This window comes from Trachypithecus francoisi, unplaced genomic scaffold (assembly GCF_009764315.1).
Source record: "Trachypithecus francoisi isolate TF-2019V2 unplaced genomic scaffold, Tfra_2.0 Lachesis_group1, whole genome shotgun sequence".
NCBI classification, from domain to species: Eukaryota; Metazoa; Chordata; class Mammalia; order Primates; family Cercopithecidae; genus Trachypithecus; species Trachypithecus francoisi.
In genome coordinates this window covers 54,635,412-54,752,923 of record NW_022681454.1, presented here as the reverse complement: position 1 = coordinate 54,752,923, position 117,512 = coordinate 54,635,412, and the positions used below count along the sequence as shown (strand labels likewise).

At 41.0% G+C, this 117,512-nt stretch overlaps 1 protein-coding gene, 1 long non-coding RNA gene, 1 other non-coding gene and 1 pseudogene across 6 annotated transcripts; 2 read left to right on the top strand and 2 right to left on the bottom strand.

Moving 5' to 3' along the window:
* The first annotated feature begins 4,614 nt into the window (after window positions 1-4,614).
* ANXA3 (annexin A3) lies at window positions 4,615-69,840 on the top strand. Of its 2 annotated transcripts, XM_033214330.1 has the most exons (14): window positions 4,802-4,946; window positions 7,007-7,203; window positions 7,594-7,646; window positions 29,014-29,101; window positions 35,277-35,371; window positions 39,342-39,455; window positions 44,034-44,124; window positions 50,296-50,375; window positions 54,636-54,692; window positions 55,049-55,142; window positions 56,567-56,662; window positions 60,944-61,002; window positions 63,710-63,832; window positions 69,446-69,840. In XM_033214330.1, exons 3-14 carry the CDS (start codon window positions 7,632-7,634, stop codon window positions 69,503-69,505), a joined length of 972 nt encoding a protein of 323 aa, XP_033070221.1. In that variant the 5' UTR covers window positions 4,802-4,946; window positions 7,007-7,203; window positions 7,594-7,631; the 3' UTR covers window positions 69,506-69,840. The 2 variants fall into 2 exon arrangements, with proteins under 2 accessions (XP_033070220.1, XP_033070221.1); XM_033214329.1 differs by lacking the exon at window positions 7,007-7,203 and having other exon boundaries at window positions 4,615-4,946.
* Window positions 69,841-81,335: 11,495 nt separating this feature from the next.
* LOC117085429 lies at window positions 81,336-108,289 on the top strand. Of its 3 annotated transcripts, none has more exons than XR_004437954.1 (4): window positions 81,336-82,820; window positions 83,127-83,858; window positions 102,312-102,378; window positions 107,025-108,289. It is a non-coding gene; the product is annotated as an uncharacterized LOC117085429 (long non-coding RNA). The 3 variants fall into 3 exon arrangements; XR_004437953.1 differs by lacking the exons at window positions 102,312-102,378; window positions 107,025-108,289 and adding exons at window positions 90,827-90,923; window positions 92,333-92,389; XR_004437952.1 differs by lacking the exons at window positions 102,312-102,378; window positions 107,025-108,289 and adding an exon at window positions 90,827-91,210.
* Window positions 91,606-91,708, bottom strand: LOC117086544. The gene has a single exon (XR_004438439.1). It is a non-coding gene; the product is annotated as a small nucleolar RNA U13 (small nucleolar RNA).
* Window positions 108,290-110,203: 1,914 nt separating the features above from the next.
* LOC117084897 lies at window positions 110,204-110,489 on the bottom strand (annotated as a pseudogene).
* Window positions 110,490-117,512: the final 7,023 nt, after the last annotated feature.

Below are 117,512 nucleotides of genomic sequence, written 5' to 3'. Positions count from 1 at the left end.
TTTTTGTGTTGTATATACTCCCACCACGGCTGAATACAACCCACTAGAATAATTTCACTGAATGTGGAGTTGGGAAGAGATGCACAGAAGTACAACTTTATGCACTATTGTCACCACATGGATGCAATAAACACAACCTGGAAAGCATCAACAATAATAAAATATAGTGAAATAATTAGGAAGTGGTTAATTTTGAGTACCTATTACCTTTGTTTTTAACATAATTATTCAATTATATTTATTTAACTTGTAATAATGTCTACATTTAATACTGGCTGTGAAATAACTGAAAATTCAGGAATTGGCTTTCACACGCTGGTATAACCCAGCTCCAACACATCACTGTAATAGCAACTATGTATTTAACAGCCACAATCACGTAATCAGTTAGTTTTTCCTTCACATTTTACCATATGTTCCAAATATATCTCAATAACTTTGCTTTAAAATTTTTTATTTGGCTGTTAAATTGTTCTTTTGATCAGGGTGCTATAAGAAAATTTGCTTTTTACTAACCTGTAAAGTTCTGTGTATTCAGAATAATGAAAGTTTTATTAAATGACCTTTCTGAATTCTTTTTCTGGATAACCATAAACCTGGATTCTAACAGCATCATCTAATATTTCCTTCCAAGAAAACTCATCCTTTGGGGGAAAAAATAGTTTTATAATATGCCATGACCTGTTTCTAGTATAAATGGTGGTAATAGGGCTGTTGATACAACTAGAAAAAGTCAAAAAATGATAAAAGTGCATTTGTTAAAGTTACCATCCTGAAATCAAAGAAGTTAAATTCTGAATGATTTAAACAATTAAAATAAAGCCTACATGTAAAACATCATCTGTTACTCATTTTCTTCTGGCTACAAATCTAGCCCTATTAATTCCTAGTTGCCTGGAATACAACTCGTAGAACTTACTGAGTCCCTCTGAGCCTGTCTCTCTGTATCTGCAAAATAGAGGCAATCATAAATAATTTACAGCTGGTTGGTAAGCATGACATAGGTCACGTATGTAAAGTGCATTACCCAATGTCTGGCACAAATAACAATAAATATTTTCCACTCATTTCATGCTAATCTCAGAATTTTTCAAGGTAACATGGGATTTGTTTATTGTGGTGAAGTCTGAATGGGAGTCAGGAATTACTATGCAGAACAGAATGCACAACACCGTCCTATCTTCTCTCCTGCAGAAAGCTCATTACTTTGGATTTGTAAATCTGAGAGGGCTCCCAGGGCACTGGCCTTTTAAGCATGACCATCTCTGCCTTTTCCATTGTAGCTCCTCTTAAACCAGTGGTTCTCAAACTTTAGGGTGCATCAGAATCACTTGATGGAGTAGGGTTTCAGGGAATTTGCATTTCTAATGAGTTTCCAGGTCCCAGGACTCAGCTTTAAGGACCAAGACTGTAATCTCTTCAACTCACACTCAAGCAGCTCCAGCCATGCTTATCCTGAGTCAAGCAACTGCTGCGTCAGTTAAAGGGCCAGCATATAGGCCGGACTCAGTGGCTCACGCCTGTAATCCCAGCACTTTGGGAGGCCGAGGCGGGCGGATCACAAGATCAGGAGATCAAGACCACGGTGAAACCCCGTCTCTACTAAAAATACAAAAAATTAGCCGGGCGCCTGTAGTCCCAGCTACTCGGGAGGGTGAGGCAGGAGAATGGCGTAAACCCGGGAGGCGGAACTTGCAGTGAGCTGAGATCCGACCACTGCACTCCAGCCTGGGCGGCAGAGCGAGACTCCGTCTCAAAAAAAAAAAAAAGGCCAGCATATATAATACTGCTGAAAGACTAGGAAAAAAAAAAAAGTATTCAGCCTGGCATGGTAGCTCACGCCTGTACTCCCAGCACGTTGGGAGGCCAAGGTGGGAGGATCACCTGAGGTCAGGAGTTCAAGACCAGCCTGGCCAACATGGTGAAACCCCGTGTCTTCCAAAAATGCAAAAAAATTAGCAGGGCTTGGTAGAGAGTGCCTGTAATCCTAGCTACTCAGGAGGCTGAGGCGGGAGAATTGCTTGAACCTGGGAGGTGGAGGTTGCAGTGAGCCGAGATGGCATCACTGCCCTCCAGCCTGGGTGACAGAGCAAGACTCTGTCTCAAAAAAAAAAAAAAAAAAAAACTATTCACGCAGCTTAAGTTTCTATTATATACAAACACCTAAGTGGCAATTTGTTAGTCCCAATCCTATCTCCAAATTAATACTTTCACTAAAAGTTTTTTCCAGAATACATAGAAATAGGGGCCGAGAGCAGTGGTTCACACCCATAATCCCAGCACTTTGGGAGGCCAAGGCAGGCAGATCACTTGAGGTCAGGAGTTTGAGACCAGCCTGGCCAACAAGGTGAAACCCTGTCTCTATTAAAAATTTTAAAATTAGCTGGACGTGGTGGTGGTGGGGTGCTGTAGTGTCACCTGCTTGGGAGGGTGAGGTGGGAGAATTGCTTGAACCCAGGAGGCAGAGGTTGCAGTGAGATTGTGCCACTGCACTCCAGCCTGGGTGACAGAGTGAGACACTGTCAAAAAAAAAAAAAAGAGAGAGAGAAAGAAAAACAGAGAGAGAGAAGAAAGAAAGAAAAAGAAAGAAAGAAGGAAAGAAAAGAAAGAAAAAGAAAAAGAGAGAAAAAGAAAGAAAGAAAGAAAGAAAGAAAGAAGAAAGAAAAGAAGAAAGAAAGAAAAAGAAAGAAAGAAAAAGAAAGAAGAAAGAAAAAGAAAGAAAGAAAAAAAGAAAGAAAGAAAGAAAGAAGAAAGAAAAAGAAAGAAAGAAAGAAAGAAGGAAAGAAAAGAAAGAAAGAAAAAGAAAGAAAGAAAGAAAAAGAAAGAAAGAAAGAAAGAAAGAAAGAAAGAAAGAAAGAAAGAGAAAGAGAAAGAAAGAGAGAGGGCAATTTATATTATGATTGAGAACTATAGAACACAGCAACTTAAATATGGAGAACTTCAATTTACCCTTGAAGATAAAAGGGGTAGTGCAAGGTAAGAATTCTTTCAAACGATAATGTGTGCAATCAAGTCAAATTGTGTTGCCTCCTTCCCTGACTGTCTCAGTCTTCTTACCATCCTTCTCCCCCAAAAGCCTGCTATGTTTTAAGTTCTTTCCCCATAGCTTAACACAATATATAAAATAACAAGGTATCATGTATTTTAAATAGGCTTTCCTTTTTAGAACAGTTTTTAGGTTCCTTCTTTTGATCTGATATTAGCAATTTGTGTCCTTTAGGTTCCAAGCAAAACTGAGTAGAAGGCACAGAGATTTCCCAAATGTCCCCTGCCCCCACATACGCATAGTCTCCTCTGTTATCAACACCATCCACCAGAGTAGTGTATTTACAACTGGTGAACCTACATTGACATATCATTAGCACTGAAGTTCATAGCTTACATTATGGTTCACTCTTGGTGTACATTCTATGGATTTTGACAAATGTATAATGATATGTATCCACCATTATATCATACAGAGTATTTTCACTCTAAAAATCCTCTGTGCTCCACCTGTTCACCCTACCTCCCCTCAACCCCTAGAAACCATTGACGTTTTTACTGTCTCCATAGTGTTACCTTTTCTGGAATGTCATATAGTGGGAATCATAGTATGTAGCATTTTCAAATGGGCTTCTTTCTGTTAGTAATATGCATTTAAGTTTCTTCCACGTGTTTTTATGGCTTGATAGCTAATTTCTTTCCAGCGCTGAATAAAATTCTATTGTATAGATGTATCACAGTTTATTTATCCATTCACCTACGAATTACATCTTGGTTGCTTCCGAGTTTTGATACTTATGAGTAAAGCTACTGTAAACATCCATGTGCAGGTGTTTGTAGCGGTAAGTTTTCAATTCCTTTGGGTAAATACATAAGGAGCCCAATGATGACTGAGTGTAAGCAATACTTTTTACTTATGTGGTCTTGGATAAATCACTTCACTTTTCTAAGCTTCAGTTTCCTCTTCTGCAAATTGCGACAAAAATAGCGCCTCCTAGAGTTCCCTTGAAGATAAAAGACGTAAGGTATTCAAGCACTTACTTCAATACCTGATAACCCAATACATGGTAACTTTTTATTATCTTCTACATCCTTCCGCACACAACTGCTCGTAATTCCCTCATACGAGCAGGGCTTTCTTCTTTTAGCCTCGATGATTTGTTGTGCTCTTCCAAATGCCTAGAATGCCCTTCCAGGTTACCGTCTCCCTGAGCCTTTAGTTGGAATCCTCATATTAGAGGGTCAACACGTTTAGAAGAGGAATTACTGAAATAGTTGAGTTCCAAACAGTAGCTCTGGCATTTACTGTCTGTGTAAATTTGCCGAAGTTACCCAACGTCTCTGTATCTCAATTTCCTCACCTATAAAATGGGGATAATAGTGTCTACCTCATAGAGTTGTTGTCGGAGCCACTTCAATGGCAAAAACCGCGATTACTTTTGCACCAACCTAATAAATCCGCTCATATTCCTAAAGACGTTAGAACAGTGCCTGGTACAAAGTAAATGCCCGATCAATGTTATTGAGTATTATTAATGTTAGGTGACCGCCACCTATGCCACGCAGTGAGTTCCTTAGGTGTGGGGACAGTCTAATCTCCGAATCCACACTGCCTAGAACAAAATAAGCATTGCAGTACATTTGAGAAAGTAAAGGTGTAGTGGAAACCGAGGGCGAAATGAGGGCGTAGGGAGAAAAGGGTGGAGAAGCTTAGCGACCAGTGAGGGAGCAGAGCTGGGGCGCGTGTGTACAGGGATGGAGCTAGGCGGCAGCAGGGCGCGGCTTCCCTTTCCCGGGGCCTGGGGCCGCAATCAGGTGGAGTCGAGAGGCCGGAGGAGGGGCAGGAGGAAGGGGTGCGGTCATGATCCAGGCCCGGAGCCAGCGAGGAGCATCAGCGCCCAGGGCGAACACCTTCGCTCGCAGTTCACCCGCACACCAGTTTCCAGCCGCCGCCTTTCGGGGTAAGTTTCGCCCCCCGGCGCGTTCCAGCGAGCCTTGCCCACCGCCGCCGGCTGCCGGGTGGCTTGGGGAGGTCGCGGCCCCTCGCCCGGTTCCCCCGAGAGTGCTGCTCGACCCCGGGCAGGGCTGGCAGCTGGCGCCGGCGCCCGGCCCCAACCCAGCTCCGCGGTACGGAGCTGGAGGGATCTCAGTGCCGCATTTCAGAGTCGAGGAGACTGGGGCCCAGGTGAGGAAAAGTGCCGTGCCATGGGAGGTTCACCCAGGTCTTGGTGGGGCCCAAGCTGATACTTAGCTGTCCTCGCTCCCTGAAAGCTTCACTTTTTGCAGCTAGCAGCGTAGGGGATCCACTTAGCCATCTCGGCCTCCCCAGTCCTAAAGGTCTAGGGGACAGAAAAACGCTGGGAGTCGGAAGGTTCCTCGGGTCCCCGGCATCGCAGACGGGGCTGGCTCAGAGGTCTGCTCTGTGGACTTGGAATCGCACCCACCCTGTGAGCATCTGCACCCCTTCACATAAGCAATTTATTTTATTTTACTTATTGTTTTAGGAGGTAGAAAAAAGTGGATTTGCATATTGAGGGTTGGAAGTTCAAGAATTTTGCTTTTTCCTGAAAAGACTCACCGTTTTCTTTGAAACAGAATCCTGTTCACTAGACATGAATCACTCCCTTGGCATTTCAGTCCCCAGGTGGGAGGTTTGGATACTTGATTGCAGATGACCATATACAGGAAACTATGCAGGTGCTGGGAGGTTCTGGGTCGCTGGAGGCCCATCCGGCTACTGATAAGAAATTGCATAGCCAGGGCCGAATTCTTTCCAAGCATTTGTGTTCAGCACTGACAGCAAGACTCTGCCCTCTGGGAAAGATACATTTGCTATGTTCATCAACATCATTTTTAAAAATGTAACTAATGTTTTATGTAAATTGTAATATTTACATAATTTTTGTTTTATTGTAAATAATGTTTTAAAATTAAAACATTATTGCATAAGGATATCACCTTTGGTTTTCACAAAGACAGAAAACTTCAGACTGACCAGAAAGGGAATTTTTCAATGTAAAGAAAACCAGAATCTTGTTCCCAGAACTATGTGGTTGTGTAGAGAAACCTGTTTAGAAATAACCGTAGAGGAGGAAGTAAAAGGAAATGATGTAATCCCTTTCAGGAAAGGATATGTTGAAATTCTGTTTAAGTCATTTGGCTTTCGCTGTGGAGTAATTCTTTACATCTTAAAAATTAAATGATAGATTAGTAAAAATTCTTAATAATTTTCCAATTCTACTGGATCAACGCATATTGAGGGTCAGGTTTGGTCAGGTGTAGGCCAGGCAGTGGGATAAGGCAGAAGCATCGGGGTTAGGTTCATACATTTAGAGTCTAGCTGCCTCCATGCAGTAGGGGTCCACTCACTAGCTGTGTGACTGTGGGACGTTACCATACCTCTCTGGCCCCAGCTTCTTCATATGCAGAATGAAGATGTAATACCCAACTCGCTGGATGATTGTGTGGCTTGTATTAAATCATTCATTTAATCAATACATTTTTTTTCTTTCTTTCTTTTAATATCTACTGTGCCCCAGTGCACACAGATAATAAGAATCCCCAGCCTTGTGAAACTGACCTCGTTCAATGCTGGCAACACCCCCTTCTTCACTTTTTAAAGATAAGGAAATTGAGGCCCAAAGAAATTGTGTTTAGCTTTAAGAGGCAAAACGAGAACTAATAATACCTTGTTTTCACTGTATAGGATGATTTCACTTCTGAGTTTTAGACTTCATAATAGTTTATCTGACTGTAACCCCTCATAAGTCAAAGAGCATCTATTTAGAGAGATACCATGTTTGACTCTAACTAGAGAGTCAACTGCCCTAGGCTACAGGGAGCCTGAAAAAACCAGGGCAACGTATTTTCAGAGACTAATAGTGTAATTTCCCACTGAACTTTGCTCTAGGGGTGTCAGGGAATTTTTAGAATATTTTGTTCCCAGGAAGGGTGGGAGCAACTTGCATTTCTAAATCAACCCTGGAGATATGCCAGCTTGTTTGAATAATATCTATTTCAGAAAAATGTGTCTGGTTTCCCGATCAAAGAACTGTCCCTTTCACCTCTGCACCCCACCAAGGACTGGACCACCTCCTCAAAGAGCAGACGTGTCTTTATAACAGACTGTAGGCTTGGAGCCTTGTAAAATGTACATGGAGGTTTCACAATCAAGCACACGGAATCCAATTGAAGGCAGCTAAACTTTGTGTTGATTTGGTGAGGAGAAGCAAAATCCTATGTTTTTGTTGTTACTGATCCCCGTAGTGGTAGCCTGTCAGTAATCAGCATAGTTCTGCTGGACTTTAAATAAGTCAAACACTGGCTTTTCAGGAAGTATATTTGTAAGCATCTTAAGTACAAAGATTTTTTTCTGTCTCTTGTCTTGAAGTCCTCACAGGTCTAGCACAGTCCCTTGCATATGGTAGATGCTCAGTAAATGTTTGTTTAGCAAATGGGATATCCAATGTCAGATATATCCTCTTCCTGGGAAGGTTTTCTGTGAATGTTGACATCTGCTTTCCGGATTCAAGATCGAGGGTTGGACTGAGATTATTGTGTTCTAAATCACATATTGATACCATTTACTAATTTTTTTTCTTTTAATAGATTAGTGTGATCTCAGCTCAAGGCAAAGGTGGGATATCATGGCATCTATCTGGGTAAGTAAAAATTAAGCCTTCACAACACAGTAACATATATGAGTCAAACCAAAACACAGAAAGTCAAGATAGCAAGAAAAATTTTATGAAAGTTGTTAAGTTTATCAGGCAAAATTAACATTCCAGAAAAGCCAGAGGATGTCAAAAATAATAAAATATTTTAAAAAATGCATTGTAAAGTTACATAGTTAAAATAATTTATGATGACACCAAGCAGAAAGGTCAAAATCAGATAATAAATTTAGTATATAATTTGGGAATTTATTATATGAAAAAGATGACATATTGGAGAAGAAGAGATGGGTTATTCAATAAATGTTAGGAAAACTTCTAGCTGTTTGGGTAAAAAGTAAATCTGTATTCCTTTTTCTGCCTTACAATAAAATAAATTCCATGTGGATAAAATACAGAAATGAAGAAAACGAAATATGAATGGGCTGGGTGTGGTGGCTTACACCTGTAATGCTAGCACTTTGGGAGGCCTAAGTGGGTGGATCACCTAAAGCCAGGAGTTCGAGACCAGCCTGGCCAACATGGTGAAACCCTGTCTCTACTAGAAATACCAACATAGCCCGGTGTGATGGCACATGCCTGTAATCCCAGCTACTCAGGAGGCTGAGGCAGGAGAATCCCCTGAACCTGGAAGGTGGAGGTTGCAGTGAGCTGAGATCACGCCACTGCACTCCAGCCTGGGAAACAGAGTGAGAATCCATCTCAAAAAAAAAAGAAAAAAAGAAAAAGAAATATGAATGGATTGAAGAATAATCTTGGAGTGGGGAAGGCGCTTACAACTGTGACACAAAACCAAAGGCCTAAAAGAAAAATATTGATCTATTTTAACTACATACAAGTTTATAATTATGACAGCCAACAATCCCATTGGTAGAGGCAGAAGACAGCTCACAGGGCAAAAATATTTGCAGCACATTAGGCAAAAGACTTATTTCCTTAACATGCAAATAACTTGAATAAATCAGTTTAAAAAATGAACTTGACAGAAAAAATTGTAAGGGACATAAACAGGACATAAAAAGAATTATAAGTGTCCAATAACATCAGAAGGTGCAACAAGATCAGACACGGTGGCTCACACCTATAATCCCAGCATTTTGGGAGGCCAAGGTGGGAGGATCATTTGAGCCCAGAAATTCAAGACCAGCATGGGTAATATGGCAAGACCCAGTCTCTTAAAAAAAAAAACAAAAAAAAAAAACAAAAAAAACCCTAAAAATCAGCTGAACGTGGTAGGGCATACCCATGGTCCTAGCTACTCAGGAGGCTCAGGTGGGAGGATCGTTTAAGCCCAAGAGGTGGAGGCTGCAGTGAGCCATGTTCATGCCACTGTACTCCAGATTGGATGACAGAGTGAGACCGTATCTTTTTTTTTTTAATCCTGCATCTCACTCAGAATTGAAGAAACAAAAATATCGTGATGAGAAACCCTTTTCTACCTAAAAGATTGGTGAAGGTTAAAAAAAAAAAAAGTAATGTAGAGGATGTGGGCAAGGTGATATTTTTATTATCTGTTCACAGGAGAGTAAATTTGGTACACTTTTGGATGGTATTTGACATATCTATCAGTCCTTAAATGCACACGTCCTTTAAACCCAGTAATTCCACTTGTGGGTATGTATCTTATAGATAAACCTGCATAAGGTTGAAAAAATAGGGGCTCAGCTACATTTGTTTGTATTAATGAAAACATGTAGACAGCATAAATGTATATCGATAGGGTAGGAATAAGCAAATTACTCATTTATAACTTATAGGCATTTTTATGTGATCATTAAAACGAATGTGCAAAAAGTGGATCAGTTGTATGTGAACTGACATTTTAAAAAGTCCCAAGATATAACAATTTTAAAAATTGCCAGGTGCGGTGGCTCACACCTGTAAGCCCAGCACTTTGGAAGGCCAAGGCGGGTGGATCATGACGTCAGGAGATTGAGACCATCCTGGCTTTAGTAGAGACGGGTGAAACCCCGTCTCTACTAAAAATATATATTAAAAAAAAAAAACATTAGCCGGGCACAGTGGCGGGCGCCTGTAGTCCCAGGTACTCGGGAGGCTGAGGCAGGAGAATGGCGTGAACCCGGGAGGCGGAGCTTGCAGTGAGCGGAGATAGCGCCACTGCAGTCTGGCCTGGGCGAAAGAGTGAGACTTCCGTCTAAAAAAATAAAAAGTAAAAAATCAACTTAGCGAATAATATGTACAGAGGGGTTCTGTTTAAAAGAAAGAACACAGAAAATAAAAAATATACAGAAAGACTATTACATGAAAACTTTGTGGAAAGGTAGAATTGTGAGAAAGAGCACTTTTACTTTTCAATATATCACCTTCTGTACTGTTTGAATTTTTTTTAATCATGAGCATACATTATATTTTATAAGTAAGGGACAGTGCAAGTTTAAAGAAAAGCCTGTGTAGAGATGTGACCATCCCTTGGCCTGGGCAGTATGGATGGAAGGTGTGCTGTTGGAAGGCTTTGTTTGACCCAAATTACTCCCTTCCCACTGGCTAGGCTAATCTCTCATCTTTCATCTGAAATCCCTGCTGCTTTTATGAACATCTCATAGAGTGAGGTGAAAAAAGCATCTCTCCAAAATGCTGGTGTTAAAAAAAAAAGTCTCCCTCTGGCCCTTGCCCATGAGTAAATTGACATGAAATTAGTTGAGCAGGCTCTCCCGCTGACACCTTCAAAGGCGTGGCACGTTTCTGAAGGGCTAGGAGAGACCCAGGTGAGTGTGATCAAGGGTGTATTCATTTCCTATTGCAGCTGTGACAAATTGCCATAAATTTAGCAGTGTAAACACCTATTTATTATCTCACAGTTCTGTATGTTAGAAGCCTGAAATGGGTCTCACAGCACTAAAATGAAGGCGTTGCTGGGACTGTGTGCCTTTCTGGAGGACTTTGGGAAGAATCCCCTTCCAAGCCCGTTTAGGTTGTTGGTAGAATTTAGTTCCTTGTAGTTGTAGAATTGAGTCCTTAGTCCTTGCTGGCTGCCAGCAGAAGCTGTCTTTGGCTCCTGCAGGCCTCTGCCTGTCGTTGTACATGGCCCCTACATCTCAGAACCAGCAATAATGCATCAAATCTTTCTTATGCTTGGAATCTCTTTTCAGCCTTTCTCTTCTCCCTCCAGCTGAATATATTTCTCTGCTTTTAAGGGCGCGTGTGATTAAATTGGGCCCACCTGGATAACGCGGGCTAATCCCTGTGTTTTAAGGTCTGGAACCTTAATTACATTTGCAAAGTCCCTTTCATCATGAAACACAATACATTGACAATTTCCATGGATTATGGTGTATACATTTTAGGAGGCTGTTGTTCTGCCTACCACAGGGGCTAGGAGTATGGCTACATCAGGGATGGTAGCGTTTGGCATCAGATAGCAGGAAAGAGGTGGGGAGGGGTCACAAAGGGGAGGCTAACCTGAGCCTGGAGAGCAAACCCTCACATAGAGAAAGAGTCCCTAGCCAGAGAAGGGCTCCTGCTGTCCCTGGGTTTTTGTTTTGTTTTGTTTTCCTATTTACCTCCTCTCCCTCTATTAAAGAACTAATATCTGTGAGTGAGATCTCAGAGAGCAAAGATTAAGAACAACTCAGAACCGCTATGGAAAACAAGATAGCGATTCTCAAAAAAATTAAAACTAGAACTACCACATGCTCCAGCAATCCCATTTCTGGATATATATCCAAAGGAAATGAAAGCAGGATCTTAAAGAAAGATACCTGTACACCCATGTTCACTGCAGTACTTTTTACAATAGCCAAGAGGTGGAAACAGTCCAGTTTCCATGGACAAGAATGAATAAACAAAATGCGGTACGTACACACAATGGAATATTATTCAGTCTTTTAAAAACACACGTTGTGTGACAGGAAGAAACCCCTGTCACATGCTACTATATGGACGAGCCTTGAGCCCATTATGTTAAGTGAAATAAGTCAGTCCCAAAGAGACAAAATGCTGTATGATTCCATTGATACGAGGTATCCAAAGCAGTCAAATTCATAGGAACAGAAGGCAGACTGGTCGTTAGGAATGAATAAGGAAAGATAAAAAGAGGAGTTGTTTAATATGTAGAATTTCAGTTCTGAAAGGTGAAAAAGTTCTGAAGATGTTTCAAAACAATGTGAATATTCTAACCACTACTGAACCGTACACTTAGAAATGGTTAAGATGGTAAAAACCCTCAGATTTCCAATTGTAAATATTCTTATCACAAAGTTTTATGTGTTCTTTTTTTCTCTCTGCCACACAAAAGCACATACACACTCAAACATAAATAAGCAATCAAGTCCTTGCATTTCTACAAAACTGTATATGTGGTTATGTGTATGATTAGTTTATTACAGTGGTATGATCAAGGGAGAAGTCATTAGTTGCAATTTCAGTGTATTACCATTGAAGATGAAAGAATGGCTGGTTTCTTAGGTCTTTTATATTCTATCCAGGGGTGTTGCAACCCTACCATTGTTTCAGATGAATCAACAGTCTGTGTTGCATTAGTATTTCCTTTGCTTGCAAATTTTGAATATCTCTGTTCAGACATATGTTCTACCACTTCACCCTTGATGAAAGGGTCCGATATCTTATTGGTCTGTACTCCTTGGACTCAGGGTCCCTTGTCATATGTTGCCTGTAGGTCCATAGCAAGCACTCAGGAAGCCCACCAATTAGAATGTCTTAGAACATTAGCCGGTCGAGGTGGCGGGCCCCTGTAGTCCCAGCTACTCGGGAGGCTGAGGCAGGAGAATGGCGTGAACCCGGGAAGCGGAGCTTGCAGTGAGCTGAGATCTGGCCACAGCACTCCAGCCTGGGCGGCAGAGCGAGACTCCGCCTCAAAAAAAAAAAAAAAAGAACATGACATTTTATTAAGCTACCACAGCAGTATTTTTTCTGTGTAATTTCTGTACAATGCTGGCTTTCTTATGTAAATACTCTGAGCTCTTTCCTCCTTGATCAGTTCCTAACTTACATTTACAGAATAATAATAAATGTAATTCCTATTTGAACTTTCAAATTAGAATTTTTATTACGGTACTAGAGTTTTTCTTTCTTTCTTCTTTCTTTCTTTCTTTCTTTCTTTCTTTCTTTCTTTCTTTCTTTCTTTCTTTCTTCTTTCTTTCTTTCTTTTTTCTTTCTTTCTTTTTTTTTTTTGACAGAGCTTTACTCTGTCATTCAGGCTGGAGTGCAGTGGCGCAATCACGGCTTGCTGCAGCCTCAACCTCCTGGGCTCAAGCGATCCTACTGCCTCAGTCGCCTGAGTAGCTGGAACCACAGACATGCCCCAGCATGCCCAGCTAATTTTTAAATTTTTTTGTAGAGATGGGGACTCACTGTGTTGTGCAGGCTGGTCTTGAACTCTGGAGCTCAACTGATCCACCCACATTGGCTTTCAAAAGTGCTGGGATGGCTGGGCGCGGTGGCTCAAGCCTGTAATCCCAGCACTTTGGGAGGCCGAGACAGGCGGATCACGAGGTCAGGAGATCGAGACCATCCTGGCTAACACGGTGAAACCCCGTCTCTACTAAAAAAATACAAAAAACTAGCCGGGCGAGGTGGCGGGCGTCTGTACTCCCAGCTACTCGGGAGGCTGAGGCAGGAGAATGGCGTGAACCCGGGAGGCGGAGCTTGCAGTGAGCTGAGATCCGGCCACTGCACTCCAGTCTGGGCAACAGAGCCAGACTCCGTCTCAAAAAAAAAAAAAAAAAAGTGCTGGGATTACTGGTGTGAGCCACCACACCCAGTGGTGCTAGAATTTTTTAAAATTAACTGACAATCATTGTAATCACCATGAATTGTTATTAACATCCTAACTTGGTATCTATTCTCCTTTCACCACTCCAAACTCCAGTTTACAAAATGAGGAAGGGGAATATAGAGGCACTCTGCAACCAAAGGATAAGAGAAGTTTTATGAAAACATATTACCTAAATACAATGCCTACTAACTGTTTTGAAGTTCATCCAAAACAGTTAAACAATTAAAGCAGCAAGTACCTAGTTCGACAGGCTCTGCTGGGAGCAAAATGAAGCCAGTCTAACCACAGTCTTAACTCTCCCTTTCAGAACTCCCTAATCGTTTAAAAGGTAGGCTCTTGAGCAAATTGCTTAGTCCTTCTCTACTTCAGTTTCCTCATCTATAAAACAGGTATGGTAATAGTGCCTATCTCATCTAGGGTTTGTAAGCATTAAGCCAGTTCATGTAAAATGTATTAGCAGTGCCTGGCATGGAGTGAGCACTCAATAAATGTTAGTTTTAATCAGCATGATTTCAATATATTAATTTTATTCTAAAATGTATTTTTTGCCAAATAATATCGCTGTAACTGTTTTTGTAGAGGGGCTTCTGCCTATTTCCTGGGCCTGATTTTATTACACATGAGTAGCCCCCTCTCCCCATTGGAATGGTTCTTTCAGCCATCTAAAAGAGATGCCATATCCTCAATCAAATTCCTTCAGACCACTCTTATTTTCAATATTTTATAATATTTTAAACACATATATATTTCTAAAGGCATAAAAATCCTCCCTTTCTACTCCTAGTGGGCATACTGGAATACATTTCTGACACTGACTACCCAGCGTTAGCGTCAGATTCCACAGCATTAAGGGCTCAGTCCTCCGCAAAACTGCCCTCACTTCAGATATCAGTTCAAGTCTCAGGAATCACCTGCACTCTGGCCAACTGGCTATAAATTTGGGGGTTTCCATGACCCTCCGAAATTAAAGAATTCCCTAGAATGATTCACAGAACTCACTGAAAGTGCTATCCTTATGAATGCAAGTTTATTATGAGGGATACACATGGGTAAGCTCTGGAAGGGTCCTGGACCCAGAGGCTCCATGGCCTCTCCCTGTGGCGTCAGGGCACCTCACCCTCCCTTTGTGTCAGTGTGTTCAATAACCAGGAAGCTCCTCTGAGCCTCAGTGTCCAGAATTGTAATTGGAGTTCCATTATGTAGGCACAATTGGTTGATTAAATTGTTTGCTACATAATTGAACTCAATCTCCAGCCCCTCTTTCATCCTCAGAGGTCCGGCTGACCAGAGTTGCAACCCTGTGATCACAGGGCTAATCTTTCTGGAGACCAGCCATCATTCTAAGGCTATCTAAGAGTATGCCATGAGTCACCCCAATTGCATCACAAAGTCACTGCTATCACTCAGGAAATTCCAAGGGTTTTTGAAGCTCTGTGCCGAGAACCAGTGCAAAGACCAGATACATTCCGAATTGTACTACACATATATAACTCATATTAAGGCACACAGTTTCCAATATGTATTATTTTATTTTTGACTAACGTTATATTAAAAACAAGGTTATATTGGTTCCAATGACACTGGCTATTTATGTTGATCAGAAGCTCTGATTGTTAGACATATTTTTCATATATGGGAAAAATGGGAAAATGAATTAATGTTTGGTAATAAATATAGATTGGCAAGACAGAATAATTCAAAACATGGGATCCATATAGAAGATATTGAAAAAGGGATCCGTGGTGGTAGAAGTGTGGGGGGAAGGCTACCAGGACAGACCCTTGCAGATGACTACTCCATGATCATGTGTTCATGGTGAGAGTTAGAAGGCACAGCCTCCCTTCCCTACTGAACTCTTCCACTCTGGAGGGAGCAAGATTGGTGCAGTTTGACACATGAGGACACAGTTGTCTCATTTCCACTGTTAACGCAGAGGAATGGCAGTAGTGGTAGGGCTGTTAGGAAAGGTGCAATGTGCTAACATGAGAGAGAATTTTGGGAAGATAATGCCTTTCAAATTCTGTCCCATGGAAGATACCAGCTCTGGACATTTGGATGCTGCTATTCCTGGGTTCAAAGAGTTTGTGAGTGTCCTGTCCAGTTTCATACTTCTTGCTTTGACACAGACGTCCCATTAGACCTTTCTTTCGTGGTGTAGTTGCTCTTCTTTGCTATGCAAATTTAAAACATGTGTGAGGAGAAACCTGTGTTCATGCATGTGAATGTGCTGAACTCCTCCTCTGGTCTCCCTCCCATCTACCACATCCGGGAATGGAAGATCAAGATGGTGACTATTTTCACTGAAAGAGTCTTTTCACTTCCCAAGCAGGACAGGCATCTTCCCTGGTTAGGTGCTGTTCCACTCTGCTGTGTGTTTTAAACCATGTTCCCTGAAACTGCTTTAGGTAAATATTGACATTCAAACAGGTACACAAATGGTCTATTGCAGAAAGTTGATTTAAAACAGGTTAGACCTGGATTTCAAATCAAAACATTTAAGCTTTGTTTAATGTTTCCAAAGCCTGGAAAATGTTTCATCTGAGTGAGAGCAGAGAGGCTTCCTAGGAATGAGTGGAATGAACACTAAAAAGCTGTTCTTTGCCATTCTCTGACGTTAGCCCAACTGTGAAGAAGGGAGGGTCCCTCTTTTGTATTTAATCATGATAAAGTGATAGTATGCAAAGCTAATGTTTAGCCATTGGAAGAGCCTGGTAAATCAGAGGTAAAGAGGAAAATAAAGCGTTTTAGATCAGACAGCAAGGAATGCAAAGTGGAGAAGGTACAATTTGTTCTCTTCAAAGTCTATTTTTTTGGTGGATGTAAAGCAGTTAGATAAAAAAGAAGTATATAGAGTACTGAGCAATAAAATGAATACACAGGTCTCACATGAATTATAAGAGAATAAATCAAAACAGGAGAAAATTCTCATCTATCCCTTCATTATCAGATCTTTGCTTCTTTCATTTGTAACTGTTTGTGTTTTATTCAGTACCTCATGTAGGTTCTGGAGACATGTTTCAATAGGAGTAGTGACAGTCCCATGTGAACAGGGTTTAAGAAAGGTGAAGACTGCATTTGTAGAATGTTTAACATATGGCATGGAGCTCTGAAATGTCTGACAGTGGCATTTGAGAATTATTGAAAGAAACAGGATGCAGAACAAAAAAGCATTTTTTATTCATTTATTCACTCAACTAATATTTACCACATATCTTTTATGTGCCAGATATTGGCTCTGGCAACACAGTAGAGAAAGATAAATAAAAAAGCAGGGAGCCTACATTTTATTAGGGAAGACAGACAATAAATGAGAAATAAATGTACCGTATAAAAAGACAGTTTTAAGTGCTCTGGGGAAAAGCAAAGGTGGATAATAAGTATGATGGGGTATGTGATTTTCTGCTCAGATATATGAGTAGAAGTCAACGTGGCATGAGACGGTGAGCTGAGAGAATATCTTGGGAAAGAGCAGCCAGGCAGAGGGAATGACAAGTGTAAGCTCTGAGGCCGATGGACAAGACACATTTGAATGCAATAGGAAGATTCCCACGAAGCAGTAACAGGGATACAAGATTACAAGGGGATTGGGGGCGGTATTACGGTCCTCTTTTATGATACTTTAATATCCAAAGGCCACAGAGAGTCCCAAAAAGTCTTCACATGGACTGTTCAAGGAGTTTCCATTCTCTAGGTTTACTTTACATTAGGAAGCATTCTTAAATCTGCAGCAACTTCTTGTTAGGATTATCGCTTTTTAAAAAAACTCATAAATAACCCATAAAATAATGCATTTGCCATGATGTCCAGTAGACAGCATTGACCTTAACCATTTATGTAAGAAATATTCTGCCCGGAATATTACAAACAGGAGACATCTCTGATCTCAGTCCCTCACAGGTTTCTCACCCTCATAGGAGTGAGGTGGATGGAATAAGCATCCCCAAATCCTGCAAAGCCAGTGCTATGGTCTAAATGTCTGTGTTGCCCCACCTCCCCCACCAACCTGCCCCTTATTCATAGGTTGAAATCCTGACCTTCAGGATGATTGTGTTGGGAGATGGGATCTTTGGGAGGTGATTGGATTAGGTGGGGATTATTTTCCTTTTGAAAGAGATCGGAGGGAACTTGGTCACGTCTTCTACCACGTGAGAACACAGCCAGAAGGTGCTGTATATGAACCATAAAATGGAACTTCACTAGACACCGAATCTGCTGGCACCTTGATCTTGGATTTTTAGCCTCCAGAATGGTGGGAAATAAATTTTTGTTATTTATAAGACACCCAGTTTATGGCATTTTGTTATATCAGCCTGGAATGCTAAGGCAGACAGCCACCGTTCTCTAGCCAAGGGCCATTTAAGAAGATGTGGATTCTGTACTTCAGTGAGCCAAATTCCCTATATTTCTTCATATACCCAGGGAGATATAAATTCTCTATGTATTCCTGTTGGATTGCAGGACCCTTAGACAGAGGCATCTCCTGCAGAAGTTAGACATGCACAGGGCTGAGTATGTGGCCAGAATAGCCACATTGGTCTTCAACTCTTTTGTGACCCTTAGCCAAGAGGAGGATTTGCTCAAGAACTCTTAACTAGGTTAAGCACTTTACTTTGATTGTAGAACAAAGAGATAATCCACAAATACTGGTACTAGATGACTCGAAAGAAGATGAATATAATTTTTTTATAATCTGCTTTAAACAAATACATGAAAATTATTCTGAGAAAGATGTTTGTGTTGATAAAGTCTCTGGGGAGGCCCCGTGTTTCCAGCTCATTCCACATAGTTGGGTTTGCTACCTTTGTCGGAGAAACCCTGAGCTCTTGGAGAGACAGGGAGAAATACATAACAGAATCACCAGACACAGTCATGCATTTCATGTCTCTGGTGTACTAGAAAACACTCAGCTTCTGAAATATCTCCCAAATCTCCCAGGATACAATGGGAACTTTGATTTCTAGACTATTGATATGTGAAGGAAGCAACTCATCAGGCAGCCAACTATCTAGTGTAGAGCTTGGAGAAAGTCCACACTGTGAGATGTCATTGTCTTGCTTTCATATTCTTACTTAGCAAACTAATTCATAGTTATGTATTAATCCCCTATCTGGGGACTGAGCACTAGGCTCCCAGCTGGATAAATAGGAGTGAGTGAAACAAATGTCTCTGCCTTTTGGAACTTTATTTTAGAGGAGGTGGAGAAATAGATATAAACAGGGAGAGGTATTACTCAATGCTGAGTGCCCTAACAATGGAGAGGTGGCTGAGATGCAGAATAACAGTAGAAGACCTACTGAGATCAAGTGCCAAAGAAGCCCTGTTAGAGAAGATGGTCTTTAAAGAGAGGACTGAAGGTAAAAACCATTCCAGATAGAGAGAATAACACAAACCAAGGCATTAAGGTGGGAAAGAGTTCATTGTATACCAGCTTGACTTTCAAAGAACGGAAGTGTGGTGAGAACTCCACCTCTCATCTGGAGAGAGTGGCTCCAGATAGAGCCATGATGGGGGTTGGGCCAAACCACGCGGGGCCCTATGGACCAGTGTAAGGAGTTTGGACTCTATTCAGTGTGAAACAGGGGAGTGACAATATCTGACTTAGATCTTTTTTTTTTTTTTTGTCATTGTTGTGATTGAGACGAAGTCTCACTCTGTTGCCCAGACCAGAGTGCAGAGGCACAATCTCAGCTCACTACAACCTCCGCCTCCTGGGTTCAAGCGATTCTCCTGCCCCAGCCTCCCGAGTAGCTAGGATTACAGGCTCCTGCCACCACGCCTGGCTAAATTTTTGTATTTTTAGTAGAGGCGGAGTTTCATCATATTGGCCAGGCTGGTCTCGAACTCCTGACCTCAGGTGATCCATCCACATTGACCTCCCTCCCAAAGTGCAGAGATTATAGGTATGAGCCACCGCACCTGGCCTAACTTAGATCTTTAACAGATCCCTTGGCTGCTATGTGGGAAATGGCTGGAGATGGGCAGTAAGAAGTAGAGAGGGACATGACTCAGATGTTCAAGTACAGGAGAGCGATGATTGTGACTTGGACAAAACAGGAGCAAAGAAGCTGGGAAGGAGTGCACATGAGATTATCTTCTTAAAATAGTCTCAGCAGGCCTTGCTGATGGATGGAATTCAGAAGGAAAGGCAGGTGAAGGAATCAAAGGGGACTCTAAGGTTTCTGGTGGCTGATGGTTGGTCCTTTTCCAGGGATGGGGAAGATTGAGGAAACTCAGCAAATTGGGGATGAGCACAGAAACTGGAGCCAGATTGCCTAGGTTCAAATCCTGGCTGTGCCACAAGCTGGCTATGTGACCTCAGCAAGTGTCTTAACCTCTCTGGACCCTCTTTTCTCTTCTATAAAATCAGGGTATTAATTTTATCTACCTCATAGCGTGGTTTTGAGGATTAAATGATCAGGTATATGTAAAATACGAGTAAATACTATGTGAGTGTCAGATGGGGGAAGAAATAGCTTGGGAGGAAACAGTGAGTTGGTATATGAGATAGCAAAACAAATACATGGAGGAGACATTGAATATGCAAGACCAGTGCTCAAAACGGAAGTCTGGGCTAGAGCTATAATGTGGGATTTGTCTGTATACAGAAGAGGGAGTGGAAGAAATAACCCACAGCAGGATTAGAGGGAAAGAAAAGAGAGAGCCACTTTCTACTTTAGAAGTGCCTACTTTATAGAGGTCAGACAAAGGCGAGTGCATCCTGGAGAGGTGGGAAGAAACCTAGGAGGTGAGGTACAGGAGCCAATGGAAGGCAGGCTAGCTGTGAGTAACACACGCTCCAAGGGGTCAAGTCTTATTATAACTCATGTGTCATGGAAAATACAACATCAATGGCTTGTTAGTCCCTGTCTTCCCTGATTCCTGAATCACATTCATCTTTCTACTCCATCCCACACCCTCCTCTCTTCTCACATTCCAGTCCTCTTGCTCTGGCACTGCCCCGATGATGAAATCACTGTATTTAAAAAAGAAAAGCTGAAATATTCACAATAGCAAAAATATGGAATCAACCTAAGGTTTATCAACAGGGGATTGAATTAAGAAAATGTGGTGGTATACACACACACACACACACATACTATAGAATACTACTCATCAATAAAAAATATGAAATCATGTCTTTTGCAGGAACATGAATGGAACTGGAGGCCATTATCCTGAGTGAAATGACTCAGAAACAGAAAGTCAAATACAACATGTTCTCACTTATAAGTGGGGGCTAAACAATGGGTACACATTGATATAGAGAGTACAATAATAGAGATTGAAGACTTCAAAAGGTGGGAAGGTGGGAGGGGCTAAGAGTTGAAAATTACCTATTGAACACAGTGTTCACTTGTCGGGTGACGGATACACTAATAAAAGCCAAGACTTCACCACTATGCACCATCTGCATGTAAGAAATCTGTACTTGTACCCCCTAAATATGTTTTAAAAATTTAAAAAAGATAAGCTGAAAAGCATGAATATTTTTTCTTTAAGTGAGCACAAGAACAAATATAAGCATTTCTTCAGACCTTTGGACACATTACGAGCAAAGCCCTGATGTCAGCCTGGCATTCCTCAGGCATCTCAGTGGCTGCCAGTCTTGCTGCTGTGGACGTTCAGCACTGCCTACTTCTCCTTACTGCCCTGTGGGCTGCAGAATGTGCCTGCAGTAGTGGTGGGAGCCTTCTGTTTGTGCATCATCTTCCATAGGCATAGCGATCATTGCCAGCCAGTGGGACTTCTCCCAGGTGAGGATCCTTTTAGGCGAGGCCCCTAGGATTTGCCCTGTAGGAACTGGTTGGTTACCAGTATTTTTCTCTGGCCTTTACCTGCTATATTAGTTTCCTAGGGCTGCAGCAATAAAGTACCACAGGCTGCTGGCTTCGAATGACATAAATATATTATCTCACAGTTCTGGAGGCTAGAAGTCTAAAATCAAGGTGTGGGCAGGGCCATCCTCCCTCTGAAACCTGTAGGGGAGTCCTTCTTAGCCTCTTCCTGGTTTCTAGTGGTTTACTGGTATAGAGGAGTAACAGTAACCCCCATAGGTTCTTAGTTGGAAAGGACCTTTGTTACAAAAGACAGATTGGACAAGAGAAAACCAAACAAGTTTATTAACATGTGTATTTTGAGTATACATGGAGACATCCAGAGAATGAGTAGTTTTCACAGAGGTGGCTTTGAATTTCAGCTTATATAGCATCTTCAACAAAGAACAGTAAATTTTTAGTAACAAGACAACAGAAAGGTATCGGGAGAACCCGCTCCCGATGTTTAACGTGGATTCTTTTCTATTTCCTAAGTGTCTCAGCTGGGTTGAGAAATAAAGGGAAAGGGCACAAGAGAGAGACATTTAAAGCTGGGTGTCCGAGGGAGACATCACATGTCGGCAGTATCCGTGAAGTTCCCCGAGCCGTAAAACCAGCAAGATTTTATTAGCGATTTTCAAAAGGGGAGGGAGTGCACGAATAGGGTGTGGGTCACAGAGATCACATGCTTCACAAGGTAATAAAATATCACAAAGCAAGTGGAGGCAGGGTGAGATCACAGGACCACCAGATGAGGCAAAATTAAAATTGCTAATGAAGTTTTGGGCACACATTGTCATTGATAACATCTTATCAGGAAACAGGGTTTGAGAGCAGACAACCTGTCTGACCAAAATTTATTAGGTGGGAATTTTCCTCGTCCTAATAAGCTGGAGATTGCTACAGGAGACCGGGGCTTATTTCATCCCTTCGGCCTTGGACCATGAAAGATGGCACACGCTTCTAAAGGGGCCATTTATAGGCCTACCCTCAGGGTGCATTCTCTTTCTCAGGGATGTTCCTTGCTGAGGAAAAGAATTCAGTGATATTTCTCCTATTTGCTTATGAAAGAGGAGAAATATAGCTCTGTTCCATCCGGCTCACCGGCAGCCAGTTCAAAGTTACCTCTCTTATTCCCTGAACATCGCTGTTATCCTGTTCTTTTTTAAGATGCCCAGATTTCATATTGTTCAAACACACGTGCTCTACAAACAATTTGTGCAGTGGACACAATCACAGGGTCCTGAGGCGACATTCGTCCTCCTCAGCTTAGGAAGAAGATGACGGGATTAAGAGATTAAAGTAAAGACAGGCATAGGAAATCACAAGGGTATTGATTGGGGAAGTGATAAGTGTCCATGAAATCTTCACAATTTATGTTCAGAGATTACAGTAAAGACAGGCATAAGAAATTATAAAAGTATTAATTTGGGGAACTAATAAATGTCCATGAAATCTTCACAATTTATGTTCTTCTGCCGCGGCTTCAGCCGGTCCATCCATTCGGGGTCCCTGACTTCCCACAACAGAAAGGGACCTTTGAATCTCTATGGGCAGCAACTTGCAGGTGGGCAGTGAAGAAAGGCAAATTACTTGCAGATAAAGGTTAGTTAGTGCAGCTTGCTAGTATAAATTCTTCTAATACCATTGTCAGGCTGATAAGGGTCTTAAACTGTCTTCAGTCTTTAACCTTTTTAACTGTAGTCAGGAGGGCAGAATACCTTTTGTCTCCATAAATCTTTGTCCTGCTTTTAGGCAAATGGAGGAAAGAGATCTCTTGAGTATCTGTTTCTTCTTGTCTTCAACAATCCTTCATATTTTGAAGAGGCACATTCTGGTCTCACATACCGGCAGCTTGCAGCTGCCTAACTCCAGTCTCTGCCTTCACCATCACATCACATTCTTTCTGTATGTCTCTGCCTTTATGTGGCTGTCATATAAGGACACCAGTGATACTGGATTGGGGGCCTTCCAATGTGACCTCATCTTAAATAATTACATCTGCAACAACCTGGTCCCCAAGTAAGGCCACATTCTGTGGTACTGTGGGTTGGGGCTTTAATGTATTTTTGGAGGGAGACAGAATTCAACCAGTAACACCTGCCCCACTTGACTGCGTTTTATTTCAGGGCCTTTTTTTTTTACGGTAAATTTTCTTTGGTTTGGAAACGTGCTTTTTTACTTGAAAAATTGAACTGGAAGTCTTACAGTTCCCAAGTTTGATTGTTTTATTTTTTTGCAATCTGCTCCATTTTTCCTTGTATCATAAAAGCTTCATGACCCAACACAGCATCTTGACATTGAGCAGAGAGCCGTCCTTTCTCCCTGGCTCTTTGAGAGCTCCTTGTCCTGGAGTTTTATCTGAGGCTTTGATTTGAAGCCTCAATTTTTGGATGTGGCCTTTATAGCGCTTTCTGAAGTAATGAGTGATCTGGCTTGACTGCATCTTCAAAATGTCCCTGCAGCAACTGCTATTCTTGCTCTGTAGCATTTGGCTTTAAATATGTTTCATATCAACAGGGTTGGCACCTTCTGTTTTTCTCTTCCACTCATCCTTTTGAATGTAAATGTTTAATTTCTTGCAAACTCAGTACACTTTGCATGAAGAAATAGATGCAACTGGCTTTTGTGAGTCAAAAACAGACTGGCTTCTCCCAGGGGTAATAGCAAACAGTTCCCCAGGCCCAGCTTGGTCATGCAGTGGCTTCAAGACATCATGTGCTAAGGCTGACCTCCAAAGGATGGTTTTAGAAGATCAAGGGAGATTATATTGTCTTGAAAAAGATGGTTTAAATGAGATGCAGGCTAGTCTAGTTTAGGAGCAAAGACTGTTGGGATAGACCACTTACTGGCTGTGGGAACTTAAATAAGTTACTTAAGCATCAGTTTCATCATCTGTGAAAAGGAATTTATTATATCTACCTTATAAGTTTATTGCAAGGATTGAATAAGCTAATGCAGGAAACGCCCTTAGCACAGTACTTGGCACATAGTGATTAGCAGCAATTGTTCTTAGTATAAAGAGCTCCTGTTACTTTTCCCCTTTATCTAGACATTCTTTGCTTTAATTTGTTTTCCAACTGGCTTCAGCAGCATTTTTCTTTTTGAGGCATCTGAAGGTCAAGTTTCAGAAAAGGAAAGCAACTAAATGTGTTTAAATGTGTGGATGGAAATCTGATCAAAGGCAATTTTTTTTTTAAATAGACTTTGCCAAGTATTCAGGTGATGTTCTACACTAGTATTGACTATGTTAGGACACTAGGGTTACTGGAAATAAACTCAGCCAAGTATTGATTAGTAATATAAATATCAAGGAATTAAACTTGCAATGAAGCAGGCAATGCAAACAGCCTTGTTTGGCTGTAAAAATGCCGACATTCCTGAAACGATGAGCTCATCATTAAATTCTTCATCTTCCACACCCCATAAGAGAATTCATGGCTTTTTTGCTCATTTTTGCTTCAGTTTTCTAGGCAGCTAAGAAGGAAATAAAGCAGTGGTTCTTTTTTTTTTTTTTTTTTTTGAAACCGAGTCTCGCTGTCGCCCAGGCTGGAGTGCAGTGGCCGGATCTCAGCTCACTGCAAGCTCTGCCTCCCGGGTTTATGCCATTCTCCTGCCTCAGCCTCCCAAGTAGCTGGGACTACAGGTGCCCGCCACCTCGCCCGGCTAGTTTTTTGTATTTTTTAGTAGAGACGGGGTTTCACCGTGTTAGCCAGGATGGTCTCGATCTCCTGACCTCGTGATCCGCCCATCTCGGCCTCCCAAAGTGCTGGGATTACAGGCTTGAGCCACCGCGCCCGGCCAAAGCAGTGGTTCTTAAACTTTATTATGCACCAGAATCACCGGGAACGTTTGTTAAGTGGCAGATTCTGCATCCTAGCCCTGCAGTTGTTGGTTCAGGAACTCTGGGCTTGGGCCTGAGAATTTGCATTTCTATCACATTCCCGGTGATGCTGCTGCTGCTGCTTCAGGAATCACACTTTGAGAACCACTAAGATGAAGTCCCCTGAGGCACTGTGATGTGGGATAGAGCAGGGGGCATTTTAGTCATAAGGCGATGGGTTTGAGTCCTGGGGCTGTCCTTATTAGCAGAACTCTTTTAAGCAAATAATCTCTGTGAGACTGGGTTTCTTCCATTTTCAATTAGAAATAATAAAATTCACCTCATAAAGGCCCTTGTAAGAGTTAAAATATTTGTAAAGTACTTTGTTCATGTATTAGTTTTAAAAGATTTCATTAATCTTTTATTGTGAGATTCTTTTTTTTTTTTTTTTTTTTGAGATGGAATCTCGCTCTGTCGCCCAGGCTGGAGTGCAGTGGCTGGATCTCAGCTCACTGCAAGCTCTGCCTCCTGGGTTTATGCCATTCTCCTGCCTCAGCCTCCCGAGTAGCTGGGACTACAGGCGCCGGCCACCTCGCCATGCTAGTTTTTTGTATTTTTTAGTAGAGACGGGGTTTCACCATGTTAGCCAGGATGGTCTCGATCTCCTGACCTCGTGATCCACCCGTCTCGGCCTCCCAAAGTGCTGGGATTACAGGCTTGAGCCACCGCGCCCGGCCTATTGTGAGATTCTTTTGTAAGTCATGTAATATTTCGGAGTGATTTGGGCAACCAAGTTTGTCAAATGAATAATGCCATTCATTTAAATAATGGAAGCAGTTTTAAATGTTTCACTAAAATTCCACTTCAGAATTGCCATGCCCTTTTTCAAGTTGGGATGTGTGTATGTGTACTTTCTTCCCCCCTTGTAATTAAACAAGTTGTTCTCCCCCATTTAATTCTTACTAAGTACTAAATTGCATAATGAACTGGGAATTTCCTCCTTCTCTAATTCTGTGCATTGGCATTTTAGCATATTTTGATGTGTAGGTGGTAGAGGACAGTGAAAAGTTCACAGCTGGAGTGCAAACGCTGAGTTTTCATGATTCATGAACAACTGGTATCTGACCACAAGTTTGTCTTTTTATATTTAGAATCAGCCATGTCAATATCTGCATGGCACAGAATCACCTGGGAGCTTCTTAAACGTGTAGAATTTAGCACCCCATCTCTAAAAAATATGATTCAGTATATAGAAGGTGGGTCCTGGTTATATACACTTGAAGTATCACCCCAGATGGTACAGAAACTACATTTCATGAAACCCCAGAAATGGTCTGGAATAGTCTAGTTTGTTTTTAAATTCTAACCTCTGCCTGCAATTAGCTGTGTAGACTCAATCAAATTCTCTGGTCTTCTTAAATCTTGGTGCTGTTTATGTGCAATTGCTCACTCTCATTTATTGGGGCTGTTATGCAGATTATAATTAACGTGTATAAAGTGCCTAGCATGTAAAGTGTGCTGGGCCTGAAGCACTCAAACACTCTAATGTTGGGGTAGTTCTTTTACAATGCCAGACACTGGAAGGTGAACAGATAAGATCAACACAAAAGTTCCTAGGTGGATAGAAGTGAAATGAAGCCAGTTGGCTCTGTGAATCCATAAAATATTTACCAAGCCTTGGAGAAAGGGAATTCATCAAAGATTATATTAAAGTGACTAATTTCTTTCTTTCTTTCTTTTTCTTTCTTTCTTTCTTTCTTTCTTTCTCTCTCTCTCTCTCTCTCTCTCTCTTTCTTTCTTTCTTTCTTTCTTTCAGACAGAGCCTCACTCTGTCACCTAGACTACAGTGCGGTGACACAATCACAGCTCACTGTAGCCTTGACCTTCTGGGCTCCAGTGGTCCTCTCACCTCAGCCTCCCGAGTAGCTGGGACCACACCTGCATACCACCACACCTGGTAATTTTTTAGTATTTTGTAGAGACTGGGTCTTACTGTTTTGCCCAGGCTGGCCCTGAACTCTTGGGCTCAAGTGATCCTGTCCTTGGCCCCCAAGAGTCCTGGGAGTACAGGAGTGAGCCACATGCCCAGACTAAAGTGATTGGTTTCTTACAGGTATCTTCAGGTCAGGAACACTCACAACTAGTTTCTAACTTGTAATTATTTTCTAGGTTCTAAAGTTCTTATTTTGGATGCTGTAAGATTAAACAGTGTTTGTGTGTATTGAAATAAATTATTCAATCTAATCTTAGGAATCAGCAGACTATCATTTTTTACTGTGCCAGAACACTAATTTTCCATTCACTTTAGTGTGATAGATAATGTCCTTTCATGAAAACATTAAACACTTCAAGAGAGCCAAAATGAAGCCATATTAATACAAGACAACAGAGCCAATACTATTCAGTAACAAGATAGAAAAATGCTGTTTAAAAAGGAAATATTATTATTGTAAAGACAGATTTTTATTCAAGAAGTTAAGAACTACCATATAAATCTACATTTACTTTTATTTTTCTCAACATCTTTGTGGCTGTCCTTCTTTAGTCTTGTAAGCAATTTTAAAATATTTTTTCTGTATTATGGTCTTTTCTAGCTTACTGACATGCTTCTAATTTACATGCTTAAAATTAGTAGTGTGGCATTTTTTACTTCCATGCAATTCCTCAAGATCTATGATGTCAGCAGAGCTTTTAGAAGGTCTTCTAATTGCACATTCATTAAACGAAGCTCAAGAACAGACAGTCCTAAGGGGGTTTTCATTTATGGATCATTTAGTCTGGAGTTCCCCAAGGACAATGGTCAACATTAATTAAAACATCTTGAAGTTTGTAAACCACAGTTACTTCTGTGTGAGATGCCATGATAAGCTTTGAATTATCACTTGAAAAACAAGAAGATTTAGGAAATTTCAGCTTTCTTGTTGCTCTCCTGCAAATGCTACTTTAAAACAAATTTTCTTCAGTGTCACCAAGATTAACACAACTTACTGCTGTACAGAACCAATGTTTTATATTTGTAATTTGTTACATAAGAGAAAAAGAGGACTCCTGAGATATGGAGTAGATATCATATTCCCTATGTCTGGGGAGTAGACCGTCACTGGAACTGGAACTGCCAAATGGGTTCTTCCTGCTCACTGCACAGGCACAATCAGTCCACTGAGACCATGGCATTGCAGTAAAGAAAGAGTATAACTGATGCCAGGCTGGCCACACCATGTAGGAGACAGAGTTATTACCCAAATCAATCTCCCTGAAGGCTCAGAAGTTAGGGATTTTTCAAGGATAAAATGGCGGGCAGGGGGCTAAGGAAGGGGGCATGTTGATTGGTTGGGGATGCAATCATAGGGGTATAGAAAACAGTCCTTGTAGGCAGAGTCCGCTTCTAAGTGGAGGCCACCAGAGGAGTTGTTGGTCTGAGTGGGGCTGTCCAGTAGTCAGAAATGCAAAAGCCTGAAGAGACATCTCAAAAGGCCAATTGTAGGTTCTATAATAGTGATGTTATCTGCAGGAGTAATTGGGGAGGCTGCAAATATTGTGACCTCCAGAATAATGGCTGGTAATTATGTAACTATGCCTACATCTTGGTAGAATTCAGGCCCCTCTCTTCCTCCTAACTTGGTAGACTTTCATTAATTTTACAAGGGTAGTTTAGCTTTGGGGAAGAGCTAGTATCATTTAAACTATAAACTAAATTCCTCCTGAAGTTAGTTTGGCCCACACCCAGGAATGAGCAAAGACAGCCAGCCTGTGAGGCTAAAAGCAAGATGGAGTCAACCATGTCAGATTTCTCTTACTGCCATGATTTTGCAAAGGCAGTTTCAGAGCCACTCCTGAAGTGGTAGGAAGGTGTGCAAATTATGGGTTTGTCATATGCCTCTCATATGCATGAAAGAATATGCATATGTAATACAAGAAAGATGTCGTTTTGAACCAATGTGACTTTCAAATATTTCCTTCTAGGTTGGACACCGAGGAACAATAAGAGATTATCCAGACTTTAGCCCATCAGTGGATGCTGAAGCTATTCGGAAAGCAATCAGAGGAATTGGTGAGTGATATTTTACAATTCCTTTCTTAATGTTGAAGCAAATCAGGCAGATTACAATCTAAAAGTTCAGTTTGCTCAGCTTGGCTTACTCAATTTGATAAATTGTCAGGAATTTTCTAAAATTGTGAAATAATGAGGAAATATATAGAGAACTCAGCTTTATTAAATCCTAACATTTATCATATTTACTTAATATTAAAAAACTACCACTGATATTGGTGGTCTAGGGGAGATCCCCAGATGCCGGTGGGATCTCCACCCTGGCTGATATCCAGACTCTTGACACCATCTAGAGAAGAAATTCAAGGATGGGTCAAATGATAGTGAAAGTACAGAGATTTATTGCAAAGTGAAAAGTACACCCTCAAGAAAGGGGAGTGTGAGTGTACTCAAGAGAGAGTGATGCACAAGGGGGTTTGGGGTTGTTGCCTTTATGGGTTTCTTTAACCAAGGGGTGGAATAGTCATGAAGATTCCGGGAAAAAGATGATTTCTTGGTACTATGGTGCCACCCCTTTTTACACCAAATGTCAGTGTTTCCAGAACTGCCATGGCACTGGTGGGTGTGTGACTGAGTATGTTAATTAGCATATAATGAGATCCTAAGAGAATCCTATGTCAAATCCAGCACCACGTTGGGTCCAGTGGGTCTTAGCCAGCTTGATCCAGACTATGGGTTTTCAGGGTCATATCAGCCCCTAGTTTCTGCAGCTATTTCATCAGTTTCCTTTTGCTAGTCATGTGAAACTGCTACCTGGAATTTTCTGTTCTCCTGTGGCCACCCTGTATTAGTCCTGTCTAACCACCACCACCACTGCTATCAACAACAATAATAATTATCACATAAATTATTACAAATATGGCCCCCTTGGTTGGGCATGGTGGCTCATGCCTGTAATCCCAACACTTTGGGAAGGCGAGGCAGGAGGATCACTAGAGCCCAGGAGTTCCACACCAGCCTGGCAATATAGGGAGGGCCCTTCTCTCCAAAAACCTCAAAAAATTAGCTGGGTGAGGGGCTTGGGCTTGTGATCCCAGTTACTTGGGAGGCTGAGGTAGGGGGATACTTTGAGCCAGGGAGGTTGAGGCTGCCCTGAGCTGTGATTGTGCCACTGATCTCCAGCCTGGATGACAGAGTGAGAGTCTATTTCAAAAACAAAATAAGGGCCGGGCGCGGTGGCTCAAGCCTGTAATCCCAGCACTTTGGGAGGCCGAGACGGGCGGATCACAAGGTCAGGAGATCAAGACCATCCTGGCTAACACGGTGAAACCCCGTCTCTACTGAAAAAATACAAAAAACTAGCCGGGCGAGGTAGCGGGCGCCTGTAGTCCCAGCTACTTGGGAGGCTGAGGCAGGAGAATGGCGGGAACCCGGGAGGCGGAGCTTGCAGTGAGCTGAGATCCGGCCACTGCACTCCAGCCCGGGCGACAGAGCGAGACTCCGTCTCAAAAAATAAATAAATAAATAAATAAATAAACAAACAAAAAAAACTCAATACAATCCCATCAGTTCTTCCTGGATTTCACTCTTGCCCCTTTCGCTAGAGATAAACACCATCCCAAATTAGAGTTCATTCCCATGAAACTTTTAATACCATCACTATATATACAGGTACATATTGTTTTGCATGGTCTCAAACAGCATAAAATGAAATCATACTGTATACATTCTTCTGCAATATGTTTTTATCCCTTAACATTATATTTTTGAGATTTATCCATGTTGATATGGTTAGCTCTAGAGCATTAATTTTAACTGCATGGTATCTATTGCATCACTATATCAGAAGATGGGACTATTGATGGAACATTTAAATTGCCTGCAATTCTTTCATATTGCAATATAAAAATGTGGCAGTGAATATTCCTCTTATGTCTCACTGTGCATATTTGCTAGCATTTCTCTAGAATATGACAAGAACTGGAATTTCCACATTGACGGGGATACTTCTCTTCAAATTAACTGGAAATTTTGCCATACTATTCTCTGAAATGAATGTAGAAATTAGCATTCCTTTCAGCAATGTACAAGACTTCTTTTTGCTCCATGTTCTCACCAATACTTGCTACAGTAAGACTATTCCATTTTTCTAATTAAGTGGGTCTAAATGGTATCTTATTCTGCATGTGTGTTTGTTTCCTCTCTCTACCCTGATGACTGATGCAGTTAAGCATCCTCACTTGTGCATCTGCTTCCACTTTCATACATCAATAAAATATAAAATATATTTTATCTATTTTTTTCAGTTGTTTTGTCTTCTTTAGATTGGCAAGAATTTTTTATAATTCCTCAATACAAACTTTTAAAAAAAATTACAAACCATGAAAATATTTCCTATAAGTTTATGGTTTTCTTTTAACATTGGTGACATGGTTTGGTTCTGTGTCCCCACCCAAATCTCATCTTGTAGCTCCCATAATTCCCACGTATTGTGGGAGGGACCTGGTGGGAGATGATTGAATCATGGGGACAGGTCTTTTCCGTACTGTTCACATGATAGTGAATAAGTGTCACAAGATCTGATGGCTTTATAAGGTGGAGTTTCTCTGCATAAGCTCTCTCCTTGACTGCCGCCATCCACATAAGATGTGACTTGCTCCTCCTTCCCTTCCACCATGATTGTGAGGCTTCCCCAGCCACATGGAACTGTGAGTTCTCCATTAAACCTCTTTCCTTCATAAATTGCCCAGTCTAGGGTATGTCTTTATCAGCAACGTGAAAATGGATTAATACAATTGGTTACAGTAATTTTTATTGCATAGAAGTTTTAAATTTTAGTGAAATCAAGTTTACCAATATTTTTGTCTAGGATTTATTCTTATTGAATCTTTTCTATAATGAAGTCATAAAGATATTCTCCTACATTTTTTTCAAAGTTTTGAAATTTTATTTTTCATATTATGATCTTTAATCTACATGAAATTAATGTTCATGGATGGTATTTAAAGGTGTCTCATTTTATTCTATTTCATGTGGACATTTAATTGTCCCAGAACAATGTATTGAAGAGCTCATCCTTTTCACACTGATTTGTATGTAATGTCACCTCTGTTTTACATTTCCCTATTTTTCTCTTCTCTGTTATGCTTCATTTATCTATTTGCCTCTCCCATTGCCACGATTATTAGGGTTTTATTATGACACTAAATATCTACTGGGCAATGTTTTTTTTGGCTCTTTGCCCTCCTCTATGAATTTTAAAATTGGCTTGTCAAATTCCATAAATATACTATATTAGAACTTTATATCAATATAATATTATGTTATTTCTGCCTGTTTAAGGTTTTTTTTTCCATTTTTCAATGTAAATTATTTCTTCATTTGTCTCTTGACTGCCCCCTTTTTTTTTTTTTTTTTAAGGGAGAAGAGCTTGCTCTGTCACCTAGGCTCAAGTGCAGTGATATGATCATAGCCCACTACAGCCTCAAACTCCTGAGCTTGAGGGATCCTACGGCCTCAGCCTCTGGTGTTGCTAGGACTATAGGTGCTCATCACAATGTGTGCCTAATTTTTAAATTTTTTGTAGTGACAGGGTCTTGCTATGTTGCCCAGGCTAGTCTTGGACTCCTGGGCTCAAGCAATCCTTCTGCCTTGTCCTCCTGAAGTCCTGGGATTACAGATGTGAGCCACTGCACCCAGCCTGATTGCCCTATTTATATCTAGTGTTGAGTAGACTGTTTCATGAGGTTAATAGTCTTTAAATTCTGTCGCCTCTTTTTAAACATTATGTTTCTTCGTGAATTTGCACTTTAGCTTACAGGCCTTCTTTAAGAAGGAGGTTATTGTTTATGAGCACCACTTCTGACGTGTTCTGAGTTCAGAATCAGGTATCATAATGGCGTTTGCGTTAAGGCTAGGTCAGACCCAGTCTCTGAACCGGAGGCATCTTGGCTTAGTTTTTGATCTTGAGCATGTTTAAAAATAAGAGATGAGAAACTGCCAGGCATACAAACTACAAATAACTGCAGGTAGTTTGGTATATTTGTAGTCCAGTTGCATAGGTTATAGAGATGCAGAGAGGGGGTAGAAAATGAGAACAAAGACACAAGGCAGGAGAGTTCATAATGAGCTGATATACGAGCTAAGGGGCTTAAACTTCATCCTGAAGATTACAAAGAGCCATTTGAATTTTAGTCAAGGGGATAACATGATCAGATTGTGTTTTTAAACATTTACTTAGGCAGTGGTGTATAGGAATAATTATATGGGGGTCACATTAGGAGGCGATTTAGGTTATCCAGGTAAAATATGATAAGGACACAGTGGCAGAGGGCATGCGGAGGAGATGACAAATGTAAGAGATGCAGATAATTGCTATAATATAGAGAATAAGTTAAAGAAAGGAATCTGAGCTGATTCCCAGGATTTTTGCCTGGATGACTATATCCATAGTTGTGGATGAGGGAACATAGACAGACAAGTCAGAGAGGAAATACAATAAAGTCCACCCAGAACACACTGAGTTTCAGATACTTGTGCAGTTGAGGTGGCTGGTAGTGTACTGACACGGATGCTGGGTACGGTACACACATGACGGGTCCACATTGGTACTCAGACCCACAGAACACAAACACACTTTAATCTGATTCAGTATTTACTTAACTATGTATAAGAATACAAAACCAAAGACACAGAAAGGCAGCATCTTTCACTGGGAGGCCCAGCAGCTAACCAAGTACACAGAAGCTTTTGCATCATCATTGATGTAAGTTATGTACCACTGCCTTGCAAGTGTGTAGATGAGGTCTGTGAGGGTCACCTTGACACAAAGAAGTTGAGCATTGAGTTCCGGGTGCTCTTTTATACCTCTCTAGTCATGTGTGCTCTAGGCCTGCAAGCCAATTCACAGCTTCCCAAACCAGGTATCATCGTGGGCTGGGAAATTAATAAGACACAACTTTCCACGTTTATCTTACTACTGTAGTCACCAAGATAAGAGTGACCTTGAGGTCATTCTCAGGCAGGCCGGCATCAGCTCTGGCCTGATGTTACCTTTCACTTACAAACAATTCATTTTGTATATGGGTTTGAAATTCATGAGAGAGGTCAGGCACGGTGGCTTGGCCCTGAAATCCCAGCACTTTGGGAGGCTGAGGTGGGTGGATCATCTGAGGTCAGGAGTTCAGACCAGCCTGATCAACGTGGTGAAACCCCATCTCTACTAAATAAAAAAAAATTAGCTAGGCATGATTGCACATGCCTGTAATCCCAGCTACTTGGGAGGCTGAGGCAGGAGAATCGCTTGAACCTGGGAGGTGATGGTTGCAGTGAGCCAAGATGGTGCTATTGCATTGCATCCCGGGCAACGAGAGAGAGAGGGTGGTGGGGAGAGAGAGAGACGGAGAAAGGGAGGAAGGGAGGAAAGAAGGGGGAGGGAGGGATGGAGGGAGGAAGGGAGGAAAGAAGGGGGAGGGAGGGAGGGAGGAAGGAGGAAGGAAAGAAGGAAGGAAGGAAGGAAGGAGGGAAGGAAGGAGGAAGGAAGGAAGGAAGGAAGGAAGGAAGGAAGGAGGAGGGAGGGAGGGAGGAGGGAGGGAGGGAGGGAGGGAGGAAGGGAGGGAGGGAGGGAGGGAGGGATGTGGAAGAAATGCATGAGAGAGATGTGGACCAGAGATAGAAATATATGTTTTGTGGTCAGAGATTTGGGTTCAACTTCTTGCTGGACCACTCAGAAGTTGTGTGACTTTGGCAAGGAAGATAAGTTCGTGTCTTCATCTTTAGTACAGCGGGCCCCTGTGAATATTAACTATGGCAATGAATAAAAGGGCGTTTCACGCAGGGCAGATTCTCAATAAGGGTTAGTTCCTGTTTTCCAGAGGAAGAAATATTTTGATATCAACTATGGGAGAGAAATAAAAGGCAATAAGACAGTAAGCAAACCTCATAGAGGTAAAAATGTCAAGTTCAAAAGTAGTATGTTCTTTTGTCTGATGTACAGAAAGGAGTATTTAGACAATGATTGTTTCCTTCCCCCAAAACTATCCAAATAAAGTTAACTTTCTTTTCCAAAACTCAGGCAAACAAAATAAATAAATAAATAACGATCCCAACCAGGTAAGAAGCTGGGAATTAAAATGCCTTACTCTCTGCATTTGTCTCAGGCCATTGATCATTTTGCTTTTGTTCAAGACAGATATTGAACATGAATATTGAATAAAATAACTTTTGTTTCATTTAGGAACCGATGAGAAAATGCTCATCAGCATTCTGACTGAGAGGTCAAATGCACAGCGGCAGCTGATTGTTAAGGAATATCAGGCAGCATATGGAAAGGTAAGGTCATGTTTACATGACAGGCAGTAAAGAGATCGTTAATGTACCATGGTCGCTCCCACATGGTTATGCCTACAGTTTTCTGTTTCAGGCTGAGTGTAACAGAAGATGCCCTGTACATCCAGTCAGGAGCCTGGAATCTGAGTTGTGGTTTTGCCTTGAACTGGCTGACTGACTTTGGGCATGTTAATTGGTCTTTCTGGGTCTCAGTTTCTTCGCTTGTAGGATAAGGTTTGCCTTAGCCCAGTGGGTTCTAAACCAGAAGTGATTTTGCTCCCCAGGGGACATTTGGGATGAATGGAGATGTTCTGATGATCACAAACAGGATGGTGGGGGGTGCTTCTAGCATGTAGTAGGCATAGGTCAGGGATGCTGCAAGCATCCGAGAATGCTCAAGGCAGCCCTCCACAACAAAGAATTACCAGGCCAACTATCTGACTAATTCTGTCTTAGATAACCTTTTATTTCTCTTTCAATTTTAAAATACTTATGTAGTTATAGGTTTAATTCATTCAGCAAATGAAAATTTAGTAATTAGCAGAAACTAACTGTATAAGAACAAGTAACTTTGGGAGGCCCAGGCAGGTGGATAACCTGAGATCAGGAGTTTGAGACCAACCTGACCAACATGGTAAAACCCCATTTCTACTAAAAATGCAGAAATTAGCCTGGTGTGATGGCACATGCCTGTAATCCCAGCTACTCGGGAGGCTGAGGGCTGAGGCAGGAGAATCGCTTGAACCCGGGAAACAGAGGCTTCAGGGAGCCAAGATTGACAGAGCAAGACTCTGTCTAAAAAAAAAAAAAAAAAAACGGCCGGGCGCGGTGGCTCAAGCCTGTAATCCCAGCACTTTGGGAGGCCGAGACGGGTGGATCACGAGGTCAGGAGATCGAGACCATCCTGGCTAACACGGTGAAACCCCGTCTCTACTAAAAATTAGAAAAAACTAGCCAGGCGAGGTGGCGGCCGCCTGTAGTCCCAGCTACTCGGGAGGCTGAGGCAGGAGAATGGCATAAACCCGGGAGGCGGAGCTTGCAGTGAGCTGAGATCCGGCCACTGCACTCCAGCCCGGGTGATAGAGCGAGACTCCGTCTCAAAAAAAAAAAAAAAAAAAGTAAGACTTGGTCTTTGCTATACAGTTTCTTTGTCCAACGCCTATTTTCGAGTACTAATCTGTGTTAGGAGGTATCCTAGACATTGGATATAGACTGGTATAGAAAACAGATCCGGCCGGGCACGGTGGCTCAAGCCTGTAATCCCAGCACTTTGGGAGGCCGAGACGAGCGGATCACGAGGTCAGCAGATCGAGACCATCCTGGCTAACACGGTGAAACCCCGTCTCTACTGAAAAATACACAAAACTAGCCGGGCGAGATGGCGGGCGCCTGTAGTCTCAGCTACTCGGGAGGCTGAGGCAGGAGAATGGCGTGAACCCGGAAGGCAGAGCTTGCAGTGAGCTGAGATCCGGCCACTGCACTCCAGCCCGGGCAACAAAGCGAGACTCCACCTCAAAAAAAAAAAAAAAAAAAAAAGAAAAGAAAACAGATCCTGCCCTCTTTCATGGAGCTAACATTCTATTAGACTATAATAAACAAGTAAATAAAAATAATTCAGATATGATAAGTGATATGAAAGAATTAAAATGGTTGATATGATAGACAGTGACTGGTGACTGGCTCCTGCAGATAGGGTGATGAAAGAATGTCAGTGAGGGGTTGTTACCTTACTCCCTACTAAGCCTAAACAATACTAGGGGTTCTGCTCTGCTTGATCAGGAGATAGTATTTAAGGTACAGCAAATACAAAAGCCCTGATGCAAAAAGAAGCAGGGAATATGTGAGAAATAAAGAATTCCAATATGGCAGGAATGTAGAAAGTGAAGGGGCAGAAGAAAGAGATGAGGCTCGAGAGAGGTTGAGAACATGCTAAGGGTCTTGGTAGAGTTTAGATTTTGTTCTAAGGGCCACAGGGAACCACTGGAGGTTTGTAAGCAGAGGAATAATATAATGCAGTTTTTATTTTTATTTATTTATTTATTTATTTATTTTTTGAGACGGAGTCTCGCTCTGTCACCCAGGCTGGAGTGCAGTGGCGCGATCTCGGCTCACTGCAAGCTCCGCCTCCCGGGTTTACGCCATTCTCCTGCCTCAGCCTCCCGAGTAGCTGGGACTACAGGCGCCCGCCATCTCGCCCGGCTAATTTTTTGTATTTTTTTAGTAGAGACGGGGTTTCACCGTGTTAGCCAGGATGGTCTCGATCTCCTGACCTCGTGATCCACCCGTCTCGGCCTCCCAAAGTGCTGGGATTACAGGCTTGAGCCACCGCGCCCGGCCAGTTTTTATTTTTAAAGGATTATTTTGGCTGCTGTAGATAATGAATTGTGGAGGGAAAAGGTACAAATGGAGACTGTTGAGAGGGTCTAGTGACCATCCACAGGCAGCTCAGCAATTACCTCCTGGAAGTGTTCTCCAGGCCCCCAGGCTCCATTAAGACACCCTTCTCTGAGCTCCCTTTATCAGATACTTAACATATAATATTGAAATTTTATCTTTGAATATTTCTGTGTTTCCCATGAGGGCAGAATGTCTTAGGATAAGGACTTTGTCTAACTTACCTTTAAAGGCCTAGCACAGAGCAGGTGCCCAGAAAACATTTGTTGAATTGAATGAATTGCCTGGCTTCTGGGCAAGACAACACTTTCACATAAAGAGAAGGTGAGTGATCTATTGGCCTTTCAGTATTTCCAAAATATGGAAGAAAGATGGAGGTGGAGGGGAGCAACCATTTCTCACAGTGGAATAGGATGAGATCTGTGAAGTAAGATTCGGCTGCAGTGGCTTGGATTGAGGACAGATGGTAGTGAAATTTACCATTTAGAGAGGAAAAAAACGCTGTGGCAATTAAAGCAGAGCTGGGAACACTGAACGCCATCCCATTTGTTTCAGCAGGAACATGCTGCTGCACCCCCCAGGAATGTGGTAGTGTCGGTCTGTGCCCACGGCGTTGCGGCAGGCTCAGAGGCTACCAGCACCTATTTCAGAGCTGAAAATAATCAGGAACAGGAACAAACATTATTCAGTATTATGCCATTGAATATTGAAAGTAGAAACCCTGTTACCCCCCTTTAGGCAGGGGAGATGGACTGTACTTACGTGTGAAAACTGTACTCAAAACAATACCAATAGGTAATGTCTGTAAGAGGCTAAGTTCTAATGTTTCATAGCCCTATAGGATGACTCAGTTAACAATAATGTAGTTTCAAATAGCTAGAAGGAGGATACTGAATATTCCTAAAACAAAAAAATGTTAAATGTTTGAGATGATGGGTATGCAATTACCCTGATCTGATTACCATACATTATATATATTGAAACATCACTATGTACTTTATGAATACGTATAATTATTATTTGTCAAAAAAAATAAGTCTAATATATTGCCACGCTTAGGGGTTTTCTTTCTTTACTTGTTGCCAGAAAATTGCTTCTGATGCCACCTAGTTCCACGTTCTCACCAGAGACACATGACCAGCCACTGTCCTCCCTTCCCCTTCCTCTTGGAGCTCTTTGGGAGTTACTGAGAGGCAAGACACCCAGGAATACAGCACCTCCCAGTGAAGTTGGGTGTGAATTTATAAGGGTTCCTCTTCCTCTTCCCTCACCCCAACCTAAGCATTGAAAGCATGGGGGACCTAGGAAATGCATTTGAATACAGGTCCTAACTGTGGCACTCATGAAGCCCTCCCATTTGGCTCTCCTTCAAAAAACCTCTACAAAACAGAACAATTTGGGAGCAATTAGAAAATGCAGATTAATATTCATAGAAATATTTTCAACACTTCTGTTTATTCCCTGTGGATGGACATGTTTTGTCTGATTTTGATACATATGTTCATCTTTCACTAGGTGACTTTAGAGGAAGAGAAAGGAAAAGTATTTCACATTTTTCTCCTTGGTTTTTTGATTTTAGGAGCTGAAAGATGACTTGAAGGGTGATCTCTCTGGCCATTTTGAGCATCTCATGGTGGCCCTAGTGACTCCACCAGCAGTCTTTGATGCAAAGCAGCTAAAGAAATCCATGAAGGTATGAGCCCCACAAGCCATTTCTGCCCAGGGTTTGACCGAGTCATCAAAAATAGTGACTTTCTGGCAGCGCACACTTGTGATGGGTGGACTTGGATGCCATTTTGGTCTGTACTCTCCCAGTGGTAGAATGACTCTGAAATAGGGAACAGTTGTAGAACCTTAAGCCCAAATGTTCCTGGGCTGGAAGAATTTTGTCATATCTTTGTTTGACATGAAGAGTCAAGTTCTCTAGTTTGTCATCATTGAAAGTAAATGGCACTGTCATAACCCCAACACTGAAGCTAAAAACCTAGCATTATCCTTGAGCCCTTGTTTTCTCTTACCCTTCCACGCTCCCAAATCTATCAGCAAGTTCATTAGTTTTACTTCAAAATCCATTGTAAATATGTGCACTTCTCTCAAAATCCATTGCTACCGTTCTAGTCTGACCACCATCATCTCTTGACTGGTCCGTATCAATAGGCTTCTAACTAGTCCCTTTGCCTCCATTTTTGCCCACCTCAAATTCATTCTACACAGAATAGCCAAAATTATTTTTATTAATTTATTTAAAAAATCAGATTATGTTATTTACCTGCATAAATTTCCAATGGCTTTGAACACTTAAAATCCAAGCTCCTTATCATGACCTTCATTACCCAACATAGTGAAGGTCCTGTCTAACTTGGTGACTTTTAAAAATTCTATTTATATCAGTGAGGGTTCCCTCAGAGAAGCAGAACCAATAGGCAGGACATAGACGTTAAAAGATTTATTGTAAGGCCGGGTGCTATGGCTCGTGCCTGTAATCCCAATACTTTGGGAGGCCAAGGTAGGTAGATTACTTGAGCTCAAGAGTTTGAGATCAGCCTGGGCAACTTGGAGAAACCCTGTCTCTACAAAAAATAAAAAAAAATTAGCTGTGCATAGTAGTGCATTCCTGTAGTCCCAGCTACTTGGGAGGCTGTGGTGGGAGGATCACCTGAGCCCAGAAGGTCGAGGCTGCAGTGAGCTGAGATTGTGCCACTGCACTTTAGTCTGGGTGACAATGAGACCTTGTCTCAAAACAACAACAACAAAAATTTATTGGAAAGAATTGGAGGCCATGGTGGGAGGTTGCTCGAGCTCAGGAGTTCAAAACCGGCCTCAAACTGAGCAACACAGTGAGAACCTGTCTTTACAAAAAAATTTTAAAAATTAGCCAGGCGTGATGGCTCATGCCTGTAGTCCCAGCTATTTGGGAGGCTGAGGTGGGAGAATCACTTCAGCCCAGGTCTTGAGTGTCCTTTGTAGGGACATGGATGCAGCTGGAAACCATCATTCTCAGCAAACTATCGCAAGAACAGAAAACCAAACACTGCATGTGCTTACTCATAGGTGAGAATTGAACAATGAGATCAGTTGGACACAGAAAGAGGATCATCACACATCAGGGCCTGTTGTGGGGAGCAGGGAGGGTGAGGGATAGCATTAGGAGATATACCTAATGTAAATGACGAGTTAATGGGTGCAGTGCACCAACATGGCACATGTATACATATGTAACAAACCTGCATGTTGTGCACATGTACCCTAGAACTTAAAGTATAATAAAAAAAAAGAAGAAGAAGAAAAAAAAATTAGCCAGGCATGGTGGCTCATGCCTGTAGTCCCAGCTGTTTGGGAGGCTAAGGTGGGAGAGTCACTTAAGCCCAGCAGGTCTAGGCTGCAATGAGCCACGACTGTGCCACTGCACTCCAGCCTGGGACCCTGTCTCAAAAAAAAAAAAAAAAGAAGAAGAAGAAGAAGAAGAATTGGTTACATGATTATGGGATTGGTTAGGCAAGTTCAAAATCTGTAGGGCAGGCTGTCAGGAGAGGCAGGCTGGAACTCTTGGGTACAAGCTGAAGCTGTCCACAGAAAGAATCTTCTAAACAGAAGCCTCACCTCTGGTCTTGTGAGTTGGTCTGGTCTGTTGCTCAGTTTGAGGCCGGTTTTGAACTCCTGAGCTCGAGCAACCTCCCACCATGGCCTCCAATTCTTTCCAATAAATTTTGTTGTTGTTGTTTTGAGACAAGGTCTCATTGTCACCCAGACTAAAGTGCAGTGGCACAATCTCAGCTCACTGCAGCCTCGACCTCTGGTCTTAAGCCCTTTCAACTGATTGGATCAGGTCTGCCAAGAAAGGGAATCTCCCTTACTTAAAGTGAATCAATAATAAACTGCTACAAAATACCTTCACGGCAACACATAGGTTAGTGTTTGATTGAATAAGTGGCATTATAGCCTGGCCAAGCTGGTGCATAAAACTGACCGTCATACCCCCTCCTGCTCACCCATTAATGATGTAGCTACACTGACCTTTTCTCTGCTCCTTGAACATCATAAGCTTATTCTTGTTTTGAGACATTTATACATGATGTTTCTTCCATCTGGAATGCTTTTCCTCCAGACATTTTCCATTAATTCACTCAAATATATTTTCTTACCTGCACTTATTACTGCCTAAAAGTATCTTGTCTATTTATTTGTTTTTGAGACAAGGTCTTGCTTCATTGCTCAGGCTCTAGTACAGTGGTGCAATTATGGCTCACTGCAGCCTCAACCTCCCGGGCAAGCAATCCTCCAACTTCAGCCTCCTGAGCAGCTGGGACTATAGGCACACATTGCCACACCTGGCTGATTAAAAAAATTTTTTTGTAGAGACAGAGTCTTGCTATGTTGCTCAGGCTGGTCTCAAACTCCTGAGCTCAAGCAATCCTCCCGCCTCGGCCTCTCAAAGTACTGGGATTACAGGTGTAAGCCACTGCACCTGGCCTTGTCTGTTTTTAAAATCCATTTGTTTATTACCTTTTTTCATCTAACTAAAAGGCAAACCTCCACCATGGCAGGGAACCTCATTGGTCTTGGCCTATATCTTCTGTTCCTAGAGCAACTTCTGAAATGAAGTGGGTGCTCAACATATTAATTAATAGGAAAGAGGAAAAAGAAGGGAGCTTAGATCTGAGGCATAAGCCGTATTCTGCCTTGTCATCAGGCAATGGAGTTATCTTCTTTTCCGTGGAGGACACATGGGCATCTGAGAAGCAGATGGCAAGATGGAATTTGATGTACAAGAGATTTATTGTGAGAAACGCCTGTGAAGGATAAAGAGGAGAAGAGCAGGGTAGGTGGGGTGAAGCTTCAGACTGCAGTGCAGGCCTGACACCTGTGAGAGAGAGGAGAGGAAGTAGGCTGAGATTAGGAAGAGCCTCAGTGCATGGTGAAGCTCCGAGAAAGCCTTGGCAGGCTGTTGGGGAGCCCCTGAGCAAAGACTGCCCTTTGGAGGAGTGCTGTGTTGGGCGCAAGTCCAGTACCCCTGCTGTTTACAGTCATTGACTGACAGCCACCTGGAGAGGGCATGACCTCAGTGTGAACTCTGGTAGATCTAAAGGTGTGGCAGTTGGAGGCTGTTAGCCAACTGCATTCTTTGCAGCTGATTCTCTTGAAATGAAGTCTGAGCATTGTTTTTCTATGGCTACCAATGGGGAGGGTTTAGCAGGTGTAATTGTAAGGATTAGATTCACCAATAAGTATTAGAACAGCTTCTCTTTTACATAAAAGAAATCTAGAGTAAGTAGCCCTGAGCAGGCTGTGATGGCACCACCATTATCAGAGATTCAGGCTCCTACTATCTTGAGGGTCTGCCATCTTTAACTCACGGTTTTCACTTCCTGGTTAAAGATGGCAGCTCATGACTCAGTCATTATGTCTTCATTCCAGTCAACTCAAAAGCGTAAAGGACAAAGAAAGGTTCACTCCCTCACTCTAAGGATATTCCCTGAGCATGCATATGGTACTTCTGCCATCGGTCAGAGTTTAGTTACGTGGACATATTTCACTGTAAAGGAAGCTGAGAAACATAGCCTTTATTTGGGTAGCTATGTACCAAGTTACAAGCTGGGGGTTCTATTACTAAGCAAGAAAGACAAAGGGATACTGTGGGCAACTAGGAATTTCTGCTACAGAGAGACAGAATTCAGTCTCTGTTCATATACTGCACTGGCCTTATTCGATCAAGTCTTAGTGTACATGACTTTTCTTGGAGTCACAGTGTAATTCAGTGACCTTGATATAAACAGGGCTGACTGATAATTAGTCCCCATGCCAGCCGGGCCCATGATGCACATTACTGAGGATTTGAAAAGCTCCCTGTATGAAGAGGATGATACATGCTGATAGACCCAGTACAGTGATGCAAGGATGAACTCATTCAAAAGTATTGTAGAGCCTTTTCTAAACATAGTGGCATGTTTGAATGTTGCTAGGGTTAATCCTGTTAGACTCTCACTTCTTATCTTGAATGACACAGGCTTTTTCTTTTATACTATATATTTCTAGAATTATTCAATTGATTTTTACACTAGAGTGAAAAATTTGATGTCACTTTATTCCAGATGATTTATGTTAATACTAAAATATACAGAAAAATAGAAAACTACTTTAGAGCAATAGAGAACCTTGTATTGATTTACTCAAAAGTGTCATTTCATCTATATAAAACAAGATATTAAGACCAAAAGGCATGAGATTAAGTTATTTAAGTGTTCTAAAAATTATATTTTCTTTTCCTTTTTAGGGTGCTGGAACAAATGAAGATGCCTTGACTGAAATCTTAACTACCAGGACAAGCAGGCAAATGAAGGAGATCTCTCAAGCCTATTATACAGGTATCTTATTTTCTGCTTACCTTCACCACTGTTCACACATATTCGAGCCAATGTTGCTTTTCCCAGAATCCTCCCAGTCTCTTCATGAGGCATTTTCTTTTTTTTTTTTTTTTTTTTTGAGACGGAGTCTCGCTCTAGCCCGGGCTGGAGTGCAGTGGCCGGATCTCAGCTCACTGCAAGCTCCGCCTCCCGGGTTTACGCCATTCTCCTGCCTCAGCCTCCGGAGTAGCTGGGACTACAGGCGCCCGCCACCTCGCCCGGCTAGTTTTTTGTATTTTTTAGTAGAGACGGGGTTTCACCGTGTTAGCCAGGATGGTCTCCATCTCCTGACCTCGTGATCCGCCCGTCTGGGCCTCCCAAAGTGCTGGGATTACAGGCTTGAGCCACCGCGCCCGGCCGGCATTTTCAAGACTTATAGAAAGGAGAATACATCCTAAAATCAGCTAAAGACTATGGGTTTCCATGAAAAATTGGAATATGATCTGAGCTAGATACTGCTACATAACAATAGCATTAATGCTTTATATTTATAATGTTATAGCTGCAGTGGATTTTGCTCTCAGCAATCTCTCATTAATTGAATTAACCATTTTCATCAATGGAAGAGAGACTCAAATCATATTTTATTATGAGGTGTTAAAAATCACTCAGATTAGATTCACGATTTTTGGTGTGGGAAATTAGATTAATTTAGAGGATGTGTTGAGCATGAGGATTCAATAGAATTAGTTAAAGACCTAATAGTCTGCTGGCTGTGTAAAATTAGAAAGTCTCTGCAATGCAGTTCTGACTCTTAACTACCCAGGGTTAGTGTGACTTCGCAGGTTAAGATCACAGTCCCCACAAGACTACCTTCACCTCAGACACCAGCGCACAAGCTCAGGTGTTTTCAGGCTACACATGCTTTTAACCGACTGGCTACAAATTCAGGGTGCTCACTACTCTCAGGTTCAATAGCACACCAGAATGACACAGAACTCAAGAAAGTGCTATATTGACAAATGCAGTATCATAAAGGAAACAAACCAGGGCCAATAAAATGCAGAGACTGCATAGGGAGATATTGGGAAGGGTCCAGTGGAAGCTTCCACTCTCCTGACACATTGATATATCATTACCAACCTGCAAGCTTACTCGATTATTGGTAGCCTTAGTTTTTATTGGGGTTTCATTATATAAGCATGATTGGTTGAACCATTGTTCATGTGATTGAACTCAATCTCCAGTCCCCTTACACTCCCCAGACATCAGGCTAATATTGTGGCTTAAAGCCTCAACCTTTTAATCATATGGTTGATCTTTCTAATGTGACCAGCCTTTGTTCTAAGTCATCTTGTTAGCATAACTGAGCTGCAGTCCAAGAGACCAACCATGAGTAATAAAGACACACCTATGACTTGGGAAACCCAAAGGATTTAGAGTTTACCTCCCAGGAATCAGGAATAAGACCAGCCCAATTCTTTACTATTCAGCGGCCCCATAGAACCCTCTCCAAGTACTTTAGGAAGCCACAGTTTCTCTGTTTGTGTCTCACGGAGGTCAGTTGTGTCATAGGAGCTTTTGCAGTGGGAGAGGTCCAAAGAAGGAGTACACATTGGTCCTCAGGTAGGTGTTAAAGAGGTCGCTTTGAGAAATTCTTGTTAGAAGGTAAATACTTCAATGACAGGTAACTATTTTGTTATTGATGTGCTAGTTAGGTTCTAATCAGAAAAACAGAAACAGCACTAGGTATTTTGACAGATAAAGTGTAATATCAAGAATTGCTGGCTGGGCGCGGTGGCTCAAGCCTGTAATCCTAGCACTTTGGGAGGCCAAGGCAGGCGGATCACGAGGTCAGGAGATCGAGACCATCCTGGCTAATGCGGTGAAACCCCATCTCTACAATACAAAAAGAAATTAGCCAGGCATGGTGGCAGGCGCCTGTAGTTCCAGCTACTCCGGAGGCTGAGGCAGGAGAATGGCGTGAACCCTGGAAGCGGAGCTTGCAGTAAGCCAAGATTGCACCACTGCACTCCAGCCTGAGCAACAGAGCAAGACTCTGTCTCAAAAATAAAAAAATTTAAAAAAAAGAATTGCTTAAAGGGTCTGGCGCAGTGGCTCATGCCTGTAATCCCAGCACTTTAAGAGGCTGAGGCTGGCAGATCACAAGGTCAGGAGTTTGAGACTAGTCTGGCCAATATGGTGATATCCTATCTCTACTAAAACATACAAAAAAAATTAAACGGGTGTGGTGGCACGCACCTGTAGTCCCAGCTACTCAGGGGGCTGAGGCAGGAGAATTGCTTGAACCCAGGAGACAGTGGTTACAGTGAGCCGAGATCGCACCACTGCACTACAGCCTGGGCAACAGAGTGAGATTCCATCTCAAAAGAATTGCTTAAACTGAGCACAGTGGCTCACACCTATAATCCTAGCATTTTGGGAGACTGAGGTGGGCAGATCACGTGAGCCAAGGTGTTTAAGACCAGCTCAGGCAACATGACAAAACCCCATCTCTACAAAAAATACCAAAAATTAGCTGGGTGTGGTGGTGCACGCCTACAGTCCCAACTCCTCAGGAAGCTGAAGTGGGAGGATCACTTGAGTCTAAGAGATTGAGGCCCCAGTAAGCCTTGATCATGCCACTGCACTCCAGCCTGGGTGACAGAGTGAGACACTGTCTTGGAAAAAAAAAAAAAAAAGAATTGCTAAATACCTTTCAGAGGACTAAAAAAGGAAAAAGGGAACGAAGGGATTCATGCAGAGTATAATCCCCCAGACCCGAGACAACAGAAGAAAGAGGTTGAGTTTGTCAGAAACTGGAAGTTAGAAGAGGGATATACCTGGCTGATGTTGGTACCTCAGGGGCTCAGAGCAGAGGCTTAAGGAGCAGGAGTTCAGACCTCTGGAAAGAGGGCTCCATCTGGCTGGAGCTGGTACCTCCATGGGGGATGAAAGTGACTTGTTCTAGGAACCTAGAGCCAGTAGCTGCTGTCAGGGTGAACGGCCTTCACTGGGTTGACACTGATATGAATAGCCATCAAATATCTTGCACTTCTTTCCACCTCCTGCCTTCCAGTCCCCCTCTACTCCCCACTACTGGTAGAACCTAAAAGGGAGTGGGAACAGAAAGAAGTAGACAAGAGAACTGCTTAATCATTAATGCACAAAGGGTATGTTGTAGGTGTTTAAAATATTTCAGTTCAACAAGGTTTACATATTTTACAAAACCCATCATCAGAGCCAGCCACTGGCTGGCTATCCGAAGTTGGCTTGGTATTTTCTGGTGTTTCTTAGAAGAGTCGCTGCTCCCCTAGTGGACCTGCCCTGTGACAGATCCCTGGAGCCCAGCATTTAGGTACAAACACTTCCAGGATGTAAGCTTTATGAGGATGAAGATTTTTGTCTATGTTGTTCACTACCGTATCCTCAGTTCTAAGAGCAGTAGGGGAGTTAAGTGCAAATATTTATTAAGTGAGTGTCCTCAAAATTGAGGTTAAGGTCTTAAGAGCCAAGTGAAACTTTTAGCATTCAGGATAGTGTTGGGCAGATATGACAAATGATAATAGCACAAAGTTACCAGAGCCTCAATTTCTATGTGAGTAATGCTCTCTGAGGCTACAAGGGATACAACTGCATCAAGGTTACCTTGGTTACTAGAGATTAATGATACACAAGAAGATCGAGAAGGAAATTGTCTCAATCATGCATAGCCAAGCTTTACAGAGATTCAAGTCACAGCACTACCCGAGGGACCCAGTTATGCTGGCAGTCTCTCGGCCACAGGCATCCATTGCTTCCCGTGCTAATGTTTTCCATGACAGTAACTGTTCCTCTTCCTTTTTGCTTCTCATGTTCTTGACACCAGCAAGTAACATCCCCTCCCTTACCGCATGGTGTTTGTCTACCCAAGGCTTATAAATATTTGTGCATAGTTTTTGATTATTCTTGGCTACTGTTTTCTTCATTATTTCTAGGAGTCTTTCAGTTCTTTATTATTCTGTTGTCTTTGTCTCCTTTTCTGTGTCATTCATTCTCTAAGACAGAAGATACAATGGGTTCAGGAAGTCATGATCAAGTTGGCCCTCATAAAGGGATCAGACGTCTTATATAGCTTATCCAGTACAGTGGCACAATAGGTTCTAAATAAATAGAGATCTAAATTCTTAACTTTTTTCAGTATTCTAAAGTCAATGGTGTGTGAGGGAACACTGAAACAGGTATCAGGGACTCAAAGTTCTAGTCCAGACACCTGTACTGTTAAAATACTCTAATTTTATACTCTACTGTGCCTCAAAATGCACACAGTAGTTGTCAACTTAGATTGAAATAATATTTTAGTCTAATTTCCCACAAAATATTTCATGTAAAGGGAGAGGCTGTGTGAAATGACTTATAGAGTCTCATCTAAATAATTCCAAAATTATAAAATACTTCCCCAAGTTCTAATAAATGGCAGCTTCATTCTTTTACTTGATATTTTCAAATTTAAAGTTTTTATCTAACCAGCATGAAGGAGAGATGTAACAATATCACAACCATCAGGTTTAATGATGCCTACTAAATATTATTATTTAGAAAAATAACACACATTTTTGGTGGATTTTGCTTATATGAATTGCTTTGAAAAATTACAGATTTCATAAAAAGGAGACTTACTAAAATCATGCTGAAGAAGTTTCCATCTCAATGCAGTTCTTGCTATTGGATAATCTCATATCACTTTCTATAATTGTCTTTTATTGATTTAAATAGATGAGAATTCTCATGGCTAATATGGATAATTTGTTGTTGTTGTTTGTTTGTGTTTTTTTTTTTTTTTTTTTGAGACGGAGTCTCGCTCTGTCGCCCAGGCTGGAGTGCAGTGGCCGGATCTCAGCTCACTGCAAGCTCCGCCTCCCGGGTTCACGCCATTCTCCTGCCTCAGCCTCCCGAGTAGCTGGGACTACAGGTGCCCGCCACCACGCCCGGCTAGTTTTTTGTATTTTTTAGTAGAGACGGGGTTTCACCGTGTTAGCCAGGATGGTCTCGATCTCCTGACCTCGTGATCCGCCCATCTCGGCCTCCCAAAGTGCTAGGATTACAGGCTTGAGCCACCGTGCCCAGCCTAATATGGATAATTTATAGAGTTCCTGAGAATGATGCAGACAGAGTTCAAATAGCCACATGGTGTCACCTACAACCAGGTGTATAGTGGCTCCAAGAGAATCACCACCCCATGGATGGGGCAGACAGAGATTTAAGACTGATGGGCACCGCACATCACAGGCCATGCAAAAGGGGCTACATCTAGTCAGTACTGAAATATATGAACACACAATTGGCATTTGTAAAGGGAAATAGCATGTTTTGAGGTAGCTTTCTTACTTTTGGGAGATACTAAAAAATATAGTTTAGTTATATTCATTACGATTAGGGTTAGATTCAATAAAACAGAAAAATTACAGTGGCTTACAAAAGGTAAAAGTTTATTTTTATCATATGTAGAAGTCTAGACATTGGCAATTCTAGGACTAGTATGACAGCTACTAAAAGCTTTTAGGAACTCAGGCTTCTTCTTGATTACTTTTATGCCATCACTAGGAAGTGGTCCTTATCTTCACAATCCAAGATGGCTGCCCAAGATGCAGATATCAGTTCACATGTAAGGCAGTCAAATGGAGGAAGGACTAAGATGAACATGGCCCCATCCCTTTAAGGAGATTTCCCAGCAAAGTCATATTTGTCTGCCTTCATTTCATTGTGAAGAACTAAGTTATAGAACTGCACTAGCTAAGAGGAAAGCTGAGAATATAGTTTTTAAGCTGTGTGCATTATATCTTGCTTAAGGTTAGGGTTCTCTTAGTATGGAAGATGGTCAGAATGGAAATTGAAAGGCAAACTAGTAGCTCATCCACCCCAGCTTTTCCACTATGCATCCCTTAGTGCCATTGTCAGATGAAATAAACCATGATTTGCTCCAGAATGACAACTCTTTCTATTCTTTTGCATTTACCACAACACAGTGCAGTAAGAGTTACAAGAAGAATGTACCATGTCACAACAGAAGAGCATGAAGAAATTAAATAAAAGGGCAAGATTTATCTTATCACATACCCATTCTTTGCTAGTGTTGGCATTTAAACTTTTCTCTGTTTTATAATCGTATTTTTCAGTTTGTCAAAGCTTAATTTCATTCTGATTTGCTTTCAGTATACAAGAAGAGCCTTGGAGATGATATTAGTTCGGAAACATCTGGTGACTTCCGGAAAGCTCTGTTGACTTTGGCAGATGTAAGGTTTTATTTTTTATTTTTTAACTCCCCAGTAATCTGCATGCTCAATAATAATTTTTTAGGGAGTTCAAAAATAACCAAACTGAGACAATTAGTTCACAATTTTCCTTATGAAATGGTTTGTTCATTTTACATTTTCATTGCCACCAAGCAATATAATGTTTAACCAAGATCATAAAAGCATGCATAATGATGTAACAACAAAGAAAACTTATTTGAGTCAGTAAGTGGAGGTGTTTTGGTCAGGTTTCACAATTTTGACATTAGAAGACATTCTGATACATCATCTCACATATAATATTTATTTCCATTGTAAGTGTCTCCATTTTAAAGAACAAGTTTATTTTCTTCTGGACTCCAAAGAATAAATATTTCTTTTATTAGCTTCTAAATTAAATAGGAAGCATGATACAGAAGAATTGTCTTTAGAGATGGGAATTAAACTCACAAATGAGTATCAGTCTCAGGATTAAAAAAAAAGAAAGTGATTGCTGCAACTTCAGCCTTGCCACCTTGGAAAAGCTGCCAAACTATTAATCATTATGTGACCTAATGAGGCCACACCTTGCTTTCCCTTTGTAGAAGGCTTATGACTTTTATCATAAAGATGGTAAGGTCAAAGATGAGATATATTCATAGCTATGTGTAAGAGAGAAAGTGATTTAAACCATATCTCACCAATTTTCTTTCAGCTGATTTACATAGCACCTAAAGTGTGAGAAAATCCCAAAAATGGTCTCAGCCTCATGGTTGAAACAGCACCTGTCAAAGTGAAACATTATGCCATGAGGAAGCGATTTATCTAAATTATGGTTTCAATTACTTTAAATGTGAAAACCTTATGAAGGTTGAACCCACAACACCAAATTTATGAAGCATTGCTGCAAACATATGCTCTCAGAGGTATATATTCACAAGTGCACATCTGTTTGTGTATGGACATGAGCACACCCACCCACAGGAGGCAGTATAGAGCAGGGCTCTAGCACAGGGTTCTAGAATCAAACAGGGCTGGAATCTCATGCTGTCTACTAGCTTTGTATATTTGGACAAGTTCTTTAAGTCTTAAAGCATTCATTTTCATATCTGTAAAACTAAAATACTAATAATGCCAAGTACTCATAGGGTGTTATGAAGATTAACAGAAAGAAAGAGTATGTGAAGTACTTAGTGATCAACACAGGGTGGTGGTGGTTTGTTAGTATTTTATTAAGACCAATGATAATCAGCATTTATATCATTGGAGCAGAGTGTACAGTGAAAGAGAACAAGAAGAAAGCAAACAGCAGCAGAGTATCAGCAGCACAGAAAAGAAACCAGGCAAAAATCAGACAGTCATGCAAAGACCTAATGTTTGAAAATATGAACAAATTCATTTTAAACAATTGTAGCTAAATGTTTCATCCGCCTATAATTTGCCAAATAATTCAGGTAATCCCATGTTTTGTTTCTGTCTCCTGTCTTTCTATAATGTGCTTAAGCATTTGTATGTGAGCACACACACACCACACACACACACATGCACACAAACATCACTTAAACCATAGAACCTTTAATATTACAGTTGGTTCGGGGAGCTTTAAGGACTTTTTTTTTTTCTTTTTTGAGGCAGAGTCTCACTCTGTCATCCAGACTGGAGTGCAGTGGCACGATGTCGGCTCACTGCAACCTCTGCCTCCCAGGTTCAAGCAAATCTCCTGCCTCAGCTTCCCTGGTAGGCTGGGATTACAGGCGCACGCCACCACACCCGGCTAATTTTTGTATTTTAGTAGAGACAGGTTTTCACCATGTTGGCTAGGATGTCTCAAACTCCTGACCTCAATCAATCCACCCGCTTCAGCCTCCCAAAGGGCTGGGATTACAGGCATGAGCCACTGCGCCGGGCCTTTGAGGTTTGTTTGTTTGTTTGTTTGTTTGTTTGTTTGTTTGTTTTAAATAAACTTTACTTTTTAGAGCAGCTTCAGATTTATGGAAAAATTGAGCAGAAAGTACAGAGAGCTCCCATATGCCCCTCTTCTACTCTCTCCTTTCCATTGTTATTATTATTATTATTATTTTGAGATAGGATCTCGCTCTGTTGCCCAGGCTGGAGAACCATGGTGTGATCTCAGCTCACTATAGTCTTGACATGCTGGGCCCAGGCAGTCCTCCCACTTCAGCCTCCTGAGCAGCTGGGACCACAGGTGCACACCACCACACTCAGCTAACTTTTTTTGTTTTGTTTTGTTTTTTGTTTTTTTTTTTGTTGTTGTTGTTGTTGTTTTTTTAGAGAGAGAGAAAGTCTCATTCTTGCATTAGTATGTGTATTTGTTACAGTTGATGAATGAATATTGATACATTATTATTAACTGAAGTTTATAGTTTACATTAGGGTTCACTCTTTCTGTCATATAGTTAGTTCTATGGATTTTAATAAATGTATAATGTCATATGTCTACCATTACAGTATGATAGAGTAGTTTCACTGTCCTAAAAATCCTCTGTGCCCTGCCGGTTCATACCTTCCTCCCCACCAACTACTGATCTTACTGTCTCTATAGTTTTGCTCTCTCTAGAATGTCCTATAGTTGGAATCATACAGTATGTAGCCATTTCAGGCTGGCTTCTTTCACTTAGCTATATGCCTTTAAGGTTCCTCTATGTCTTTTCATGGCTTGATAGCTCATTTCTTTTTAGTACTGAGTAATATTCCATTGTATAGAATATTTATTTCACCTGCTGAAAGGCATCTTGGTTGCTTCCAAGTTTTGGCAGTTGTAAATAAAACTTCTGTAAACATTCATGTGGAGGTTTTTGTGTGGACATGTTTTCAATTCCTTTGGTTAAGTACCGAGGGGTGCAATTGCTTGATCATATAGTAAGAGATATTTAGCTTTATAAAAAAACTGCAGAGCTGTCTTCCAAGGTGTCTGTACCATTTTGCTTTCATATCAGCAGTGAGTGAGAGTTCCTGTTGCTCCACATTCTCACCAGTATTTGGTGTTGTCAGTGTTTTGGATTTGAGCCCTTCTAATAGGTTGTGTAGTGGCATCTTATTGTTTTGATTTGTAATTCTCTAATGACATACAATGTCGAGAGTCTTTTCATGTGCCACCTCTGTGTCTTCTTTGGTGAGATGCCTATTGAGATCTTTCAACCATTTTTAAATTGGGTTGTTATTTTCATATTGAGTTTTAAGAGTTCTTTATGTCTTTTGGATACAAGTTCTTTATCGGATACATGTTACAAATATGTTCTCGGCTGGGCGCGGTGGCTCAAGCCTGTAATCCCAGCACTTTGGGAGGCCGAGACGGGCGGATCACGAGGTCAGGAGATCGAGACCATCCTGGCAAACACGGTGAAACCCCGTCTCTACTAAAAAATACAAAAAACTAGCCGGGCGAGATGGCGGGTGCCTGTAGTCCCAGCTACTCGGGAGGCTGAGGCAGGAGAATGGCGTAAACCCGGGAGGCAGAGCTTGCAGTGAGCTGAGATCTGGCCACTGCACTCCAGCCTGGGCAACAGAGTGAGACTCCGTCTCAAAAAAAAAAAAAAAAAAAAAACAAATATGTTCTCCCAGTTTGTACCTTGTCTTGTCTTCCACATAAGACCTCTGTGTTGGGTTGGGCACAGTGGCCCACACTTGTATTCCCAGAGATTTGGGAGGCTGAGGTCAGGGGACAGCTTGAGGCCAGGAGTTTGAGACCAACCTGGGCAACATAGCGAGATTCCCATCTCTAAAAAAAATTTTAAAATTAGCTGTGTGTGGTGGTGTGCACCTGTAGTCATATTAGCTACTCAGTAGGCTGAAGCGGGAAGAGAGCTGGAGCCTTGGAGTTCAAGGTTACAGTGAGCTACATTTGCAGCACTACACTGTAGCCTGGCTGACAGAGAGCAAGGTCCTGTCTCTAAATATATATATATATGTGTGTGAATATATATGAATGTATGTATAAATGAATATATGTATATATGAATATATATGAATGTATGTATATATGAATATATGTATGAATGTATGTATAAGATTCATATATATATATATATATATATGAATTTTCAGAGGAGGGAACTGAGGCCCATAAAATTGTGTGATTTGCTAAAAATTTCATGACTAGTCAATGGCAGAAACAGAACTGGAGCCCAGAGTACCTGATTTTTCTATGCAACCTGTCCTGCCTTGAAGAAAAACCACTAAGATCCCTTGCTGGTTGAGTTACCGTGTGTTAGAATCTTCTGTCTTTAAAGGATGGCCCTTGTTTTCGTCATCCCTGTTTAGGGCAGAAGAGATGAAAGTCTGAAAGTGGATGAGCATCTGGCCAAAAAAGATGCCCAGGTCAGTAACAAAGCAGGAAAACCTTTCCTTTACCTATTCTCCTATGTGACTGCCTTTGCATTTATGTGAAAAAAGGAGAAAAATAGACCAACGGGGGGGCTTTTTTTTTTTTTTCCTGTTTGAAAGAGAAGCCTGAGGCTTGAGGATACCAACCCTAACTTTTTGCCTGCCCCAGGGGTAGTTATCATTCTCCTTAGCTCCTGCCAGCCCAATTATTGATTTCTAGTCTGCTGAAAGTGAGAGACTTTGATAATAGATGATTGCACTGACCTCGAAAATACAGCTCGCGTTCTTCTCATGTCACCTCTCAAAAAAAGAAAATAATTATGTCTCCAATAACATTCTCTTGCGAATAGATTCTCTATAAAGCTGGTGAGAACAGATGGGGCACAGATGAAGACAAATTCACTGAGATCCTGTGTTTAAGGAGCTTTCCTCAACTAAAACTAAGTACGAACTCACATTACAATCCTTCGTGTTGTGTGTTGTTTTTACAAATGTTTTTGCATTTAGTATACAAAGATCTAGAAAAACGAAGTTTAAAATTGCAGTCTGTTCCAGTTTATTTGTTCACACTTCAGGAAACAAAATGGGGAAGCTGTATTGTAACTCAAGGAAGTGCTGACGCTACACTTTTGTTTTTCCGTAGAGGCTGAGTAGATTACCTAGTGAGTACCAGGTAATAGACGGGGGAGGGAGGTGACCAGAAGAAGAAAAGAGGCCACCTCTAGGGTGAGAGCAGAAAGGCTTGTTCCTGTGGGATGGAGAAGCCCAACTGCTTCCACTCCACCTAACAGTTCTCTCTAGTTAGCCACTTCCAGAAAAGCCAGACACTGCAAGTGAGTCTCTGTTGACACATCAATACTGATTAACCTTCAGCTATTTCTGATATGAAGGTAAATGGTAGAATGGATCGACTCTTATCGTCAGACCAGCTATTATATGGAATTGTGGGCACCCACACTCTCACTCATGGCACCTCCTAGAGCGGTTCTGGAAGCAACAGCACCTAGAAAACTAAACCTCCATTTACTGTGAACATCTTCTGACTGTGGCTTCCAGGTGCTAGTTTACAGAACAGCCACACAGCAAGACCAAGCTTATGCTGAGTTGACGGAACGATGAGTAAACATAAGGATATTACTGTGACTTTGAAATTCTGAAATTGTTCTTTCTTAACTTTTGCATTAAAATCACATTTGTTTTATAAAATAATGACAACTGTAAGTGATAGTTGCTTTATTCATGTCTTTGTTTGAAAAACAAAAACCAGATAACCCTAGGTCTCTCTCCAAAATTTCTTTTTTAAAAAATTTATTGGGGAAAAATGTACTTGGCTAAAAAATATGCCTGTATACTTGGTGACATAGGTACAGGGGCAAATACAGATCAAGAAATTCAGATGCCTTCTGGGAGGTGTGAAGTAGGCCATGCCGCCTTAGGAAATGATTTATTCAGTGCAAAGAAGTCTTCAGAGTTGAGATTTCTTCACCAGAGAAAACATATTTGACTAGTGATTATAGTATCATTTCCCAGGTGCTGCTATAAATAAAATTTAAAATAGCCCACCTTACTAGATAAAGTATTTGTTATTTAACTATTTAGGCTATTTGAAATGCTTACTGCTTGAGAGAAGGGGAAAGAGAGAGATCATTGAAGAAAATTATCTAGGGATGTTTGGGGTTTATTGTAGATGATTTCCTTAAAAAGGAACAAAAAAAACCCAAAAACTTTTGTACCCAAATTTTCATGGTTTAAAGAGGGAGTTTTTTAGCTTGCTGCTTGATCTTGTACATATCAAATAAAAAAACTAGAATATATTCAAATGTGCTCAACTGGGTTGCTTTAAATAATTTTATGGTGCTTCCTTTTAGCATTTGATGAATACAGAAATATCAGCCAAAAGGACATTGTGGACAGCATAAAAGGAGAATTATCTGGGCATTTTGAAGACTTACTTTTGGCCATAGGTAAGCCTTCGAGTGTTAGGAAACTAAGCTACTTTGTACTTGTTTTAACTCAGTCACAAGGCCTGCTCCTTTTGGGCAAGAATCCTGACTGATCCATCTTTTTATGCTCCCTACAGCCCCCATCATGGTCCAGGATACACACAGTCCACTCAACAAATATTGTTAAATGAATGCATGAAGAAGTTATTTTTTTAAGTCTTTTTTTTTTTTCTTTTTTGAAACAGGATCTCACTCTGTCACCCAGGCTGGAGTACAATGGTGTGATCTCAGCTCACTGCAGCCTCAACCTCCCAGGCTCAAGCAGTCCTCCCACCTCAGCCTCCCAAGTAGCTGAGACTACAGGCATGCACCACCTGGCCCAGCTATTTTTGTATTTTTTGTAGAGATGGGGTTTCATCATGTTGCCCAGGCTGGTCGTGAACTCCTAAGCTCAAGCAATCCACCCACCTCAGCCTCCCAAAGTGTTGGGATTACAGGTGTGAGCTACCACATCCAGCCATCTTTTTAAATCTTGCTTTGCTTTTTAAGTTTGTATTTGTCTTATGACCGTGTTTAGCTTGTAGTCTTCTTGAGAGCTGAAATATTTTATTTCTACTGTCATTTTTATTGAGCTTTGTTGAAAACTGAGACATAGGCAAGGCACCGTGGCATGCACCTGTGGTCTTATCTACTTGGGAGGCTGAGGTAGAAGGATTATTGGAGCCCAGGAGTTCAAGGCCAGCTTGGGCAACATAGCAAGACCTTGTCTCTTTATAAAAAACCACACACACTTACACACACACACACACACATACGCAACTAAGACCTAAGCCAGTTTGGTAATCTACCATATTTGGTTATTTATGAAAGATATCAGTGGCTTTCTTTTCTTTCTTTCTTTTTTTTTTTTTTTTTTGAGATGGAGTCTCTGGCACCCAGGCTACAGTGCAGTGGCACAATCTCAGCTCACTGTTGACTCTGAATTGCTAAAAGATAGGCTGAGGAGGCTAAGAAAGGGAAAACTTTCTTCTTCAATTAAAAAAGTAGAATTGAGATCAGTCTTCATAATTAGTTCTCAGACTGTTCCAGTGGTAATGATACAAATGATTAATTTTTTTTTTCCGTTTTATATTGTCAATCTTTTTTTCTTTTTTGGTGTGTGATGAAGTCTCACTCTGTCACCCAAGCTGGAGTACAGTGGTGCAATCTCAGGTCACTGCAATCTCCACCTTCTGGGTTCAAGCGGTTCTTGTGCCTCTAGCCTCCCAAGTAGCTGGGATTACAGGCACATGCCACCACACCTGGCTAATGTTTGTATTTTTAGTAGAGACAGGGTTTCACCTTGTTGACCATGCTGGTCTCAAACTCCTGACCTCAAGTGATCCACCCACCTCAGCCTCCCAAAGTGCTGGGATTACAGGCTTGAGCCACCACCCTGGCCTATATTGTTAATCTTTATATTAATTCTGCCTGCTGTTTTTTGTTTGGTGTTCTTGCTAAGCCGTAATGTTTGAAAAATGTTATTGAGATGTACAAACTCTCATTCATTGAGCTAAGGAGCATGGTTGGAAATATATCATTGACTTATGTATTACATTTGGGCTATAATACACATTATTTTATCATGTTAAAAAAGACCTTATAATTCAACTGAAGTTCAAAATATGTCACACTTTCATTTTCTGTTTCAGTCTACCATTGGAATAAACCAGTCTTTAAAATTTTTTATTGAGATATAACTTACATACCATAAAATTCATCCATTCAAAGTGTGCAATTCAATGGTTTTTAATATAGTCACAAGGTTTTGCAACCATCAGCACAATCTAAGTTTAGGACATTTTAATCAGTCCCATAAGAAACACTGTAACTATTGACAGTCACTCTCCAATCCTCCCCACCCCCTGGCTCCTGTAATCATTAATCTACTTTCTGTCTCTATAGATTTGCCTACTCTGCATATTTCATACACAAGGAATCCAATACAATGGTCAACACATAGTTTTTGACATGAAAAACCATCTGAGCTGTGTCATCTTAGAATCATGTAATAGGAGCATACTAGCTGCCAAATAAAAACAAATCCAGCCTTAAGTAAGGAGAGGCTTTATTCAGAAAAACTATTTCAATAGAGAGAACACGTTGATTTCAGAAACATGCAAGACTGGGCTGGGTGGGGTGGCTCATGCACATAATCCCATCACTTTGAGAGGCTGAGGCAGGAGGATCACTTAAGATCAGGAGTTCAAGACCAGCCTGGGCAACATAGAGCAACATTCTGAGACTGTTCCAGTGGCAATGATAGAACTGGTTAATTTTTTTTCCATTTTATATTGTTAATCTTTATTTTAAATATTCTACAAAAAAATAAAAAATTAGCTGGGTGGGTTGGTGTACACTTGTAGTCCCAGCTACTCAAGGAGCTGAGGTGGGAGGAGTGCTTAAGCCCAGGTGGTCAAGGCTCCAGTGAGCCATGTTGGTGCCACTACACCAGAGCCTGAGTGACAAGAGGAATCCAATACAATGGTCAACACATAGTTTTTGACATGAGAAACCATCTGAGCTGTGTTATCTTAGAATCATGTAATAGGAGCATACTAGCTGCCAAATAAAAACAAATCCAGGCTTAAGTAAGGAGAGACTTTATTCAGAAAAACTATTTCAATTGAGAAAACATGTTGATTTCAGAAACATACAAGACTCGGCTGGGTGTCTCTAAAAGACAGGGGGAAAAAATGCGCAAAAGTTTCAAAATCCAACAGAAAAGTCTTAGCAGCAACTTTTAATGTTGGGCAAGCATGAGGGTGTGATCATTGCGGATTGACAGGAAACACGTCTGGCGGTGGACAGCTGGACTCTCAAGATAAGCTGCAACAGAGGCATGTTCTGCATTTTAGGGCTTGCTCAGGACTGGGGGCAAGCCAGAGCTCAGGAACCTGTGGGAGGAGAGAGGCCTGATGAAAGTGTGGTCAAGACAATGAAGAGGGTAGGGAATGGGCAATTATGAATACTTGGTCATAGTAATTAACTCTAACGGACTCCCAAGCTTCCCTGCCTGTGGTGCTGGGTGGTAAAGCCTCCTTCCCACTAAAACATACTGCCACCTTCCAAAACTTTCAGATACAAAGAACAAATCTAGTAGGTAAGAACATAAAGCAGAAGGCAAGCTAAAGGGAAGAAAGGATCATGAAGGGATTGTACAAATCTAGTTGGCAGGGAGGTGACTGAAAAGCTTAATAGGATGAAAGTGGGCATCATTATTTTGTATCAGGCTATTATGGCTTACTTTAATGTGAGTTTACTAGTTTAAATGGCTAGTTTCTTGTCAGAGAACTTCATGTAACAGTTTTATTCTAAATGCCGTGTTTGGGTTTCTAATACATTTCTCCTTCTGTTTCCCTTAAATCACTTACAAAAGCCAAAAGTCTTTTAGCTTTCCTTAAGAGAGTCTATAAGCCACGATGTGAAAGTCAGTTATTCTTGTTCTGAGCTCCAAAATTCATTATAAAATCCATTCACTTTTGGTTGGATTCCTACCTAGAGATCAGATTTACGATTATGAAAATAATTGTGTTGCTATAAATAGGTTTTGTTCCCTACAGACTTTTCTATTCCTATTTTCATTTTATTTAAAAGATAATTTAGTCTTGCATTTTTGTCAGTTTCCTTTTTCTTGTTTTGCTTCTGCTTTTCTTGTTATTTCAAAATAAAGAATTGGAAGTTTTTTTTTTTTTTTTTTAGGCAACTGAATTTCGATGACAGGTACTTGTTCTAATGGAGTCACTCTAACCAGCCTATAAATTCTAATCCCATCATTTAAAAGAAAATTCTTTCCATGGGAAAAATTGCTTTTAAATGGAACTCCAGTGCCCCTTCGTGCCTAATGAGTTATTTGGAGCAACATCGCTGCAGTTGTCAGGCCCGAGTTGTTCATCAGTAGCCCGAGATGTTAGTAGCTGAGCAGTGTCGCACCCTAGGGAGTTATCAGTGAAAGCGTAGGTGTTCGATGTGTCTGGGATCCAGAGATGAGTCAGTCGCTGTGGGAGTTTCTTTGGCAGGTAATTTTATTTTCCCCATGGCTGGAGATAATTACTGTGCTAAAGTTCTGTGCAAATATGACGTTAAAAGGCTTTGTAAATCAGGGTAAGCAGCCTTTCTTTCATTCCAAGTAAAAGCCAGTTGTGGGGAGGGGGTAGAGTGGTATGACAGTCCAAAGAATCTTTTTAAAAAACGTATTACTTACTATAGATTAACCCAATTTCTATTCCGTGAAGCTGAACATTACTTTGCTTTTTATGACAGTTCATTGTGTGAGGAACACGCCGGCCTTTTTAGCAGAAAGACTGCATCGAGCTTTGAAGGTTGGTCTGGAAAGTTCATGTGCATTCTTAGCGTCCCTTAATTCCCTTGGGAAAGTATGCAAATAGTAGAACAAATATTTAAAAATTAGTTATTTTAATGTAATTTAAACATTTTAAGATAAATTATATTACAGCAAATCAAGGTATAATACAATACACTCTTTACACAGACACCTGATTTTCTCTTCAAAATAAACAGACTTGGATTTATGAAATAATTTTTTTCCAAATAGGTATAGCTTGATTTGTATTTAGCTAAAACAGTCTCATTTTCTCTAATATGACAAGTTTCAGTAAATGCTAATATTCCACTTGTATGAAAGATGAAAATTTATGTATAATTTTAGATTTTAAAAGTTCATCCTCTATTTTAAATAGAAAATGAAAAGACAGGCCGGGCGCAATGGCTTACGCCTGTAATCCCAGCACTTTAGGAGGCCCAGGCGGGTGGATCATAAGGTCAGGAGTTCAAGACCAGCCTAGCCAACATGGTGAAACCCCGTCTCTACTAAAAATACAAAAATTAGCTGGGCGTGGTGGCAGATGCCTGTAATGCCAGCTACTCGGGAGGCTGTGGCAGAGAATTGCTTGAACCCAGGAGGCAGAGGTTGCAGTGAGCTGAGATTGTGCCACTGCACTCCAGCCTGGGTGACAGAGTGAGACTCTGTCTCAAAAAAAAAAAAAAGAAAAAGAAATGAGAAGGTAAAAATATGACTTAATGTTGATAGAATGTCATATTTCTTTTCCACTTAGATTAGTTTTCTGCAGTAGCTAATTTGTCTACTAATTTTTCTCATAGGTTAATAGTATTATAATCCATATAGAGATAGGTACAGAAAAGTATTGGCCACATTATTTTCACTACTTCACAGTAAGTGCAGGCAGTAAAACTTGTTTTAGAATGCCAAACCTCAAACTTGAGACCCAGTAGATCCCGTGGCCTCTCAAGCTGCCTTACTTAAAATAAACCCAGCTGAGTTGGCGGCCTTTAATGATGCTGTAACCCTGTGTTTGCTTGTCTGTCTTTACTGCCAGATGATGAGCTCCATGAGTACAGGCTCTTGTTTATCCTCAGACCCTAGGCCAGGGCCTTGTGCACAGAAGATGCTTACCTCGATCTCTTTACTGGCCATTTTCTGCAGTCCCGCATATACTTTCAAAGTTATATCCCAAGTGAACACATCCTTTCCCTCAGTTGCCCAGCCCCAGATCTGCTCCCCTTCCCCTGTTCAGTCATCCCAGAGAATGGCCCCAACAGGAATTTGCCCAACTCTCTGAAGTCGTAGCATTACTCTCCAGCCTTGTTGACTATGCCTCAGCCACCCCAGGCTTCTTTCTATTCCTCAACTGTGGCAAGTCTATTCTCACATCATAGTCTTTGCATCCATTCCTTCTCTGGAATGCTCCTCCTCCAGATCTTTTTCTAGCTGACTCCTTCTCATCGTTCAGGTCTCAGCTCTCCTCCTGAGAGAGGTCTCCCCTAACTATACCAGGCCAGTTGGTTCCCTTTTAATCACTCTCCATGCCATTTCCAGCTTTGTTTTCTTCATATTTCTGATCACTATTTACTTAAGCAATAGTTAATTTGCTTTACTGTCTGTCTCCATCTACTAGAACATAAGGTCCATGCAGACAGAGATGTAATCTGTTCTGTTCACCACCATATGCACAGCACATGGAATAATGCCTGGCTATAGTCGATGCTCATAAGCATTTGCTGGACATAGATGAATGGAATATCATTTAGTATGTTGGCCATCATTAGGTCAAAATCCACCTAACTGCTCAGCTAGAAATTTTACACTATCTCTCTTTTTCATTATCCTGTAGTGATACATCATTATGTTTTGTCAATCCATTTACATAAGAAACTCTCAAATCTTCCCATTTTCTCCATCCCTATTGCCTTTATTCTAGGGATGGCCATCGTCATCTCTTTCCTTAATTACTCAGTCTCCTCAAGATGAGTCTCAAAGCCTCAGTCTTACTCCCTTATCTTCATTCTACTCCTACCTTGCAATCTGTTTCTCATACTGCAGTCAAAGTGATTTTCTGAAACCACGTATTTGATCTGATCTCAACATTCTCATGTTTAAAATATTACAGTAGCTCTCTACACTTAGGATAAAGTCAGAATTTCATTTCATGGTTAACAAGGTCTGGCCTTTCCAGACACTTTTCTTGTTATCCCTATTTGTTACTTATATATCCTTGAACGTGGCATTCTTTCTTGCCCTAAACCTTCACACCTGCTATTTCCTTTACAGGACCTTTCTATCCTCCCTGCATGAACCTACTCCTTCCCCTTGTTGACTGCTTAGTCCTTGCTTAAATGTCACTTTCTCAGACTTTTCCTAATCCCTAATCTTTCTTAGGGCCCCCTGAAGTATGCTCCCATGGTACCCAATATTTTCAACATGTCAGACTGTTGTGCAATGGCTTACTTTCTTGCCTGTATTCTTTACAAAACTGGAAACTTAACATGGATATCTAATCTCTGTTTTGCAGCATTTAGCATGATGCTGGCACAGAGTAGGTGCTCAACAAATATTTCTTGAATAATGAATGATGAGCTTGATAATAAATGAAAAGGAATCACTGTAGTTGAATATTTTGCACACCATTATCTGATTCTTATAAATATAAATCTCTATGTTGCTTTGTGACCAATGACATTTGTATTGTGAACACCTGCATTTCTTAACAGGGTGCTGGAACTGATGAGTTTACTCTGAACCGAATAATGGTGTCCAGATCAGAAATTGACCTTTTGGACATTCGAATAGAGTTCAAGAAGCATTATGGCTATTCCCTGTATTCAGCAATTAAAGTAAGTCTACTTTTAAAAATAGCAAAACATATTTTGCCCTTCTCTACCCATCTCCTTACTCAGATATTCCTTAAAATATAAAGATATATGACTTAGATTTCTCGCTCCTTGTCAATGCATACATGTGTTGTCTGAGCTTAAAACAGTAGCAGCAGTGTCCCTCATTTTCAGCTCTAAAATCCCAGACATATAATAGACATTCAATATTTTTTAGGTGTACTAGCCACTAATTTTTCTTCTTCTGTGAATTACATATGCAAATTGTTTTTATATTGTACTGTTTGTATTTATTTCAGTCTTTATGACAATGTAAGAACAGAAAAATATGTATTTTAAATTTCCTCTCTGTTTTACATGAGACAGCATGGTTCTGCAGCTTAGAGTGCTTCTCATTTCAGTATATAGGAAACTTTCTCATTTTATTTAACAGCTGTATATCATTCCATTGTTTGTGTATTTGTACCCACCACAGCAAACAGGCTTCCAGTTTATTGCTATTAGAAACAATGTTGTATAATGCATACACAACTTCATCAGGTACGAATGTATCTTTATGAATTCTCAGAAGTAGGATTGCTTAGACAGATGTAAATGCATTTAAAATTTTGACAAATACTGCCAATTGAATTCCATTTTGCAATTCTATGAGGAATGTATGAGTCCTTCTTTCTCCATAGCCTTGGCACAGAGGGTATTTTCAAACTTTTGGGTTTTTAAAACATTTTTAGAGATGAGGTCTTGCTCTGTTGCCCAGGCTGAAGTACAGTGGCTGTTCACAGGTGTGATCATAATACATTGTAGCCTAGAACTCCTAGGCTCAAGCAATCCTCCTGCCTTAGCCTCCAAGTAGCTGGGACTATAGGTAAACTTTTGGGTTTTCATAGTCTGATAGGTGAGGAACTGTATCGCAGTGTAGTTGTAATATACATTTTTCTTAGTATAAGTGAGACTGAGTATATTTTCATGTTTTAAATAACATTTGTATTTCTCTTTCTGTGATCTGTCTTTTTACATTCTTTGTCCATATTCTTTTGGGTTTTTGTTCTTTTTGGTCAGTTTCTAAGACCTTTTACACATAAGGTAGACTAGCCTTTTGTCAGGTCATATTTCCCAGTCCATTCTTTGTCCTTTGACTTGGCTGAATGTATTTTTTTCCAAGCAGAGGGTGCACATCTTGTTTAATTAAATTTATCAATCTTTTACAGTTTTTTTATTTTAAAAAAAAATCTAGTCCCTTCTGTTTCTTTCATTCTGGATGAGCATCTTCCTAAAATGGGCTCCTTCCTTTCTGTTTTAAAGCATGAAACCCATTTTCATTGTTTTCAGATCTCAGTTGATATATTATACATAGAAACTTCAAATAAGTTACAAATTATTTGAATTAATAAGGCAGTAAGGCTGACAGATTGTACAAGAAGCTTCTGTACCTTAAGCTTATGATTCAAAAGTCATAGTCCCAACAGGAAGATGGCAACTAGTTAGTGGTGAACTAAGGGGCTAGCCCCGCACCTGCTCAGCAGCCTTCCATTGATTTACTTTTCTACCTCCGTGCTCCAGACCACCTATGAGAGTCTCTAGGAAATGAGTGATAGAGAGTGTTAGTCCAAGCTGGTTCCCTGGAACAAAGTGTAAGCTGAGGTTGGTGAGTGGAGCAATCCACAGGCCTCGCCTCCAAGGCCACACTGACCAGGGGGAAAGATAGGGTTAGGGCTGCCATCACAGAGGACTTGCAGACTATGCAGACCTCTCCATCTCTTTGCTGCTCCATCCACCCTTGAATGTCTTGAGGAAATCAGCACTAGAGAGTGTTGGACCCAGGTGCACTCTCCAAGGTCTAAGCTGAGAGTTGGGGCCTAGATGGCGATCCAGGATGAAGAGGGAAGCAGCAGCCAAGCAGAGAGTGTTTGCTCTGAGCACTGAGGGTCCAAAACTGGGAATGGAGTCCATGCTGATTAGATACCCTAAGCTGTGGATCATTATGCACCATGGACATCCTGGGTAGCTCCCCAGCAGCACCCTCTCTCAAGCCCCTACAAGGCTGGAGCCCTACCTTTGTGAGGGAGCTTACACCCAGCGATGGCCCCTGGGGGACACCTGGCTTAGACCACATTCCAGTGTCACTGCCAGCAGCTGGAGTCTTTGGTCCAACCTTCACTATGGCCCTACCCACAATAGCCACCCTTGACCAGGCACAAATATTAGCCTGGGTCTTTCTGCAGCTATCTTTGGAAGGTTCCTACCTCTGACTTTACAAATGGCTTATGAATGAATGAATGAACATCAATCAGTTAACTAGATTCATTCACTAAAATCTCTCCCTCTCTTTTTAATCAGAGTTTTTGTTTTTGCACTAAACTTTTACAGAAAGAGATGCTGAGATGCATGAATAAGTTGAAATCAGGAACTTACTCAAAAAGGCAGTTCTCAGACTGTGCCTGGGGCTTAGCACAAATTGCATCAACTGCTCACACTCAATTGTATTTGAATCAGTCCTGACACATCACAATAGTTTCAGTCATCAGAGAAAGATTCAATAACGTTAACCATATTGTAGCTACTAAGGCAGAAAAATAGACTCACACATTTTCTAAAGATTGTCAGTAACAAGGTTGAGACATAACGCGGGCATTCAGTTCACCCTCATCAAACCAGAAAATTAAATTAACCAGTGGCTCTCCATTCCCCAATGGTCTGGGTAATTGAGGCTTATTGTATTAGAAAACATTTAAGCTATTTGTAGTTGATAGAAAAGAAAAATCCATCACTGAAAACTTCAGTTTGCAATTTGAAATGATATAAGATTTCTTTATTTCTACCACCTAACATATATTATTAAGTAATCTCATTGTAGTTTTGCTATTGATGAACAGGATCTTTTTAGGTGGTTGCTTTTGAAATTCATGGGGTAGAGTTCCATTTTTGCATATCATCTCAGCCTATAATCCTGCCTGTCTTCTTCCTTCTACCCATTGTTTAGACATTTCTCTGTCCATTGACACCTTTCTCAGGGGGTGACTGGTGGAAAGGAGAAGACAAGGAAGAACAGAGGTGAAAACCAGTGTGTACCTCTTATTACTTATTAAGAAGATATTATGGAAAATTTAGATGAAATCATGTTTTTTGGTAGTTTTCCTTGGTGGACAGATTCTGTATTTACTTAATAAATAGCACAATTCCAAGTTTTTTATTGGAAAATATAGTAGCCACTCACAATCAACTCATAATCTATGTGGAGACCTGAGGTAGGTATAAAGAAACAATTAGAAGATAATAATTGAAACAACGTACAATTAGATACTAGATTGTTCAGTATAGAGCTAGTAGTATCGGAATTGAGAAGAAAAGACGTTTGGGGTTAGAGAAATGGATCTTGAACCTGCCTTTCAAGTCAACAAGCATGTGTTGAGTGTCTCCTATGGTACTCTGCTGGAGCATTTACCTTTAAGACCCCAGGTCAATAGGGTCTTAAAGGTAAATGCTCTAGAAACAGGTATGGGAAGAGGCAAGAGGGAAAGAAGTAATAAGGCACTTGTTTGATTAGAGGGTCTACCTTGGGGAATATTGAGAAATAAAATCCAAGTAGCAAGATGAGTTCAGCTGAAAGAGAGCTTTGAGATCAGTGAATTCATTCATTCAATTAAAAATATTTATCAAATGCATATTATGTGCTAGGCTCAGGGTTATAATTATAAGCAAAGGGATGGGGTGGAGGAAGACATTTTCTGCCCTTATGGAATTACAACTATGTTTAATGTAAAGGAAAGCGACATTGTGCTAAAAGATCCTATAATAGGAGGACTTGACTTACAGGAAAGGCTTCTATAAGAAAGGCATGATTCAGATCTGGAAAATAAGTAGATATTAATAAGGCAAAAGTTATGGAGGTAAGGGAGCCAATAGAACATTCTAATAAAAGAAATGACAAATAGGCCTCATGGTGGAGGCAGCACAATGAAAAATGAGGATGTAGGGGCCAGATCATGCACGATCTTTTTGGCTATGTTTAAGGAATTTTGGCTTTAGCTTAAGAGTAAGGGGAAGCCATTGAAGAGTTCTGGGCATGAGCTCTTGAAGAGTTAGTATCAGGATCATGAAAAGATCCCTGTGAGATCTTCTTATTCTGGAGAATAAGAAGGGATCAGAGGATATTTAGGAGCTAAAACTTAAGGGACTTGGTATAATATCTTGGTGTGAGGAAAGGAAGGTAGCAAGGATGACACTCAAGTTCCTAACTTGGAAAACAGATAGTGGGGCCATTCCTTGCAAGAGGATCGGGTTTTAGGGTTTTTTTACTTTTCTTTTTGGGGAGTTGGGGGAAGTTTATGAGTTTGGCTTTACATGTGTTGAGTTTGAGATGTCTTTGAGCCATGTAAGACATGTGGAGAGGTCAAGTAAGTCATTAGTGGTATGAAATATACTTTGAGCTACTTGGATGTGTTTCCTTGACTAACTGGTAGAAGGCCTAATTGTTTAAAATTCTGATCAGAGATGTCTAGAAGGAGCTCTTTTAATACAAAGCTGGAGCATTGTTGACTTGTCAGATCTGCTGTTGCAGAGCAAGACAGGAAAACCAATAACATAAGAACTAAAATCTATATAAAAATGAAGAATATTGAGTCATATATTTTGTGAAACAGACAAATGAACAAGAAATAAAGAAAACAGAACAATATATATAAATGCCTATTCTGTCTTACTATGAAAGTAATGCTTAACTTCTTCACTAAATGAGCCTTCCCTGAGACTTCCTTTATATTACCACTTACTGTAATATTTACCCCAGTGACAGCCATTTCAAATATGAAACTTAAGTGATAAAAAGTGCTCACTGATTGGGTTGCCTCAAATAAAATAAAAATAATGTGAGCATCCTACACAATCCAGGTTGAAAGCCAAGTTTTACCTCCTATGAAGTCTTTTGCGCTACAAACTTGGTATCTTTGCCTTTTAAACCTCAACCTCGCACAGTATCTTTTCTGAACAACAATCTATTTTTGGTTGGCCTTGGGAAAAGGAACTGACAAACATATTCTTTAAAAACGTGGTTCATTTCACTTTCCTAAGTCAGGCAGTGTAGCAGGGTATTAAGGAGCCAGGACACAGGGATTCAAATCCTGCTTTTGTCACTTATTCTCGATAAGATTTGGGGCAAGTTTCCTAATCTGTTTTTCTCATTTTACTTATCTGTTAAATGGGGGATATGTATAGTACCTATTGCAGAGAGCTTTTAAAAGGGTTAAAGTAGCTAATACACATTAAGCCTTTTGAATAGCAAGTGTTTGATAAATATTATTAAAACTATAATCTTTTGAAGTTTTTTTAGAAATTGATGTTATGTAAGTGATGCAATCTTATTTTATTAAACCCAAATTGAAATGTAACTGCAATATATCAAGAAGAATCTAAATGTTATTTACTGTGAAGAAGATGCTGGTCAGAACATAATTACACTCAGGTATGAATGAATGATGGAATTGCAGGTACATTTTACTAAATGGTATAGCTCATGAGTCTCACACCTGGGTGAATTCCCTAGTGCTACAGGATTTGTTTCATTTATGGTCTCCCATTATTTATACTGTGTTTGTTCTTCATTTATTTTGTTCTTTGCAGTCGGATACTTCTGGAGACTATGAAATCACACTCTTAAAAATCTGTGGTGGAGATGACTGAACCAAGAAGATAATCTCCCAAGGTCCACGATGGGCTTTCCCAACAGCTCCACCTTACTTCTTTCTCATACTATTTAAGAGAACAAGCAAATGTAAACAGTAACCTGTGTTCCTAACAGAAATTCTCATTGTTCTATAACAACAACAAAAACGATTATTATTTTAGAGCATCTCATTTATAATGTAGCAGGTCATAAATGAAATTTAAAATGGTATTAAGGATCTGCAAATACTATCCAACTTATATTTCTGCTTACAAAGTAAGAATCTTTTTATAGTTCTAATCCATTAAATATAAAGCAAGATAACAAAAATTGTTGCTTTTGTTAAAAGTAATTTGTTTGTTTGCTTTCAGAGCTTGCCAACATTGTTTGATGCCTGGTGCCAACAACTAATATTTTAAAACATGTTTCTATATAGAAGCTGTTACTGCTTCAGTTTATCACCTTGTTAATCACACTTTTCTTTAAGAAACGAATAAGATGAAGATGTATGTGACCTGGCCTACCCTTTCTAGTTGTGATCAAGCTATAGGAGTGGCAATGCATGAGAAGTTATTTCAGCTTTCAGAAAACATCTGCTGAAGGATTAATCTAACCACTTCCTGTCTGAATGGCAAGCATGAATTATGGTTGCTTCATGCTAAATACTACTTTCCCAGAATGGGCATTTAGAATCAAGCCTCTAAGGTTTCCTTTTCTCTTGAGTTGGCAAAACTATGCATTTAAAGAATCCCTCATGCTATCTTTGAGTGGGACCTCATATGAAATACCTTGACTGATATGAAATAGAAGAAGTGAAAAAAATTCCATTTAGAGTTATTTTCCTGGACCAGAATAGAAACGATCATACTGGCCATGTGCAGTGGCTCATGCCTGTAATCTCAGCACTTTGGGAGGCTGAGGCAGGCGGATTGCTTGAGCCCAGAAGTTCGAGACCAGCCTGGGCAACCTAGTGAGACCCTGTCTCTGACAAAAATACAAAAATTAGCCTGGCATGGTGGCACACGCCTGTAGTCCAAGCTACTTGGGAGGCTGAGGTGGGAGGATTGCTTGAGTCTGGGAGCCCATTTGGCAAGTTAGTTCTGTAATCAATATTATAAATGTCAGTCATAACTAAGATGACAGGAGATAATGAAAAAAAAAACTACTTCAATATTTGGGAGATAAAATTGAGTAAACATGGTATTCAAAGTAACCAAGTGTCAGTCAAGTATGCCTTCATGATTTTGGTGTAAGTGATTTAGTAAGTATATCACGAAGCAATAAATCAGTGTTAATACTCATTGAGTGCTTACTATGTATTAGGTACTATGTTAAACAGTGTAGTATATTTTAATTTGTTAATCCTCAAGGAATCTTACAATGTAGTTACTAACTCAGATATAGAAATGGAAGCTTAGAGAAATTAGTAACTTGTCACTGTAAGAGCCAGGTAGTCAAACTCCAGTGTCCAGGCTCTTAACTACTATTTTGCCTTAGAATTTATCCCATCCCAGGGCCACTGTTATTTTCGATGCCTAGTGCTTAGATTAGAACTGTGCTCAGCACATAAAAGGCATTTAATACGGTGAATCTTTATTTTAGATCTCATTTATCCTCAGAGTTGTTAGACCACTTATGTATTAAGCACTTTCTGAAACAGAGCGTGGTTACATGTGTCAATATTTCCCGTTTTGCAAATGACGAAAATGAGACTCAGGTGAAGTATCTAGCCCAGGGTTACACAGGGGGAAAGCCAAGGCTTAAGATCCAGGTCATCTGGACTTTAAAACGTATCTGTGGCTGGGCAAAGGGGCTCACACATCAAATCCCAGCATGTTGGGAGGCTGAGGCAGGAGGATCACTTGAGCCCAGGAGTTTGAGACCAGTCCGGGAAACAAAAGGAGACTCCGTCTCCACAAACAATTTAAAAATTAGCTGGGCATGGTGGTGTGCACCTATAGTCTTAGCTACTCAAGACGCTGAAGTGGGAAGATCACTTAAGCCCAGGAGTTTGAGGTTGCAGTAAGCTACGATCGCACCAGCATACTCCAGCCTGGGTGACAGAGCAAGACCCTGTCTCAAAAACAAAACAAAGCAAAAAACCTTATCTGTGCATGAGGGAGGATGAAGAAGGTGAGAACTTGAAGAGACTAGTGATCACGTGAGAGAATTCTGCAGACAAAAAAAAAAAAAAAGCCACATTGAGATAACTGTCTAACCCTTCTAATAACATCCGTTTTGCCTTTTATGCAGGGGACCTCAGGCAATTACCTTTCTAAGCCACATACTCCTCTTTAAAATGAGAACAATAGTACCTACCTCATAAGATTGTTTTGATAAATAACACTTAAAAGGTGTTCCACATAGTGCATAGCACATAGTAAACCCTCAATAAATGTTAGCCTATATTATACAATTATCATAGAGTAGTATTCAATGGCCACATTTTTTATTGCCTCCAATTTCCACAAGGTGGCATGTCAAGTTCAAAGTGGACCCCATGGCTTCTCATCCCAATGGCAAAATGTACTTAACTTGCTTCAGCATAACATGACCAAATCTAAACTGTTGGAAACGTCTTCTATAGAATGTTTGTAGTGGTTCAGGCATCTTACTGTCACTGTAAACTCCTTCTTAAGGAAACATGTAGAATATTTAATTGAATCATCTGGTTTCTCTGGATTCCCAGGACCATCTTCATTTACATGAATGTGCATTAGCTCTGACATGGATCACCTGCAGAATTGAGTGCATCCATGTCATCTCATTAAGCACTAAGTTTAGTCCCTGAAGATCGAAAGAAGAGAAAAATAGCCAGCTGCAGAGAGTCCTGGGCTCTGTGGTTGGTGAGCTGCAGAAGCGGAAGGTTTGTACACTTCACTCTGGAGTATAGAATGTTTGGTCTATAAATCAGGAGCTGCAAAAATGGCAAATGAAGATGTTGAATAGGAGATTCTCTAGCCTATTTGTAAAAATATATTGAGGAAATTTTTAAAATAGTGTACAGTAGTTCAGACCTTTCTTCCATGTACCTTCCCCTTTTTCCATTTCCCCAATTTAATGCCGTATGGATAACTCACAATTTTACTTTGTCTTTAAAACATTAATTTTGGGGTCATATCAAACTGGGTTCAAATCCTGGCTTCACCACTTATGACAGCAGCGTAGATAACAGTGTTTGACAAATAACCTCCATACAATTCAGTTCTTTAGCTGACAATAACAGCACCTACCTTAAATATGTGCAAGGATTAAATGAAATAAAGCATGTGAAAAATTTAACTCAATAAAAATTAGTTACTAATAACGCATTGGCATGGTGAGTTGCCAGTGAAGAGCAGATAGTAAGTGTTCAATAAGCATTTATAGAATAAATAAATGATACTTGTTTTAGTACTACTCAGTGACAATAACTCTAAAGCTCTGGACGCTTCAGAGAAACGTCAGCTGAAATCAGTTATTAATATGTTGTCAGTGTGTCCTCCAACGATAAGAGCCAACTGTGTTCACCTCAGTGATGAGGTTGCAGGATCTGAAGAAAGTTTTCTAGGCTTATTTCCTGCCCATCAGTTGACAGTAGTATGATACGTGAGGGAGTGAGTCACTTACTCTTTCTGTACCTTAGTTTCCTCACCTGTAAAGCCAGGATGGCCATGCATGTATCATTCAGAGTAGGATGAGGTTTCAATAAGCCAGATTAGGTGATGCACTTACCACAGTGCCTGCACCCTTTAAGTGCTCAATAAACAGTAGCCATTATTCTCTGGCTCAGTTTGGAAGACTTACAATTGCTTATACAGTGCTGTAATCACTTGGGGGATTTTGAGATGTTGTAAAGCTACCTCTTCTGGTTTGCAATTAGGAAAGAAAGATACAGCAAACTTCTTGGCAATTTCCTGCCGGTGAAACCTTGTGTTTTATGAGCCATGGAAAGTACCCCCAAAATTTTTTCAACCCCACCCCCAGCAAACTGACAGACTCAGATCTTTCCCACCCACTCTGTTTGTCTCTCGTGGGACTGTGAGAGTCAAGCAAGTACAGGTTGCTGTGTGCTAAAGCCTTTTTACTGGTGCTCTATTTCTTTCAGTTTCATCAAATTCAGCTTTGTGCCAGTTTTACCCACCAGGGCCAACCCTCCTCTGAAACCAAAGTTTGCCTATTTCTGTAGAGTTTACAAAGTCAGCAGTGAGAGAGAGGAGAATTTCAAATGAGGAGGACGGTTACAGAGTAGGAGGAAACATTGAATGGCTGCTGCAGTAAACTGTTAAAAGAAATCCCAAACCTGGAATACCAAAGCAGCCCATTCAGCTGAAAGGTTTTATGACACAACCGCGCATAAGAAAAAACTAGCTATTAAAACTTACATATGCCCTCTTTGGGCACAAACTTTGTGGAACTGGGTGTGGCAATAAAGAGTGGTCCAGGCCAGGCATGGTGGCTCACCCCCGTAATCCCAACACTCTGAGAGACCAAGGCAGGCAGATCACCTGAGGTCAGGAGTTCAAGACCAGCCTGGTCAACATGAAACCCTGTCTCTACTAAAAATACAAAAAAATTAGCCAGGCATGGTGGTGGATGCCTGTAATCCCAGCTACTCGGGAGGCTGAGGCAGGAGAATCGCTTGAACCCGGGAGACAGAGGTCGCAGTGAGCTGAGATCGTACCACTGCACTCCAGCCTGGGTAACAAGAATGAAACTCTGTCTCAAAAAAAGTCGTCCAAAGTGACTTGCAGAGCACCAGACTTGCTGTGAAAAAACAGATGTGATTTGCCAGTTGCTATAATATCAACCACCAGATAAAAGGAAGTTTTGACAAAGAATATTGAGATAAAATGAGCTCCTACAAAAAAGAGCATGCCACAGTGGGGTAGAAAGTAGAGAAGAACAAAGTTCCCAAGGGTAGGAAGTTTGTGAGAATTAGCCCAAATTCACACATCCTTTTGGAGAACTGCAGCAATCCACAGCGTAACTGGCTTACATTGGTTCCCCCGGCCACAGACCTCAGAAGAGTTTAGAGATTTCCAAAGTTGCACTTAAGCTTTTTGTTTTGTTTTGTGTCAGACAGCAAAGTCCACAAAGAAAATTCCAGATCATGTCTGCAAATTCTGTTTAAACCGGTGTTAAATAGAATTTGGTATCTGATATTTTCATGAAAAATATTTTTCTTGCTTTTTATCAGTCAAACCAAACCCCTTCCGACCTTTATTCTTCCAACATTTATTACATGGTAACTGTAGTCCAGGAACTATGCCAGGTGCTGGAGTTATAAAAATGAAGAGAGCTGCACATTACCTGACTTCAAGGACTTGATGATCTGGGGAGTAAGCAAAGGAGAGGAAAGACAGATACTTGGCTAATTAGCAAGGACAGCACAGTGGTGGTAGTGGTGGGTGGGGTTGAGGATTAGGCAAATGTGGCTTCCACACAAAATTCTCATGCTCTTTGCAACTTGCAGAGTTAAAGGATAAGATATTTGAAGAAACTGCCAATTATTAGGTGTTCAGTCAAAGACTGTTAAGGTTGTCTTGCACAGTAGTTAAAAGTCTGGAGTCAGCCTAGCTGGACAAATTCTAGCTCTTACAGGTCTAAAGTCTCTAGCTGTGTGATCATGGGAAAATTACTTAAGCCCTTTATGCCTCAGATTCCTTTATCTGTGAAATTTGAATGATAGTAGTAATTAGACCAACCACCTAGGATTACAAAGATTAAATGGATCGATGCATGTAAGTACTGAGAATGACCCAGTACATTGTAAGCACTATGTAGATGCTAGCTACTTAAGATTAACTATAGTAAAATATGATATGTACTATAACGATGCTATTAAAAATGCTGTGGACTACTAAGTATCAGAAATACTGATACAGATAGAAATAGACACAGATACACAAAAAAGATGCTTATGATATTTTGCTAAATGGAGGAAAAGTTGCTTGATGAAACAGTAAGAAAAAGAAAACCAGTGTGACACAATATAGCAAATGTAAGGAGGCATGTCTGTTCATTTCTGCTTGCCAGCATAATTTCACGAAGTTTAACTCTGACAACATGCAGCTCTCCAGAAAGATGCTTTGAAGGCAAAGCAGGATAGAGCACATGGCCCCATCATGTCTCTTGCCTGAGTCACTAAGTTCATTAAAAGATAAATGACCCTACTCCCTGCCTTTTCTTACACGTAAGGTAACATCTGATGGGGTTAGTGATGATGCCTCTGTAATCTGTAACCAGCTGTACTCTTATACCCAAACTTCGATGTGATTCTCCTTTAATGTAACTTCTGCACGTTTGATGTGATTTTACACGTACTAAACCTCCACAACCCATATATAAACTGAGCTAAAACACTATTTCAGAGCAGTCTGACAGAACCTCTTTGAAGGACTGTTCCCAGGCTCTAGGCCTCAGTCTATAGTCCTCAGTAAGACTTACAACTACCTTTAATTCTTTTTTTTTTTTTTTTTTTTTTTGAGATGGAGTCTCGCTCTGTTGCCCAGGCTGGAGTGCAGTGGCCGGATCTCAGCTCACTGCAAGCTCCGCCTCCTGGGTTCACGCCATTCTCCTGCCTCAGCCTCCCGAGTAGCTGGGACTACAGGCTCCTGCCACCTCGCCCGGCTAGTTTTTTGTATTTTTTTTAGTAGAGACGGGGTTTCACCATGTTAGCCAGGATGGTCTCGATCTCCTGACCTTGTGATCCGCCCGTCTCGGCCTCCCAAAGTGCTGGGATTACAGGCTTGAGCCACCGCGCCCGGCACTACCTTTAATTCTTTACAAGCTTATTTTTTTTTCTTTAGTTGACACCAGGAAGTCAGAGAAAATATACATGGCCACAGTAACTGTTTATCTCTGGGTAGTAGCATTACAGCTGACTCATTTTTCTCTTTTTGTCAAAGTTGTGTTTTCTAAGTAAATTTAAATTTATTGGCTTAATAATTTAAGAATATCTTTATATGACATATAAGAAAGTTTGGTTATTTGAGCACCTAGAGCTCAAATGGAGGATCAATTAAGTATACAGGGCAGGATTCACTGGGAATGTCACCTCTGAGCTAGGTATTAAAGGAATTGATTGGTAGGGCTTTGAAGATATAAAGATTAGTAGAGATGAGAACAAGCTCCCAGTATTTGACAATATTGGAAAATGATGTATCAAATAGTACATGAGTTAAGTGGGCTGTTAATCCTTTTTTCTTTCTTTCTTTATTCTTTTTTTTTTTTTTTAATGGTGACAAGATCTCACTGTGTTGCCCAGGCTGGTCTCGAACTCCTCAGCCTCAAGTGCTAGGATTACAGGTGTGAGCCACCACCCGGCCGAGGGGGCCACTAATCCTCAGTGAAGAGGCCATCACTGGACACTGAATATATCAGAGTCCATCCTTATTTTTTGCTGTGTTCCTCTTGTTTCTGAGGTATCTAGTGGAAAGACTGGCTTCTCTGTTTCTCTCTCTCTGATTTCGGAAATCTTATTACGGGATCCTGTCTGTTGAAGGTAACTAGAGATCAGTTTAAGTCTTCTCTGTGCTGGGGCTTACAGAATAGATGCTAATTCTATTGCCTGCTTTCCCAGATACTGACAGGTAATAAGAGGGCCAAGTAGACCCCTCTATCATGGATTGGAGCCATGTAAGATGTGTACCCTCAGAGCTGACTCTTTCCTAGGAAGTGAGAGGTATGGATAGACATGCATCTTTTCTAATTCTTGCTGTGCCTCACCTCAGTCTTCAGGACTCCAAGAAGGTAGGGCCAGCAAGCACAGGGCCCCTGAGCATTATTTCAGATCCTTTGTGTAACCAGCCCACACCTGAGCCTTCTGTCACTGGAAAGCTCCATTGGGCAGCAATGACTGGAGAATGTCTCCAATTTATTCAAACATGTTTCTGGAGAGAAGACGGTGGTGGGGAGAAAAGCACTTCCTTCCTCTCTCTACTTCCTGTCTCTTCCTAACCTCCTCTGCTTTAATTTCTGGCTAACCTCAGCAATGTTGACATGAAAAAGAAAAGTCTTTGCACTGTTTAGTCTACTTTGAATTTTTTCAATATGGGGACCTTCCCTGGCCACCAGGCAACAAACTGTCCGTTCTTGATTTTCTCCTCTCTCTCTTCTGGGTATTGAGTATGTAGTTTGACTGGACCAGGTGCTGCCAAAAACTTCTTGGGAAGCCCAAGGCTTCCCAGAATCTAGAATTCACCCAGAGAAAGTCCCTGTGAAGAAACTTCACAGATCTTTCTCTGGTTACATCTCTTGGAACACTGCACTTGCCTGGCTTTTCCTGCACTGCTTTTCTTGGCTTCCTCAGTGTGATGGTCCTGTCTTCTTTCTTCAGGAAAAACAGGCTCCCTGGCCTTCCCTTTCCTAGATATGAAGGAAAGATGCCAGAACCATACAACGTTGGTTTCAGTACCACCAACTTGCTGTGTAACTTTGGGCAAATTACTTAGCCTTGCTGATCCATCATTTCCCTTTGTTTCTAAGACAGGAGTAATAATTTATTCAATTCATAGTGCCTGGAAGACCTAGGTGCCTGGAAGGAGGGAATGCTTAGATCTGCCATGGAAGAGATAAGGAATTAGATGAGAAAACACAAGTAAAGGACTTAACACAGTATCTGAAATATGTAGTCATTGGCTATTATTGACATCTTCCCCCAATTTCCCAGTCTCTTTTGCTGTATGAAGTATATGCATAAGATCTTTTTTATTTTGAAAGACTTAATCATTATGGGAAAATTGACAAAGGACTGCAAGTTCTGTATAATCATGTGGAACTTTCATAACTTAACCAACTACACCACATTCTTGACCTCTCTTGCAGGTAGGGAGAATTCAGCTCCCTTTGGACTTTGGCTTTATGACTTCACATGCTGTTCTCAGCCAACTGACCTAAAGAGCCAGTAGGCATTGACTTGCATTCTTTCAGAGGTCCTCTTGTTTCAATAATAATGGGCACCATTTCTTAACACTCACTATAAGCAATTCATATATTTTATCTCATTTTGACTTTATAACAACACCATGAGGCAGGTAACCTTATCCTAATTTACTAGCCTGGAAAGAGGCTCAGAGAGGTTAAGACCACTCTAGATATAGTTCTGGAGCCACAAAACAAACTGAGATTTCTATACAGTAGATCCAAAATCTATAAGCTTGACTCTCTCACTATGGGACTGTGATACAGCAGTAGCAACAGTTGCAAAGCTCTTTACGTTAGAGGCCCATTTCTCGGGTGCTGGAGTTGGGAAGTAGGTCTGAACACTTGGATTCTCATAAATTGTCTGGCTTCACACCCTGAGCAACTTCACCACACATCACTGGCATCTAATGGCCAGTAACACTGAAGTCTAAATAAGTCTCTCAGAAGCTTACATATCAATAATATAAAGTCATCTAGCACAGGACAGAAGCCACCTTGATAGAGCAAAGCCAATATCTTTCAATCTGACAAGACTGGTCAGGAGGCTCTCAGAACAGAAGGTAACTTCTTCTTCTTGCTGAGCACTGTACTATACAAAGTTCAAAACTATAGACTGTGCCACAGCAGGGCACAGGTGCAAGAGCAGAGTTGGAGCCCTGAATAAACAGTTCAACATTGCTTACAGAATTTCCCTGGATCTGTGTTTCCCCCTTTAGTTTTCAGTGGGAAGGATGTGACTTTTTCTTCTTTTTCTGCAGCAGTAGCAGTACTGAAACCACTCAGTAATGAGGATTTGGCAGCTTCTAAGGGTCTTGTCGTTGGTGGGTACAGTTTGAGTTGAAGTGATTGCAGACATGCAGACAAACACACAGAGATAGAGTCTCAGCAGGGCCTGGGCCTAAGCCCTGGGGAAAGCTACAGTTTCTTCAGTGGGAGAGGAGTAGGAGCCAACAGAGCAAATGGAAGGAAGAGCAGGAAGATGATGCCGCACTCCGGAGGAGCAGCAGCAGAGTTGCTCTCTGTACCTGCAAGCCAATGAAGAAGTTTATCATAAGGCAGTAATAAACTAATAACACACCACTGACGAGTGACATATAGCAATAGTGGCAACTGTTGAAGGCCTACTGTGTGCTCAGTGTCATGCTACATGCTTTAGAGAAGCCCTTAGGGCACAGTGCAGTTAGAAGTATGTTATTGATTAAGAATGACTGTACATAGGATAAAAAAAAAAAAGAAAAGAAAAGAAATAGGTCATTTATCCTAACTCTTTTTTTTTTTTTGAGACGGAGTCTCGCTCTGTCACCCAGGCTGGAGTGCAGTGGCCGGATCACAGCTCACTGCAAGCTCCGCCTCCCGGGTTTACGCCATTCTCCTGCCTCAGCCTCCGGAGTAGCTGGGACTACAGGCACCAGCCACCTCGCCCGGCTAGCTTTTTGTATTTTTTAGTAGAGATGGGGTTTCACCGTGTTAGCCAGGATGGTCTCGATCTCCTGACCTCGTGATCCGCCCGTCTCGGCCTCCCAAAGTGCTGGGATTACAGGCTTGAGCCACTGCGCCTGGCCTATCCTAACTGTTACGGCAACTAGCTTTGAGAAAGTGAGCAGCTTATTCAATCTCTCTGAGTATTAATTTCATCTGAAAAATTGGAGTAATAATATCCATATTACTCATTCAACCTATCAATGTGAACTGAAGCCCTACTGCACTAATCTAAAAGCTACATATACATGTAAAAATTTACTGCCTATTCGGCTGGTTGCAGTGGCTCTTGCCTGTAATCTAAGCACTTTGGGAGGCTGAGGTGGGTGGATCACTTAAAGTCAGGAGTTCAAGACCAGCCTGACCAACATGGTGAAACCTAGTCTTTACTGAAAATACAAAAATTAGCAGGGTATGTTGGCACATGCTAGTAATCCCAGCTACTCGGGAGGCTGAGGCAGGAGAATTGCTTGAACCTGGGAGGCGGAGGTTGCAGTGAGCCTAGATAATGCCACTGCACTCTAGCCTGGGTGACAGAGTGAGACTCCACCTCAAAAAAAAGAAAAAAAAAAAAAATTCAGTGCCTGTTTTCTGGAACTTACAGTCTATAATAAAGATAAGAACGATCAATTATATTAAATACCTGGGATTTGGCATTTATTTCATTTAATCTTCACAGCAATCCTATGTTTAGTGTGCTCTTTTCACGTCAACATTATCTGCTGTTGTTAAATGTCACATGAAAATAAGTCAAGGCAGATCTGAGAAAACTATTGAGTACTAGGTCCGTCTTAATTGCAGAAGTTAAGTGGCCATAGTTGATGGTTATGTATAATTAGTTAGTTTGAGAATGTGGGGTACATATTTCATATTCAAAAGCGAACTCATGCCTCTGTCAGTCAATATTTGTGGTCCACCATTATTCTTAGCATCTAGTCCAACGCCTGGCACATATTAGGTCATCAATACATAATTGTTAAATTGAGTACTTATTATATGCCAGACATCACTTATTCTGCAAATTGCATTTTATTTGATCTTTGTTCTTAGAAATTATGTAAGGGTCTCTGGAAGAAACAGTAAGATTCTGGCCTACTAAGCTTTAGTGTGCTGTGTCAATAGAAATGGAGTCAGGGAACAGTTGGTCAAAACCAGTCTTAGGCCGGGCGCGGTGGCTCAAGCCTGTAATCCCAGCACTTTGGGAGGCCGAGACAGGCGGATCACGAGGTCAGGAGATCGAGATCATCCTGGCGAACACGGTGAAACCCCGTCTCTACTAAAAAATACAAAAAACTAGCCGAGCGAGGTGGCAGCGCCTGTAGTCCCAGCTACCCGGGAGGCTGAGGCAGGACGTGAACCCGGGAGGCGGAGCTTGCAGTGAGCTGAGATCCAGCCACAGCACTCCAGCCTGGGTGACAGAGCGAGACTCCATCTCAAAAAAAAAAAAAAAAAAAATCTTAGATGAAGAGTTTTTTCCCTTCTCTGACATAACCCCTCTATTTCTACTCTGAACTCATCTCTTATTACCCAGGACATTGCTAATAAGGATGGGTAGTCCCAAGGTTCTGCCCTTGCATTTCTGCTGTATTAGAAAATACTTGGATTTTTGAGTCTTTAAATCACAGTTCCAGAACTTACTAGCTGGGTAATTTTTGTGAAGTTGCTTACTCTTAATTTCTCAGTTTCTTTTTCTATAAAATTGAGATAATGCCAACTTCCATGGTCAAGAAGATTAAATTAAAATGATGTATCCAACAATAACTAAGACAATGAATAAAAGGATAGGAAGTTAGAAACAGGGGTAGTTACATTTACAGTAAAGTTAGTTGGATAGGAAATGTAGAAGGTTCTTGGTTCTCCACAGATGTCCCTGACACTCAGCATTTCCTATGTGCTGACTCTCCTTACTGCAAGTGCTGGTGACCCTGGTGCAGCCTTTATCTGTCTGTGGGAGCTGCCTTGGCCCACACTTGGGTCAGAAAAGAAGTGTCAGGGAGTAACACCCCTGGGGCAGCCCTCAACCAGTGACAGAGGGAGGCCATGGATAAATGCCACGGGCCCTTGCCTCCCAAGTGAGACAACTCTGAGGCATGATCTATACTGCCCCTGAGACCCCCCAGGAAGTCTGAGCCCCAGCTGCCCGCAGTGACAACTGATCACAACACACCCTGTACTGGCTTTCTTTCCTTTTCTGTCTCACTTCTACACTCACTTCCCAGTGCTTCCTGGGATCCCTGGATCCTTTTCTCAGCATCTGTTTCTGGAAGGACACATCCCGAAATAGGAAGGACTATTTTCAGTAGTCACTATAAAGTAGGAGGTGTAACTGTGTGTAACTTCGTGGGGTTACAGGGTGGAGGAGTTGAAAGAAGAAAATGGAGGCTTTTAGGGTCGAAATCCTCTAGAACAGTGATTCTCTGTGTTGGTGTGCTAGGGAGTCACCAAGCGCTTTGGAAGTGAAATGGAGAGGTAGGAGCACTGGAGTGGCTCAAGTTAGATGACTCTGAGGAGGAAATGAGCCACCTCTTCAAAGTTCTACCTTTCTTCAAAGCACAGTTACCTGGAAACACAAACGAAAATGAATGAGAGGAAGATGAAGAATAGGAGCAATAAGAAGAGGAGGAGGAAATCCCACCTAATTGTATCTACCATATTGCCACTACTTTACATATATTTCCATGGGTTCTTTGGAAGTGAAGTCCAGGATTTGGGGGCACACAGGGAGTCTATGATTCTAGTAAGCAAGGCAGGAAGCAGTGAAGGCAAATAGAATTAGTGAATGAAATGAGATAGGTTATGTGAGGCAGGAGAGATTCCAGGGAAGCCAGAGATGGGCTTGCTGGGTGGGGTCAAGGAGATGACAGGCTGTGACTGCAAATGGGATAATAGATCTCAGAAACACAGGTTACCCTAAGTGTTAACGACACTGACTAAGGCAGGTCAAAGGTGGAGGTCTTTTTTTTTTTTTGAGACGGAGTCTTGCTCTGCCACCCAGGCTGGAGTGCAGTGGCCGGATCTCAGCTCACTGCAAGCTCCGCCTCCCGGGTGTATGCCATTCTCCTGCCTCAGCCTCCCGAGTAGCTGGGACTACAGGCACCCGCCTCGTCGCCCGGCTAGTTTTTTGTATTTTTAAGTAGAGACAGGGTTTCACCGTATTAGCCAGGATGGTCTCGATCTCCTGACCTCGTGATCCGCCCGTCTCGGCCTCCCAAAGTGCTGGGATTACAGGCTTGAGCCACCGCGCCCGGCCAGGTGGAGGTCTTTAACCCAGGAAGTACCTCTGGGGTAAAGGAATCTAAAAGGTTAATGTGGATTCCAAAGTCAATACAGATTATGGCAAAGGGCAGGGCAGAGGAGCAAGGCTGATTCTGCTGCTGAAGTAGGCTTGGGAAGTGAGGATGGATCCGGTGAGTCCCGGCACTGAGAACTGCACAGTCTTCAACTGAGCAGAGAGTGAGAGTGGGTGAGGGTAATTGGAGGGTGAGAAAGCACGCTGGAGGGAGGAAAGACAGCTGGCCACTCCATCTCACCTGCTGACTTGAGCAAAGAAGATAAAGCTATCATGCTGAAAACAGTTGGGAGAACAGTGATTTCACAGGAGAGCATCTTTCAGGCCAGGAGGTAGAAGAAAGAGGATTTATGTGAATGGGGACTGTGATGGTTAATTTTCTGTGTCAAATTGGCTAGATCGCAGTATTTAGTTAAATATTATTCTAATTATTTCTGTGAGCATATTTTTTAGATGAGATTACCGTTTAAATCAGCAGACTTTGAGTAAAGCAGATTACCTTCCATAATGTGGGTGGCTCTCATCTGATCAGCTGGAGGCCTTAACAGATAAAGACTCCCTCTCCTTCCCATTAGGCAGAGAGAATTCTGCCCGCAGACTGCCTTTGGACTTGACCAGCAATACCAAGTCTTCCCTGGGGCTCCAGCTGACGGGCTCACTCTGAAGATTTTGGACTTGTCTGCCTGTACAATAATGTGAGCCAGTTCCTACATAAATCTCTCTCTCTCTCTGTCTCTCTCTCTCTATATATATATATATGTATGTGTGTGTGTGTGTGAGTGTATTTCTCTCTATATATAGTAAATACATATGTAATACATATATACATGTATGAAGGTATATGTATCTATGTGTATATATAGAATGATTTCTCTAGATATAAGTGTATATATAGATAGAGCTATTATTAGCTATATATATAGAGAGAGCTATATATAGAGAGAGCGAATACTACTCAGCCATAAAATGTAAAGAATTAATGGCATTCGCAGCAACCTGGATGGGATAGAAGACTATTATTCTAAGTGAGTAACTCAGGAAGGAAAATCAAACCACATGTTCTCACTCATAAGTGGGAGCTAAGCTATGAGGATACAAAAGCATAAGAACGGCACAATGAACTTTGGGGACTCCAGGGAAAAGGTGGGAGGGGGTGAGGGATATAAGACTGCAAATTGGAGGCCGAGCGTGGTGGCTCAAGCCTGTAATCCCAGCACTTTAGGAGGCCGAGGCGGGCGGATCTCGAGGTCAGGAGATCGAGACCACGGTGAAACCCCGTCTCTACTAAAAATACAAAAAAACTAGCCAGGCGAGGTGGCGGGCGCCTGTAGTCCCGGCTACTTGGGAGGCTGAGGCAGGAGAATGGCGTGAACCCGGGAGGCGGAGCTTGCAGTGAGCCAAGATTGCACCACTGCACTCTAGCCTAGGCAACAGAGCGAGACTCTCTCTCAAAATAAAATAAAATAAGGAACTCCTGAGTTATCCCTAGTCCTCCTTGGGTCACTCTGTCCAGCTTCTGATTCCTCTGCTTATTTTAGTTGTGGGCTTTATGAGATCTCCCCAGTATTTGGTATCTGATTCCTAGACTAAACGGTCAAATGTGTGTGATGGGGCAAAAGGCCTTAGGATGTAGAATAAGAGCTGAGCAGGTGGTAAACCTGTGACACTGATGTGATGGATGTAGGAGTGGTCTCCTTGCAGCCCTGGAGCCCTTCATCAGAGTGGGATTTCACTCATCTGAGCTGGCAACACGCCCTGTTATTCCCAGGACATCTAGAATTCATCACTTGTGCCTGGATTGTTTATTCACTTAACTTATGTTCCTGAATTCTTTGTAGCAGAGTCATTTCCTGTTTAATTCTCTCCAAACTTTCCCCCTTTGGCCCAGGACTGAGAATTATCTGTTCTACAGTGCATAAAATATTTTTCACAAAGGTAAGCCGTTAGTTATGTATTAGTCTGTTCTGGAAAGCCAAAATAGTTGAGACCTACAGTTGGTCCATGTGATCTGGGAGTGACCAATAGTCATCACAGGTAGTGCACGTACCTAAATTGGATCCGTGTGTATCATTTTCTGCATTGGTAAGTAGATCCACGTTTTCCTTTGGGAGGCTCACTTTAATATCCTTCTGCTTCTTTAAGATTGGGAAACCACCCAGGCCTCCCAGCTCTTGGCAAGCAACACTCTGACTTCATGTTGTTACTCAGCATTTTGTTTCTTATTGAAACACCGGGCTCTGCACAACTGGTTTGTAGATCCCCTGGGCATGCCCAGAAACATAGCAGCCTCAGGAAGACAGAACTGAAAAGAATACACAGTGAGAACAGGAGAAGGGCTTTACAGCTCTGGTCAGCCTGACTCAAACCTGTGTTAATAGCTCAGACTCTTGTTGCTCCATCCAGCCCTTCCTCTCTCTTCTGATCACAGTCCTACCGGCCCTTCTAGTAGCAACTCAAAAGCCACCTCACTCAGCCTAATGTAATCTATCCCTCTTCTGTGTTTCTTATAATACTTTTATTTATTTTGTCTTACAAATTTTCCTTGTGTCATACTTACTTATGTATGTATGTCTTCCTATGAGGTTGTAAGTGTTCAGGAAAATTAGAATGATCCGCTTTAGCTTTTATCCTTCTCCTTGAGCACAATGCCTTGTACTTATTAAATAAAAATGCTTGAATTGTATGGAATTGAATCAAAACCTAAGAAAATAATCTGCTTTAGAATAGATCTGAGAATGCTGAGTAATGCACAACTCCTGCCTTCCTTGGGGGGACCTGAAACCTTAGGGGGACTTCAATTACTTCTGGATTTGGTATAGCTTCAGCCAAGGCAAGATTTCCCAGGGTTGCTATGGCCTACAGGAATATCAGCCTCCATTGGTCTTAGTGTCTGGCTTTAAATGATAATGGAACCAAATCACACTGATGTTTTATGTTCTTATAGTAACATCATAAAGATACTGAAAATACCAGCAGTATTAAAGAAGAAAAGCAAATTCATTTCTTTTTTGAAAGATAAATCTCATAAAGGATTAAACTTTTATTATAGATAAGGTGAAATTTGATAAGTTAAAATGATAATTAGATCCACATTTGTTATCATGGAAGAGTTTCAAAATGCTTTGTTGGGTGAAAAGAAAACCTTCTAAAGTAGGTTTATTATGATTCTTTTTTTTCTGGTAAAAACAAATTTAAAAAGATAACTTCTATATAAAGTATATGTACACATGCCTGAAGAAAGCATTTGGAAAATTATACAGGCATTAATTTCTCCTACAGTTAAAGTGTCCATAACAAAAATTGGACATAGCACAATTGGCTACTTATTGAATATAATTTATTGAGTCGCTGTTAGTAATAATCAGAACTGACTGGAAATTGGTATCATCAGAATGATAAAAAGCTGCTGCCTCCCCTGGCTGTAATGGACTGTACTGCAGGCAGACATGCACAGCAACAGTGATGGGGCGTTAGAGGGTGCTGAATATGTGGTGGAAAGTGCAAGGAAGTTTGTGTTTCCTTTTGTAGGTTTTGATCTACTTTTTTAAAATTAAAGCTAGCAATAACCAAATACATTTATGGTTATGAAAGTAAATTTATTGTTAAAATTACTATTTTAAAAATTCTGTTCTGTGAGTTTTAACATTTCTGTTTCCATTAAAACATTTTTTTTTAATTTTAGTTTTAAATTGCAATTTGGCTTAATTTTAATAGGAGATACACTCGTAAAGGACAAAATCTAAAAGGCACATGCTAGTATTTCTAAATGAGAAATTTTTGTTCCATCCCTATTGCTCAGCCATCCTTCTCCAATTTCAACCAGTGTTACTTTACCTGTTTCTTTACATTCTTTTGATAAGTTGAGATTTCTTAGAAATAAACCTATTTAACAATAGTAGAATAGGCTATATACTAAAATACTAACTGTAGTTATTTTCAAACAATAGGATAATAAGAAATGTTTATCTCTTTATAGTTTTCTGGTTTATTTTTTTCCCCAGTAACTAAAAGAATTAAAGATAATTTCTAAAACCATTTTGTTGGACTGTGTGTGACAGCATGCCTAAATATTACATTGTCATCACTTTTTAATTATTCCATTTCTCTTCTTCTGGTCTTTAGTTTTGGTTAACAGTATGGCAATGCAAAAAAAAAAAAAAAAAAAAAAAAATGGCCGGGCGTGGTGGCTCAAGCCTGTAATCCCAGCACTTTGGAGGCCGAGACGGGCGGATCACAAGGTCAGGAGATCGAGACCATCCTGGCTAATACGGTGAAACCCCGTCTCTACTAAAGAATACAAAAAACTAGCCTGGCGAGGTGGCGGGCGCCTGTAGTCCCAGCTACTTGGGAGGCGAAGGCAGGAGAATGGTGTGAACCTGGGAGGCGGAGCTTGCAGTGAGCTGAGATCCGGCCATCGCACTCCAGCCTGGGCGACAGAGCCAGACTCCGTCTCAAAAAAAAAAAAAAAAAAATTCCTTTTACCTATTTTCTCTTCCTTCCTCTTCCTCAGTCCATACCTCATGAAAAAAATAAATATGCATCAAAGTCATATTCTGAAAAGAAATTTCTCACTAAAATTTTTACTAGGGTTTCTGAGTATAATTTGACTCATTCTAATTAAATCAGATTAATATCTACTATGCTTCATTCACTAAAGATGTTTTAAGTAACAGCAATAATAATAGCAAATTCTTAGGGCACATTTATCTTGCTGGGTTAGGTAGGAAAAGATTATATTTTTTTTTAAGTGAGATACAGAAAAGCTTGGAGATTGGAGGTGGGATAATGGTAATTGTCCATATTTACATTTTGAAAATACGTATTTTTGAACTACTTTCACTATGCCTGGAATCAACTATTTTTCTAGGCCTTTTCCAGATGTCAGAATTTGATCAATAGCACCATTTATCCGTAACTACAATGTTATCTGCCTTGGAGTAGACCACCTCAGGCCCAGGAAAACATCAGTTCTGGCCTTGTGGTTGTGCCACCTGCAAATTCAACCCCAAATTTTCCTTACTGGGTGTTCTCTTCTGTATCTTCTCTCCCTTCCCTTGTTATTTGTCTCATTTTTCTTTCTTTCAGGAGGCCAATGTAAAGCTAGGGTGGTAGAGTGGAATGAGCACGGATATAGGACTTTGGGAGCCAGGATTCGTATCTAGTTCTCTACTAAACTATGTGTCTTAGGCAAATCACCTCAGTATTCTGGTCTCCCTCTCTTCCTTCTTTCCACAAATATTTGCAGAGCTCCTACCTAATGCTAAAGACTATTCTAGGTGCTAGGATGCAAAGATGAACAAGACGTGACCGCTGCACTTTGAGACTGTGTACTTGGTCTCTCCCGCTGTCCCTGAGAAAGCTGCATCTCAAGACAGCAGCTGAAGTGAGTTTGTGGTTCTGCCCACCTGCTGTCTGGCCAGTGAGGAAGTGTGTCTAATGTGGGCACCTACTGGGCTCCTCAGTACCAAAAGAGGAACCCAGGGATGAAAGACATGAAATATGGTAGGGACGCAAAGCTCTGTCAGATGGTGTTAGGGATCAAAAGGTGGCAGCAGTGATAGCAGCGATTTGGCTCGGCATGCCCTTGGACAATGCAGGCTGTGGCTAGGGCTGCTGTGGTCAGAAGGAAAAGCAAATTGTGCTTTTCTGGGTGGAACATCAAGTGAAGACAGTTAACCAAGGTAGCATGATTTGTTACGATCGACTGTCTGAAAGAGTCACAAGAATGCAAGTTTACCTTGAGCCTTGGGTTAGAAAGATAATGAGTTTGGAAGTCAAGGAGAGGCCAGTGAATTTGATGCAAATCACTTCATGAAATTCAACTCCTTATTCTATGGGGCTCTTCTTTCTCTTCCTGGGACTTAGCATTCTTTATGTCTTGACACTTATTGGATGAATGTATGAATGGAAAATCTTCACAGAACTTAAATGTACATTGAGAACACATCACAACCTTGGTGGAAAACTGGGAGACTGGTAATCAAGAGTTGAACATTCTATTTCATGAAATAATATCGCATAAAATGCTATAATTGAATGAATGGTCTCATCAACAATTTTACTTATAGAGAGGGCTCGCTGCAAGGCCAGATGGAGTAAAGTGGAGAAGGAAAGAAGACTAGTCCTGTCCCCATGCATCTCAGGGATTCTCTGAGCCAATGACTTCTCCTATAAGCATGAAAACCTAGGAGGGAGACATTTATTGCCAACTCATGAAGGGTACTGGGTGGGGACAGAAAGAGGACAAGGCTTGGAGGCAATGATTAGACAGTGGAATTTCATTTTCACATTTTGCTGCTTATTTTTGGCCAAGCCAAACATTTTCTGAGACTCAGCTTCCTTTTCTGTAAAATGCCGCTTCCTTTTCTGTAAAATGCCACCTCCCATTCTCTTTTCTGAATTTCTTCCTATTAGAGCAGGGGTCCAGGATCCTAGGCAGTGGACTGTTACTGGTCTGTGGCCTATTAGGAACCGGGCCACACAGCAGGAGGTGAGCGGCAGGTGAGTGAGCATTACTGCCTGAGCTCTTCCTCCCATCAGATCAGCAGTGGCATTAGATTCTCACAGGAACCCTATTGTGAACTGCTCATGCAAGGCATCTAGGTTGTGTGCTCCTTATGAGAATCTAACGAATACCTGATGATCAGAGGTGGAAATGTTTTATTCTAAAACCATACCGCCACCCTCACCCCCACCCTCTCTGTGGAAAATTTTTCTTCTAGGAAACCGGTCCCTAGTGCCAAAAAGATTGGGGACCATTGCTAGTTAGAAAATTTACTTGCATTAGAAACTTACTTGGACTGATATATTCTTTGAAAACACAAATACACCCTGCTAGTCCCAGTTTTTTAGTCAGGAGAAACAAAGCATTTTCCCATTTGAATTGGAATCAGCTGATGCTGCAGGTTACTGGAGACAGAGAAGCCTCTAAGTTGGGCTGCACTGGATTGACAGGTATTGAGAGTAAAGATTCAGGAAGAAACTGATGGGCATGTCTGATCATACAGGTGTCTGTGCAGATGACAATAAAGGGAAACTGTTAGGGGCTTGCTGAGGCACTAGCAGGAGAAATCCAAGCAATTATATGGGGAGAGAGAGCAGGTCACCTGATGGTGCTAGGAATCCAGACCTAACAGAGAATAAAGTCAGGGCAAAAGAAAAGCTGAGGGAAGAAAGACCCCTGGTCAAAAGAAGGCCAGACAGACAAATCTTAACATCCTGGCTTGGCTGTTCCTGTGCGATCCTCATTTTTTATGTCTGTAAAATAGTGATTATATGCAACTAAAAGCATTGTTGGGAGGATTAAAATGAGAAGATATGTGTTGATTCTTAGCATGAAGTTATAACACTCAATAAATTATAGACACTATTTTATATTATTAGGACTCTCGTATGAAGGACAGGTAAGTTCATGGTTGAAAGTGAAGACGATGAGAGAGGAATGAAAGAGGAGCTGGGCTGGGATCTGAGGTGATGGCTGGGTTTTCTGCTAGGAAGATATGTCACATCGACAGACAATGTCGATTTTTAATAGGTCATTATAGGGGCTGTGGCATCTGAACTGGCCACAGATGAACCCAGTCTGACTGGGATCCAGTGGAAAATGTAGTACTGCAGGTTAAGTACCAGGAGTCTGGTTTATAGGACTCTACTGTATCCTCAGGTCAAAAAGGAGAGGGAGAGAGGAAAGATGTGCTAGGTCCTGATGACAAGGTCCAGATGTGACTAATTTGCCCAGAAACATGGGGGCAGAAAATTGAGTAAGTAAAAAAAAGATTGAGTGAGTGACAAATGGTTTCTTAGAAATGCAACTCTTTGCCCCTAAACTGTTTAACCCCTGCCATTAGACCCCAGAGAGTTTCAGATTCTTAGAATGTGTGATATACATTCTTTTGTTTTCCCCAAATAGAAATAACTAATAGAAAAGGATAAGGCCAGGAGCAGTGGTTCATGCCTGCAATCCTAGCACCTTGGGAAGCCAGGATAGGGGTATTGCTTGAAGCCAGGAGTTTGAGACCAGCCTGAGCAACATAGCAAGACCCCAATCTCAGCAAAAAATAAAAAATTCACAGGATGTAGTGGGCATGTGCCTGTAGTTCCAGCTACTCTGGAGGCTGAAGTGGGAGGATTGTTTGAGCCCAGGAGTTTGAGGCTGCAGTGAGCCATGATCATGCCTCTGCACTCCAGTCTTGGTGACACAGTAAAACTCCATCTCTAAAAAAATTAAGTAATTAATTAATCAAATTAAAATTTAAAAGGATAAAACTAATACTCCTTGAAAAATGAATAAATACATGAAAATATAGGAAAGTATAAAGTAAAAAATCAGATTTTCATTCATTTTATTACCAGTGAAGTAAACCTTTTTATAAGTTACTTAGCCATTTCCACTAGTGTGAATTGCTTACTTTACTCTTATATTACTTATTATTATTATGTTCACATCAGATGGTAAAGTGCTCACATCTGAACAAGGCTTAAGGGAAGCACATCCCACGCATGAGCATGAACACCCAATCATCACACATATGAACTATGAAAGGATCAACTCTTATATTACTCATTTTCATGTTACTCATTTTTAATGATAGGTTGCATGCCTTCTTTATTATAGATTTGTAAAAGGGTGGTAAGGATATTAAATCTTTGTCATATATTTTATTCTTCTGATTTGTTATCGGTGTTTTTCACCTTGTGGTATTATTTCTCACATAGAATTTTTAAGTTTTTACTTTTCTTTTCAACCAATATTTCCATTTGTTAAGTGCCCTACAAGATCAGATGGGAGATCCCAAAGATTCAAAATCATGGTGATGGAGATGGAAATATAAAGATGACCAAAAACACAAGAATCTAAATAGAGTTGGCAGATGAGTGGCACAGACAATAAGGATTGAAGTCACTGAAGTCCTAAGAGTGTGCACTGTGGGTTAAGACTTGCTGGGTTTGAATTCTGGCTCTGTCAATCAGTAGCAGTTCGAACTCTGGAAACTTTTTTTTAACCTTCCTGTTCCTTAGTTTCCCCAGCTGTAAAATGTAGAATTTTGTATAGAACGTAAGATTATTATGATGTTCTGTCAACAAATGCTAACTATTTGTTGCATTTGTAAACTGTCAACAAATGCTAACTATTTTTATTAACAGACAGTTTTTTGTTTTTCCTTTTTAGATGGAGTTTTGCTCTTGTTGCCCAGACTGGAGTACAATGGCACAACCTTGGCTCACCGCAACCTCTGCCTCCCGGGTTCAAGCGATTCTCCTGCCTCAGCCTCCCAAGAAGCTGGGATTATAGGCATGCGCCACCATGCCCGGCTAATTTTGTATTTTTAGTAGAGACGGGGTTTCTTCATCTTGGTCAGGCTGGTCTTGAACTCCCGACCTCAGGAGATCCACACGCCTCAGCTTCCCAACATACTGGGATTACAGGTGTGAGCCACCGCGCCTGGCCTATCTGACAGTTTTTAGGGCCTGGTAAAGAAATGGGACTAGAACTGTTCCCAGGGTGGGTGTGAATGAGACTAGATGAGATAGGAGAGAAAATGTAAACCGAGAGACCCTGGGGGTACAAGTGGGGTCATGGTCCAGGTGGCTGAATGCCCTGACCAGTGTCGCCAAGGTCACCTGGAGGAGTGGCTCTGAGAGGTGGTTAAGAAGTACGTGTCAGGGTGACTGAAAGCAACATTGGGGGGGAAAAAAAACAAAGAAAAGACAAGAAAGAACTCACCAGAATTTCTTCTAGAATGGACAACTTTAAGTAAAAAGAAGAAAGTGGAACAAAAGTATCTCAGCCACTGTGTGAAAGGAAATGAAACTCAAGTAGCAGAGAGAAAAAAAAAAAGGACTACCAACAGTTGGTACTGAAGATAAAACATGCCCCAGCTTCACCACAATGGCCAAAATGCGAAAGACTGATAGTAACAAGTATTGACAAGGATGGGAAACAAAAGGAGCTAGTTGCTGGTAGGAATGCAAGTTGATACAAACCTTTTGGAAAACAGTTTGGCACTCTCTATTCAAGCTGAACATATGAAGTCCCTAAGACTCAGCAAGTCTACAACTGAATTTTTGCAGAACAAAAATTCATATATAGGCTCACAGAAGACATTTATGCTAACAGCAACAGTAGTCATAAAATCCCCCAGCTGGAAACTACCCAAATGCCCACCCACTAGAATGAACAGACACTGTGCTATGGAAGACTGCACAGCAATACGAATGATCACAACATGGATGAATCATACCAAACTGAGCAAAAGTGATGGGCAAAAAGGAGCCTAGTGTGTGATTTAATATGATTCCACTTACATATAGTTCAAAAACAGGCAGAACTAATTTCAATGTTAGAAGTGAAGATATGGTTACTCTTCTGGGAGGCTGTGAGGGAGTGGCTGTGGAGGCTGGTTTTGGAGGCACTGGGAGTGTTCAGTTTCTTCATTTGGGTGATGACTACATGCTTATGTTTGATTTATACAAAATCCATCACAGTATATACTTACTACTTGTGACTTTTTCTTTATATATTTAATTTGTCTATTAAAAGTTTAAAATATTTGCCTATATTAGAAACTAACAAGTCATTGAAAATCATTTTGTTCACTTTCTGAAGGTGTAGTTGGTTTATTGTCAGCTTCACGTTGATACAGAATAATTTTTGAACCTCAGTTTCTATATTTATTAAGTATGGATGATAATACTTTCTTTACAGTAGACAACTTAGGGGAGGAGCTTCGAATGTCGTGAAATCCCATACAAATTGCTAGGGAGATAATGTTTTGTCCCCATTCCTGATGTTTCCTTTCCATCAGCACAACAACCTTCAGCTCTCCCAACCTACTGACCATTCTATCCCAGGAGAGTGAAACTGACAAGTTTGTTAAGTATAGAACATCCCTCTTCAATCTTTCCCTCTTGGAATCTGGAGTGTCTAGCATAAAAGGTTATTAAACCATAGAGAGACTGAGTGCATTCTCTGAATTTGGATGGGTAATAAATTACAGAGCTAGAATTTGAACTCAGATTTCTCTCTGATTACACAGACTGTGTTTTTAACCATTCCACTGTATTGCCTGCCTCATAAGCCATCTATTATATACAAAATAAAGAGCTGAGTTGTTTGGTACAGGTAAGAATACAATAGGAAATCAGAGTAGGGAGTCTATCTAGGGATTAAAGATGACAACACAGGCTAGGTGCAGTGGATCACACCTGTAATCCCAACGCTTTGGGAGGTTGAGGCTGAAGGATTGCCTGAGCCCAGCAGTTCGAGACAAGCCTGGCTAACATCAGGAGACCCTGTCTCTACACAAAATTTAAAAATTAGCTGGGCATGATGGTGCCCACCTTTAGTCCCAGCTACCCAGAAGGCTGAGGTAAGAGGATTGCTTGAGCATGGGAGGTCGAGGCTGCAATGAGCCATGTTCATGCCACTGCACTCCAGCCTGGATGACAGTGAGACCCTGTCTCAAATTTTTTTCTTTTTCTTTCTTTCTTTTTTCTTTTTTTTGACAGGGTCTCATTCTGTTGCCTAGGCTGGAATGCAGGGGCATGAGCTTGGCTCCCTGCAGCCTCTGCTTCCCGGACTCAAGCAATTCTCCCCTCTCAGCCTCCTGAATAGCTGCGACCACAAGCACATGCCACCACACCTGAATAATTTTTGTATTTTTTGCAGAGATAGGATTTTGCCATGTTGTCCAGCCTGTTCTCAAAGTCCTAGGCTCAAGCCATCCACTTGCATCAGCCTCCCAAAGTGCTAATGCTGGGATTGCAGACATGAACCACCATGCCTGGCAATTTTTTTTAATTTAAAAATTAAATTAAAATGTAAAAGATGATGGCACCAGATTTTTCTATTCCCATACTATATATGTCAATTCTTGCTAAGTCCTCTCAGTGTAACCCCCAGGAGCCAGTATAGTTAGAATTAGCATTTACCTCCTTCTAAGTCAGAATAGAAGATGTGTCTGTTGGTGGCAAAAATACAGTTAACAGGATTTAATTCCAGTGCCACATGCCAGGGCACTCACACTTAGCCCATTTCTCCATGGGTTTAGCTGCAGTGTGTCATGTACTGCTGCTGGTGTTTGCCTTTAAATTCTAGACTGCTTTGTAAGCCATTCTAAGATATTAGAAGGGACGGGAAGCATATTTTCAAGCACCTGAAATATGAGAATAGGTAAAGGGTATGTTAACAGCATTTCATAAAAGATTATTTTTGAGGTATAATGTTTATTCAATAAAAACATTGATCTGAGATGTTCAGTTAAATGGGTTTTGACAGCTTTATACACTCATGCAACCACCATTCAAAACAAGATATAGAACATTTTCATCATCCCAGAATCATACTGTATAATTTTGTGTGCATCTGGCTTTCTTTCACTCAGCATACTGTTTTGGTAACTCATTCATGCCATTGCACTTACCAGTAGTCTGTTTTTATTGCCAAGTAGTATTTAAATTTTTTTTACTTTTTAATTTTTGTGGGTACATACTTATGGGGTACATGAGATATTTTGGTACAGGCATGCAATGTGTAATAATCACTTTATGGAAAATTGGGTATCCATCCCCTCAAGCATGTATCCTTTGTGTTATAAACAATCCAATTATACTTTTAGCTATTTGTAAATGTATAATTAAATGAGTACTGACTATAGTTCCCTCATTGTGCTATCAAGTACTAGATCTCATACATTCTTTCTAACTATTCTTTTTTTGTGCCTGTTAACTAGCTCCAACTCCTGCTCACCCCCTCTGCCATTACCCTTCCCAGCTTTTGGTAACCATCGTATTCTCTATCTCCATGGTTCAATTGTTTTGATTTTTAGAACCCACAAATAAGGGAGAATATGCAATATTTGTCTTTCTGTGTCTGGCTTATTTAACTTAACAAAATGACCTCCAGTTATCATCATGTTTTTGCAAATGACAGGATCTCATCCTTTTCTATGGCTGAATTGTACTCCATTCTTCACAGGAACCACATTTTCTGTATCTATTCATCTGCGGATGGACACTTTGGTAGCTTCCAAATCTTGGCTATTGTGAACAGTACTACAACAAACATGGGGGTGTAAATATCTCTTTGATATTCTGATTTCCTTTCTTTTGGGAATACATGTAGCATTAGGATTGCTGGATCATATTGTAGCTCTATTTTTAGTTTTTTGAGGACCCTCCAACTGTTCTCCTTAGTGGTTGCACTAATTTACATTCCATCAGCATTGTACAAAGGTTCCTTTTCCACCACATCCTCACCAGCACTTGTGATTGCCTGTCTTTTGGATAAAAGCCATTTTAACTGGAGTGAGATGATATCTCAGTGTAGTTTGGATTTGCATTTCTCTGATGATCAATGATGTTGAGCATTTTTTCATATACCTGTTTACCATTTGTATATCTTCTTTTGAGAAATGTCTATTCAAATCTTTTGCCCATTTTAAAAATCAGATTATTAGAGCCAAGTAGTATTGAATTGTGTAGATATACAACAATTTGTTTATCCTTTTTCCTGTTGATATATATTTAGGTTGCTTCCAGTTTTGGCTTCATATTAAAAAAGCTACCGTGGACATTCTTGTGATAGTCTTTGTGTGAACATATATTCTCACTGCTCTTGGGTAAATACCCAGGAGTGGAACTGTTGAATCATAGGGTAGATATATGTTTATCACTGTGAGAAACTGCTAAACAATTCTCCAAAGGGTTGAACCATTTTAATTCCTACCATCAATGTTGCTCTGCATTCCCGAAGGAAAAGTTTTTACAAAGCCAAACTGCAATGACATCTTAGTAAAGAGTATTTATCATGGTGTCTAGGGTGGGAAAAATTTCTGTGGGAATCATTTGGAGGGAGAAAAAAACAGCAAGAAGGAGCTGGGCGAGTGGATTGGCATTCACCAAAAAGCATTCACCAGGAAGCCAGCCTGGGGACACTACATGGGCAGTGGGCTCCATAGCTACCAATCAAGGCTGTGTTCTCTGCTGATGGCATTCATTCCACATGCCAGGCCCTCTGTCTGTGATCCAAGAAATCTGGGCAACTTATTGTTTTTGCTCAAGTTGTACTTCATTGAAATTCTTTTTGGAGTGTCCCTTTTGGTCACAAGTTCCCTTTCTTGTGTGAGAGCCAAGATAGTGAAGCCTAGCACAGCAAGGCTTTTTGAATTTGTGCTGCTGACTTCACCACCAGTTGTGGTATCAGAGCTGGCTAACCTGACGCAGCTCGTGATCAGCTTTCCCCTCGGTTTCTACAAGTACAGAGCAACTTATTGTTTATCTTTTGACCTCTTCCTCCAGGTTAGTTTTAGCAAAGTTTTTAGCTTGTTTTTTATGCTATTATACTTGAGGGAGGGCAAGGCCTTTGGCACTGCTTTTAAGGTGATTTCATTTTGAGACAAAACCTCACTCTCTGAATTTTTCTTTAGATCATCCTGACAGAGGTAAAAAATAGTGTGAAATAGCCCCCAAAAGAATAAATCTCAGCTTTCTTCAAGCATGGTTTATCCTGTCTGTGTATTCCTTTTAATTCAATCCTGTTAGTAAACATTCTTGCTAAAGTAGGCAGTCCTTATTCCTCAACCAAATTCTATGTGGTAGACTAGGGTCCCAAATTTGGGCACAACTTGGTTTCAACTCCTATAATCTTAATGCTGTTCCTCCAATTGGCACTCACTGTAAGTGAGAAAAATACAAACCCCTATTTATTTCTCATTCCTTCTCTTTCAATGGAGGGTTTGTCCCTCTTCCTACCAAAAGCAAATTCTTTCATGTATGTTCTGGATTCCATTCTGTCCTGCCTTCTCAGAGAATGTTTCTAACTGGTTATTTGTTACCTGTAGCAGAAATCATTGTCCTCCTAAATCTAGGCTTCTTCTTTCTTGGTATAAAGTTGTTGCTGAGAAGTAGTGGCTGCCTGACCAGAAACGACATTCCCTAACCTCTCTTGCCTTTAGGTGGAACCACATGACTAGTTATTCTCAATATAATATGATTAGAAGTGGCATGGGTCCACCAGCTAGCTTCAAAAGCAAGAATGCTTCTTCTCCCTTTCTTACGGGTGGCGAATATCTGGGTTACCTGTGGCAAATCCGCACGGCTCTACAGCAACCTCAATTCTTGCCTCCTCAGAAGAAAGAATTTGACCGAGGGCCGTAAGGCAGAAAAAGAGATGGAGGCAAGTTTCAGAGTAGGAGTGGAAGTTTATTAAAAAGCTTTAGAGCAGGAATAAAAGGAAAGTACACTTGGAAGAGACCCAAGCAGGCAACTTGAAGGACAAGTGCAGTGTTTGACCTTGTGACTTGGAGTTTTATATGCTGGCGTATTTCTGGCATCTTGCACCCCTTTCTTTTGATTCTTCCCTTAGGGTGACCCACCTGCACGTGCAGTGCCCTCCTTGTGCTTGGGAGGTGAGCATACACAGTGTGTTTAAGGAGCTGTACACATGCTCAGCTGAGGCTTTCTTCCCTTTTCCAGTGGAATGCCCCTGGAAGGTCATACTCTGTCGTTTTGTCTCTCAATGCGCATGCCTGGGTTCACTTGCCCAACTCCTGAAAGCTGCCGATTACCAGTTACAGGTGTTTCCTCTCTATATAGGAAGACTGCCTTTCCCTGATACTGGCCGTAACCAAGTATTATTTTAGGGAGACAGTTAACAACGGCCTGGCGGTCAGTAGATGGGCACCTGACCTTCCCAGTAGGGGTGTTGGGGGAGCCCTCTCCTGCCCCACTCATGCCTGGCTAGCTACCTACTGTAACACCTTCTGCCATTTGATGCAGAGAGGCACAGCAAACTTGAAAACCAAGTATTAAGGATGGGACTTCCACAAGATGGATGCAGTCTGTATTCCAGTATCACCATTTAGAGAAGACCCAGCTACCATTAACAACATTTATTTGGGGCTGGTCTGAAGATAGTGAGTTATCTCAACTGATTGGTCACAGTCAGTTACAGATCAAACTCCTCATTCTACTCTTTCTCCACTTCTCACTACTGCACTTGATTCATTGAAAGAGAAAGAAAGAAAGGAAGGAAGGAAGGAAGGAAGGAAGGAAGGAAGGAAGGAGAGAAAGTAGAAGAGAAAGAAAAAGCAGAACTTCCATTTTGAACTTGATGTGAGTGAGAAATAAATTTCTATTGTGTTTGACCTATTATATATTGCAGATTCCTTTGGTTATAGCAGTTATCATTACCGTGACTAGTAAATTATTTTTCTTTCCTCTACATCTTCCATATTTATCTCTATCAGTATCTATCTATCTGCATTCAGACATGACCAAACATTTCCCAGCTTAAAAGCAAACAAGCCTTCCCCAGACTTCACACCCATGTCCAGTTTTCTCTTTACTCTCTTTCACAGACAATCTTATTAAGAATGTTGCATATGTGCAGTTTTAATTGCTTTGCCTCTCATTCGCTCTTTACTCCAATTAACATGGCTTCTTTGCCACCACTCTATTAAAACCGCTCTTGTTCGAGGTCCTCAAAAGCTGTCATGTTTCCAGATCCAGCAGACACTTTTGGTGCTCATCTTAACTCTCAGAAATATTTAACACAGTTGACCACTCCCTGCTTTCTGACATACTTTCTTCTCTTGCGTCCTTGAAACCAATATCTTACTTGAATGACTCACAGGCATTTTAAATTTATCATATCCCAAACTGATCTACAATCTCATTCCTCTATTTTCTCATCTCAAAAAATGCTACTTCCATCCATCCACTGGCTCACGCCATAAATCTGAGGCTAATTTTTGACACTTGCTAGAGAAAGTTGCCATCCATAGACAGTCCAACAGGTCAATTTACTTCCGAATTTTTCTTAAATGTAAATACTCTTATCATTTGCACTCTTCCCCATAATCCTGTCCTTTCTCCATGTATATGTTTTAAAGTACAGCTCAGATTGGCTGGGGGCGGTGGCTCATGCCTGTAATCCCAGCACTTTGGGAGGCTGAGGCAAGTGGATTCACCTGAATAAGGAGTTTGAAACCAGCCTGGCCAACGTGGTGAAACCCTGTCTCTACTAAAAAGACAAAAATGAGCTGGGCGTGGTTGCTGGTGCCTGTAGTCTCAGCTACTTGGGAGGCTGAGGCAGGAGAATTGCTTGAACCTGGGAGGTGGAGGTTGTGCAGTTAGCCGAGATTGTGCCACTGCACTCCAGCCTGGGCAACAAGAGCAAAACTCCATCTCAAAAAAAAAAAAAAAAACTCTATATATAGATGTCTAGATAGATCAGATAATGTCGCTTGCCTTTAAAAATCCTTCAGAAGATTCCCACTGCACTTAGGAGAAATTCCCTAATTCTGTTTTTCTTTCCAACTTTTACTTTCAGTTCAAGGGGTAAATATGCAGGTTACACGGGTAAATTGCATGTCACAGGAGTTGGGGTACAGATAATTTTGTCACCCAGGTAATCAGCATAGTTACCCAATGTAGCTTTTCAAACCTCACCCTCTCCCCACCCTCCACCCTCAAATAGGCCCCAGTACCTCTTGTTCCCTTTTTGTATCAATGTTTAGCTTCCACTTATAAGTGAGAACATCTGGTATTTGGTTTTCTAGTCCTGCATTAATTCCCTTAGGAAAATGCCTAATTCTTAATATCACCGTTACACCCTCACATGATCTTGCCCCCTTTCAACGTCTTTAGCTTTATCTACCACTCACTTTCCCTTGCTCACTATATTCCAGTTGTTCTTTCAAATCTTTGAAATGAAAAGGCTCTCTCCTACCTCAGAACTTCTCTAGTTCAAAGGGCAAATATAAACTCAATCAAGCTTAAGTGAAAAAGGAAATATGGTAGTGCATGCAAGTGAGGAGCCTAGGAGGCAGCTGACTTCAGGCGTGGCTGGTTCTGGGAACTCAAATTATGACCTTATTGCTCTGTTGCTTCATCTTTTAACTCTGCTTATCTTTGATTTAATTTCTTCTTATCACAGACTATCATTATGGAGGCAGAATATTCACTGTCAGAGATGCCTGTTTGTGAAGTAAGGAATGAACCTTACTCAAAGAGTGATCTGGCCTTTGCTCTTGGTTTCTGGGAGGTAATCTTTAGGTCCTTGGAATGTCATGCCTGACAAGAGTGTCTCTGTTTGCCTGGGGGCCTTGGGCCAACCAGATAGTAACAATGTGATTTAGAGCTTTGTGATTATGGCTTTGAGTCACACCACCAAGGTTACTTAAGGTGGGGACTTTGGGTACTGGAGACTGAAATCAGTCTCATGGCTAATCAATTTTGCCTGTGTGGAGCTCTAGTAAAACTCCGGGCCCTGAGGCTTGAGGGAATTTTCTCTGTGGCAGGACTTTGCATACCATCATGCACTGATGCCAGGACAGTAATGCTGCCCCGACTTCATGGGGAGAGGACAACTGGAAACTCCACATCTGGCACCTTCTGATATAGGAGTTAAAAAGAAATTATTTAGGCAGATAGTGAGGGTAAGGAAGTCCTCGGTAAGGGTTTCCTTTTAATGAAAAGCAGCCCCCAAATCATTTGTTTTGTAACAAAGAACAGTCTGGAAAATTGAGCTGCAGACATAGAAAAGCAAGCTAGAAGCTTGCATGGGTGAATGCTGGCAGCTGTGCCAATAGGAAAAGGCTACCTGGGACTAAGCATGTTCAAAATAACAGCTCCATCTTCCCTTCTCTTTGCCAGATACATGTACAGTAAGGAGTAGACAACATAGTGCCAGCCAAGTGGAAAGCTCATTTGCATAATCAGATTAGGGTGTGGTAGCCAGCCTTCCCCACCCTGTATGTAAACATCACACCTGGTCCAACCAATCTGTGGGCCCTATGTAAATCAGACTCCGCCTCCTCAAGTGTATCTATAAAATCCAGTACCCTCCCACTACACACCTGACTTCCTTTTCAAGCATCTCTCTCTCTCTCTTTCTCTCTCTCTCTCTCTTTCTTCTCTCTCTCTCTCTCTCTCTCTCTGTCTCTCTCTCACTTATCCTTTCTCTTTCTTTTGCCTGTTAAACCTCTGCTCCTAAACTCACTCCCTGTGTGTGTGTCCATGTCCTTAATCTTCTTGGTGTGAGATGATGAACACCGGCTATCTACCCTAGACAGTGGTACCACTTCACTTCCAGGCCCATGTGTCTCTCCCTTGGCCTGTGTTTAACTTGTATTTTTTCCCTGCAGTCAGCTGTAACCATGAGTACAGCAACTTTCTGTGAGTTCTGTGAATTCTTCCAGTGAATTATCAAAGGTATGTTTTGGGAACCTCCTGAGCTTGCTGTTGGTGTTGAAAGTAGGTAGTCTTGTGTAGACTGTGCTTCCTCTAACTATATAGTTGGCTGACTCTCACACCATTACACATTCTTAGCTTAATAACTGCAGCTAAATGTTTCAGTTTTTCTTGACATTATACAAGAAAGTCTCCAGAGAACAACACTTTGTCTGGCTAGGTTAAAACAAATGTCCATCCCTGAACTGATCAATACCCTGGAGAAAAGAGTACTGCAGTCAGGTCTTGGTCACGTAGCTGCCTAAACTACAAGAATTTAGATTACCAAAAGAACAGGGATAGGGATGTTGAGTGAACAAAAACAACCAGCATCCAATATAGAACATCTTCACCAGCATTTTACTTTGTTTGGAGCATTTCTGATTTCAAGTTCTCCCACAGCATCACAATTTCCCAATGACTAAGACTACTCGTCATTTGGGTTTCAGATTATCTGTCATTTCACCAGAGGCTTCTCTAATGTCTTATAGCTTCTGTCAGTTGGTCATTATATGTTCATTCATTTGATTGTTAGTTTAATATATATATTTTTTAGAGACAGGGTCTTGCTGTATTGCCCAGACTGAAGTGCAGGGGTTATTCACAGGCATGATCATTGCACACTACAGCATTAAACTCCTGGGCTCAAGCAATCTTTCTGCTTCATCCTCCTGAGTAGCTGATGTATGTTACCTCACACAGCTTAGTTTAATATTTTAATGCCACTTTAACTCCAGCTCCATGAATGCAGGACCACATCTATATTGTACATCACACTGTAGGTGCTCAAACACATTTTCAGATCAAATGAATAAGAAGGAAAGAAAAATCTGTCAGTGAATTACCTGCATCTCAGATCTTGTGCTAATTCCTCAAATGTTCTTTTTTAGTAAAAGTTCAGTAAACAAATATCTGATTAAACTTTGGACTCACTTGTTAGAACTGGTGAAAGAAACTTGCTTCAGTTTTGCAGTCAGGAATTCAAGAACTGCACAGCCCCCAGAAGTGAAAAATCACTGGGTGGATTTGCCTCATCATCCTTTATTGAAACAAAATACGTAATATATGTATGGAAATATATCTCATGATAAATTTAAAAAACTTTTTTTTTTTTTTGAGACAGAGTCTCACTCTGTCACCCAGGCTGGAGTGCAGTGGCGCGATCTTGGTTCACCGCAAGCTCCACCTCCTGAGTTCACGCCATTCTCCTGCCTCAGCCTCCCAAGTAGCTGGGACTACAGGTGCCTGACACCACGCCTGGCTAATTTTTTTGTATTTTTAGTAGAGACGGGGTTTCACCGTGTTAGCCAGGATGGTCTCGACCTCCTGACCTCATGATCTGCCTGCCTCGGCCTCCGAAAGTGCTGGGATTACAGGCGTGAGCCACCGCGCCCGGCCTAATAAAACTATTACTAAATGTTTTATTTGATTTCAGCTACACAGTAACCTGGTAAGATAAGTAACACAGGCAATTCTGTTTAACAGATGGGAAAAAAAAAAAGCCTAAGAACCTGAAAGGTGAGATGAATTACTCAGGATCACGTGGGAAAATAAGCAGTCAAACAAGACGGTTACTAAGCAATCCTGAAGCATAGTTCTATATTCCTTTCCACCAGCCCAGTGTTGCCTGTACTCTCAGCCTTGGTGAACACACACTGCTATCTCTTCAGTTATGGGATGTCACACAATATTCAATGCAGTGAATTTGAATTTGAACAGATACTACGTTTTCCCTATTTTATGAACATTCTGGTTACTTGGCCTTTCCTTGTGACATTCTTTGTTACACTTTCCACTTTTAGTTAGTGATTTACTCCATCCCTCTACTCAATCCCAGTGGTTATGGGGTTTTCCCCTTCCCCATCCCCATCCCAGAGGCACTCTGGCCAGTGAGAGTCTGGCATCCTCCAGGCAGGCACTCTTTCCCAGTGGACTTGAACCTGGGACAATATGAAGCTGGCACTTCTGTGTAGTCAGCTTGCTCCCATGTAGAACCAGAAGCTAAAGCCCATCTGTGGAAGGCAGAGGTGAAAGATGAAGGAAATCCATGACCTAGTGACACATTTTGAACCCTGAATCCAGCTGTGCCTAAAGCCCATACTATCCCCGGATTTTCAGTTACACAACCCAGTAAATTTCCTCCCTTGTGTAAGTAGGATTTTCTGTCTTTATCATACAGAAGGATCTTAAGTACGATATCCTATAATAACATACTCTCATTCAATTGCATTTCCATACTCTTCTTGAAGAGGGAGAGAAATGAGTGAAATTACAGCTATTTCCCAGAGAGTTACACTGCATATAACAATGGGATTAGCTACAACAAAACAAAACTAAACTGAAAGTCACTTCACTAGGAGTTAGCTGCATTCTCCTAGTCTGAAATGCTTCATTTGGTACCTTTCTCCTTCAGGTGAGTGATGAGAGGGCAACTGCTCTCATCCCTAGGATAGATTAGCCCCTACTGCTGGTCTCTTACTTTGCTCACCAGCAGGTCTTCCAGAATTTTCTCCAACGAGATTTGATGCTCTAGATGGCCTTAACACTGCTGAAATTCCCTCTAGCTATCTAGACACATATCTTCCTTCTTCTATCAAGTGTCATTGCAAACGTATCCCAGGAAAATTCTGCTACAATCCTTTCAAATCTTGGAATAGAATTTTCAGGTACAATCTGTCTGCAAATAATACACCTGTCCAGGCTGGGCGAGGTGGCTCAAGCCTGTAATCCCAGCACTTTGGGAGGCCGAGACGGGCGGATCACGAGGTCAGGAGATCAAGACCATCCTGGCTAATACGGTGAAACCCCGTCTCTACTAAAAAATACAAAAAAAAAACTAGCCGGGCGAGGTGGCGGGTGCCTGTAGTCCCAGCTACTCGGGAGGCTGAGGCAGGAGAATGGCGTAAACCCGGGAGGCAGAGATTGCAGTGAGCTGAGATCCGGCCACTGCACTCCAGCCTGGGCTACAGAGTGAGACTCTGCCTCAAAAAAAAAAATAATAATAATAATAATACACCTGTCCAAAAAATAAGCCTAACTAATGACTCACTTTTCTGACTGCCAGCCTCACAGAAACAAGAATGAGGTGTGGGGTTGGGGGTGGTGGGATGCTATAAGAATTCTTTTGAGTCAGAAGAATTCAGTATACAGGACCACTTAGTTGGCATTAATGGTTTCAGCACCAGACATTTTTAGACTTTTACTTAAAAATTCAAAGCTTTGATATTTCTCAGGACAAGATGAATTTTGTCTGTGCCCTGGCTAGTGAATCCAGCAATTACTTTTCATTTGCCAAAATGATGAGTGTTTCAGTTTTCCAGGAACTAACATTGCCTAATTGGATGTCATACCTCAATGGATGACAGGATCATAGTGAATAATAATAATTTGGTAAAATTGTTTTGTTACTGGTACTTGTAGGAATTTAAACAAAGTTGGTAGGTGGTTCTAGGGGGAAAGTGACTAGAGAACAGGTACAAGCTAATTCCTTTCATAAGAGAGGTTGTAGAACTCATGATGCCAATACTTAGGCTATATGTAAGTGAAGATGGAAAGCCATGTCATTTTCTAAGCTCAACAAAAATAAAAGAGGGCTGGGCATGATGGCTCATGCCTGTAACCCCAGCACTTTGGGAGGCTGAGGCAGGCAGATCGCTTGAGCTCAGGAATTCGAGACCAGCCTGGGCAACATGATGAAAACTCGTCTCTAAAAATAAATATAATATAATATAATAATAATAGAATTGAGGATTGCCCATATTAGTCATTTTTTTCTCAAATATTCCTGGTAATAAGAATACGAAAAGCATGGCCGGGCGTGGTGGCTCAAGCCTGTAATCCCAGCACTTTGGGAGGCCGAGACGGGCGGATCACAAGGTCAGGAGATCGAGACCATCCTGGCTAACACGGTGAAACCCCATCTCTACTAAAAAAAAATACAAAAAACGAGCTGGGCGAGGTGGCGGGTGCCTGTAGTCCCAGCTACTCCGGAGGCTGAGGCCGGAGAATGGCGTAAACCCCGGGGGGGAGCTTGCAGTGAGCTGAGATCCGGCCACTGCACTCCAGCCCGGGCGACAGGGCTAGACTCCATCTCAAAAAAAAAAAAAAGACGAAAAGCATAGACATTGCTATGATATGTAGCAGAAAATACTCTGGCTGGCCGGGTGTGGTGGCTCACACCTGTAATCCCAGTCCTTTGGGAGGCTTAGGCAGGTGGATCACGAGGTCAACAGATCGAGACCATCTTGGCCAACATGGTGAAACCTCGTTTCGACTAAAAATACAAAAATTAGCTGGGCACGGTGGTGCACACCGGTAGTCCTAGCTTCTTGGGAGGCTGAGGCAGGAGAATTGCTTGAACCTGGGAGGTGGAGTTGCAGTGAGCTGAGATCGCACCACTGCACTCCAGCCTGGTGACAGAGTAAGACTCTGTCAAAAAAAAAAAAAAAAAAAAAGAAAGTAAAAGAAAATACTACTCTGGATTCAGAATTAGGAGACCTAAACTTTGGCCCTGTGTGGCCCTAAGCAAGTACTTCTCTTTGGGTCTGTCCTCATATATAAAATATTGAATAACTACTGAGGAAATGTTTAACCTAAATTTTGATGACAGATGATGTCATTCATCTCAGTTTCAGTTCAGTGTGCATGACCTAATTGACATGACCGAAACACAAGGTGTCTCTCTCAAGGACCTTTGAAGGTGACCACAGCAGGTAAAATGAATTGAACTGGGAGAAAAGGAGAACCAAGGTATTAATATTAATTATTCATTCATTTATTTACAAATGTTTTGAGCACTTAATAAGCACCAGACACTACTACAGGTGCTAAGGATACAACAGTGAATAAATCAAAGATCCAGTCTTCATAGAGTTTATTTTCCAGAAGGGTGGATATGCCATGAGCAAATAAACATGTAAAACAGAGTGTGTCCAAAGGTGACAAGTCCTGTGTAGAAAAGTAGAGTGAGAAAGAGGGGGTGCTTGAGGATGCCCTTTTATGTAGGAGAGCTGTGAGTGAGATGGCTTTGGACTAGCAAGTGCAAAGACCCTGAGGTGGGAGTGCATGTGGCATGTTTTAGGGGTTGCTGGAGCACAGTGAGGAAGAGGAAGAGTGGTAGGAGATGAGATCAGAGGGAAGGAAAAATGGGAAAAGAAGCTGGAAGCTGTTATTTACTTGAATATGAATTGTCCCCATCTCCTTATTTGTGGATTTTTTGTTACCTGAATTAGGCAGGGGGAAATATACTGGCTCAGTGTGATAATAGCATCTGTTCTGATTTGGATGGAATCAGGATCTGATCTGCACAGAAACACAAATATTCCTTGGAGAGTGAAGCAACATTTCCTTCATTTTCAGCAAAGTTTAACTGATTTTATATCAGCACCTGTAGTCTCTCCCTTCCTCTGGTATGTGGTCCTGTAGTAGTTCTACTAACACAAGTGTGGTGGATGCAGTGAGACAGGCACTCAGCGTCCATTCAAAAGCCATTTCACTAAAATTCATCTAAAAACCATTTAGATTTCTAGCCCCAGAACTCATCTATGACTAGATTAGATGCTCTCGCATGAGTCAGGAAGGTGAAAATGAGGCAGAATCACTTCCTGCTTTTCTCGCTCTCTGTTGCCCAATGAGCTTTTTCTGCAGTAAATGCCAGTATCTAGTCACCAGTTTCATGGGCGTGAGAAGGCAATTAGTTACAAAGGCAGCAGCAGGAATGGCTTTCAGGGCTACGTTAGCATGTTCATTGGCCTTAGACACTCTTGCCTCGATGGACCCCTTCCTCCATTAAAAAAATTAAAAATGTTATGACTGTGTTGGGATGAAGATGAGTATATATATTTTTAAATTTTTTATTTTCATAGGTTTTTGGGGAATAGGTGGTGTTTGGTTATATGAGTAAGTTCTTTAGTGGTGATTTGTGAGATTTTGGTGCCTCCATCACCCGAGCAGTATACACTGAGCCCAATTTGTAGTCTTCTTTTTTTTTTTTTTCCTTTGAGACGGAGTCTCACTCTGTCACCCAGGCTGGAGTGCAGTCTCAGTTCACTCCCAAGGAGTTCCTTATTTTAATGTTTGCTGAAAATTCTCCGTCACAATTTAAAAATATAAGAAAAATATCTGCTTCTGACTGAAAATTTAGAAAACACAGAACTATATAACATAGAAAAAACCCAAGTCTACCACTGACAAACCATTATTAGGAATACTTCTTTTCATTCTGTGTTCTCTGCACATATGAAAGTATAAAATTGGAATCATACTGTATATACAGTTTTATATTTTTTTCATAGTCACTTTAATAACAACACATATGCTATGTTACCACTATAGAATGTAAATTCAGGTTAGACAAGAGAATTTCACAAGTGTAATAAAGCATTCCAATTAACTGGGTGTGGTGGTATGCACCTGTAGTCCCAGTTAGTCTGGAGGCTGATGTGGTAGGCTTGCTTGAGCCTGGGACGTTAAGGCTTCAGTGAGCTGTGATCGTGCCACTGCACTCTAGAGCCTGGGTGACAAAGCAAAACCCCATCTCAAAAAAAAAAAAAAAAGCTTACAAAGTAAGCATTTTGTCTGTTATCAAAGTTTGTGTACAGTATCTGGCCAAACCAGCTTGCTCATTAGTGGCTTTCATTATAGGTAATTTGTTTAGTCTCTTGTTTATGATTCTTCTGGAGAAAATTTAAAAAGTGTTCTTCATTTACCTTAGCATGAGCGCTTAAAATACGTATTTCTATTTCAAGATGACATTTAAAAATTAATCTAATATAACAGCAGCTAAAATATAATTCTGCAATTATAAAAGAGCTAAACTGGAGCTCACAAGTCATTCTCATGTTTACAATTATGATTCTGAAAAAAATACTATTACTATGAAGCTCTATTGTAAGCTTTCTTGATTCGATTTAGACATGCATACACACACTTAAGAGTTGCAGGAGGCATTAAAAGTTGTTAATATATTCCATGCACGTTTCAGAAAGAGTTCTAAAAGAGCCAGCCAGTCCACAAGACAGGAAGAAGAAAAGTTAAATTAAAAAGTAAGGCAGATAGGACTACTAGATAACATACAAAGCATGTGAAATTCTTCAGCAAACTGGGAGTACTTCAGGGATGGCCAACTATCTTCTTTAGAACTAATTTCTTCTTTTCTTTTTCCTTTTTTCTTTCTTTCTCTCTTTCTCTCTCTCTTTCTTTCTTTCTCTTTCTTTCTTTTTTTTTTTCTGTCTCTCTCTTTCACTCAGGCTGGAGTATAGTAACTGCAACCTCTGCCTCCCAGGTTCCAGTGATTCTCATGGCTCAGTCTCCCAAGGAGCTGGGATTATAGGTATGCACCACCATACCCAGCTAATTGTGTGTGTGTGTGTGTGTGTCTGTGTGTGTGTGTGTGTGTGTGTGTGTGTATTTTTAGTAGAGACAGGGTTTTGTTATGTTGGCCAGGCTGGTCTCAAACTCCTGGCCTAAGTGATCCATCCGCCTTGGCCTCTGAAAGTACTGGGATTACAGGAATGAGCCACCACACCTGGTCCTAATTTCATCTTTACAGTCTAAGAAGGTGGTTTTAAAGTTTTAACACCATCAAGTGGAATTAGGTGACATGTTTCATTTATGTTAACTTGATTTCCCCTGAATGACCTAGTTAGTGAACTAGTCACTAGTAATTTGGTCACCAGGCAAATCAAGCCTGCAAGAAAGGAAGCCAATATTCAAAATACCATGTTATCATCTGAACCCACTCAAATAATTTATTTCCAACATAAACATGTAACTGCAATAATGGATGTCTAACTAAAGTAAGGTCCTCTCACAAGATCAAGACAACACCCTCCTTCCAACGCTTAGGCTTTGCCCAGAATTCCTAATACACAGAACAGCCCGTAACAACAGTCATTGCTTCTACAACACATGTGCATCAGGAGAAGGGACATTTTAGCATTTCCTCTGCTCTTCCATTTGTATAATCTATATGGGACAATTGCTGGAAAGCCTGCCATTCCAATGAGAACAAATGGTGCCTCTTCAACTTTTCGAACAAGTTTGGATCCTTGATCTTTATCATAGGAAGAAAGGGAAACATCTGTGTCTGCTGACAAAGTGATTGCTTGAAGAATCTCTCTAGAGTTAGAAAATCTCTCACAATTCAACTGACGTCTATCTTACTTTTTATCTAATATTATATTGTAGTCATTTGCCATGTTATTAAACATTGTTGTAAATATTGCTTTTAATGCCTATATAATATTTTATCTTACAGGTGTATGACAATTTATTTGACCGTTCCCCTTCTTAGGATGTTTAGAGTGTTTCCTCGTTATTTTTTTATTATAAATAACACTTACGAACATCTGCACATATAAATCTTTTACCAAAAATAAAATTGTTTCCCTAGGGTTCATGTAAAAGAATGGAGCGAGGTTTGAAGTTGTTGAACTCGATGGCTCCTTCTTCTTCTTTCCAGGCACCCTGCATTCAAATGACTTGGAAGAGCAGGTTCTCTGAGCCAGGATATAAAGTCCCTGTTTAGGAAAGAGCCACGTTGTACGTTTACCCTACCACAAAGATACAGGTGAGAAAAACTGAGACCTGGGATGGTGGACCAAAGAGAGACACTGACAGAATGGGCCCTAGACTTCCAGAGTCTGGGAAACTTAGGCCAGATAAAGGCTAGTAGTCTGGCAGTTATTACTGGGAATCACTCTTACTCTACAGCTGGGCATGTGCCATTCCTCCTGACCCTTAACTAGAAACTCCCTATGGATAACCTGGTTTCTCTTTCCACTGGGAAAATTGAGCACGCAGTAGAGACCTTGCAGAAGCTCCCTCCACCACGTCTTACCCACTTGCCTGTCTCTATGCACATAAATATCTGTCTTCTTTTCTTTCAATACCATGTATAGGTTGACAACACTCACATTTATATCTCCAGCCCAGATTTCTCCCCTATGTCTTGACTTGATATCTAATTTCCTACATGATATCTCTCTTTGGATGTCTAATAATCATCTCAAATTTGTATGTCCAGTAGCAGACTGCTGATCTGCCTCCAAACCTGTTTTTCCTGTAGTCTTCTGCATATAAGTTAAGGGGAACGCCATCCTTTTACTTTCTCATGCCAAAAAACTTGGAGTCTCTCTCTGTCTCTCACACTCCACATCTCATCCATCAGCAAATATTTGCATCATGTCTCACTGGATTACTGCAACCATCTCCTTGCTGATCTCACTGCTTTTCAGTCTATTTCACAACCCAGCAGTTGAAATAGTTCTTTTAAAACATAGGTCAGATCATGTCATTTCTCAAACCTACCAAATACTCCCATTTCACTTAGAGTAAAAGACAAAGCCCTTATAATGACCATACACAATCTGCCCCCTCCCCATCTCCTTACCCATCTCACTTCATGTCCTGCTATTTTCTCCTTTGTTTGTCTCTGCTGCAGCCACACTGGGCTTCTTACTGTTCTATAAATATGCCAGGCACTTTCCTGCCTCAGAGTCTATGTTCTTCCCATGCCTTCTGCTCTTCTTCCAGATTTCTGCAGAGCTCATTCCCTACCTCCTTTATGTCTTCACTTGTTCATTTTCTCATGCGACTTTCCTGACCACCATGTTTAATTGCAAACTCCTGCCCCCAACACTCCATGTCTCTCTTTCTACCTCATTTTTCTGTCATGCTTATCACTCACCAGCAGACCATACTTATTTGGTTTATTGTCTGTCCCTACTCACAGACAGCTCTTTTATCTGTTTTGCTCATTGCTGTATACTTAGAACCTAGATAGTGCCTGGCACATATTTGGTGCTTCAAATACACTTGCTGAATAAAGTATGGGCATGCTATGAAAAGGCATAGATAGGTAAGGACTTTGGGGTCAGGATTGTGAGAAGGTCATTGGCACCAAGATGTTTTCACTCAATTTTCTGAGTCCTATTACAGAATCCAGGCCAAAAATATAATACACCAAAGAATCAGAATTATCGCAGGTGAAGTAAACCAGGCCAATTGTCTTCTAGATCCTCTTAGGTATTTTTGTGAATTATGCATGTTATAGGAATTTTTAAACTTCTCTATACTAAAGCAAGTTAGAATGCTTTGATCAAGCTTATTTTGAATTTCTCAGTCCTTCTCCTTGGTCACAAAATATGTCAAGGGGTTCTAGAAATAGAGTTACTGGGGGAAGGAAAGAAATGAACATGGAATTGAGTGACTTCTAAATTTCTAGACCCCTTACATCTCATTTAAACTTTTGACAACGTTTGAGTCAAGAAATATTATTCCAGTTATGAATACATACCAGCTGAGGTTCGGGCCTGGTGAAATGGCTCATGCCTGTAATCTCAGCACTCTGGGAAGCCAAGGCGAGGGGAGGGGTCGAGCCCAGGATTTTGAGACCAGCGTAGGCAACATAGCAAGACCCTATCTCTACAAAAAATTAAAAGTTTATCTGGTCATGGTGACTCATATCTGTAATCTCAGCTACTCAAGAGGCTAATTTGGGAGGATCACTTGAGCCTAAGAAGTCAAGGCTGCAGTGAGCCGTGATTGTGCCACAGCACTCCAGCCTGGGTAACAGAGCAAGACCCTGTCCAAAAAAAAAAAAAAAAAAAAAAAAGCAAACTGAGGTTCAGAGAGAATTATTAATTTCACCAATTTTGCACAGCCAGCAAATGGCAGGCTTGGAATTCCATTCACTAAGTAATTGAATAGTACAGGACCTAGACCAAACTTGTCCAAACCACGGCCCACAGACTTCATGCAGCCTAGGACAGCTAGGAATGTGGCCTAAAACAAATCTGTAATGGCCGGGCGCGCTGGCTCAAGCCTGTAATCCCAGCACTTTGGGAGGCCGAGACGGGTGGATCATGAGGTCAGGAGATCGAGACTATCCTGGCTAATACGGTGAAACCCCGTCTCTACTAAAAAATACAAAAAACTAGCCGGGCGACGAGGCGGGTGCCTGTAGTCCCAGCTACTCGGGAGGCTGAGACAGGAGAATGGCGTGAACCCGGGAGGCGGAGCTTGCAGTGAGCTGAGATCCGGCCACTGCACTCCAGCCTGGGCTACAGAGCGAGACTCCGTCTCAAAAAAAAAAAAAACAAATCTGTAAACTTTCTTAAACATTATGAGATTCTTAAACATTATGAGATTTTTTTGCGATTTTTTTTTTTTTTTTTTTTAGCTCATCAGCTATCATTAGTGTTAGTGTATTTAATGTGTGACTCAAGACCATTTTTCTTCCAATGTGGCCCAGGGAAGCCTTGAACGCCCCTAACCTAGACTTTATAGCTAATATCTTGACAAATTAGGTGACTTAGGAGAAATCATTTAATATTTGTCTCAGTTGTCTGCCAAAAAGAATATGTAAATTCACTTCAGACACACACCTTAGAATAATAACCCAGGGTGATAATTTCAGGTTTTTCTGGCTCTTGTTTATTTCTTAGCTCCTTCAGAAGAAAGAAAATGTTCTAAATGTTAGGATCCACTGGGGCTGTTATGCTTCCTAGTTCAAATCTTTCAACTGTTGTTAAACCACAACAATTATCACAAGCACAGAGCCTCCTGGAACATTTTCCCAAGTAAAACAAATACTCTAGCTGTGTGAGGGTGTCAGGCAAAGCTAGAAATGGGACTCCTTGCTGGCTATCCATGTGAAGGGCTTTGTTTAAGGAAATGCTATGTTGCCAGCACAGTCACTTGTCAAAGACAATAGCTGTTGGCAGAGCATTAATATGTGAGGATTGGGAGAGCTGCCAGTGGAAGCAAACTCTTTTGTGGTGTGTACAATGTTGTGCTGGGGCATCAGCTGAAGTTCACCATTGATGACCATCTGAAAACTGCCTTCCACCCAGAGTACACTCAAATGGACAACTCAGCAAATTGAAGAATGAATTTCTAGGGAGAGGCAACGTGGTGTAATTAATGGAAAAAGAAATAGAATAGAAGTGAAAACCCCCTCATTTTAATTCCAATGTTGTGACTCTGATACCTCCTTTAGCTTCCCTGCATCATTTTCCTCACTTACCCAGGCACTCATCCAGGCATCCAGCAAGTATTTATTGAATGCCAACTTGTATTCAAGGCACTGGGTCAAATGATGTGATCATTTCATGATTCTGCTTTATATATGTTAGAGATAATAGTCCCATCTGCCTCAAATTGATGTAATGAGGATGAAAACCTAGTTTCCACTTTGGTAGAAATGGAAATATGTTTGTCTTGTCTACTTCATGGATCTATTATGAGAATCATAAGAGATAATTATGTGGGTATACTTAATGAACGTAAAGTGTTATATACATATGCAAAAAAAATAAATACTTTGACTAGGATGAAACTTATATCATTGCTGAATATTACCTGGGGAGAGAGGCAGAGAGAGACAGAGACAGAGAGAGAGACAGAGAGACAGAGACATAGAGAGAGACAGACAGAGACGGAGAAAGAAAATGCTAATGAGATCCAGTACCATTTAGCTATTCTTTACTTTTTTCAGTGAAAGTGAGACTTACAAAGATAAAAATAAAGGTTAGTTTCAATAATTATTTTTATAATTTTTTCAATAAAAATCCACAGATAAGAACCAAACCTGTGGTTCTCAAACTATACTCTTATACTGATTATCAGTAGTTTTAGGTGTTTGGGTTCTGAAATTCAACGCTAGGACTGGGAGTCCAGAATTTTATCGCTAATATGTGAGAATTAGGTTTTGTCACACATTAAAAAGATAAATAAATAAACTACCAAAGCCTAAAGCAAGCTGGAATTTGGGGGTTTCTTTTCTCGGATAAAAGGAGTTGGAAGAGAAACTATTTAGCTATAGCCACTCCATAATATCATCTGGGACCCCCAGGCTCTTTTCCCTATTATCTTAACACATGGCTTTTATTATTAAGGTCATCTCTGGGTTGCTGAAGGTCCAGTTATCACACCTGCATTGCAGGCCAAAATAAGAAGGAAATGCAGAAAGTATCACCCCCAGCTGAGTAAAATTCTGTTAAGTCGCCCTACTAGACATTTCATCTAGGAATTATGCTTTCATATCTTTGACAGAAATTAGTCACGCGGCTACAGTTAGCCACAGGGGAGACTGGGAAATGTAGTTTTTGTCTTGAGAGATATTCTGCTGGGATAAGAATCAAGATTAGGCAACTAGCTACCTTTTCCACACGAAATATTAAGGAAAAAAGATGTTAATGGATAGAATGTTCTCAATTACACATTATTCTCCATACATTTAACATATTCCTTTGGTTTTAAGAATATTATCATTCTATAATAGTATACAATAGTATATGATTCAAAACAAAATTATATACTGGACATTTTTAACAATCTAAGTATTTATATTTCATTTTGTCCTACAAAGAGCAACATGATTTTCAGTTGTTTTATCACATGAATAGAAGTCTAGAAATCCATCCTGTATGGAACTAAGCTAACAGCATTCCATCTTCTAACAGCCTTACCCCAGGAGCATTTACTAGTAAGCATATTTATTTGAATGTCAGCATAAAATAAAGCATCCCTGAATTTTTCCCAACAGAGAAAAACGTCCTTGCACTGTGGCCACAGCATGTGTATCTTTCTACATCTGCCCTCAAGTTCCCAGCAACATGATTGTGCTCTGAGTGGAAGCCTGTTGGTGTTCTGTGTTGCCTTCATCCGTATAAGTATATGTAGGTCTTTCTGTTCATTTAGAGTTTGCTCTTTTGTGTAACAGGGTCTCACTCTATCATCCAGGCTAGATGGAGTGCACTGGTGCGATCGTGGCTCACTGCAGACTTGACTTCTTGGGCTAAACAGATCTTCCTGGCTCAGCCTCAGCCCCTGACCCCCAACCCCCAGGAACTACTGGTGCACACCACTATGCTCAGCTAATTTTTTATTTTTTAGAGATAGGGTCTCATTATATTTCCCAGGCTGGTCTGAAACTCTTAGGTTCAAGTGATCCTCCCACCCCACTGTCCCGGAGTGTTAGATCACATCACGGTGTCAGTTACTGCACCCAGACAGAATCTGCCTTAAGACTTTAAAGAATTCTGAGCAATAGCGTCTGAGGCACTCATTCCCTAACCTAATGAGCATTACAAACCAACTGGGTTATGAAAGAACAGCAGCCATCCAAAACTGTCCTGATTGGGGAAGTGAACTCTGCATGCCACAAAGCCGGAATGGCAGCCAAATGAGAAACATATGCTCTGGATTCTGATGCAAAGTTTTTATTTCTTTAAAAACAACTACATTAAAGTGACATAAACTTAAACTTAATCCAATTTGGACCTTCCTGGCAAACAGTATGAATTTTGGATGAAATATTTTGGAGAAATTTGAAATATCTACTATGTTATGTGACCTCAGACAAACAACTTAACCACATCAAGTTATTGTTATTATGTGAATAATAACAATTTTTTTATCTTGCTTTTTCTGTGAATAATAACAATAGTGTCAAATAGTAATAATAATGTCGAAAGAATGGACAGTCTTTTTGAAGATTACTGTGTCAAGATTGTAAGTTACATTAGAAAGACACACGTGCTGGCCAGGTACGGTGGCTCTCACACCTGTTATCCCAGCACTTTGAGGTGGATGGATCACCTATGGTCAGGAGTTCAAGACTAGCCTGGGCAACATAGCGAAACCCCGTCTCTACTAAAAATAAAAAAACAGCTGGGCATGGTGGTGGGCACCTGTAATCCCAGCTACTTGGGAGGCTGACTCACAAGAATCGCTTGAACCCAGGAGGTGGAGGTTGCAGTGAGCCAAGATCGCTCCATGGCACTCCAGCCTGGGTGACAGAGAAAGACTCCAAAAAAAAAAAAAAAAAAAGAGAGAAAAGAAAGAAAGAAAGGAAGGAAGGAGGGAGGGAGGGAGGGAGGGAAGGAAGGGAAAGATACACGTGCTGTGGCCACAGTACAAAGACGTTTTTCTTGGTTGGGAAAAATTCAGGGATGCCTTATTTTATGCTGATGTTCAAATCAATATTCTAAGTTATAATAAGGCTGTTACATTAAATTATTGATACAGTAATCTTCAAAAAGTATTATTATATTATTAAATAAGTGTACATAAAATAACTTACTGGTCATTCTCTACCTAGTGCAAGAATT

Coding starts and splice junctions, on each gene's coding strand:
- ANXA3 (XM_033214329.1), top strand. Junction 35,372..39,341: donor ATCAGGCAGCATATGGAAAG/GTAAGGTCATGT, acceptor TTTTGATTTTAG/GAGCTGAAAGATGACTTGAA. Junction 54,693..55,048: donor TGGCCAAAAAAGATGCCCAG/GTCAGTAACAAA, acceptor TCTTGCGAATAG/ATTCTCTATAAAGCTGGTGA.